Below are 123507 nucleotides of genomic sequence, written 5' to 3'. Positions count from 1 at the left end.
TCAAGGCGTTCGAGAATTGGATCCTGAAAACGTGGGATACGAGCATCCGGGGATGCTTATTATTAAGGTGAAATTTTGGAACAAGTTGGATTTAATCAGGAATTAATTTGTTTAAGTTCTGATCGTTATCCCTGGTGATTGAAGTTGCTTCGGATTATTAATGGTCGTGTGTGTTAGATTCTATCAAGGTGGTTTTGTAATGAAACTGATCACTTGATGTTGAGTAGTTGAAGATTGAACCTTATCTTACTATGTAATTCCGACTAGTTGGGTGAAGTTGTGGAGGGAGCACAACTTCACGTGTTGGTGAAGTTAGGAACAACTTCACGTGTTGGTTGAGATTATCGATTAGGCACGGGGATGCAGGTCAAAGATCTCGATCGATATAGTTCGGAGGAGCTTACACTGAAGGGGAGATCTGATATGGAAGACGCCGGGTGATGGTAGATTTGTGAAGCTACAAGACAGTTTCAGACACGGCTGTTGAAGACAGGATGGATGTTGCATGTATATGTGAAGTTCAAGTTTGAAGATCACAGTGCAATCGAGTCCTACCAGAAGAAGAAAACAGAAGATCATCAGTTAAGGGGGTGTCTGTTGGTGCATGTTTTGTAACAGATGATCTTTTGTGTGTGTTAGAATTGAGAACAACGGTCAAAGGGGAGTCTGTTGGTACATTTTGTGACCGTCGCTATGCAATTCTGACCAGCGGAGACGAGGTGGTGAAGTAAGAAGAACTTCACCATAGGCAAAGTTAGAACAAACTTCGCCATTGGCGAAGTTAAGACAACTTCGCCTACAAGGCCCCAAGCCCAAGCCCAAGCCCGCGAAGTTGGTTATCTATATATATGTGTGTCTTGTTTAGGGTTTAGTATCCAGAAAAGTGAGTGTGTTTTGTGTAGCTGTCAATGTTTAGAGAGAAACAGATAGAGAGTGTCGTGTGGGCAGACCCGAGGTAGAGCTCACCTCGGGTCAGCCGTGTTTTTGTTTATGTTCGGTATGTAACGTGTTATGGTTATTATATAAAGGATCTGCAGATATCGTTTATCCATTCGTGTGTTTGTTTATGTGTAATCGTGTTCTTCGTCTTCTACACCATTAAACGAGTCTAGGAGGATTCCGCACTCATAGACCTTGTGCGGATCTCGTCTCGATCAGCGACGCCCCGGGGGGACTTCAGTCCGAATTGAGCAAAGGTCAACCCTTCGTTAAAACCTTTCACCCGGCCAACCCCTTCAGAAGCAGTCGTCAAATTTACAAAGCAATCAGTGAGCTCCACACTTCTCTTAACATGACGGATAACCTATAGACAAGATTTCGTCAACACCAAAGAATTAAACACACAATAGAAATAAAGATGTACAAGAAAAACTTACAGAGTCGAGGCCAACGGTCAAGGAAGTATTGCCTCTCCCGCTCAGCACGTTCCGCCCTGCTTCGAAGCTCCTGTAGCTCAGCAGAGGCGCGGCCGCCTGCTTCAGTGTGGGATTGCAAGAGAGAGTCGTACGCAGACTGCATTTCTACGATAGTCATTATCTTTCCTTTCAGACTGCTCTCCCTGCAATCTCAAAGCTTCCTCGAGCTCTTGAATCCGGACGCTTTGCTGGGACACTTCGTCTTGTGTCTTCGCCAACTCGTCCTTTTTCTTCTGAGTCTCAGCTCGGGAAGCTTCAAGGGTGGCATTCGACCTCTCGCAGGCCTCCTTCCACCGCTTAGCAGCATCAGCATTCCGCTTCTTTTCTTGTTGGGGTGCAGTCTCGGCGTCAGATTGTTTTCCACCTAGCTGCACTCGCTGCTTTACGGTGCTCCTCAGCTTCTTTTTTCGCAGGTTTCACTTCATCAGAAGCAGCACCAAGCTTACCGCCCATTGTCCGCCACTCCCCGTAATATTTCCTGACTACAGGCTAGACTGTTAGTCAAGGAAACAGCTAAGTCAGAATGGAGTTCATCGCGGGAGCGGGTCATCTGATATGCTTTCTCAGCCGGCGGCATGCAGTGTTCAACAAAACTCAAACAGGTCTTGGAAGAAGAGACCCGAGACCCGTTGACGATGTCCCGGGGCGAGACGAACAAATCATAGTCCCCCTCCCAACTGCACGCTCCCAAAGAATTAAGAACTTGTGGGCCCAAGGCGAACAGGAGAGGAAGTCGACTGTTGCAGCCCACCTTGGGATGAACCTCCCCCAACCTCATGGGCAGAAGAACCATACAAGAAATCATCTCCCTCACCCGTCGAAAAGAATGAGGAAGAAGTATAAAATTGGGGGGGAGGCTGCACAAAGCTTCATTAGTCCTAAAGCCTTCCGCAGTGGCTCCAGGATTCTCCTGCTGTGGGACCGGTGGCTTCAACGTTTTGAAACAAATGGTCCAAAGACCCGGAAGTTATGGATTGAACGTTAGATTCTTCCTCGTTCGTCTTAATAGGAGGGGTAACTGGCTTTTCCGTCTCCTTCTCACCGGAGGAGGTGACGCTTGTTTCTCAATAATTGGAGTTGGCATTGACAGCTTTCCGGCCACCGGACGTTCAACAATGGACGAATTTGCATAACAAAATCATAAGTCAGATCCCACTGTCATGAACAATCAAAATTAACAAGTAAAGACTTACCTTTCACTGTCCCCAAACGCTCAGAAAGGTTGGGTGGTAATGGTTTCCTCGGACGATGTGTCCGGTGTTTCTTGGCTTTTGGCTCTTTCCCGGCATCCGCGGCACTGGTGCCCGCGTCACTTGCCTGAGATGCACGAAGGGATCTCTTCCGGTAAAGCTCTGTCAACAAGTGAGAAACATATGAAACTTCAGGAGTATCATCTGAGCTTCCTTCCTCAAGGACGACAGAATCGTCACTTAAAGTAACAACTATCCCATCGGAAGTTAGCGCGTTAAGAGGTGGAGGATTCAGGATGTACGCACCTGTTTCAAAGATAGCGTCCGAGACAACTGGTTCGGCACGCACTTTAACTGGAAAGAGGAAATACTGGGCAGTCTTCTCCAATATGGGCGTATGCTTCACAACGTGAATAGTTTTACTCACGCAGCCCTTGTCATCTTCTAGAGCGTTCAACATCGAGCAAAACCTGAAAACAAACAACAAATGTCACTAACAAAACCTCAAAACACAAAAAGGTGGGAAAAAGCAATAACAGTAAGACTTTACGGCCGTTAAATTCAACGAAAACGGGCTCCATGAAAGGTGAAGACCACAACCGGCTCATCCCCGCCCATACAAGGGCCTCCTGGAAGCGTTCGTATCGGAGTGGGTGATGCGGTCAGTTTATGGAACCAGTCACGTTTCTCGTGAGCAGCCGGCGTGATGTCAATAAGAGCGTCGTTCGGAGAGCGACGAACCATGACCTCCGGTATCACGTCCTCGGAGATCCAGAAGAATTTTTTCTTCCAATCCTTGGAAGTTTCTTCAATAACATTACCGATAGTTCTATCCGGCAAGCTATGGCAAATGTACCATCCGTTCCGATTTGCCATCTTATAGAATACAGCAAATCGATCCAGCCGAGGTACTAAGTCATGTGCCATACACACGAACTTGAAATGTCGAATTCGCATGACAGCACGCGGGTGAACTTGGGACAAATGAATCCCAAACGCCTTAATCACCCGTTCGAAGAACTTTGTGATGGGAAGACGGAAGTTCCCATGCTCAAAATAATCAGCATATAGTGCCATCTTTCCTGGAGGTGGAAAGCTGGCTATAGAACCAGTAGAAGGGAACTCGGTCCCCACTCCGGTGGAATACCATAAGTCGTGATAAGTTTCTGGTATTCTCCTTGGTCCCAACAGACTTCTATCTCATTGACCTCAGATTGCGCAGGAGCCATTGAAAACACTTGGTAAAAATGTTTGGATTAGTTCAAAGGAATCAAATAGAAAGATTGAAAGATAGAAGAAAGAAAGCAAGTTCATAATCAAGATTTGAAGGCGATAAAACTTCGAAAAGAAGTTAACTCTCTCTATTTATACTGATCGCAATTAATGCGATGGGATATGAACAGTAGAGAGAGGAAAAACCGTCCAGTAACAGATCGCCACGTCACGCGGGAAATTCAAAAAAGAGAAAAAGTTGTACAGCCGGGTACAGTAACAACCGTCAAAAACGTCATGTCACCTGCACACGCGCCTGCGAGTGGTCAACTTGTCCTTTTTCATGATTATCCACAAACAACAAAAGATATTTCCCACCAACTTGCAAAGTCAGAAACCCCCAAATCCACATCAAGTCTAGAATTTCATCCGCATAAAATACTTCACACGGAAGAAACACTGGACTGGGGGACTTATAGAGGTAGGGTACCAAAAAGACCCAAATACCCTTAAATAATGCCCGCGGGTCAATCAGAAGTCCCTCATAAGGCACCCGCGGGACATATAAACTATCTGCATAATCAGTTGAGGAAGAAACACTCTCATAGCACATGCGGAAGCGTCATAGCACCCTCAAAAGTCATCCGCAAGAAGGAATAACCTTCCGCGTAAATGGCCACGAGGTAATGCTCCGGGACAGCTGTCACCCTCTAAAAGATTTACCAAGATGCTTTCTTGGGTAATACGTGATCTTTGGGCCAATTAGCCAATGACACCTGGCAAGGTCGTTATAACCGTGCACATGGCCAATATTCCCCCGATAACCAAAGATAAAGAGACACGTGTCCAGGTTGTTATACATGCACATGCAACGTATAGGTCGACCCTATCACATAGAGACACGTGTCCAGACGGTTATGCAGGCATATTCTTAAGGGACAGCTGGCCCAACCACCTTCCCACACCCTTCGGCTATAAATACCCTCTCGATCATCATGAGGTATTCATTCACTACCATTGTACTCTCTCAATTCACTTAAGTACTTATCACTTTATACGAACGGTACTTATTCTCACGCCGGAGGGTGGTTACGGGAAGACCCCTCCTCTTGTCCTTCCCGTAACGAGCTCATGGTGTTTTGTTTTGCGGGATTCACGTCACTGGACTTTAGGAATTGTATTCATATCGTATTGGCAGTAACCGTATCCCACCCTGTGGACTCATAAGATCTAAGGCCCACTTGTGGGGAGTAGATCTGTGTTTCTTCAAACGCATTTTTCCATTTGTCATGAATGATTGTGCTGCATTGGATTGATGTTTACCAATAATGTTATCTAATTAATGTGTTTAAGGTTGCGGATTCTATTTCTAACGTTACTTGTTTAGTTTTATTTTTATTCTCGTAATTTTTGCATTTTGGTTATTGTTTTCCATGTGGTTCTCATGGATGATACTTTGGTTTCTTAGAATAGAGAAGAAAATTTTTGTTTGTATTTTTATTACTTCTATTGTTGGTTGTTGGTGGTTAGGATCCTATGTGTTGCTCCTTCAAAGAAGGTACCTTGGATTGATGAGTTTAAAGGATAAAGGACAAAGCTAACCGAAAAAAAGGGTGAAAACGATTATAAAATTTAATTAGCCAGAATAATTTGGAACTTGATATATGGAAATGAGATATTACTTGGCTGCATTACACGAATGAAAACTACATTTGAATTATGTTAAATAAAAATATAATTCCATACCGTTTAAAATGGCCATCTCCGGATAAAGGTTGGACAGTCGTTTTGACCAAAAAAAAAAAAGTTAACCGCCCATGGTCAGAACAGTTGTACGGAAATTAGCCAAAACGTTTCTGATTATCATAAAGGTTGTCTGAATATTGTTTGTAGTGATTAAATCAAAAAGGCTGAAGAATCAAATAAAAATATATAAATCATTATGGCATCATGTCATTCACCGTCTTTAAAAGCCTTTACTCTTCCTACAGCTTCTACAAATTGCATCGTGTCATTCACTGTCTCAGTCCATCGCCTTACTCTTTCCAGACGTTATCTAGGTCGCCAAACTTTGTAATCTCATGTTAAGATAAGTCATACTAAAGCTTAGTTTTCATATAACATTCAGTGACACTAAATTATATATCAAAAAGAAAATAAAATGAAAATAACATGTTTTTGTATATAATAATAGTCGTCTTGATAAGGAAGCCAAAGAGAATATCATACCTATGAAAGAATACAACTTTAATAAAGTCGTTTTTGTGTGCTAAATTATGGTCTTAGGTGATAAGATTCTTATGGACACAAAGCAACTATTGTTTATGTGATCTTCGTATGTATTTATTTTCTCTAGTAATTCTTTATAAATTACATTTAAATAGTATTTTATATAAATATTTTTGACGTTATCTTAATAAAGAAACAAAATTGAAAGTTTTGGTAATAAGTCATTTAAAAAATTTGAAGCCACCTTCCTTTGCGTTTTCCTTTTTTATTCTTGCTTAATTCCCAAATATCCTACATATATATGCTTATGCCCAAAACTAAATACCAAAAGAAGCATAGCCGCCTTTGATTGTTCTTGAGAGTATGTATCTTTTACTTGTGTTTCTTTGGATGCCTATTCTGATATTCAGGGCCACTGCAGCAGATTTCGATACCCGTCGCTGTGAACTTAACATCACCAGCCATATAAACAACACCAGTTTTTATCCAAATCTCATTAAAGTCCTTGACTCACTTGCTACAGATACCGCACTCAATTACAAGCGATTCAAAAACGAGAGTTCTGGAAGTATTCCTCCTGACATAGCCTACGGTCTCTACCTTTGTCGGGCAGATGCTCTCCCAAACGACTGCCGTAACTGTTTGCTCAATGCCCGTGAAGATCTCAATAAGACATGCTCGTTTTCAAAAGCAGCAGTGGCGTGGAGCGACGACTGCATGTTACGTTATGCAAATTATTCGATAGGTTCGGTGTTGAACTATGAAACTTTTATCCCTGAATGCAACAAAGTAAATATTTCTGATCTGGTATCAGAGCAAAATCGGTTTTGGAAAGCTGCTACGAATTTTTTGGGTCGATTAGCAAACCATGTGTCGAAGGATGAGAATGACATGTTTGCATATAATGAGTTATCATACAATGATAAAAAGATTTACGGGTATGGCCAGTGCACACTGGATTTATCAGGTTCTGATTGTGATAAATGTCTTCAAGTAAGTATAAATCGTTTGCGGAAGCAGTACTGTTATGGAAACAAGGAGCACAAGTGTTGGCCGCGAGTTGCAATGTTAGATTTGAGATATATAAGTTCTTACAATTCCAAACACCCTCATCAGAGAAACCAGGTTTAATAATCTGTTTCATTTGATTATTTCATAATCGAATTTTAATTGATAAACGGGTGGTTTTACAAAAATATTTACTTGATAACAGACTATATTAGTTAGCATGGTGACTGTTTTTTATAATATTCCTATAAAATTTATATGTTTAATATGCAGGAAGAAATGAAAATCAGTAAAAAATAATTGCAGCAATAGTAGCTGTAGTTAGTTTTCTCGTCATCATGACTGCGGCCATATGCTATTTGGTCGTAGTCAAGAAATGGTTTCGTCCCATCGCAAGTAGTGAGTTAAAGGATAAAACGGGTAAGTACATAATATTTTCATTGTTGAATTGTTGAAGATTATACTACGAAAAATACTTGTGAGAAGTTATTCTAATTTATTTACACAATTTCTCCCTTTGGTTCATATAGATGAAAGTGAAATAATAACCGAGCAATCTTTACAATTCGAGTTGGGCACCGTTGAACAAGCCACAAAGAGTTTCTCAATAGAGAATAAAGTAGGTGAAGGTGGTTTTGGTGTAGTATACAAGGTACCTAATTGTGTTTACACCAATCTTTTCTTGACTATGAGATTTTACATCTACTGTATGTCGTCGTCGACTAATTAATGGCTTGTATTATTATTTGCTACTTGACAGGGAATTCTTGCTAATGGGCAAGAGATTGCTGTGAAGAGGTTATCGAAAGGGTCCGTACAAGGCTCATTGGAGTTCAAGAATGAGGTTGTGTTGCTAGCTAAGCTTCAACACAGAAATCTGGTCCGACTTTTGGGATTTTGCCTTCATGCCGAAGAGAAGATCCTGATATACGAATAGGTTGCGAACCATAGTCTCGACTTCTTTCTATTTGGTTAGCTCAAATCTGTTGCTTAGGACATATTAATTTTGTATTAACTTCATGGGTACTTAGCTTTTACATTTAATGATATGCAAAAGAATTGTAGGTGTCCTTTTTCTGGTATACAATTTTTATTATAACCACATACTTTTGATAGTTGTTTAGGTATCCCAATGGTTCAATGGTCCCTATTAATTAATTCAGATATTTTTAAATAGACAAACGACATGTAGCTAGAATTTAGTCATCAATTAATACTTTTCCACTTACCATAAAAAGTCAACGAGTCTTTCATTTATTCTTTAAGTCTTGATTGAATACTTTAATTATCTTTAGACCAATAACTTTCTTTTGAAATTCATTTTCATTAATGTTTTTAGGTCATACAAAAAATGTGAAATTGGATTGGTCAACACGTTACAAAATAATTGGAGGAATTGCTAGAGGGATGTTGTACCTACATGAGGATTCTAGATTGAGAATTATTCATTGGGATCTTAAAACTAGTAATATATTGTTAGACACCAACAGCTTAAAACTAGTAACAAGCTATGACACCAACAGCTTAGAATGATCCATTGGTTAGCTAAAAGGTTACTTTCGTATTAATTAAATATAAGCTTGTACAAGCTGTTCTCATATTATTTATAACAATTGGGATTAAGGTGAGGCAAGTAATGTGATAGGTTGATGATTGTTGCAAGCATGTTCTAGCTTCAATGTCAACGATGATTTTGTCCAATTTAATTATTGTTTTAATATATATGAGTGCGATTTAAATAGTTGGAACTTAAGGGCGGGTGTAGTGGGCGACGAAATGGGGTGACGAGGGGCGAAAACACCGCCCCGGGGGCCGACAATGTGGGCGACAAAGGGCTGGGTGATGAGTATTTCTCGCCGGGTGTGTGTGTTTATTAATATTATATATGTGTGTGATATATATTTTAAAAACACAAAAATTCTTATTTTATCATCTCGGTTTCATAAAAAAAACTCGGTTTAGCTTAATTATATACACATATGTATAATATATACATATATGTACATTTACATGTTTTTTTTGTACACATGTGTATAATTTAAGATAAATGATACTGTACATATGTGTATATTACGTAACTAAATATTATATAAAATTATACATATGTGTATAATACGACGTTTTTTTAAATTTTTTTAATTTGTTTAATAAAATCTGAATGAAATATAAGAATTTTGGTTTTTTTATTTTTTTAAAATTTTTATTATTTTTTGTTTTATGATTTTTTAAAATATTTTTTAAAGGTGCTTTTAGTTGTCAAAAATGGTTTTCTCTCTCTCTCTCTCTCTCTCTCTCTCTCTATATATATATATATATATATATATATATATAAAAGGGTTCAAATAAAAAGAAGTAGTTTTCCAGGAATGGTAAGAACCAATAAAATTTTGATATTTGACATTAAAACCTATGGTGAAAGAATAATTCTAGGAAACTATGACTGTTTTTGGTAATTTTAAATCTCAACCATTGATTGATATGATCCAATGGCTATGATTTATTCTTAGTCTTCCTAGGAAACTATTTGTTTTTAGGATAACCCTCCCTATATATATATATATATATATAGCTACAACACCATTACACCCCTAAAACAAAAACTCATCATTTGCTGACTGGGTGCCACATAACGCAAATCGCCCCATTTTGTGGCCCCTCCACTATACATAGCCTAATATGATCAACCTATTCGTTTTTCTAAACACTATTTTATGTAGTTTTCTATCTCGCGGATAATTTTATGTGTAGCCACTAAAATGTACATTTTTCTCAAGGGTATCTATGTTTAAGTAATTTAATTTTGAATCATACCAACTTATACTTGCGGTTTACACTTTACACAGCACTACGTCAACCTTTTTCGACGACTGTATTCGCTAAATGGTAACCCCTAGCAACGCCGCATAGTGCAATTAACAATTATATAAGACATTTCAATTCAATTCAAATGCAGTTAACAATTAGATAAGACATTTCCTAACTTACGGTATTAATTGTTTGTTATATTTGTCTTCTTTAGCTCCGTAATTAATGATTGTTATCTCAGTAATGAAATTAATCGATTCATGTTAAAACTCTCTACTATCATATGGTATCAGATTCCTACAAAGCTCCAATGAGCAGCCTCGATCCTTTTATCCCTTCATCCTTCTCTTCTTCGACAATCTCCAGCCCTAATGGCAAACCCAAACACCGTTATACCCATAACAGTCAATACTCATTTCACTTTGGGGAAACCTTATTGAGTCAAGTTTCGAACCTGAGACCATAAAGATTTCAAGTCTTAACCATCATATTCATGTTATTGAACCAGAAGAGGCTAAATGAAGACATTTTATAATCCAACTAGTTTGAGCCTCGTGTATTACACGGGAAATTGATAAACATTTTAAAATTTGAACATTTATCAAAATACAATCGACAACGTAATTATCATATACTGTTAATAAGATTACAATTTATATTAAAATTATAGGAATTACTAAATAAACATTACGCAAATATTTTCTAATAAGAAAAAATTACTTGTACAATATGTTTGCGGTTGTATTGGTCAATATACCTAGTTTATCAATAATCAAAATTAGTCAATGCTTGCCTGTAAATCTTGACAAAGCGATATAGATGTCTGTGTGAAAGCACAGGTTCTTTCAAGTACAAGTCAACCATATATTACAAAACAATATTATATGCTAAATCTTAATCTTATATATATATATATATATATATATATATATATATATATGATAAGGATCCTAAGAGAACCCTTTGCAAATTGAGAACTTTGAGAACCATTTTGGATCACTAACACACCTTTAAAAAATCATAAAACAAAAAATAAAATAAATTTAAAAAAGTAAAAAAAAACCAAAATTCTTATATTTCATTCCGGTTTCATTAAAAAAAATAAAAAAAAGTCTTATTATACACATATGTATAATTTTATTTAATCTTTAGTTAAGTAATATACACATATGTACAGTATCATTTATCTTAAATTATACACATGTGTATAGAAAAATCATGTAAATGTAAATATATGTATATATCATTCATATGTGTCTATAACTTGCTAAACCAAGTTTTTTTAATGAAACCGGGATGTTAAAATAAGAATTTTGGTTTTTTTTTACTTTTTTCATTTTTTTGTTTTTTTATTGTATGATTTTTTTTTCGGTTTTTTGTGGTCCAAAATGGTTCTCATAGTTCAATTTCAAAAAAGTTCTCTCATGATCCTGATTCTCTCTCTCTCTCTCTCTCTCTCTCTCTCTATATATATATATGTATATATATATATATATATATATAAATGACATCTTAAATTCTCTCAAACCATCAGATTGCTTTATTTGTAAATGAAGGTTTATCATGCATTTAAACTGAATAGGTCTCACCAAACCCAGATAGTCTTTTAAACCGGTTATAACATCACGTTATATTAAAAATTAATCTCATCAAATATTTTATATGAAAATCCTATAAAATAGGGATATACTAAAAATTAGTATCCGTTTTTTTAAATATACTATTTATAATTAAGAAACAATTTTATAGTAAAAAAAACGGGTCATGGGTCTCACCAAACCCATATAGTTTTTTAAACCGGGTTATATCTCATTTATTTGTGAAACCCTTTCATCATCAAATCCTAAGTATATTAATAACTTCCTTACAATAAATAAAATTAAAATCCAAAAATATATATTAATATTAGAAATGAATAATAAAAAAACAATCTCGTATTACAGGGAATAAAAGCTAGTTATATATATGATAGCTAAGAAAAGAAGAACATGATTCTAGCCTTCCAAAACAAACCAAAAGAATAAATTTAAATGATTAGTATGCCGATAAACAAATTTATGATATTGTAGTCGATGTATATAATGAAAATTTTTAAAGAAGAAAGCATTTTAATTGACTTTTATTTTATATACCTGAAAATACTAAAAAAATAATAATAAAACAATATTCAGACCACTTCAATCCCATTTGGCATGTTGTTTTTTATAGCTAAATTGCTTCATTTTATTACTTAAAGATAAACATGACGTCAAAATATAAAAAGAAAAAAAAAAGAAGAAATAAATAAACATTAACACACTTGCTTTATATATACATAAGAATAAGACTATTTTGGGTTAGGTAATGACCCACATGGGATCCAAATAACAAAATGGGTTTAAAAATAGGAGGATGGTTGAGAAAGTGACAAGTGGCACATTGTAGTAATCTTTTATTAGAGTAGTAGATATTGTACCAATGTTTTAAAAACCGGTACGTACCGGCCGGTTGAACCGGTTATACCGGATTTCGGTAAGGCACCCGGTATTTAGAGCCCGATATTTTTAGGCGGTTTGCTAGAACGTCGTACCGCCGGTTTTTTTTCGAAAATACCGGTTTAAACCGGCAAACCGGTTTTAAAATCAAGAGATTTTTTATATTTTTTGCGACCCATATCTTTTAAACACGACTTTTAACCTAGTAGATAACATTAAAAAGACACACTAAACAACGATTCATTAATCAACTAATTTTGTATCTTGCATTTGTTGGTTTCTTCACATCTTTTATAATTAATTAATTTCACACATAAAATAAAACTTCATATTTTACTCGATCATTATATATATAATGTTTAGTTCATGTGTAATGTTTATTAATGTACTTTAAGATTATTTTTTGAGTTGGAGTTGGAGTTGGAGTTGTATTTATATGGATTAGAAGGTAAACTATTCAACTCGGTTGAACCTCCCGGTACATCCCGGTTGTACCGGTTGTACCGTTTTTGAATCAAATCCGGTACAAGTAAAATACCAGTTTTTAAAACACTAAACATTGATTGTAACATTCTGTCATTCAATTCTCTTTATTTGTACATATATATATATTGATTGTATTCTATTATTCAAAATAGAGTAAAGTGTCATTTCTGTCCCTAAGGTTTGATTTAGTCCAAAGACTTTTATTTTTACATCTAGAACCTAAAGGTTTCAGAATATATATATACATGAAATAGAGACATAAATATGCTAATTGAATGTATAAATACATGAAATGGTGGTATAAACATGATATACATTAAAGTATATGACCGGTTTAATTCGGTTAACCAAGAGTACAAAAAATAACTGATGATTGGGCATTAAGTCATGAAAAAACCTAATAAAACTAATAATTAAAGTAAGTAGAGTATCCTATTCACGTGAAGCATGTCGTCAATATTATATTATCTATTTGATTATATATTTGAAGAAACACTAAATGACTCCGGCAGATTAAGGATAATCTGGAGGTTAAGTAGATGTTTCCCACGAGGGTTAGGTCCAGCAAAGATAGTTATTCTTCTCGACCTGCAAAACAGACACCGGAGCTCGTCACTGAGAAGGGGGGGGGTTCCTCCTTGTGACCACCCTCCGGCGTGAGAATCAGACTAGATTGCTCTGAATATAAGTGTATATAGAGAGAGAAATAGCTAGAGAAGACAAGATAATCATACCGTTCCAAGGTGTTGGAGTATTTATTGCCGAAGGTAGGTTTCCAAGCAGGTACGGCCAGCTGTATATAATATTCCTTTTCCAACAACCACGGGCTACGTTCGTGCCACGATGGGAGTTGGTGGGTAGGCAGCGGCTGATAGTGACATTTTGTACTGGAGCGTGCTACTCCTCGTACTATTGTCGGTGAGCTGTCACCCTGTGATTGGTTCATGGGCTGCTTTTGTCAGATCTTGTCTATTTGTCCATACCTTGGTAGGTATAGTACAAAAGATCTTCTAGAAGCGTACGGACTGGCTCTTTTGGGCGGGAATATTCCCGTGCTGCTCATTCCTTCAGGTGACATTGCTGAAGTATAAGAGTTAGTGCCTTATACGTGTTGCCTTACTGTTAGTGCGGGTAGCCTTCCTTCTTGGCATGTACCCACAGCTGAGGGAACAGGCAGGGTACTGTACCAAGGGAGGCTTTCCTGCGGGAACAGCTGGCTTACGGCGTGTAAGGTCTTCATCTCTGAGCATGGTGGGTCCTGCGGATCAAGTTGGTCTTTGCGCAGACGTACCTTATCAAGGTGTGTCTTGCGGGTCCAACTGGTCTTTGCGGGGACCTACCTCTTCAAGTCCCCCCAGTCTATTGTTCTTCTCATGAATTGTTAATAAGTGAGAGGAACTTTTGGACTTTAAGCAAGGGGTTTTAAAGAGGGGTTTTCGTTTATTAAGGTTCTCCGTGGGGATTCTTCCCGTGGTTTTCCTAATGTCACTTGCAGAAAATTCTCGATTATTTCTGCCTGATCTTTGGATATGATGCGGGTAGGTGTGTGACCTCTTCGCAAGTCGGGAGCGTTGAGTTTCACTTGTATAGATTCTTCACGGGGTATTGGTAGTTTTAGACATAGTGATCAGTTATGTTAAACAGCCAATTCCACCTTGAAGCTTCAAACAATCTAGTTCTCAACGTTCCCGCCAGGCGGTGGTGTTATTTCCCTTTCCGCAAGCATGATCCATAAGATCCATCCTGGGTTCAATTCCCTGCAGGTGTTGAGTATGTGAAGGGTTTCACCTTGACACTGTACCCGCACTTGTCTTACGGTTCCTTGTTTTCCAAGGTATCTTCTTGGCTTCAATTCCCTGCAAGTGCTAAGTATGTGAAGGGTTTCGCCTTGACACTGTACCCGCACTTGTTTTATGGTTTCTTGTTTTCCAAGGTAAGGGGGGTATATTCCCTCTTATTTTTGAATCTTTTTGAATCTTTCTGAAATTCGAAGAGTTGGTGGAAGGATAAGGACAATCCAAACGGCTGAAGGGACGTTGGCGTCTTCTGAAGGTTTCAGGACGTGCAGGAAGTTATGACGACGTGACAGCATGTGGTCAATCAGGACGCTTTTTCAGGCGAGTGGGCGTGAGTTTCATATCACGCGCCATTCTGACACCTGTTGCCAGCTTGCTTTATCCACGTGTCGCCGTTTCGTTGCACCTGCGCTCTCTCTCTCCTCCGCATTAAATTCATCACATTCATTGCGATGAGTATATAAGGGGGAGAGGGTGCATCTCATCCCATACCTTCACTTCACTCTTCTTTTCCTCTTAAGCGATTTCCAGTGAATACTCATCTTTTCCAGCGAGCATTCTTCTGAAACCGCTTTCTTAAACTTTTTAAAAAATGTCTTCTACTCATGATCCCGAGATTAACGTCGAGGAGTCTGACGTTTACCTCGAGAACCCGACGTCTACGTCTGATAAGGACGACAAGAGTACTGCTGGCGAGTGCCAGTGTACTCTTTCTGTCGATGTGTACCATTACATCGTCAAGAAGTTCATGCTGGAGCCGTATGAGCGAGAGTTTCCGGTGCCCAACCAGACGGTGTACGATGCCCCTAAGGGCAAGATAGGGGTTTACGCCTCGTTCTTCATATATGGGAATCTAAGATTCCAATTAACGAAGTTCGTATACCGTGTTTTGGAGAAACACGGTGTGCATTTGACGGAGGTGCACCCAATGGCGATTGCTAAAGTTCGCCATTTCGAATGGGCGTGCCGTATTTTGGGCATCGAGCCCCGCGTCGACCGTCTGATGACCTTCTACACCTGGAGGTGCATCCAGGGTTGGTATACCCTTGTTACTCGGATCAAGGGGTTGAAGATCTGCGCTACCGAGCGTAGTCTTCGTTCTTGGAAGCGGGAGTTTTTCTACATCTCCACTCGCGTCATCCCCATCACGATGACGTTCAAGAATGGGAGGGCACTCCCTAACCTTCACGCCTCCAATTACCAGGAGACCGAATGGTTCGCCAATATCTCCCAGATCCAGACTCCGGTTTATCGCTTCGCGGAGTCTGGGATGGTGATGCTTGGGATGAGCCGCGTGTGGAAGGATGCCGGGTCTGGGACGCCGCAAATACCCATCGTCCTTGAATACGGTTTGAGCTCTATTCCTTACGGTATGCTCCGTCTTTTGTGTTGGTTTAGGGTTTTTCTTCTAACATTGTTATCTTGTTTTTTATTTCAGAGGGGAACGACTTACAGTCGCTCTTGCATCCGCGGGAGACTGGTGGTCCCGCACGGTTGGGTACTCGTGATCTCGATGAGAACGAGTTGCTCATTTTGGAGCAAACGGCGGATAAATTCGTAGAGGTCTATCCGCCAGGCCACGAGATTTTGAGCGCCACCCGGCCAGGTAAGGAGTTCTTTAATCCTCGTCCTCTTCATGCTCAAACTTCTGCTGGAATTCCTCTGATTTTGTCATCTTCTGATGAGGGATCCGCAGATTGGCCTTTCTTTGTGAGGAAGAAGAAGGCTGCTGGCGTGAAGGGCAAGGCGAAGGTTGCTTCCATCGTCGACCTGGGGAATCAGTCTGATTCCGAGACTGAAAGTGAGGAGGCGGCGGGGAACCTTGGTGGTGGTGACGAGACCATTGTCTCAGAGGTTGAGACAACTGTCACTTCCGAGCCACCAAGCGTTGCGCAGGTGAATGCCGTGAAGAGGCCAGTCCCATCGGGTCTATCTCCGCCTGTCAGGTCTTTCAGGATCAAGAAAGCCAGTAAGTATATTTTTTGTTCACCTTTTCCGCATTTCCTTCCGCTTTTGTTTTTAATATCTTGTTTTTCTTCATGCAGGAGTGGACTTATCCGCTTTCGAGGGCGGTGCGGGAGGCAGCGGTTCAGGACCCACGACGATAGGTTTGGTCAACCTATCTGAGGCGATGACCCAGGCGGCTGCGCCTGTTTCTGGTGCTGGTTCAGTTGCTCAAACTGTTGAAGCAACTGTTCCAGTTATGACGTCATCTCCGCCGGCCGTCAGTGCCATTTTTACTACATCCTTCACCGGACCGGCGGTGACATTTTCCGCGAGCTCATCTGCGGCTGCTACCACGGTTATGAGTTCACCTCAAATGAGTTCATATCCGATGGTGTCTACCTCAATGGCTTCTGCATTGTCGCATTCGGCGTCAGCGACTACCTCTGTTGGGGCCAGTTCTCCAGTTATGTTTAGAGTTGGAACCTCTAGACTTACCTCTGTTGATGAGGGAGTCCCACCTTTGCCTCCTTCCCATCTCCTTGACCTCTTGGATGGATATCCTTTAGGTTCAGGTGATGGGTTTAGCGGCTATCGGCCTGTTATCGACCCTACAGGTGCGTGGGGTTATTTTGGCCTATTATCCATTCTTATCATTTTTTCCTAACTGTTTTTTGTTTTTGCAGTTTCGGATTCCAATGAGGTGTATGCTCCAAGGTGGAATATCCGCCGGGGAATAACTCTAAGGACGGTTGCGGACTGCGTCGACTGGTCTCGCCATGCCGCTCCAAGCGGTGCTTTGGGGGAGGCAATGGCTAGCTACCAGGAGGGTAGGTTGTCCAATGAGCTTCTAATCCTTCTCGCCCGGATGCAGCCGCGTGTCGAGTTACTTTGTCGTGAAAACGACAAGTTAAAGACTGCGCGTAGCCTGGAGGTGGCTCAGGCGCGATCGCTGCGGGAGGAAAACATGAGGCTTGCCGCCATCGCTGCGGAGAAAGAGAAGGCCTTCAAGGACCTTGAGGCCGAGATCCAAGCCAGGCATGAGGCCCGTTCCAAGGCTACCCAAGCTGTTAACGAACAGCTTAGGTTGGCTAAGGAAACTGCGCGTAATGCCACCGAAAGGGCCACCAAAGCCGAAGCCGTTGCTGAGCCTCTGCGCGTTGAGAATGAAGAGCTTAAAGCCAAACTGGAGAAGCTTCAGCAGGCTCATGAGGCTTTGGCTTTAGAAGATGCCAAGAAGCTACAGGAGCTTTTGGATCAGAGGGTTGTGCTTGATCGCACTGAGCGCAAGCTTAAAGGCGTTGAAGAGGCTGCTGCCAAAAACGTGTTGCTTGCCAACCTCAACAAGAATGAAGCCGAACGCGCCCGCGATAAAGCTCAAGCTACCCTTCAAGAAGCTCTATCTAATAAGGATTGGCTTCTACGAGAAGCGTTGGCGCAGGTACGCGTAGCTCCATAATTTCTTTGCTTTGCGCTTTTCTTTATACTTAGAAAAGTTTTTTTATATATATATTTTTTATTGTAGGTTGTGCATCGGATTTTCGCGAACACATCTTATGACGATGCCATGAGCGCAGCCCTCAACGCCTCTCATGAGGATGGGGAGAAGGCTGGCTTCTTGCTTGGTCTAGGATTTGCAGAGAAAGGCATCCCGCCTTCCAGATTTTCTTTACACGATGTTAACACTGAAGCTGCCTATGACCAAGCTGTGAACCAGTATGCTGCCTTCTCGCATCCGGTTGTGGAGAAGATTAATGAAGTTGCTGCCGCTGATGACGGGCTAGCTGTTCTCAAAGCTTTCCTCGAACTGCCGCAGCCGACTGATGGTGCGGGTTCAAGTGGGTTTGGAGGAAGTGGTCCCGAAGCTTGAATCTTGAGATTCCTCCCAACCGTTAGGATAGATTTGTATTTTTTGTAGGCGGGTAGATAGCTAGCCATTTTGTAATGTTTGAACAACTTTTATTGTGAATAAAAATATTTTGTTAACGCCTTGCCTTGTAAACATTATATGATTTGCTCATGCATATTTTAGTTTAACTTAGCAATTTTCTAAGTGTTTTGAATAAGTTAACCTTTCGGCGCGTGTCAAATAATAGGTTAATGTTCTGTTTCCTCTATCATGATTGTGCGGGTAGGACCGTCACTTTCACTTAGTAGGCTGACTAAACTTCATCTATATCTGACCTGCGTGAAGGTTTTCCTCATCTTCCCCTTAGAAATATTTGCTGTTTTTGTGTTTATGCGGGTTGTGCCTCTTTCCACACGCAACGACTTACTTCATCCCTCACTTATTTATGCGATGAATACCGGCATATCAGTGTGGTCAGTTCATAAGTATAAAGGTAAGGCTATCAACACAATGTGATAAGGAGAATCATTTCCATTAGAAGTGGCTGTAGGCCTTTTCTTTACAAGTTTGGAATTGATCTACATGTAACAACTACGTAATTGAGCTCCATTCTATGTTCTTGGGATGGGGGTGCCATCGAGCCTTTCGAGCCGGTATGCGCCCTTTCCCAAAATTTCTTTAATAATGTATGGCCCTTCCCAGACCGGGGCTAGCTTTCCTGGGCGCTCTTGGTTTGAAGCCTCGTTGTTACGCAGTATGTAGTCTCCGACATTGAAGTTGCAGAGTTTTACCCGCGTGTTGTAGTACTTTTGCATTTGTCGCTTGTAGTTCTCTTCACGCGCTGCGGCTAAGTCTCTGCGTTCTTCGGTTAGCATAAGGTTTAACCGTATATCCGCATCATTGTCTTCTGGTTGAGTTATAACTCTTGGTGAGGGTAAACCAATCTCGACTGGAACCATGGCTTCAGTGCCATAAGTGAGGCTGAACGGAGTTTCGCCCGTGCTTGCTTTTTTCTGCGTTCTGTTTGCCCAAAGGACATGTGGAACTTCGTCCACCCAGCCGGATCTATGCTCCAAGAGTCTTTTCTTTATGCCGTCGACGATGCTCTTGTTTGCTCTTTCCACCTCACCATTACCCTGCGGGTGCGCCACTGAGGTAAAGGTGTGGGTGATTTGAAGCTCTTTCAGCCACTTTTGTAGCTTCTGGTCAGCAAAGTTGGTGCCGTTATCGCTCACCAAATTCTGTGGAAGTCCAAAACAACAAATAATAAATTCCCAAATAAATTTTTGATATGTTTTGCGGTTGTTTGGGCTAAGGGTTTTGCTTCTATCCACTTGGTGAAGTAGTCGATGGCTACCACTAGGAACTGAACGTTCCCTGCTGCTGTGGGAAATGGGCCTGTCACATCGATGGCCCACTTCTGGAATGGCCATGAAGAAGTGACTGGAACAAGTTCGTTCTTCGGGCGATGCGTGTTGGGTGCGTAAAGCTGACAGGACCTACATTTTCTGATGTAGGCCAGCGCATCCGTGTGCATTCCTGACCAAAAGTATCCCGTGTTGTTTAGCTTAGCTACAACTGCGCGTGGACCTGCGTGTACTCCACAGATGCCTTCGTGTACTTCCCTTAGGAGGTAGTCGGCATCTTGGTCGTCAACGCATCTGAGGAGTGGGCCAAGAAAGTTACGCCTGTAAAGTATGTCATCGACAAGTTGATAGTTCAGTGATTTACAGTGTATCTTTCTTGCCTGTGTCTTCGACTCTGGTAGTATACCCGCTGCAAGGTAATTTATGATTGGTGTCATCCATGTTTCCGTGCCGGTTTGGATGACACAAATTTCCTTGTGCGGGACTGATGGTGCTCCAAGAAGTTCAACGCGGATGTCCTTTCCCAAGTGGGTGAAGGCTAACAATGCAAGCTTGATTAACGCATCCGCAGATTTGTTTTCGCTTCGCTTGATGTGCACAACTTCGCAATCGTTAAAATCGCGCATAAGGGTTTTGGCTTGCGCAAGGTACAGGGCCATTATGTCATTCACGGCCGTGTACGTCCCGTTTATCTGGTTGGCTACTAGCATGGAGTCCACGTGGGCTTCCAAGTTTTTCACTCCCATCTTACGCGCAATTCTTAATCCGGCCAAGAATGCTTCGTACTCCGCTTCATTGTTCGTACTTGGGAAATCAAGCCGAAAAGCGTAAGTGTATTCTTGGCCTGCCGGGTTAATTAATTTCAACCCTGCGCCTGAACCTTCGTTGTTGGCTGCTCCATCAGTATAGAGTCGCCAGACATCGTTAATGTCTTGTGCTGGAGAGGGTTGAGCCTCTTCCTGGCACTCTTTTTCCCGCGATGCGGGGACTTCCACAATAAAGTCGGCCAAGACCTGGCCTTTTATGGCTGGTCTTGGCTAGTACTTTATCGCGTATTCCCCCAACTCAATTACCCATTTGGCTAGGCGTCCCGACAACTCGGGTTTGCCTAGAACGTTTGCAAGTTTGAAGTTGGTGAGAATGGTGATTGGGTGACCTTGGAAATATCGTCTTAGCCTGCGTGAAGCCTGTACAAGTGCTAAGACTAATTTTTCCAGGGTAGAGTACCGGGTTTCCACGTCCGTTAAGATGCGGCTTACATAGTAGATGGGCATCTGGATGCCTTTTCGTTCTACTAGTAAGACTGCCCCGGTTGCTCTGTCTGTGGCGGAGAGGTAGAGAATTAATTCCTCCCCCACTTCTGGTGCTGTGAGCGTTGGGAGTTCGATCAAGCGTGACCGAATCTCTTGAAAAGCTGCTTCCGCTTCTGGTGTCCAGCGGAAGTGCGTTTTCTTCAAGCAATTTCTCAATGTTGACACGAATGGGAACGACCTATCTGCATGGTTTGCCAGAAAGCGGTTAAGTGCGACTAGTCGTCCATTCAGTGTCTGAGCCTGTTTGATGGTAGTAGGTGATTCCATCTTCATAATGGCTTCGACCTTTTCAGGGTTCGCTCTGAAGCCATCTTTGGTAACGATGACTCCTAAGAACTTCCTTTCTTCCATCCCAAAGGAACACTTGCTCGGGTTGAGCTTCATGTTTATTTTTCTGAGCGTGCTGAAAGTTTCTTCGATGTCTGTCAACATCGCCTCTGGCTCAAGGCTTTTGATGACCAAGTCATCCATGTAAACTTCTAAGTTCCTCCCGATTTGGGCATGGAACTCTTTGTCCATCAAGCGTTGGTACGTGGACCCAGCATTCTTAAGTCCGAATGGCATCATTTGGTAACAAAATGTGCCATCGGGCGTCCGAAATGCGGTTTTGTCCTGATCGTCAACGGCCATGTGGATTTGATGGTATCCCTTATACGCATCAAGGAAGCATTTAAGGCGAAACGGTGCTAACGATCTACCTTAAGGTCAATTTCGGGTAATGGGTAACAATCCTTGGGGCATGCTTTGTTTAGGTCTTTAAAATCTATGCACATGCGCCATTGTTTGTTGGATTTCGGTACCATGACGGGATTTGCAACCCATGTTTGATATTTACTAACGCGTACGATGCCTGCGTCAAGGAGTTCCTTGACTTGGGTTCTACACGCGTTAGCCGGTTCCGCACCCATTACACGACGCTTTTGTATGACCGGCGTAAAAGCCGGGTCACACTTGAGCTTATGCTCCGCCTTACTTCGGGGTACACCAGTCATGTCAGCTGGTGTCCACGCAAAGATGTCAGCATTTTTTTGCAATAAGCATTTGAGTAAGGTGCGCGTGGGATTAGTGATCATTGGGCCAATGGTAATGGCCTGGTCAGGGTACTTGCCATTGAAGGCCCATTCTTCCGGCTCGGTAATGGTTGGTTTAGCCGTCTTTGGTTTGGGTTTAGATGAGACAGATGCGATGCATACCTGGGGAATACCCGTGATCATCGCGACACCCTCAGTTGTTGGCCATCCCATCATGCCATGGACCGAAGACACCACGGCATTAAATCTTGCCATCCCATCTCTCCCGAAGAGAATGTCGTATGTGTGGTGTGGCTTCCTCATTACGACAAAGTCCACGTCTTCTGTGCGGGAGTACTTCCCGTCTGTGAGAGTGACGGGGAAGATAAGATACCCAAGGGGGTGTTTGTGCTGCCATCGAACCTTCCATCGAGGCGTAAACCGTTTCTAGGCGTTCTTTGCCTTCGTCGTCTAGCTTGTCGAAGAACTGCCTGTACATGACCGTTGACGAAGCGACGTTATCAGCAAGAGTGCGGGAGGTGATGTAGTGACCCAGCTGGCTTTTGATGACTATGGGGCCTTTTTTGTTGGGTCCTCCTGGCACACGCGGGAAGCGCACTTCAGCTTCCTTCCATGCACTTGGCTCTGTTGTTCGTCGTTTTCTTCCTCTGACGTTGCCATGAACCATGTGAATGCTGATGTCGACGGGCTTTCGTCCATTGCCTTTGTACCGATTGTCATTCCTCCCACCGTTCTTGATTGACGCCACGAGGTGTGTGAGTTTCCCATCTTTGATGAATGTTTCGACGATATCCTTCAAAGATGTGCATTCTTCCGTGGTGTGGCCTTTGGTCCCGTGGAAGTCACAGGATTTGCTCTGATCAACATTATGACGCTGTCGGATTATTGGAGCCTTTGGCCATGATAGTTTCTCGGTGGCAAATATCTCGGTGACGCTTTTGGTGAGTGGCGTCCATCTGGGATTCCGGTTCGACGGGTGCGTGTTGTCCCTTCCGCCTAAGAGAGGGCGAGAGCAGGATGAGGTGTCGAAGTTTATCCTTGACTGCCAAATACCAAGCTTCCTCTTCTTATTTTGTCGGGCGGTACGGACGTTATTTTCTCTTGTTCTCTGCGTGTAGAGGTTTGTGTTATGAGGAAGTTTTCTACCCAGTTGCTTCTCCGTCTCGGCGAAGCGTTTAGCTGCCGTCATGATGGCATCCCACGTGGATGGCATGCCATCTTTACCCGTCAACGTGCGGATGAGCTCTGGGTACTCAGCGCCCTGGATGAAAGCGGCGCGAACAAGATCCTTGCTAATGGTGCCTAGACTTAGCTTCTTTGAGTTGAAGCGAGTGATGAAGTCTAGCAAAGATTCATCTTCCTCTCGGACGCAGTTGAGGATCGTCCACTGCTCTTCAGTATATTTTCTTTGTTGACTGAAGTGCTGGCTGAACTTGTGCTGGAAGTCTGCCCAATCATAGATGTGGTGGACCGGTAGACGATCAAACCATGCTCTGGCTGCCCCGACGAGCGTCATTTGGAACATGTAACACCACGTGGGTTCCGTCCAATTACTGACGGTTGCCCCCGCTATAAATCTATTCAGGTGATCGTCCGGGTCAGATATGCCATCGTAAGTGCCTATGTTGGACATCTGTTTGGCACTCTTTGGAGCGATTGCTTCCGCAATGTCCCTTGCGAATTTGGACGTTCCCGCATTCGCAACAGTTGGTCTGAAAGTTTTGGAGAAGTCACGTGGGTTTCCCCCCGTGTTCTTTGGTTTGAAGGTTTCCTCGAAATTTCTCTTCGAGTGGAAGTCTTCCTTACGCTTCCCTTTCGCCTTATGACGAGGGTTTGCGTCACTGTCAGATTCTTCCCAATCTTCATCGTCCACATACTCGCAATCATTGCTCATGTTGAACTGTTGTCGAATGCTTCCGAATTCGTCATTGGCCTGTTGGAGTGAACGTAAACGTTCATCCAACTCGGCTTGGAATTCTTTCTGACGTGCTTCCGCCCAAGCTTTAACTTGTTCTAGTGTTTGGCGGGGAATCCTCGTCTGTTGTTTCTCCAACTGGGTATCAATGAATCCCAGGGGATGATTGTTTACTGCACTTGCCCCGGCTTGGGTAACCGGGGTAGTGTTCGTAAAAATTGTGTATTCACCGGTGTTTCCCCCAGTAGCTGGGGTTGTGGTTACCGGAGCTTGGTCGTGGGTTCGAGTCCCACGGATGGCGCCAATGAAGAAACACTAAATGACTCCGGCAGATTAAGGATAATCTGGGGGTTAAGTATATGTTTCCCACGAGGGTTAGGTCCAGCAAAGATGGTTATTCTTCTCGACCTGCAAAACAGACACCGTGAGCTCGTCACTGAGAAGGGGGGGTTCCTCCTTGTGACCACCCTCCGGCGTGAGAATCGGACTAGATTGCTCTGAATATAAGTGTATATAGAGAGAAATAGCTAGAGAAGATAAGATAATCATACCGTTCCAAGGTGGTGGAGTATTTATAGCCGAAGGTAAGTTTCCAAGCAGGTACGGTCAGCTGTATATAATATTCCTTTTCCACCAACCACAGGCTACGTTCGTGCCACGATGGGAGTTGGTGGGTAGGCAGCGGCTGATAGTGACATTTTGTACTGGAGCGTGCTCCTCCTCGTACTATTGTCGGTGAGCTGTCACCCTGTGATTGGTTCATGGGCTGCTTTTGTCAGATCTTGTCTATTTTGTCCATACCTTGGTAGGTATAGTACAAAAGATCTTCTAGAAGCGTACGGACTGGCTCTTTTGGGCGGGAATATTCCCGCGCTGCTCATTCCTTCAGGTGACATTGCTGAAGTATAAGAGTTAGTGCCTTATACGTGTAGCTTTACTGTTAGTGCGGGTAGCCTTCTTTCTTGGCTTGTACCCACAGCTGCGGGAACAGGCAGGGTACTGTACCAATGGAGGCTTTCCTGCGGGAACAGCTGGCTTACTGCGTGTAAGGTCTTCATCTCTGAGCATGGTGGGTCCTGCGGATCAAGTTGGTCTTTGCGCAGACGTACCTCTTCAAGGTGTGTCTTGCGGGTCCAACTGGTCTTTGCAGGGACCTACCTCTTCAATATTATAATATTAATCTAAGTGGACACACAATGTCTAAGTTGAATTTGGAAATTGGTTATGAAAACTATCGCAAAACAAATACTTTCATTATAGATTAAAAATCAATTTAAAGAAAGACCAACCCCCTCATGATTTTCAGCTCAATGGTTCACTCAAACCTGTTTAACTAGATAGATCCCACATGGACATGATCTTGCAAATAGCTTAATTTTAATGATAACAAAAGACCACTTTTTAATACTAACTCATACAAAATATTTATCAAATTATAAGTTCCGTAGTTAGGCTGCTTCCTTCTGTTCTGTCCTTCTGCCATGCACTTTCTTTAAATCTTCTCATGACCCAAAATCAGTTTAGCCCAATTTCTAACTTTTGTTATTATTTTTCTAGGCCTTAATTTGTGTTTGAACCAGCAGTAGCCCACCACTAATTTCTTTCATCTTGAATTGTTAACGAGTTCTAGGCTTCTAGCCCACCTGTCCATTCATTTAATGACTGCAAATTAAAAACGAGTATATGTATCAACATCTGACCAACCTCCAAACACCATGTATTATCTTTCCCTTTTTATTTTATTCTGGATTCTCATAACTATTACTCTATTAGTATATAAAATAACTAAGGCGGTGTTGGTTTTTAAAGAAATAGACGTGAAGACCGCTAGAATAGATATGCTGGTCGATAGAGTAGATATGAAGACCGACAGAATATATATGAATGTCTGACAGTATGTATGAAGGCCCGACGGAATAGATAAGAAGGCCCAGCGGAATAGATTCGTTGGCCGACCATTTATTAAACCGTCTGGCCGATTGTTTAATAAACCGTCGCCGCCAAAACTAAACGGTCGGTTTTTTATAAAACGGTCGGGCCCGACAGTTTAAGTGTATATGTGTCAAGATGTGGTTGGTCCAAAAACAGAAGGGTGTCAGACAGATCTGTCGGATGTAAGGTCTGTAATGATGGATCATTTCGAATAAAATAGGATCATTTAGGTATTATTTTGCTTTGGAGGTTAGTCTAGGAACTTGTATAGTTAAATGGGTTATTTTGGTCATTTTACCGACAACAAAATTATAACTGAATCTAAAAATAAATTATAATAAGTTATATAAACAAATAAATAATAAGACAAAAGTAACTCATCATGACCAAACCGAAAGCCCAAAAAAAACGATAAAACATCTCATATGACATACCTTCATCTATCTTCATCACCCACGCCCTCTTCTTTCTCTCAACCTGCCGCCACCACAGCCACCATCTTCCGGCTGCCGCCGCAACAGAAGTGTTAACTAAGCTGCCCAAATTGGATGGAAAGTTTGACTTTGATGGAGTCAACGGACTGTAAAGAAACATCAAACATCAAATCTGATAGTTTTAAAGTTGATATGGAACCTTTCTCACACCTCATCAACAATCACACATATGATTCAAGATCAAATGTAAGTTTCACTTTCATTTTCTTGTCTATTTTGAAAATCTCAATTTTCACATATTGACCGGAAGTAATCCCGGCTCAGGAAATGTTTATACAGAGTACCAACTTTAAATGTGTTTTTCTCGAGCAATCCCATACGTATTTTTCATGTCATCAAAAAACTAACAGGTTACTTTTCAATTAGTATAAGATTACCAGATGAAAATATATTCAAAGTTAGGACTATCGATAAATATTTCTTGAATTAGGACTAATCCCGGCCGTTAATTGAAAGCCAGGACTATTGAAATCCAGTAACTTTTTTTTAAATTAAGTTACAAATTGAACACCTAAGCTGTATATATTTTTATTACAACATGATATTTTATTATTAAACCTAATAATTTGTTCAATGTAAGATAGATCTTAATATTGTTGCGTAATATTCGTTTCGTGCGAGAAAGTGCATGAAAGAAAATACTTGATATTGGGGTTTCGCTTTGGTTTTCCCTCCTTTTTTTATTATTTTATTTGAAAAGGGTACTTAATAAAGTAGATAAAATAATCATTTATGTTCTTTTACATGAAAACATATATATCGCTTACCTTTGTAACTAGGATTTATAATCCTTGAACGTGTATTATTTTAATTTGTTTTATTTTTTTCAAATTAAATGTATTATATTTAAAATAATTTGGAAATATTTTTTAAATTTAATTAGTTGCCAAGGAGTTTATCCAAAAAGGGAGGAGAAGAAAAGAAGAAAATGATGAGTGATCCAAACATTGACAATGAAAGAGATGCTATTTATTCGCTTAAAGGTGACACCTCTTTGTTTCTTTTTTAACATTATATTTTTTGTTAAAATTATTAAATCGAAATATTAAAACATAAAAGTCAATCATTAAACTTAATGAATTATGATATATCTTATCCTATTAATGTTGTATATATGAAACGTATGATAGCACATTAATAAAGATGGTAGGGCATTCTAGTTAGTGTACCAAAAATAATTGTGTTTCATTATCAAATCAAAACCACTTAATAATTTGGAAGAAGATGTTGATTTGGGAATGGTTTTCTACTTTTCTATCATATTAATTGATTTATGCTTGACGTGTCGTAAGAAATCATACATTGACAAAAGGAACAACTCACTCATTATTAACCATTTGAATTAATCGTTTATTATTTAATATCTATTAGTATTATTATAAACATATAGTATTAATTTAGTTACATAAAATATAATAAAATTATTCCTTTTGCTCCTGCCAAATTTGCACATGCAACTTAGAATTATTTGATGCGCTTGTTTGTGCTGGAAAGTTTTTTTTTTTTTAATGTTAAAAGAATCTGAACTTGTAGTTACAGGTATTATGTCGGAAACACCGATACCAGCATCCATAGGGACCATCGAGCCACAAAGCCACCACCAAATTAGCATCATTACTTCCGCCGGAACACCGACAAAAGGCAAACTCATCGGCAAAAGATCATCTAGTTTTAGACATGCATCCATCATCAACCCCACAAGAATTGTCTTCTTCTTCGCCACCTTGTAAGAACATGATCAGCCATCTCTTTCACGTTTTCGGTTGTCATATCTAACTCGTTTAATAAACAGGTCGTGTTCGAGTTGACATGCTTAATTAAATGAGTTGCTTTCAAGTTATTACCTTGTTTGATTCATTTTATTAGACAGGTCAACCTGCCAAAATGTTCAATTAAACAAGTTGATTCATTAACCCGTGTATGACTTGTTTAACCCATTTTTAAAATCCAACAAGTTTTTAAAGGGCACATGTACAGGTTACATGATTTTAAGCGTGTACGATTTATGACTAAATTTTTTTACTCAAAACAAAGTGGCTCGTGTTTTTTATTGAACGGTTGACACCCCTAGGTTCAACCCAAGCTGACATAATCTTTTCAAGGATTTTAACCCGTTTTGACTTGTTTTTTACTCATTGACCTATTTATAACGTGTTACTCAACCCATTTGTCACGTCTATCATGTCAACTATAGCGCAAACTAACTTTTTATGCATACCTAATTTGACCAGGTCAAGCATGGGAACCATCCTACTAATATACTTCACCCTCTCAATGGCCAAGTACAACGTCGACAAAAGTTACTCGATTGACTGAGCGAATCTACCAAGGAGATACTGGTGTATATATTACTTGTTTTCTTTGTTTTATATGCGTATCCAACAGTTGAGTGACACCGATTTACAGAACATTTTCAAAGAGTGAAAAAAAAATACATGATTTATCATTACACACAGAATCTAAAACTTTGAGAAAGATATCCTATGGTCAAATATTTTTTCTTGTTATTTTGTATATATAATGGAAATAATATTTCATCATGTTATATTGTGAAAAGTTGGTAGTCTTCTAAACACAACACTTTATTAACAAGAACCTGTGACATTGTCTAGTTACTCTAGTAGAGCTTTGAGATCATTGGCATCAATGACTCGCGATCTTGGTAGATTCTCAATATGATTGCAGCGATTTCTTCGATTGCCTTACCCGTTACTTCTGTGATGAGTAAAAACTCTACATTAATAATCGATAAAGAAGGGGATGTTATCAACTGTGTGTTGACCAACTAAGCATAATTTTGACCTTAAAATCATAAGACTGTAAGATTTTTTTTTAAAGAAAACATGTGAATCACACATAGGATTGATGTATTCAATAACATAATCAGTATATTAGTAGATATAATCCATGGTATTTTCAAGCTAAATATGAGGTGGCAATTTCACAATTATTTTAGAGCAAATCACCAAAATAGCCCATTTCATGAGAGAGAAAATACAAAATAGCACGTGAGATTTCATTTTCCCAAAATAGCCCTCGAAATCCAACTTCCACGTGAGATTAGGATATTCCCCGTGGACCAATCAAAATATGCCATGTGTCAAGCATCCCTACCTACCACGCAAGTTTTCATCACAAATCCGTCTTAAACGTTACTTTTCGCATCAAATCTAACCTTATGAAAACCACCTTTAATGTGATGTTTCAAGCTGTTTTCGTCTCCAACGTGAGTTTTCAAAATTATGTTTTTTTAAGTTTTTTTGAAATTCATCTCCGAAGATGAAATGTAAATGAATTTCGTCTTTTTAAAAAAAATCATATTCTTCATCATCTCATCTTCTTCATCATCTTCTTCATCATCTTCATCCTACCGGACACCACCACCACCACCACCACCACCACAACCACCACCATGAAATTTGAGCCGAACCATGTTTCACCGCCGCTATCACCGCCATTAACAACAATATCGTGGATGTCTGTGGTGGCGGTGACGATGACGGTGACCGGAATAATCACCGGCAGTGATAGCGGCGGCGGTGGAATATGGTTCGGCTCAAATTTCATGGTGGTGGTGGGTGGTTGTGGTGGTGGTGGTGTCCGGTAGGATGAAGATGATGAAGAAGATGATGAAGATTATGATGAAGATGATGAAGAAGATGAGATGATGAAGATGATGATTTTCTTAAAAAAGACGAAATTCATTTACATTTCATCTTCGGAGACGAATTTCAAAAAAACTTAAAAAAACATAATTTTGGAAACTCACGTTGGAGACGAAAACAGCTTGAAACATCACGTTAAAGTTGGTTTTCATAAGGTTAGATTTGATGCGAAAAGTTACGTTTAAGACGGATTTGTGATGAAAACTTGCGTGGTAGGTAGGGATGCTTGACACATGGCAGATTTTGATTGGTCCACGGGGAATATCCTAATCTCACGTGGAAGTTGGACTTCGAGGGCTATTTTAGGAAAATGAAATCTCACGTGCTATTTTGTATTTTCTCTCTCATGAAATGGGCTATTTTGGTAATTTGCTCATTATTTTATGGTTAATTTAGGGATGTGCATGAAACTGAACTGAAATAACCGGGCCCAAACAAAAGCCGAATTTTTGGTTCGATTTCGGTTTTGCATGTAATTAAAATTGGAAAAACCGAACAACAAATAACCACAATCAAACAAAAACCGAACTTTTGGATTGGTTTGGTTTTGCATGTAACTAAAATCGAACCCAATTTATGGATTTTTATTCTTATTTTGAATGCTCAGTAATTGATAAGAATTTAGTAAATATTGTAACCCAAATTTTTTAGCCCAAATTTATATTAATCAATTAATCATTAATAATTGACAAACAGATTTAAGACTAAAGTTTTAGGCCCAAATCCATTATTTTGGGCCAATTTTTTTGCGGCTCAAATATTTCAATCCTAAACTATTAAAAAAAACAAAATCGAAACTTAACCAAAAAAAATTCAAAGTGGAACGGCTTTCAAAGGCTAAAAAATAGAATTATCGGTTTGTGGTTCGATTTAACCACAAAAACGACCAACAAAAAAGTTCAACCCGGGCCCATTTTGACTCGTTATCCAACCCACTTGACCCGCCATTTTACCAATCGGGGCCATTTTGACCTGTTATCCAACTCACTTGACCTGCAATTTTACCACTCGGGCCCATTTAGACCCGTTATCCAACCCACCCGACCTACCAGTTTACCACATCCAGTTACTTAATAAAGCATTTCTTTTGTTTAAAAAATGAAAAACTGACACTCACCGATAACGGGCCAGGCCGGATTTTGTGTGAAAATCTTGTTAGCATAATCCAACTCTTCTCTCACATGAACCATCTCAGCATAATCACTTTTCTCATCTTCAAGGTACCCTGAACTCTTTGCTCTTTCTAGTCTTATAGTTTGCAACATCACAGGATTCAAAGTCAAAGCAAAGACCTTTTTCGGGTCAACCTCAAATAAACTCTTGGGCAAGTCAACACCTTTCACAATAGGCACATTTGCCACTTTGAATCCTTTCTGAGCTAAATAAATTGACAATGGAGTCTTACCAGATCGCGATACACCAGCAATAACAATATCAGCCTTGTGCAGGTTCTGTGGATAAGCTCCATCGTCTTGTTTGATGGTGAATTCAATAGCATCGATGCGTTTGAAGTATTGTTCGGTCAGTGGGAATTGTCTCCCAGGGGCCCCACGAGGGAGACGGGAAGGTGAGAGGCCTAAATAGGATGATATTGCATCTGTGATTGGTCTAAGAACATCAGTTGATTGTATGTTCCATGATTTGCAGGCTTGTCTTGCTGAATCTGCAAGTTTTTCATCTGCTAATGTGTATATGAGGATTGCATCTTGTTTGGCTGCTTGCATTATGATCTCCATAAGCCGATCCATATCATTAATCTGCAATGTGAAGTTCCAGTTAAGCTTAGAATTAAAGAATAAGACGAATCTAACTATGAAATTGTTACAGCCCATTAAGAAGAAATCAAACCAAAAGACTATTAAGAGCCAACGCCATCATTGGTCACGGTTGGCTTCCTCAAGGCCACCACTCAGAGTTGTCTCTGATACTAGGGGTGCAAACGAGCCAATAAAAGGCTCGAGACAAGCCAAGATTTTTCGAACTTGAGTCAAGCCCGAGACGAGCTTTTACGAACTTGAGTCGAGCCCGAGCCTCAAATAAAGCTCGTTTAGTTATCGATCCCGAGCCCGAGCTCGAGCCTTGTATGGGAAGCTCATTTAAGCTCGTCTAACGAGCCTTGGGTAATTTTGAGTTTTACCTCTTTTGGATTTCTAGAGCTCAAGCCGAACTTTGGCTCGTTTAAGGTACTAAACGAGCTCAGGCTAGTAATAAACGAGCCAGGCCCGAGCTTTAGAGAAAGAGCTTGAAACGGACCAAGCTCGAGCTCGAGCCCAATCCCTTGTAACTTTGTAAGTCAAAACGAGCCGAGCTCGAGCATATTCAAGCTCGGCTTGGGTCGTTTACACCCCTAGTTTTTGATTAAAAAAGCATATGTACAACTTCATAATTGCATCAGAGTGACCCTAAACGAAAAAACTCAACCCAAAAGATAATAAACATTACATTTGTTGCCCATACAACATACGTTGCTACATTACCGGTTCATAATGCGAAGAATTTTGTTGAAATATGGGGAAAGATTGATCTAGTTTCGAATCAACACTAGTTTCAATTACACATTAATTTCGCATTCACATGATACAATTACATAATCTGTACCAATTTTAGAACAGTGTTCATATTGAATTATGTAAAACATTAGGTCTGTAATAAAAAACTATCAAATTTTTGGAATAATAATTAGAATAGGGGTAAAGTTAACGTAGAAATGAAATTAACGTGCTAATTGTGAGAAGCAAGTAAAGTAATTATATATACAAGTAGAGTTTTTATAGAGTAATTACATAATTACTCTATAATTCTCACTATTAGCAAGTTAATTTCATTTGTATTTGATCCAAACCCATAATTACCCCGGAAAACAAGCGAGTATAAACCGGACAACCACCGTCGATCATAAAATGCTCAAATTGACCTAACGCCGCGTTAACGGAATGCTCCGCCGTCCGTCCTGACCCGTCGGAAACCATGTATATCTCCTTTCCTTTAACAACAACTGCTTCCTCCGTCGTTCCTCCGGTTTCATCTTCCGACGAACTACTTACAACCGCCTCACCACCTTCTGATCGAATGAACTGTACATCAGCGTTTTCGGTGATCTGCGGCTGTTTAGGTTGAACATGGCGGTCAAGCTTACGGCCGGATTTGATCACTCGAGCTCTGGACCAACGGCTCAGTTGAGAGCTCAGAGAACGGTTGGACGTCGGGTTGCCGACGGTAGCTGCTGCCGGTTCAGTTATTGTTGGTTTCATTTGCTTGTTTTTTAATTTTTCATTTTTGGTTAGCGGGTAATACTACAAAGGTTAGGTTATAATCCACGTGTATAAAGAATGGGGTAAGGTGACGAACAAGTATGGGTTACACGTTTGTATAAATTAATTAAAAACTTTATCCGGATTATTCAGCATTTCAATAATATATAAAAAAAAATCTCCACGTTTGATTCAAACTGAATTTGTTTTATCTAAACTGATATGGTAACAAGGGTAATTAAAATCGGATATTACCGTATACCAAAAAAATCATATTCGTATTTTCCACATGTTGTAACTTGTAACCAATAGTGCAATAAGCCCATAAATTTGCAACAGGTCCGACCCTCTTACTTGGCCCAATCAAAATTGTCAAACAACCTTAGGCCCAATCCTTATGCTTCAACTCAAAAGTCAAAAAATCGCCAAAGCAATCACGAAGAGTTTACCCACAATTAAAAGTGCACAAATCGGTTTTTTTTAATACCCGGGTTCGGATATGGAACCGGTTTAGAGTATGATCGGGTATTGAGAGAAATCGGGTAGGGTATTTAGGAGAAAAACTCAACCCTATGTACCCGGGTAGGGTATGATCAGGTTCGGGTATTGGAACCGGGTACGACCGGGTATTAATACCCGGTTTTGAATTTGTAATTTTTTTATACATTTTTTAATTTGTTTAAAATTTAAATTTGCTTTGTAATTTATAAAAATAATTAAACTATATTTTACAAAAACCATAAATTCACTTTATTACAAATTATTTACTTAGTAATATGCATTTTACAAAAACTTAAACATAAAAGTTGTGAAGTAAACATAAAAATATACTATAAAAAAACTCATGTATTATTTTGAGTATTAGAAAATTGGTATCGGGATCGGGTATAACCGGGTATCGGGTATAGGGTATGACTGAGTCCGGGTATTTACGAGTATAAATCGGGTACGGTTCCGGGTACGTGTATTGACCTCAAAATACATACCCTACGAGTAGGGTCGGTTCCGGTTTCGGATATAGAATACCCGGTATAAAAAACCGGTTCCGGGTATTTTCTTCGGGTCCGGTTCCTGATACGGGTTTTTTGTGCACCTCTACCCCACAATGGGCAATGGCAATGAATTTTAAGATCCAGTTCGAATGAAACACCCTAAACCTAGAAAGTCTAGTATGCTGGATTTACACATGCAAACTAGTTCTTAAAAACATGACACGGCGAAAGTATTACAAAATCTGACCAGAATAACTGACAGATCGGATACGGATCCAAGACCCCGATTTAGATAGCCCAAAACGTAGTCAAGGCCCAACCATTTCACCACATAATAATAATAATAATAATAATAATAATAATAATAATAATAATAATAATAATAAAACGAAGTTAGAAGGTTAATAACGTAATTACACACATCCCCTGTTTACAAAACACAAAACAAGTCCCAGACGAGTTCTCAGATCAAAGACGATGATGGCTACGACGACGTCGTTTCGACCATACGCCGTCGTATCGCTTCTCATCATCTTCTTCATACAGCCTTCGATCTCAATCTACTGTGACGAAGACGATTGCTACGATCTACTCGGGTTAGCAGCAACATTTTAATAATAACCAATTACTTCATTTTAATTAATTGATTAATTAATTATTAGCTGAATTTGTTTTAATTGTTTTATTTAGGGTTTCGCAAAATGCAAATGCATCTGAAATCAAGAGAGCCTACTACAAGCTCTCGTTAAAGCAGTAAGTTTGTTTCTTAGTTAGTTATTGATTATGTAATTGATTAGTTGTTTGATTTGAATTGAGAGATGTGTGTTTGTTTTTGTAGTCATCCGGATAAAAACCCCGATCCGGAGTCAAAGAAGTTGTTTGTTAAGATTGCGAATGCGTATGAGGTATCGAAACCAAATTCTCTATTCAATTAGCTTCAATTCTGTATGATAATTGGGCACACTATGCAGTTGTGTTGTCTCTAACCTGTTCAACACGATAAGACACGGATTGAGTTTTGAGGTTAAATAAGTTAATTGTTAAGTTCGAGATTGATATGATGTTAACTGCATCAAAACTTGTTGAAATGTAGTGAATATTGAATCTTTGGTGTAAATTTGTATATCCTGATTTGTAGTTGCGCGTTACTTTCTTTTTTGTTTCATAGATATTAAAAGATGAAGTTACAAGAGGGCAATATGATTATGCAATTGAGCATCCTGAGGAGGTAGGTTTACCACTTGGAAATCCTTCATTTTTTTGTTCAAATCTAGTTTACATATGTGTAGAATGCCTAAGAAATACTGTATTCATCTAATCAACTTATAATGATGTTAATGTTCCTTTGTTTTCGATTTTAGGTATTCTACAATACAGCTCGCTATTATCATGCATACTATGGTCACAAAACTGTAAGTTTTAGACATTTTTTTTTCCAATTTGAAGATTTTAACAAAGCTTTAGTGCGTTTTTATTGATTGTTGACAATAACAATTTACTAATTTCTCATTGTATAGGATCCTCGTGCTGTTTTAGTTGGACTTCTTCTAGTCCTCTCGGGATTTCAGTATCTAAATCAATGGACACGGTATCATCAGGTAAATAATATTCAAATATAACTTTAATTTTGTTGAATTGAGCAATTGGTTTAAGTCGCATAATGTAGGATGTGGTCTAATGCGCTCATTCTTGTGTTAAAGTGACTTTTTGCATAGATTACTTCTACCTTATTCCATAGCATGAACTAGAGTGAAAATAGTGACCAGCTGCATTTTTTTTCACTTTTTTTGGGTATTTTAGTAGCTATTTTTGTGCTATTTATTGATAAGAATAATAATAGTTATTTTGGTGGTATTTATTGATTATAATCGCTTTTTTGGTGTACTTAAATGTTCTAATACCTTATCGCTAAATGTAAATAGCCCTGCTAATTCATCACTACCGCTACGTAGCGTATAGGCAGGCTGTCGCTATTGACAACTATGCCTTATGCATAGACTACTTGTCTACATAATTACATAGGGTGAAACACTTATTTTGGTTGTACACAAAACTTCTTTGGTGGTACTCTAGCTTTTTTGAATTTATTTATTTTAATCCATTATATATTAGTGTTTAAAACTTATCAACTTAAAATATTATCTATAAATAATATTTTAGTATTTTTTATAATAACAAGTGCCTCGTGCGTTGCTCATCGGATTTTTGGATCAGTTTGAGCATTATTTTACTATTCCTAGCATTTTTTTACACCCAAAATAAACTTTTCCCTGTTTGAAATGATAAAGAAATGAATATGTTTTGGCCTGTTACCAACCGGTCTGAAGCTCCCATTTTGCCACATGTACATGTAATAAAAGGTCATTTGGTAATTATGTTGTATATATAATTATTTTTAGGCTATTGACATGGTCAAGAGGACACCGGCTTATAAAAATAAGTTGAAGGCGTTGGAACTGGAACGCACGGGGGCAATTGCAAGCAAAAAGAAGGGTGGTTACAAGATCGACAAGTATGAAACTATTGTTATGTAATAACTACAATAGTATTTTGGGAAATTTTGAAAATAATAATAATAATAATAATAATAATAATAATAATATTTTTATTACAGGAAAATGCAGGAAGATCTCAGTAAGGAACTTGAACTGCAGATAAAAGGTGCTGAAAAGCCATCAATGTGGGGACTTCTTGGTGTTCGTTTTATACTCCTGCCATATACTCTTGGAAAGGTTGTTCAATATATATTATTGTTTATATTTGTTTAATTTAAATTTAGATTTAAAAAAGGCTGTTAAGTTGATGATTTTTACACTCTTGTTTCTGCAGCTAGTTTTATGGTATGGATTGTGGTATTGGAGGTACAAGATAAAACGAACTTCGTATTCTTGGGAAGATGCGTCTTATTTGACCAGACGCGCTCTCGGGGCACCTCGTGATTCATGGGAATATCTTGGTAACTCTCCTAAGCTCTTTTGCAATATCACAAAAACAAAAAGAACAAACCTAAATCGTTTAATTTTTTAAGATATCAAAGGTTTATATAATTAAAAGCTTTTACTTCTTAAATACAAATATCTAGTAAAAATCTCAACCATAGCAAGGCTATTAGGAGGGTGGGATGTAGGCAAACCGTACCTATTTCCCATAGGATAGAGAGGTTGCTTCCAGAGCCCCCACCACCACCACCACCACCACCACCCACCCCCAACATACAAATATCTATGTTATGTACACTAAAAACCCAATAAACTAATTTATTCATATGCTTGTTTCTCTTTTTTAAACTTTACTACGTATGTGTAGGAAATACACCTACAAACGATACACATAACCTATACATGTGTATATTGTATAAATAAACAAATTTTGTTGATGTATTTTTTATAGAATGTTAAAAGAGACGGATAAAATTTGCATTATAACATTTTCTGTTTTTAAAAAAATAAAAAAATTTGAAAATGAATGATTTATTTGTTTATATGTATGTGATTTCTTTCATGTATAAATGCTCCATAGCATAATTAGTTTAACAGCTTATCAATCACCTTTTATTGCTTAATATATGTTATCCAAATTAACTTGAAGTTTGCAATTGTTAGATGAAGCAACCAAGAAAGATCTCATTGACCGGGGGTTATGGGTGAAGTCCAACTTGGATATTTACCTTTCGGAGATGCGTAAAGAGTCAAAGCGAAGAAGGTGAACAAACTTTTAAAGTCAAAGGTTTGACTTTGATGCTACAAACTGGAATACTATAGAAGATTAAAGATTAGTCTCCATCATTTTACTTTTAAGATTTCTTATTAAGAAATATCATGGAACTTACTATACTAAGCAAGCTCTAGTCTAATATGCCTTTATGGCTACTCCTTTTGTTTTTCACAAGTTTATACCGGAATTGCAGTCCCAGATTTGGGTTGTTTGTTGTTTTAAACTATCCGTTATCGGAATACTTAGCTTAAAAGAAAATGAGTCAACATGTTGATTTTTCGTCTAATGTGTAGTTTTACTTGATACAGTCTTATCATCTTTGTTTATTTAAAAGACTGTTAAATCTCAGTTAGGTCTATTTATATTTGTATGATGAAGTGACTTTTTGGTTTATCGTGTGATTGCTCTAGGGTTGCATAAAATCTACATTGATCTAAAAGATTTGTTTGATGCATGCACATATTGTATTTAAAAGATATAACCTTGGCATGCTACCTAATATTGAATTGTGTTAAACTGTTGATCATGCGATGAGATGACTTTAAAAGAGATTACTGTTAACAACATAGACCCTAGTAAAGTTGTAGTTGATCATGTGTTTGTTGTTACCGGTGTAAGTTTTTTACACAACCCAAACCTAACCGGAATTCGCTTGTATGAGTTCTTTTTTATAAGTTTAAGTGTATTTGTTTTATAGAAATGTACGTGTGTGTGTGTTTATATATGAATTTGGATTTTAAGAATAGTAATACTAGTGTAGGGCGGGCAATGGGATGGTATTGGTAATATCATACCTGATTGTAAAAATGTCCGGTACCGTCGTGTATATGTCAGTTAATTAATTAAATGTTGGTATTAGTATAACTCCCACTACGTCATTTCCCGTCCCATGATCCTTGTTTTCAGCTCTAACTCCTAAATTTTGAATACCAATGGTTTGCGTCATGCCAATTCCTATATAGGATAACTGTATTTGTGTGTCAAGGTTTGTGCTAGGTTCGACCTGTCAACTTGTGGTGTTAGGTTCGACCCATCAACCCAGAGACAACCTCCACAGAACCTGTTCACTAACTTATGCATTGTTAACGTAGTATTCAACACACAAATGTAAAGCTAGGGGTGTTCACGGTCCTCTTTAGCCGTTTTAACAAGGTTTCTAGGTCGAACATGTATGCACAATTTTGGTAAGGATAAAGCAAATCGCCTAGGTTAGTTGGGTCGGTTGGACCCAACAAACCATATCAATCATCGTTGTTAAATATGTTCTAAGAAAGTTGAACAAACCAAACATTCTTAGCGACTCATGCTAATCAAACCAAACAAAAGCCTTACCATTCTATTCTATTATGTTCTATTTTACATATACTAAAACTTAAAATTTGTCAGTCTTACTAAAACACTATTCATCAAACCTTAAGTAAGAGTCGCACATTATTAATCAAACTATGACTATTTACCACACACGTATTTTGTCATTTCTCAACAACTATTGCTTTACCATTTTGATGATTTAAATAAGTTGGAATGTGTATAAAATGAGAATATTATTTCTTAAAAAAGAAAAAAAAGGAAAATATTAATTCATATTGTAATATTAGCATTTATCCTATTAAATAATATTTTGACATAAATCGGTCAAAGTGGAATATCGGGGCTTTCCAATTATTTATATATATTTTAAAAATAACAGGCTTGTTTAGGCTTTTGAGCTGGCTCGAGAAGCTTGAGCTCGGGCCTGTTTAATAAGCTTAATCGAGCTTTTTCACGAGGTAATTCCCGAGTGTATCGGCTAGTTTGCTTCCCGGATTCTGCACAACAAAATCAAATATCAAATAGTATATCACACCGTGGTTTTACTTTTTAGGGTTCACAGTTTTCTTCCGGTTCATCAATGGTAAGTTCTTCTTTTTCTTCTCAGGTACGCAATTCCACCATATTAATATAATATCATCATCCAATTACCATTACACGCATTTTTTGTTTCTTACGCATTCTATTGTTTTTCAATTTACAAGGTTGGGGTTTTGGTGCCACTGAACAATAAAAACAATAATAATAATAATCTAGACGAAGAAGACACTTCGAATTCAACCCCTAGAGTTGAAATCAGCAAAGGCGTTAACGTATTAGGCCGTGATATTATACCTATCACCGACAAGAGACTCAGCCGAAAGCACTTATCCGTAACCGTCTCCGCTGACGGCTCGGTTGAAGTAGCCGTGGTATACATTTTATCTGTTCGTTTAATCTAAACGTGGTTCGGTCTAGACATGCACATGTGGCAGCTAGGTATTATTTATTAGGCGATTACAAGTACATAACATAATTTAAAATGTAATGCATCTAAACTCGTCTACTCATACAAACAATGTTTTAAATCTAAAGTTCATAACTTGTATAATTTTTCAAACCCCAATCTTATGGTAATTGGGCTAGTAAAGTTTAAACCAATTTAGTTTTAACATTTGGATACTGGTTATATTTATAATTAGTGTTTATATTAAAATTATATTTAAAGTTTTAACATTTCTAATTTGTTTTTTTAGGGTCATGAAGGAGGTTTCAGAAGTTTGGGGGGTTGAAACCTAAACACAAACAAGCATAAACGGACATAAACTACTTATGTATTCGCTAAAATTTTAACTGAACATAAACGGACTAAAATGAACATAGATGAACGGACATAAACGGACGTTCATGAACGTAAATGTGATGAACAAAACAAGTGTTCATGTTCGTTCGTCTAATTGAATGAACAAAAAATTTCATGTTCATGTTCGTTCGTTTATTAAATAAACAAACTTCTCGCTGAACAGTTCATGAACATTCGGTTCGTTTACACGCACCTGTATCTACTTGAAACTAAAGAGAAAACATGAAGTAGGCTATCTTTTATCTAGCAGGATTTAGAATTCTGAGATTTGCAGTTACTAAAACACCATAACCTGCAAAGTTTTGGGTTTATGATAGTATTGGTCTTATATGCGGTCAGTTTGCTAGTGCAGTTTCTGTTTATACATTTCTGTTACATATGCATTAGTAGTTTGAACATTCAGTTAGTCTGTATGTTAGTTTTCTATATAATGGAGAACTATGCATTGTATTCATTTATTCAGTAAAATACACGTTGAGAGTTAGTTACATATGCATACGAATCTGTTCTTTATCCCTCACATGCTTTTTTATCTTCATATCTTTATCTTTTATGTGTATGTACCCTGTAATGCTTTAAATATGTTAAAAATGCAACTTTTATTTGATTTAAATTGACTTATAGGAAGGAACAAATCCGGTTGTCGTTAGATCTCAGGGTCAAAGGAAGAAGCTTTTGTCTCGTGAAAAGCTAATAATTAAAGATGGTGATATTATAGAATTAATCCCTGGGCATTACTTATTCAAGTATAAGGCGCTTAACAGTGTAAAAAAGAGTGATTCTAATTCTCCAAGCACACAAAAAAGACCTTTAATTGAAGATGATTCCCTTTCACAAAAGCGATTGCGACAAGTTTCTGAAGATGAGGCCCTTGCTAGAAAGTTGCAGGTAATATTTATATTAAATGAGTTATTTGTTTGTATTTTATTAATTCATGTGCATTAGTTTTTTTTTTACTTTTTTACATGCAGAGTGAGATGAATAATGATATTCAAGATAATGAAATATCTGGTGAGGCAATTCGCAATTTCAAGCCTCCAAAAGATAAAATTCCACAAACGTTTCGGCTTATGAGAGTGAAAGGCCTGCAATCATGGGCTAATACTAACTGTGTGTCAATTGGGGATGTGATTCAGGTGATTAGCAAATTGCAATTATTCTCCATATTTTCCAGAAAAGAAGTGATTTCAGATGTATTATGACACTTGCAGTGTGATTAATATTTCTGATTTAGTTTTTTATATGGCGGTTAGGGGAATGTGCTAGTTGCTGTACTTTCAAATTACATGGTTGACCTTGACTGGCTGATGTCAGGTGAGCAACATCCCTACAAGTGCTTTATATATATACAAGCAAATTTTCGGTTCTGTTTTTGTATTGCTGTACTTTCAAATTGCATCAGTGAATCAGTGATACATAATCTTCTTTTTAATCATGTTTTTGTTTGTGGTGTAGCATGTCCAACTCTAAAGAACATCCCTCATGTTTTGGTGGTTCATGGTGAAAGTGATGGTAGGCAGGAACATATGAAGGTTTTCATCAATCTAAGTTATCATATTATGCATTTGAACAAACCAATATGTTTTCTTTATATTTTTCATTTTGTATCTTTTTATAGAGAAACAAACCTGCAAATTGGATTTTGCACAAACCTCCATTACCAATTGCATGGGGGACCCACCATTCCAAAGCAATGTTTCTGGTGTACCCTCAAGGAGTTAGAATTATTGTTCACACTGCAAACTTAATCTATGTTGATTGGAATAACAAAAGCCAGGGTTTGTGGATGCAAGGTTTTCCATGGAAAAATGGTGGTTCAGATAAAGGAAGTGGATTTGAATCTGACCTTGTTGATTATCTTGGTGCACTGAAGGTACCGTATTATTGCATCCTGATAAATTTGTAGAAACCGAGGTAAATTTAGTCTATGTTAGTCAAACAGAACCAAAAATTTGGTTTATACAAAAACATAAAAACAGACCATTCGTTTTTTGTTTGGGTTTGGTGATTCCGGTTTGGTTTTTTGGTTTCGTTTTGAGCTTTGTTTCTAAAGCTCGAGGTCGGCTTGTTAGTAGTTTCTTCAAGCTTGAGCTCGACTCGCTAGTAGTTTTTCAAGATCATGCTCGGCTCGTTTTTTAGTTTTAATTAATTATATATGTTAACTTTATTTTACGTATAGTTTAGTTTAAGGTTTCTATATCTAACATATTTAATTGTTTTTGTCATAAATTTAAGTGAACAATTATTATATAAATATGTACTTAATATTTTGAATGAAAATTATTCATATAAAAGACTCATGAGCAAGTTCGGCTCGATTTGGGCTTTTAGTGAGCCGATTTTGGGTACCTTCGAGCGGCTTGGCTCTTTCACATCCCTAGTTATCAAACAGCTTGATGTATATGACCCAAAAAAAAAACTCTTTTTAGGGTACTAGAGATGTGTTAATTAATGTTTTGTTTTTTAAAAGCTTCTGAAGTTGATGAAAATCTGATAATTCTGGCATTTGCTTAGTAGTCACTGCTAGATTTCACATTGTTGATAATTGCAGTGGCCTGAGTTTTCTGTTCAACTTCCTGAACGAGGCAACATCACCATCAATCCATCTTTCTTTAAGAGATTTGATTACAGCAAGGCTACGGTAATGTTTGTTTTGTATTTCTTTAAAATGTTTTTTGATGTTTTTAACATTAATTAAAGATTTTTATTAAAACTGGGCGACAACTAATTTCAGGTAAGGTTAATAGCTTCGGTACCTGGATATCATTCGGGCTCAAATATTAAGAAATGGGGACACATGAAGATCCGTTCAGTTCTACAGGATTGTGTTTTTGATAAAGAGTTTCAAAATTCTCCCCTTATATATCAGGTAGGGAGCACGTATTCACTTTTTACTGTGGCCGTTTCGACAGTGTCTTCTTAAGAATGTGTCTATTTGCACTGATGTTTTTAAACTGTAACAGTTTTCATCTCTGGGTTCATTAGACGAAAAGTGGATGACTGAGTTTGCGTTCTCAATGTCATCGGGAGTATCAGAGAATAAGAAGCCTCTGGGCCTGGGGGAACCTTTAATTGTATGGCCCACAGTCGAGGATATTAGATGTTCTCTAGAGGTAATATTATGTTATAGATTATGTTCTAGGTTACAAGGGGTTATTTTAAAATATGTTGTATTTTTTCTTGTATCTGATAGGGTTATGCAGCTGGGAGCTGTGTTCCAAGCCCTCAAAAGAATGTAGAGAAAGCATTTTTTAAAAAATCTTGGGCAAAATGGAAAGCTAGCCACACTGGTCGCTGGTATGTAATGTGAACCCGTGATTATATTTGCAGCTTACACAATTAATTACTTGTGCATGATACTGATATGCATATTTTATTTGTTGCAGTCGTGCAATGCCTCATATAAAGACGTTTACTCGTTATAACGGTCAAAACCTTGCGTAAGTGCCTATGAAAGTATGAATCGGTTTTATTTAAGTGGTAATCTTATATTTACAAATCTTAAATTTTCTTTGTTTAGTAAATTAGATGAATGTTTTGATAATTTAATCTTTGTTATTATTTTATTTAAAATTGAAAAATGGAATTTCTGGGCCCAGCTTGCCTATTTTTTCTTTTAATTTTGAAGGCATATGAGGCTGGGATTATTAGTTTTATTTATCACTAATATGTTTTTGGTTCTTTACGACAGATATATTATCGATTTGTTTTAAAATTTACAGATGGTTCTTGCTGACATCATCAAACCTTAGTAAAGCTGCTTGGGGAGCACTTCAGAAAAACAACACTCAGCTAATGATTCGTTCATACGAGGTACTATATATTATGTGTCCTAAACAACCTTACATTTTATGACTTTTGATTGTCAAATGATTTCTTTTCTAAATTCAAACTTGTAACAAATAAGAGGAAACCACTTATACTATTACCAACAACCCCTATAACAAAAGTCACAACCACTATTTCGTTTCTGTGAAAAAAGTATGTATTAAAACGATACCACATTATCAGAGTTGGATACATTTCCTGGTGCCACATAAGCAATTTTCCAGTTTGATAAATTAGAAGAGAGATTTTAGTTCGATATAGACAATTACAACTTGTGTCATGTTTAATAAGAAAGACATAAAAAGAGTCCGATTGCAATTTACTATTGTACCCTTGCAGCATATGGGTCTCTATCTTGTATCTTGAATTTACTAGTTTACCCTTGCAGCTCGGGGTGCTGTTTTTACCATCATCAATCAGCCATGATCACGCATTTTCTTGTACCGAAAGTGGGAGCACATCAGAGGTAAAATGTTTGTTTCTATTTTTTATGTTTCTCCATTTTAATAAAAGAATATATGTTTTTTTTGTAAGTGTTATGTAACTTGAATGTTTTGTTTCAGAATAAATATTGTGGATCCTCTGTGAAAACTCATGAAGCTAAAAGAACAAAATTTGTAACACTGGCTTCACCACACAGCAAGAAAATGCATCTGCCAGATGTGATTACTTTGCCTGTGCCGTATGAACTCCCTCCACAATGCTATTCTTCAGAAGGTTACGAGTTCTTATAAATAATTTAGAATTTTATTAAATACAAAATATACAGATAACAAGATAAGCGGTCAAATGGGCCAACTGTTATCTAAAGTTTATTTTTATGTGTAAAACCTACTAGAATAATTTTTTTTAGTAATCTTAAAGTCATTTTTGGACAAATTACTTATCAAAATAACTTTTTGACTAACTACCCGACTCGTTTTTGCTAACAGTTAATATTGAACTTGTTGTCTATCATGCAGATGTTCCTTGGTCGTGGGATCGACAATATAAGAAGAGGGATGTTTTGGGTCAAGTTTGGCCTTAGACACGTTGCGTTTTATCATGTATATATTGATTTTTTAGGATAAATTATGTAATCAGAGAAACAGTGAGGAAATTTTCTGATTTGAGTTCGATAACTTGAAAAAATGCTTATAAGTTATAATGGTTTAGACACGCCCCCCCCCCCCCCCCCCCCCAAAAAAAAAAAAAGAAGAAAAACAAAAACAAAAATAACTGACTAAACTGACTAAGCTAGCTAACTTGCGTAATCCGAACATTTTTATAATTATCTACTTGTTATATGTTAAAGCTAATAAGGAAGTTAGTAACATTTTTTATTTTTATTTTTGTATGCAACATAAAGAATGTAGAGGATGCAGGATGGGTCCAGCATGGACTGTTGGTGATCCGTATTCTTTTGAGAAAATAGAAAAATTGCCATTTTTATGATAGTTTATATACATAGGGTTGTAGTTTGAGAAGCAAGCAATAACTCATATATGTACCAACATGGTTAACAACCACTCATGGTTTGAACTACAACATCATACTCCCATATTTCTTTCATTCCTCAAAATGCTCATCCATTTAACATTTTTGCTAGTTTATGAGAATTTTCCCGCCTTTACTCATATTTCTAACAATGTTCCAGTCTTTATGCGTGTTTCTAAGGATGTTTTGAAATTCAGTTCTTAGGAACTTCATGTGGACGATTGTCAGGTTTTAATTCAACGGGCAATTAATGATCGAGATGAGCATGCGGTATTGGAAATGAATGAAACAATACATACCCAAATAAGGGTAATAAGTTTTGGTTGGTGCCTCATCCACTGCCCATACGAGTTCTTGATCTTCAATTTCAAAACTTTAACTTACATTTCTTCTTCAAGTGTTGTTTTAGATCAATACTAGACCGATAATGTTATCTATTCCCACTCTGATGGGATGATAACGTGGTTTGGGTGTTAAATTAGTATACAACATTATTTATTCAAAGTTTTAACTGTTTAAAAAAAAGGGTTAAAGCTGGAGTTGTGAATAAAATGTATTAAAAAGTGCTTTGGATAAATCATTTAAGACCGTTATGAATTGTGAATGTTTTCATGAAGATCCTCAAAGTCAAAACTATCTTATATTTCTGTTTTCACCAAATCCTCATCCCTGCCCACCGTCACCACTATGCATATAATTTATTAACTTTTGTTGTCCACTTTCCTATTTGCTCATAAAAAAATCTAAAAGTAATTTGATTCAAAAGTGATTTATTTCCCACTTGTTGATGGAAAAAAGGTAGTAATTATGATATGCTAACTTTTTTAATATAAATTGAACATTAATAATTACACAATTTTTTTAAATAACTATCAGATTACTTTTAAATGCTAGTATTAAATAACTTTTTATCAACTTTAATTATACGAATAAATTGGATGTGGCTCAATGGTAGAGCACTTACTTTATAAGTGAGAGATAGGAGGTTCAAACCTCACTATCACCAATTTATATGGGAGATATGAGGGATGACCCTGGCTTGCCAGGGTTCGAGTCCTGATCTCACCCGGTTTTACCGACTCCTCACTGTCGTGTCATTTGGCGGGCGTGGGGGTCGGGTTTTATCCGGTGAATCCCTCTATAGGTGGAACGCTAAGGGCTCCGTCCGTCCGGACTAGTGGCCGACTCGGGCTACCTTTAGCCAACAGGGGCCGCGTACGGAGTGCCCGGCGTTACTTAGTTGATCGTTCAAAAAAAACACTAATTATACGAGTGGCTGCAGATTAAAACTAATTAAAATAACATGACAAAGATAACACTCAATCCATAGAATGATTAATTACTATTGTATCAATATTTGATTTTAAGAAACGTGATTTTGTTATTAATTATGTTTATCAATATGGATATGATAAATATAAATGAAAATTCTAATTCACGTGTCTAACTTTTACAAGTTTTATTTAATTGTTATTATATTATTTCATGCTTCAACATATGTATTTTGAAAGTACAATATCTCCAAACTTAACTTTTATGGTTGGAGTTTGTAATATTTTGCTAAAATATGAATTTCTTAAAATTATATGGTGAAAATTTAATCGACTAGAAAGTGTGGTTAATTAATAATCCACTATATTTGATTTTTTGGCAAACCGATTACAATAGAGAAGTAAGTAGGAAGACAATAAGCGACGCCATAACCTTCTAATTATCCATGATATTAGGTATTTCTGAACTAGAAAATAAATTCATAATTAACTCAAGTTAAAAAGAAAACAAAGATATTTTTATTTCTTATTTTCACTAAAATATATCTTCTAGAATAGTAGAATCTCTTCAAAGTTGAAACTTGCAAGTTGCAACCCAAAAACAAAAGAAAAGCATTGGAAACAAGCCAACGGCAACTTATAGAAGCCGACAAACTCTCACTAGATTCCGTGCAGCAACCAAATACCTAGACCTTGTACACGTGTCATAATATAATTGGATCTCTTTGACCGCCTCTCTTTGCTTATCGTTAGAAGACTTCAGTTTCTTTTCCTATAAATTCAACCCCAAATCATACCCTTCTCCTCACACTTAATTGTTATCTTCTCTCAAAACCCCAATCTACTCATCAAATTTCAAGGTATGATCTCTTATATTTTATTTTCTCTTGATCTTTATAATCCTATATTTATAATATTATTTTGTTCTAATTTATAATATTGTATAAATGACACAAGCAATCAATAAACCTATCTCGGGCGTCAATTAATCCCAACTAATCGCCGATATCCACTTCACTATTTAATTTTGGGTTAATCAACCAATTAATCAGACAACGGTCAAATCCGGCTAAAGTTAGGGTTAATCGGACTTAAATGGCTTCCTGGGATGAGGTACCATCTAAATCGTTTCTGACAAGATTTTGGGCAAAAATCAACGGTTTTCGGCGAGTCGACGAGATTCTGGCCAGTTTTTCATTCAAAATGTTTTTGTGTATGTATAAAACTAAAAATTATATATTAAAATTTGATCCGATTAATCTCGGATTAATCGCTAATCTTCAACCTCATCGTTCGACTAGCAACTAACGATTTTTACTTACAACACGGCCTATAACACTAAACTTATGTGTATACACTTTTTATATAAAAAACATTAAAACCTCAAAACTTATACTATGATTTTGTGCCATATTATTTATTACTATAATTATATGAACCCTCATCAACAAATATTTTATGAATATTTACGCGATGTATGTTGATCAGGTCTCTAATATTTTGATTAATTTTGGTTTTTACAGATGCAAATCTTCGTTAAGACTCTAACCGGAAAGACAATCACTCTCGAAGTCGAGAGCTCGGACACCATCGACAACGTCAAGGCCAAAATCCAAGACAAGGAAGGCATCCCACCCGACCAACAAAGGCTTATTTTCGCTGGAAAGCAGCTCGAAGACGGCCGAACCCTTGCCGACTACAACATCCAGAAGGAATCCACTTTGCACCTTGTTCTACGATTAAGAGGAGGGATGCAAATCTTTGTCAAGACTCTCACCGGCAAAACCATCACTTTGGAGGTTGAAAGCTCGGACACCATCGACAACGTCAAAGCCAAAATTCAAGACAAGGAAGGTATCCCACCAGACCAGCAGAGGCTTATTTTCGCTGGAAAACAACTTGAAGACGGCCGCACCTTAGCCGACTACAACATCCAGAAGGAATCCACCCTTCACCTTGTCCTCCGTCTCCGTGGTGGGATGCAAATCTTTGTCAAGACTCTCACGGGCAAAACCATTACCTTAGAGGTCGAAAGCTCGGATACCATCGACAACGTTAAGGCCAAAATTCAAGACAAGGAAGGTATCCCACCTGACCAGCAAAGACTCATCTTTGCTGGCAAGCAGCTTGAGGACGGCCGCACCCTTGCTGACTATAACATCCAGAAGGAGTCCACACTTCATTTGGTTCTCCGTCTTCGTGGTGGTATGCAGATATTTGTCAAGACTTTGACCGGGAAGACGATCACGTTGGAGGTCGAGAGTTCGGATACAATTGATAATGTGAAGGCGAAGATCCAGGATAAGGAGGGTATCCCACCGGACCAGCAGAGGTTGATCTTTGCGGGTAAGCAGTTGGAAGATGGGCGTACCCTTGCTGACTATAACATTCAGAAGGAGTCGACACTTCACCTTGTTCTTCGTCTCCGTGGTGGGTATTAAGTAAGGATGTTGTGTTATGTGATTGTGGAAGTGTTGTTTCATGATGTTACTGTGTTCTTTGGATTATGAATAAAATCGTATTTTGAATAATAGCTTGTGTTGGGATGTGGTTGTTTATTTTCTTGGGGTTTATTTCTAGTATTCATCTTCTATATTTATTTTTAGATTTAAGGTCAAGACATATCTTCTATACTTGATAAAATGGTTTGGATTGATACCATTTCTAAAATATTTATTTGGTGTAGAAGAAGGGCATACGGTGAAAAACTGTATACATGTTTGTAAATATATGTATGGTTATGAGATGCACTCAATTACGCATATTCATGTTTGAAAATGAAAACGCTTATGGGTATAGAAGTGATATATACAAACACCATCCAGGATCATTTTTCACCCTTTACAAACTTGATCACCGGATAAAGATGAATAGTAGATGGTAGTGACAGCAAATTTTTGGCCTTGAATCAAATAAAAGTCAAAATAATGGTTGCCAAATAAAAGCCAAAATAATGGTTGCCAAAGGGTACGGGGAAAGGGGAAAATGAACTAAAAACAAAACTCTGTGGCTAGCTAGTCGCCAAATTAAGGGAGACGAGGATAATTAATCTTAACCATAAGTGACTCAACTAAAACAAAATTTTACCTGATTGAAACAAAACTGAAATTTGATTACTATTATATGGTGTAATTCCAATTTAAAAAAAAAAGAGAGAAAATTCAAAAATAGTTCTTTGTGAGTAAGAAGATATGAAATCCAATTGGCTAATACTCATACTAACTAAACTGTTACTAATATGTTATGTTCCCGGTAGATTCATTGTGATGTACTGATAGGCAAAAGACACACGGCTCTATCTTCAACAAATCAATAATCGACTAAGCAACTAGCTAACATGCGGGTAACACACACCATGGTAGATGTCTAGATGATTTCATAGTCTTAAATCTTATGTTGATTTGATAGCCTACGTATGAGGTTTTAGGTCGGTATGTAGGTCTTCACCTCCCTTTGTCATAGTCAAAACACTACTACTATATATCTATCTATAAAAGAAGGTGATAATAGATGACTAATTAAGAACTAGTTTGCTACATAATTAGGAATTAGGTATGGTGGTAATTCTACCTAAATTTCTAGTTGAAGAAATTTTTTTCCATCCTCAAGTTTGGCTGCTTCTCACCAATTTCGGCCTATAAATACCATTCATATAGTTCATTTGATTCCAATAGACCTAAAATCATCTTAAACTTTCATGAACCTATAATCTAATTAACAGAATGGGATTCCTATATCGATATCACGTTTCATTTACACCCAAAATGCACCAGAAGATTATGTGAATGCTCACAATGCCATTCGAAAAGAGGTTGGTGTAGGGCCTGTGACATGGAATACTACTATCGCTCAGTTTGCAGAACGCCAGGCCGATCAGAGGAAGGCCGATTGCCCCGTTGTCCCCCCACCCGAAGAATATGGAGAGAATATTGCAATAGGGTTTGAGGTCTCGGGTTTGGAGGCAGTAAGCGCGTGGTTGGATGAGAAGGGTTATTACAATTATAGTTCAAACTCATGCCTACCTTCAATGATGTGTGAGCATTATACTCAAGTGGTTTGGAAGACGTCGATCCACATTGGGTGTGCGAGGTTTAAGTGCATGCAATCCATGAATGATGCATATTATGTGGTTTGCAATTATCATCCTCCGGGAAACTATAACGGTGAAAAACCTTATTAGGATTGACAAGTGCTAGCTACCAACTAATTATATAGATCATTGATATATATAATGTGATGATGTTCTGCTAGTAAAATTAAACTGTTTGTAAAAAAATAATAATTCTATAATAAGAAATGAATATGATTAAAAAATAAATAAAATATGACTAATAGTTTTCAAGCCATATTATATCATACTTAAATAAATATACTTAACTAGTTTTTATCCCCGTATTACGAGGGTTATTTTATATTGTTTGTTCTAATATTTATTTATTTTTTGAATTTATATTTTTTTATTGTATATATTAATCAATCAATCATGCCCAGTAAAATCCCACCGACAGCAAAGCTATAAGTAGGGTCTGGGGAGGGTGGGATGTAGGCACACCGTACCTCCATCCAAAGGAATGAAGAGGTGGCTTCCAGAGAGACCCTTGGCTCTAAGTACATGTGTATGAAGCAAAATAAAGGAAATCAAAGTTTAACAGTTATATACAAACTACTACTAATTATAATAATATTAATAATAAGATCACAGTTTAACAGCTATATAAAAGCTAATAATAATTATAATAATAATAATATATGTAAGGGAAATACCATTATAGTATGCGACCTAAATAAGTTAAGTCTAAGCCCTAAGGTATTCAATTCTCTCTAAAAATCCTTAACTTTAATTCTACTTCTCCACGAATTCCTATCCTCAACCATGTCCTCGGAGAGGTTTAGGTCTATCAAATCATGCCTAATCCTCTCATCCCAAGTCAATTTCGGTCGTCCTCTACCCCTCCTCCCCTCTATAGTAATGTTTTCTACGGATCTAACAGGATTCGTCGTCTGTCTTCTCTTTACATGTCCAAACCATCTCAATCTCCACTCTCTTATCTTGTCTGCTATGTTCGTCACCCCTAATCTCTCGCGAAACACAACGTTTCTTATTCGGTCTAGCCTTGTGTGCCCACACATCCAACGTAGCATTCTCATTTCTGCTACCTCCATCTTCCGCACTTGTGCCTTCTTGATGGCCCAACACTCTGTTCCATATAGCATTGCAGGTCTAACTGCCACCCTATAGAATTTTCCCTTTAGTTTAGTCGGGAAACTCTTGTCGCACAATATACCTGTGGCTGCTTTCCATCTACACCATCCTACCTGAACTCGGTGGGTGACATCACTGTCTAATTCCCCATCGCTCTGTACAAATGATCCTAAATACTTGAACTTCGTTACCTGCGGGACCACCTGCCCTTCAATTATGATCTGTGCGTCTTCATTGTCGTTTATCCCACCAAAATCACAGTGGATGTACTCCGTCTTAGATCGGCTAATCTTTAAACCTTTTGTCTCTAAGGTTGTTCGCCACTCCTCAAGCCTCATGTTTAGATCTTGTTTTTTCTCAGCAAGTAACACAATATCGTCTGCAATCATCATGCACCACGGGAGAGTCCCCTGAATCGACTTATATATATATATATATATATATATATATATATATATATATTTTTATTGTATGAAAGTTAATAATATACTTATGGTTTGATGATAAATTGTTTCACAAACAAATGAGATGTTATAACCCGGTTTAAAAGTTATATGGTTTTGATGAGACCCAAGACCTGTTTATTTTTTTACTATAAAATTGGTTTTTTAATTATAAATAATATTTATGAAAGTTAATAATATACTTATGGTTTGATGAGACCCAAGACCCATTTATTTATTTTACTATAAAATTGGTTTTTTAATTTAAATAATATACATCTTTTTTAACATAAATAAGATATTAATTTTTAGTATATCCTATTTTATAGGATTTTTACATCAATAATTTGGTGAAAATAATTTTTAATTTAATGAGATGTTATAACCCGTTTAAGGTATATCTGGGTTTAGTAAGACCCATACCCATGAATTCGGATCAAATGCATGAGAAGCCTCCATTTGAAAATCAAGCAAATCTAGTGACTCCAAAAAAGGGGGGAGCGACCACATCGCGACACGTAGGATTTTTATGTCTTCGTTTATATATATTATAGATACTAAACATCAATGTTGGTGCATGCGTGGAAACTTCATTTGTCCACGTGGCAACCTTCTTTTGTTATAATTAGTAAAGGAGCCCGCGCTTCACGACGGGGTCATATGTAAGATCAGTTAGTTGAGTCAAACCAGATAAAAACCTTCTTTTGGGTTTATTAGTTAATTTATTTTTTTTAATCATTTTCTAGTTGGATGATTCGATATACTTTGAAGAAGTAGAAAAATATCCGGGTTATACATCATCCAATACGTATTAAGTCCAGTTAACTAAAAAAACTTTGGCAAACAATTCTTGATCACAAAGTTACACAGGTTTTATCGTGGGACTCTTATCATCATGTAACCGCTAAAATATCCTCAGAGATTGCTAAAGATCTACTCATTTGGCTATAACATAATGCCAAATATGAGTTTGATAATAAGAAGTCAAGTTCTGATGCTGTGATCACTTGAAGGCGCAATTCAAAAGACCCTAATCAGGATCACCCAAAGCCTAATTGAATGAACTGAGATAAAAAGAAAGTTGAGATTCTAAAAAGGAAGATATATCTGAATGCTACAAGTCTCAATTAGAGGTGGCAAATGAGTTGGGTTGGGTCGAACAAGTCATGGGTTGAAATGAGTCATGGGTCAAAACGAGTATGGGTCATAATGAGTTTGGGTCAAAACGGGTCAATTAAAAAAAAGGGTTGTTTTGGTTTGGGTCAAAATAGGTTAGGGTCGAACCGGGTTTTGAGGTTGTGTTTTTCTTTTTTTTTCTTTTGTGAACGAGAATAACGCCGGAAACATTTTAGGTTTTTTAGATTTTTCGTTTTTTATTTATATTAAGTTATGATTTTTTTTATTAATTTTTTTGAATTTTTTTAGGGGTTTTCTATTAAGGGGCATTTACATATTTCCTCTTGCTAAGTGTCTTAATTACATATTTTCCCAACTTAAAAAGAATAATTACATATTTCCCCTTACTTAAACATATATATTATATATATCTCCATTTCACTAAAATTAATTTGTTAGTTAACAGTTATACCCTTAACTTAACAAAAAAACAAAATTTAAAGATCCAGGACAATCAAATCCAACTCGAATTTTCCTTGCCATTCTTCCACATAACCGTGTCGGCTCAAAATTAGAACTTCCTTCGCCGACCTCTCCGACATCGTTATCGCATACCTGACCCCCGGCATGGATTTAATTGTAAAAATTTGAAGCTGCCACTCACCACTTCACCATCTTCATCATCTTCGTCGCTCACCAACCTCTCCTCTGGTTACCGACGCTGAAACTTACCAACCTCTACCGACCACCATCACCACCGTTGAAACACCACCACCACCACTGTTGAAACCCACTGCAAACCACCCCACCTCTACCGACCACCCACCGTCAAGTGTTTCCTCCTTGACACAGTGAAATCGATTTGAGCGTAGTTCACTTGAAACAAATTTTAGGGTTTCTACAGCAAATTTGGGATAATAACTCGCACCTTGTTCGATTTGGAATCACCCGATTTATTTGGATCACCGTTTATATTTAAATCGTCGACGTCATGTGAACCGTCGATGAACTTGTTTGGTTTAGTGGTTTCAATATGTTGGAAAAGAATGAAGAGTAAGGAATACTCAGTTTCATTATATTAATTAGAAGGGTAGTACGGTCATAACGGGTAATTTTTTTAGTGAAGGGGATATAATAAAAAAATTATAATTCAAAATATAAATCATAAACAAAAAAAATAAAAACACTAAAATGTTTCCTACGTTGTCCTCGTTCCATAAAAAAAACAACCTAGAATCGAACCGAAACCGAAAGAATCGACGAAAATGAAACAAAGAAACAAATGGCCAAAACCGGACCACATCAATCGAACTTGAAAAAATCAATCAAAACTAAACTATAAGAATTCAAACCGAACAAAAAAAAACTGAAAAAACGAACAAAAACGAGTCCGGAATCGACCAGAAAGAAACAAAAGAAACCAAAACCCAACACGTCACGGGTGAAAACCCGTGTTGGCTTGAAACCTGAACCGAACTCGTTCCAATCTGAAACCCGTTTCGTGCCGAAACCTGTCATGTACGAAAATCCGTTCTGATCCGAAACCTATCACATTTCCTTAAGACACTAACCCACATCGATCCATTTATTTGAACTTGTCGACCCATTTTGACTCAAAAATAAAAGGATGGAATTTCAAATGTGACTCATTTTGACTCATTTAGTTAAAACCTTTTACCCAAACTAACTCATTTAACTTTTAAAATAACTCAAATTGACTCATCTGAAAGGGTTTGAGTCAAGATTGACACCCCTAGTCTTAACTAAAGGAAAGAGACTGCAAGATAGGAGGACCAAGGTGGAAGAATGCTTACAGGGATTTGGGGAAACTTAGAAAAGAAAATCATGGTAAGTATCCTCAACCCACACCCTTGTTTGAAGTTAAATTGCCTAAGAAGCAAGGACATGAGACTAAAGATACTGCTCTAGTCAAGAACTCTGCTCCTACAAAGCTACAAAGTAAGTCTGATACAAAGACAGACTGAAGAAAGGGAACAATATGCATTTGAATTAATTGCTACTGAGGCCAACGGCCCAACAAAGGGGTTGGATATGACATTAGATATCATGCAAGCCAATCTTCTCAACTAGCCCACCCTTCAACTCGGTCTACAAGTCAGATCTCCTTAAGACCAAAGATTATTTGATGGAGTCACAACAAAAAGGACTTCGCTATTTTCTTAGAGTGGGAAAATGAGGAGACAAAACATGTCATGTTCTTTGATTTACTTGGAATAGATGTTGAAAATCAAAAAGGTTACTGGAACTTCCACTTGACATGGAAGGTGATGATCCTTCGGGTGCTAGCTTTGAGAAGCAGTTCACAGAGAGCACCTGAAAAAGGGTTGGATCAACGGTGAAGCTCAAATAAATGGTTTTGGCATCGTCAGTTCAGGGGAGATCTTTAGAACTTGAAAAGGACTAATGTGCCAAAGATCAAACAACCGATCATGAAAATTAGTTGTTCTTTACTCAAAGAAATAATGTTAAAATATAACTGATCAAGAAGTACCGCTGATAAGGAAATGAATATATTGAAGAACTACCGGTGAATATAAAAGATCTAGAAGATAGGCCTCATGAGTTGTTATGAAAACTTCAGTAGTTTAATTGTAATTGTATTTTATCAATAGCTTGTACATATTATGTTTTGTTAGTTGTTTGTAATAGTTTTAGTTAGATGTTGGTTTCATCCCGTAGCTTATCAACACCTTACACTTGTATAAAATGATCAAGAGTCTCTTGATCATTAACACTTTACATGCATCTGAAAAGTACAAGTTTGTACAAAATTACAGAAGATGCGCTAACGGTGTGGGGAGGGGGGGAACCTGTGGTTGCAATCCTTCAATTATAATTAATGATAATCATATAAATTCTTAGCTTGTTTGTTTGATTTCCGCTAAAACTTTTACAATGATTAATTTACGACAGAATGAATTCAATCATTACGAATCTAGCTATTAAAAGTTAGAAATATTTTAGTAATAAAAGAAACAACCAAGAAAACCATCCAACAAGTGTTACAATTGATCCTAACACAACAGTTTGAATCAATTTTTATAGTATAGGTATTATACTATATTTCATATAAGAATTAAGAGAACATCTTTATTATTTCATTTCAATGAAAAGGGACCAAATTTCCCTACATAAACCACATGATCAAACACTTTCATTTTACTTTATGAAAAAAAAAAAAAAAAAAAACAGAGAGAGCCTAGTTGGTTTTGGTGCAAACTTTTCTCGCTTCACCCTGAGAGCCCGTAAGAACTCCAACCCGACCCATTTTAACCATAGATACACCAAAATCCTTGAAGAATGTGGAGCCATGGCTAATAGCTTGAACCAAGTACGCTTTAGTCTCAGGATCATTAAGCAAGGCTGCATCTGATTCAAGAAGCCCTCTCCTCTTAGTCACTAGTCTGTAGTAAGAGTCATCAAACGTCTTGAAGCTCCCCGGGTCTAACTCAGCTAATGTGGTTTGGTCTCTTGGCTTGCACTTCAACTTTAATCTTGCAATGTAGTTTTGGTCCATAGCGGGATCCGTATCTCCTTTCCCAGTGAAGTTGTAGAGTCGGCTTTCAAATGACGAGCAATGAGACATCCCTATGGTATGTCCTCCTATACACGATAAAAAGTTGACATATTAGGACATGATACATTAATGTCAAAACTGATAAATAATTATATTAGGACATGATACGCTTTAGTCACTATGGTATGTCCTCCTATATGTGATGCTAGAGCATTATTTATGTAAATTCACTTGCATAAGAATAGCGAAGAGCGTACCTGAGAGAACAACAAGGTCTTTTGTGTTTAGTCCCCTCAGTGAAAAAGATTGTTTCAAAAACGTGATGTTTGCAGAAGGTGGTGGCAATCCTGTTACAGGATTTACAGGATCACTGAATAAAGACACTTTGCCATCTCTTCGGCCGGTTTCGACCTCCCAATGTGGTCCATTGGTCTGTTAACAAAAGAGGGTCCAAATAAGAAGTAAGACAACTAATTATTATCAACACATACAAAAGAATGATTCTAAAATTCAGGATTATCATGAAATGTTTGTTCTGATTTCACATTAGATATGAATAAGGATAAATATATTTACCGCCACTGTAACGTCTCTTGCAACTAGGGCTACAATGTCAGCACACGAAACTACACCCGGACATGCTTTTTCTAACGCCAGCTTCACCCTATCAATGATATTGAATCCTCTAAGGCTGAGATTTGGAGGAGCGAATTTCTCGGATTGCTTAGTTGTTGAATCCAATAAAATCGACCCATCACAGCCCTACGATATATATATTGCAATGTTCAAAAAACAAAATTAACGCGATACTCAAAGAAGAGAAATAAAATCTTCTGATAATATAAGTACTACAAACCCGAATGAAGCAGTCGTGGAAGTGCAATCTCAGCAACGGGCCAGAAAGAGACGGAGCCACTGCCATAACTTCCTTGATGACGTTAGATACTATTTTCTCCGCGTGCGGGCATGATTTCTCATAGAACCCCACTATTAACCCTTGGCCTTCTGCTTGCAAACAGATGAGTGCCAGAACCATCATTTGAAGCACAAAAACTCCAAATGAGCTCTTAGGAACAGCCATTTTGAAGATAATTGCCTTTTAAATTTGAACTTGTTTGTTGGATATTTGTATTGAAACTCTAAGGAGGTTTATTTATAGTTGATTAGAGAGACCCTGCACTTGGAATATGTCAAGGGTGTGGTATATTTTACAACTTCATGATTGCAAAATGGGATGGAAACTCCATGCATGTTCATGAACAGGTATGATTTGCACATGCTCCACGTTAAAAGAAAAGAAAAATAAAGTAACTACTAGGTTAAAATCTATCAATATCGAATACATTGATAGCTTATTAGTTATTATAATAGCTTAAAAGAGTTGACATTGAACCAAGAACATGCAATTCTATAATCATTAACTAAACACATTACCATACCTTATCTCAATAAAATATAAACTATTGGTTTAATAATGAAATATAAATCACAGTTATAATTAATTTAGTTTTGGGAGTTTTACTTATCTAAAGAAACAATTTCTTCCCAATGTCCTACACTTTCGAAGTGTGGTTTTGTTGGTTGTTTTTCCTTGGGGTTTCTGTAATGTCCTAAGGAAACAATTTCCAAATTAATATTTGTTAAAACAGAACTACTTTGTAGAAACCTACGACAACCTCATGAGTCATGACTCAGAAATTCCAAGTTCTAAACATACTAAATATTGAGTCGAGTGTAATGAAATTAAAATCCTGAATAGGATTTCTTGACGCTTAATGCTAGCTTAAGGATTATTTACGATTATTGCTACCCGCTTCTAAGGTACGAGTTCTATGGTCTTTTACTTATAGCGACATAGCGTAATATTGTTTTCGTCGATCTCATAGTGTACGGATTTGGGCCTATCACTTGTTGCGAAATTTTTATTTGTTCATTGGTCAATTTATGACATCGTATTAGTCTTATTCGTACTTGATTTATTGGTCATCAATATCCCATGTATTTTTATTTTTAAGTATCATATTGAGTCATTGTTACACATGGGATAGGTTAATTCCTTATGCTCATTATCACATGCTTCTATGATTGTTGTTTATTGACATTGACGTTGATTAAGTATGGTGTATTGTTATTATATTGTCTTTTATTTAAATATAATGTTTCATTGACCTCAATACCCGAGTACATCTACCTGTGGGAACACACAGGGCGTTAATTTTGAGGCACCATTGACGTGCTCTATTTGTGACGGAGCGATCAGTCCACATCGTCTCTACATTGATATTGTTTGCTAAGTTACTGCAGTTATCGTTATTGTGCGTTGAGTTATAACACTTATTGATTATTGTTTTAGAGGCATATGGGTCGACCCTCAGAAGTCATTGCTATTGGTAGACGAATAGGTGTGAGTACCCACAATCCCTCTACATATTGGTGCTTTGGTCTGCAGCTAATGTACACATTGCATTGTTATATTGTTATTGGCCCATATGGGTATTTCTATATTAAAATTGTTATTGTATAGTTTCATCATTGATTGTTCAATGTATTGTATCGTCTTATCGTTCCACTGTTAGCGCATGGTATTGTCTTATTGATTCGTCATTGATTGTTCAACATGTGGTATCATCCCGTCGTTATGCAGTTATTGACTCGTCAGCCCTAACCAGGCCCGGGGGTTACACCTAAACTCGTGTGCTCTAATTTAACAACATTATCGGTTGAAGATGCCTCCTTTAAATTACACCCAAAGTGCATGATCCTACAACTATAAATGAAATCCTAATTGATTAACTTGAGTGGATCGATTATCAGGGTTATCTCAATAGTCCTTGCAAATTAATTAATTACATGATAATAAACGGCTATTGGATCTATCATTTCAAAATCTTATTCCGGGTTTCTCAATTCATCATAGACGGTTCTCTAGTAATTAATGAAGAGATTTTATGGGTAAAACATTCCAAATTTCAAGCCTTATTGATGAAAACTGACTTTCATAAACCTTTTGATAGTGTAAACTGGGACTTCTTTAATATGGATTACGACTCAGATGGGGTTTCCGGATAAATGGTATTTTAGGTCAAAAGTATCCTATCATCCTCTCGTTCCTTGGTTCGGTTTAAGCGTCGTCCACTTTTGAGTTTCGACGTGAAAGAGGTGTTAGACAAGGCGACCACTTTCTCATTTTTGTTTTACTCGCTATTGAAGCTTAATTTATTGTGTATAATTAATAACCAAGACTTGTGAAATCGGTTTTTTCATGGCATAGAAACTCCAAATGGAGGACCGGTGATATCACATATTTTTTTCCTTAAAATAGTAGACTTAATATAAAAAAATGGTTTTTAGGTATCTAACAATGAAGCAAATGGTATTAACTAGGTGTCTAGTCATCTCATCTCATATGGCTAGATTGAATTCCTTTCTACTAGTGGCAATCCATGTAAGTAACAATATGTAAGTATATGGTGGATGTGTAATTCATACATCATAATTTGCATTTTCATCGAATCATAGTTAATACAAACGTATATTTAGAAGTGGCAAAATGTTTTCAAGTCTATATAAAAGCTTTCGGTTAATAACCCTGGTCTAACCACTGATAATTCTTATAAAATGCAAGTTGGACATCTATATAACAACTCATCAAAATTCTACTTCTTTTCATTTTCGACTTAAGTAGTTTAAATATACAAAGTAACCGAATCAAATAAGTGGTTTGAAGCCAGTCGAAACGCAAGGATGTTAACACTAGTTAATTACAATTGGGATATACATTTCATCATTAAACTGATATTCTATTATTTTTTTTAAATTAAGACATGGTAATCATGACTAATGTGATTGGTTAATGATAATAACATTGCATGTTCTTGGTTCAATGTCAACTCTTTTACTCTACTTAAATAAAATTGTGTTTTCTTTAATAATTTTCATCCAACGGAGTTCCACCCCATTTTAGCAATCATGAACTTATAAAAAACTGATTAAGATACGACACCCTTGACATATTCCAAGTGCAAGGTCTCTCTAGTCTACTATAAATGAAACCTCCAACACATTACAATACAAATATCCAACAAACAAGTTTAAATTTTGAAAGGCAATTATCTTCAAATGGCTGTTCCCAAGAGCTCATTTAGAGTTTTTGTGCTTCAAATGATGGTTCTGGCACTCATCTGTTTGCAAGCAGAAGGCCAAGGGCTAAAAGTGGGGTTCTATGAGAAATCATGCCCGCACGCAGAGAAAATAGTATCTAACGTCATCAAGGAAGTTATGGCAGTGGCCCCGTCTCTTTCTGGCCCGTTGCTGAGATTGCACTTCCACGACTGCTTCATTCGGGTTTGTAGTACTTATATTATCAGAAGATTTTATTTCTCTTCTTCGAGTATCGCGTTAATTTTGTTTTTTGAACATTGCAATATATATATCGTAGGGCTGTGATGGGTCGATTTTATTGGATTCAACGACTAAGCAATCCGAGAAATTCGCTCCTCCAAATCTCAGCCTTAGAGGATTTAATATCATTGATAGGGTGAAGCTGGCGTTTGAAAAAGCATGTCCGGGTGTAGTTTCGTGTGCTGATATTGTAGCCCTAGTTGCAAGAGACGTTACAGTGGCGGTATATATATTTATCCTTATTCATATCTAATGTGAAATCAGAACAAACATTTCATGATAATCCTGAATTTTAGAATCATTCTTTTGTATGTGTTGATAATAATTAGTTGTCTTACTTCTTATTTGGACCCTCTTTTGTTAATAGACCAAGGGACCACATTGGGAGGTCGAAACCGCCGAAGAGATGGCAATGTGTCTTTATTTAGTGATCCTGTAAATCCTGTAACAGGATTGCCACCACCTTCTGCAAACATCACGTTTTTGAAACAATCTTTTTAACTGAGGGGACTAAACACAAAAGACCTTGTTGTTCTCTCCGGTACGCTCTTCGCTATTCTTATGCAAGTGAATTTGCATATATAATGCTCCACCATCACATATAATTATTTACCAGTTTTGTCATTGCATGTATGATGTAACTAATATGTCGATTTTTTATCGGGTATAGGAGGACATACCATAGGGATGTCTCATTGTTCGTCATTTGAAAGCCGACTCTACAACTTCACTGGGAAAGGAGATACGGATCCCGCTATGGACCAAAACTACATTGCAAGATTAAAGTTGAAGTGCAAGCCAAGAGACCAAACCACATTAGCTGAGTTAGACCCGGGGAGCTTCAAGACGTTTGATGACTCTTACTACAGACTAGTGACTAAGAGGAGAGGGCTTCTTGAATCCGATGCGGCCTTGCTTAATGAACCTAAGACTAAAGCGTACTTGGTTCAAGCTATTAGCCATGGCTCCACATTCTTCAAGGATTTTGGTGTATCTATGGTTAAAATGGGTCGGGTCGGAGTTCTTACGGGCTCTCAGGGTGAAGTGAGAAAAGTTTGCACCAAAACCAACTAGGCTCTCTCTGTTTTTTTATTTTTTTTTCTTTAATCTTCTAAAAGCAGAAGAAAAGTGTTTGATGATGTGATTTATGTAAGAATATTGGATCCTTCTTCATTAAAATAAATTGATAAAGATATTGTCTTTATTTATATAAGAGACATAGTACACTACCGTTTGCAATATCGATGGAATTACAATAAATATAAAACATATTTATTATACCGGTAAAAACCGTTAAGGTTCTACTGTTAGATAGCTATGGCGCAGCTTGCTTAGATCTACTACTACTAATAATAATTTCTGCAATGTTTTCGTCATGAAAAGTTATTTTGGAAACCCGGGATCAAATATTATACTAGTTTGAATAGTTAACGTCCCCGAGTAAATCTATACTATATATATAATACATGAGATATGAACAAATTAAGTCATCCTCATTTTTAAGTAATTTACAATTTTTAATGGCCAAGGTACACCTTATATAACATGTAAGATAGGAACAAACTTGTTCGTTAGAAAATATGTCTTAAAATAGTTACAACATAGCCCCCTCAAATCTACTCAACTTTTGTAAATTTAAGAAAATATTACTTTGGACATTTATCTTTACTGATATATTCCTTTTAATTTTAATTGTAAATAATTCTCACCAAAGATTTTTCAACGGTCATAACTTTTTAATAAGTTAATATTTTTTTTATAAAAATTACACCATAATAATAAGCATTTTATTGTCTTTACTTTTACTTTGGGTATGGTTTTGCTATAATTTTTCAAATAAAAAAAATTAACATATTACGTATGAATGTTCAAAATTCGGTTTTAACGGTTTCCAAATTACACCGTGAGCCAAATCGTTGGTTCGATTTTTTGTTATTGAGAACCGTACTGAACAGTTGAAACTTTAATCTGAATCGTTACTAATAGTTTGGTTTCACGCATTGAGCTTCAGTAATAAGTTTGCCGTCCGGTCCGGTTTTATATAGCCAATTTTCTGTATAAACCATAAACCAAACTGTTTGCTATGGTTTGAACATTTGGAAACCGGCTGACCAAAAATGATGATTGGTTCAAACGTTTTTAAGGTTTCAAACGAACATTAAACATCCACAACAGTTACATGATCAGTATGATTTTTGTTTTTCGCCGTATCGAGCGAGTACCCGTCTAGTATTAAAAAATGAATAAAATAAAAATCGGTAAAAGTTTAAAATAAGAAAAAATTCCCAAAATAGCCCTTTTAGGAGAGATAAACTAAAAAATAGCCCTAAATTTCAACATATTCCCAAAATAGCCCATCTAATTTGGACTGAGTAGACGAGATCTGAAAAAATCCTCCGGCCAATAAAATTTAGACAAGAGTCAAAATCCGACGAGATTTTAAAAAATATTGGGGGACCAATCCATATTTCCTAATAAAATTTTATTGAAATTATACAGTCTTGCCAGACGGTCTTTTAATGTTTCTTAACGGGTCCCCACAACTTCCAAAAACATGGGAAAATGTGCCTTCAAATTCAATCTTTCAAGATGCATTTAGGGTGAATTTGTACCAAGAAGACGAGTTTGTAGTTTATTTCTTATGTGTTTAAATTTAGTCTAGACCTTCAAAATTTATTTATATTCCGTCTATACCGACAATATAGTATGAGATTCCGTCTTTTCCGACATGATCATCCAAAGAATATACATGAGTTGTCTTCAACATCTTCCACTTCATACCACCCTGAACCATCATCTCATACCACTCTAAACCTTATCTTCCATGGATTTTGATAATGTTGTTGTTTGTTATGGTGGTAATTGGCAAACCGGTAACGGAAGGTATGATTATGTTCCAATAAACTGTAAACGGGGATGTGTTGGTCTTGCCTCAAACAATAACCATTCCAAGCTAATTGATTTACTTGAAGCTCGGTTTAAAGTAACACACATTTCCCGATTATCATACAAGTTCTCATCGTACTCGTATTCGGGTATCACAATATTTTCAAAAATATGATCCCCTTCGTTCAAATTTTTCAAGTAAGTGTCTTAAAAGACAAAGTTGAATGTCACATTTTTCCATGAGTTTAAAATATGTAGGGTCGAGATAAGAAACTTATATAACCCGTCTGGCAAGACAACTTTTTAATATAAAGATTTTGTGAAGAATATGAACGGGTACCACAATATTTTCAAAATATGATTCCCTTCGTTCAAAATTTTCAAGTAAGTGTATTGAAAGACAAAGTTGAATGACACATTTTTCCATGAGTTTAAAATATATAGGGTCGAGATAAGAAAATTTTTTATAACCCGTCTAGCAAGACAACTTTGGAATGTAAATTTTAGTTCAAAAATATGGAGGGATCCCTCAATATTTATAAATTTATGATCTTATTGGTACAAATTCACCATAAATGTGTCTTGAAAGACTGAATTTGAAGGCATATTTTCCCATGTTTTTGGAAGTTGTGGGAACCCGTTAGGAAACATTAAAAGACCGTCTGGCAAGACTGTTTAATTTCAAGAACTTTTAATAGGAAATATGGACTGGTCCCCCAATATTTTTAAAAATCTCATCGGATTTTGACACTTGTCTAAATTTTATTGGCCGGAGGAATTTTTTCAGATCTCGTCTTCTCAGTCCAAATTAAATGAGCTATTTTGAAAATATGTTAAAATTTAAGACTATTTTTCACTTTCTCTCTCTATTTTGAGAATTTTCTCTTAAAATAAATGCCGTGGTGGCACGAAGCTAACCTCACCTTTGACAAAGAAAAGGAGATATTAATCAAAGAAAGGCAACCACTATTTCCCGAAGATTCCCGACTTTGGCGTACGTCAACAAACAACAACATTATTAAAACACGTGTCACTTTCTCATTGGTCACCTCTTACCGCCTATCTTTCCTACCCCTTGAAGGCTTTCGTTCCTTGCCCTATAAATTCAATCCTAAATCCACCCCCTTTCTTCATTCACAAAAAAATCTCCTCTCTTTGGTTCCTAATATCAATCAATACTCAAATTCTCAAGGTATGTTATCATTTATATCTCTGCTTCTTAACTATTAATCTTTATTCTATTGAGTTATCTACTTTCATTTGTTTAAAATAATAATATATGGTTTCTCATTAGTTTATGATTGTATGAACTTGGTTCTAAATATCCCGATTAGGCGTTGATTAATTCCATATTAATTAATGCCTAGTAGGTACCCTGCCGACTAGACACCGATTAATTGTTACTTTGTTAGTGTCGAAACACGAGATGAATCTGACCTGATACATGACGATGTTTCCACGGATTTCGAGATGAACGAACCACGTCTTGATCTTCTTCTCCGGCTAGTTGGGATCTGCAATGACTTTTTGGGGGTGTGGAGGTGACTGCTAAGAAATCTCCAGGATCTCTTGTTCACAGACACAAAAATATGGTGGTGGCTCTTATTGAGAATGACCAACCCCAAATAAGGAGGTGGAGACCTCCTTATATAGGGAGCCTCATGGCCACCATCATGGTACCCTAATGGGCCTAGCCCAGTTAGGGTTACCTCCACAAAACCCCCTCAGCCCAATAACATTGTATTAGTCCATATAATAAAATAAGCCAAACATAATAAATTTAGGGTCGTAAAACCGGGTTTAGTACCATACCCCTACAAGCCCCCCCAAGTCCAGCGTTGCTCCTGGGCGCGCAAGCGTTTAGGTGGAGCGCTGGACTTTATGAGGTGTGTTAGGGCGTGAGGCGGTTTTTTCCCTTTTCTTCGGCCTTATCTTTATTGTCTTTGAGTTTTGGGAGGTTTTCTTCATGATGGTGACGTGTTGTAGTTTTTATGATAATGATGGTGCACTAGCATGAATAAGATATAGCACGCCGAATAATAAAAGCCTGCGCGCGAGGCGACTTACGAGCTATGAGAATAATAAAGCTTGCGCGCGAGGCGACTTATGAGCTATGAGAATAATAAAAGCTTGCGCGCGAGGCGACTTACGAGCTATAAGAATAATAAAGCTTGCGCGCGTGAGGCGACTTACGAGCTGTAAAAATAATGAAGCATGCGCGCGAGGCGACTTACGGATCTATGAGAATAATAAAGCCTGCGCGCGTGGCGTCTTACGAGCTATAAGAATAATAAAAGCTTGCGCGTGAGGCGTCTTACGAGCTATAAGAATAATAAAAGCTTGCGCGCAAGGCGTCTTACGAGCTATATGAATAATAAAGCTTGCGCGCGTGAGGCGACTTACGAGCTATAAGAATAATAAAAGCCTGCGCGCGAGGCGTCTTACGAGCTATATGAATAATTAAGCTTGCGCGCGTGAGGCGACTTACGAGCTGTAAGAATAATAAAAGCTTGCGCGCGAGGCGTCTTACGAGCTATATGAATAATAAAGCTTGCGCGCGTGAGGCGACTTACGAGCTGTAAAAATAATGAAGCCTGCGCGCGAGGCGACTTACGGATCTATGAGAATAATGAAGCCTGCGCGCGTGGCGTCTTACGAGCTATAAGAATAACAAAAGCCTGCGCGCAAGGCGACTTACGAGCTATGAGAATAATAAAGCTTGCGCGCGAGGCGACTTATGAGCTATGAGAATAATAAAGCTTGCGCGCGAGGCGACTTATGAGCTATGAGAATAATAAAAGCTTGCGCGCGAGGCGTCTTACGAGCTATAAGAATAATAAAGCTTGCGCGCGTGAGGCGACTTACGAGCTATAAGAATAATAAAAGCCTGCGCGCGAGGCGTCTTACGAGCTATATGAATAATAAAGCTTGCGCGCGTGAGGCGACTTACGAGCTGTAAGAATAATAAAGCTTGCGCGCGTGAGGCGACTTACGAGCTGTAAAAATAATGAAGTCTGCGCGCGAGGCGACTTACGGATCTATGAGAATAATGAAGCTTGCGCGCGTGGCGTCTTACGAGCTATAAGAATAACAAAAGCCTGCGCGCGAGGCGACTTACGAGCTATGAGAATAACAAAAGCCTGCGCGCGAGGCGACTTATGAGCTATGAGAATAATAAAGCTTGCGCGCGAGGCGACTTAAGAGCTATGAGAATAATAAAAGCTTGCGCGCGAGGCGTCTTACGAGCTATAAGAATAATAAAAGCTTGCGCGCGCGGCGTCTTACGAGCTATAAAATGATGATAATGACTGGCCCACAAGGGCCTCCTCCGCGCAGGATGAATATCCCGGCCTGTTTTCAAAATAATAATGGAGGCACAAATGGCCAGATAATAATAATGATGTCATAGGTGTTTGTGCGGCTCGTAGCCGAACCTGCAAAAACATGGCAACTAGAAGTGGATGTATTGCATGGTTCCCATCCTCGGGCAAATTATGAGGTGTGCCCAACCTTTAAGCTTGGCGCGTGGCCTATGGGTTTATGAGGATTCCCAACCTTTAAGTTTGGCGCGTAGCCATATGGGATATTATGAGGGTTCCCAACCTTTAAGTATGGCGCGTAGCCATATGGGATATTATGAGGATTCCCAACCTTTAAGTATGGCGCGTAGCCATATGAGATATTATGAGGATTCCCAACCTTTAAGTATGGCGCGTAGCCATATGGGATATTATGAGGATTCCCAACCTTTAAGTATGGCGCGTAGCCATATGAATACAATCATGGTTCTTATCCTGATTTGGATTACTGTTCATTTGTTATGTCGTTTACGCGCGGCCTGCGCAATGTCTCCTTTACTCTCACGCGCAGATGTGGTGCGCGAGCGTGCATGATGCGTGAGCATCTAATATGCATGAGCGTACGTGAAGCCCAATAACATATGTGATGCGTGAGCATATGAGATGCGTGAGCATGTGATATGCGTGAGCATACGTGATGCGTGAGCATATGTGGTATGCGTGAGCATACGTGATACGCGTGAGTATGCGTGATGCGTGAGCATGTGATATGCGCCACGAGCATAGGTTTTGGCTGTCTTCATGAGCATGTGATATGCGTGAGCTGTGGCGTAGAGTAATCGCCGGGAGCGCGCATGCGACCCGCTGTGGCGTAGAGTGATCGCCGGGGGGCGCGCATGCGACCCGCTGTGGCGTAGAGTGATCGCCGGTAGCGCGCATGCGACCCGCTGTGGCGTAGAGTGATCGCCGGGAGCGAGCATGCGGAATCCGAAGTTGATCCACAGGGAGCGATTTTGATCCGCGGTGGCGCGCACGATCTAGAGATTTTGAATATCCACATCAGGTAGGTTTTATGTAAAACCAACAGATCTAATAGGATTTATAGATCTATGAATATGAAGTGTGACTGTTGCTCAAACGAACCCAGATCTGAAAAAATCATAACTAGATCTGGTATATTTCACTTAGAAAAAACACAGATCTAAGGGTTTTCCCCAAAAGTTCGGTGGTATTTCTTCCTGTGTATTTCCAGATCTGGAAGTATTTTTTAGATCTACGGATTTTTGGATTTCCATAGAACATATACGAAAGAAGAAACCGTAGACCCGAGATATTGATGAACAGATCGGAGGGCCGAGACGAGAAGCGAAGTGTGGTTCATTGCCGTCCCACGGATGGCGCCAATGTCGAAACACGAGATGAATCTGACCTGATACATGACGATGTTTCCACGGATTTCGAGATGAACGAACCACGTCTTGATCTTCTTCTCCGGCTAGTTGGGATCTGCAATGACTTTTTGGGGGTGTGGAGGTGACTGCTAAGAAATCTCCAGGATCTCTTGTTCACAGACACAAAAATATGGTGGTGGCTCTTATTGAGAATGACCAACCCCTAATAAGGAGGTGGAGACCTCCTTATATAGGGAGCCTCATGGCCACCATCATGGTACCCTAATGGGCCTAGCCCAGTTAGGGTTACCTTCACAAAACCCCCTCAGCCCAATAACATTGTATTAGTCCATATAATAAAATAAGCCAAACATAATAAATTTAGAGTCGTAAAACCGGGTTTAGTACCATACCCCTACAGTTAGTAATCATATATGATGTTGCTGGCCGACTAGACGCCGATTAATTTTTTAGTAATCGTATATGTTGTTGATCATGTTTCTGATATATTGATTGATTTTGGTTTATTATACAGATGCAAATCTTCGTTAAGACTCTTACTCTCGAGGTCGAGAGCTCGGATACCATCGACAACGTCAAGGCCAAAATCCAAGACAAGGAGGGAATCCCACCCGACCAGCAAAGGCTTATTTTTGCCGGAAAGCAGCTCGAAGACAGCCGCACCCTTTCCGACTACAACATCCAGGAGGAATCCACTTTGCACCTTGTTCTCCGATTAAGAGGAGGGATGCAGATCTTTGTCAAGACTCTCACTGGCAAAACCATTACTTTAGACCATCGACAATGTCAAAGCCAAGATTCAAGACAAGGAAGGTATTCCACCCGACCAGCAAAGACTCATCTTCGCGGGGAAACAGTTAGAAGACGGCCGAACCCTTGCGGACTATAACATTCAGAAGGAGTCTACGCTTCATTTGGTTCTCCGTCTTCGTGGTGGGATGCAGATTTTTGTCAAGACGTTGACTGGGATGTCGATTACTTTGGAGGTCGAGAGTCCGGATACAATTGACGTCGTCAAGGCGAAGATTCAAGACAAGGAAGGTATCCCACCGGACCAGCAGAGGCTCATCTTTGCGGGGAAACAGTTGGAAGACGGCCGCACATTGGCGGATTACAACATTCAGAAGGAGTCTACACTACATTTGGTTCTCCGTCTTCGTGGTGGGATGCAGATTTTCGTCAAGACGTTGACTGGAAAGACTATTACTTTGGAGGTCGAGAGTTCGGATACAATTGACAACGTTAAGGCCAAAATTCAAGACAAAGAAGGGATCCCACCGGACCAGCAGAGGCTCATCTTTGCGGGGAAACAATTGGAAGATGGTCGGACATTGGCGGATTACAATATCCAGAAGGAGTCTACGCTTCATCTGGTGCTGAGGTTGAGAGGTGGGATGCAGATATTTGTTAAGACGGTGACCGGGAAGACGATTACTTTGGAGGTGGAGAGTTCGGATACGATTGATAATGTGAAAGCGAAGGTCCAGGATAAGGAGGGTATCCCACCGGACCAGCAGAGGTTGATCTTTGCGGGTAAGCAGTTGGAAGATGGGCGCACCCTTGCGGATTATAACATTCAGAAGGAGTCGACTCTTCACCTTGTTCTTCGTCTTCGTGGTGGGAATTAAGTTGTTTTTCTAATGTGGAATGTGTTGAATTTGGATGTCTTTTAATGTGTGGTGCAATGAAGCAGTACTTGGTTTATGAATAAATATACTTTCTGGTTATGCAATGTTGGTTATAAGGTTGAAAGATGAAACCATATATACTTGCAGTGAAGAACTGCAACATATGATTCTTTCATCTACTTTTTCTGACTTTCATCAACAAATGTTATAAAGTTGTTAATGTGATATATGTTCTGATAAACAACAATCGGTTCTTCAATACGAGTCTTGTTGATTGGAAAAAAAATGATTTTCATACTAGACACTGAATACCATCAACAAGATTATCAACTAGATTCTGCAGTGCTAGTACTGTCGGGACTGTGGCGCGACCATACTCATTCGGGATGCTTTTTCAAACTAAGTCATCTATATGTACAGAATCTTCATGGCAGAGAGAGATTGAGAAAACTTAATTTTTAAAATCATAGAATAAGATATTTAATCTGCATCATTTATAAACATGGTTTTAGAGAACTTATATGTCAAAATTGTTGGATAAGAAGAGTCAGTGTGAGCCAACTGAAGTAGATTACACAAATGGGTAGCTGCACTTCATTTGCCTATAACCTTTCTTGACACTTTTTTCTTGACCTTGTTGTCCAAGATTAATGCATCTTTCATGCTCTATTTCATTATACCTTTAAGGAAACCACTCCCCAACATTAATAAAAAGTTTGTACATTAAGCACCAGATATATATATGATAGGAATCGTATCTAGTTTCTAGTCTAAAGGCCGTTTGTCTATTTTAGGAGGGGGTTAAGTGCAACTTATATTTTTATAAATAGATATTAATAGCTAATAGGGAGATTAGGGTATGTTTATGTTGAATATGGCAATAGATATTAATATGGCATTGCCATGGCTCCTTCTTATGTAATGAGATTGGGCTAGGCCCGGAACTTGTAACCTTTACGTTTTCGTTAATACAATCATTCTTCCTTTTTATCCCTACCATCTTCTCTAAATTCAATCTATAATCTATCAAACCTTATCAATATATAAGTTACAAAAGTGTTACTTATGAATTATTCTCCTCTCAACTTTCAACTTTGCCAAACACCTTTTGACTTTTTTGTGAAAGTTATAAGCTACAAGGAGGTAAAATAAGCAATCCCATATCTTTTCAATATGAATGATTTTAACAATTAACAAGAGAAGAAGTGTTGGTTAAAGTTATTGTATTGTAATACACAGCTACTTACCTAGATTTCAAGAGAGCTTAAAGGGCAATTATTAATCACTACCCATTAGTGAGACTTTTAAAGTTGATCACGACCGATAGTCAGATGATTGATGTAAAGTTTGAAAGGGTGATCACTGTTAGGAAAATTTTGGATTAATACCAAAAAAATGAGTTTTTTCATCAAGTATAAAAAATGTAGTTTACACATGTAGTTAAACTATATGTAACTGTGATTAATATCATTGCTAACCATTTCGTATGTATTCTTTGTTGTGAGAGCTTCGCAACGAACTAAACCACGTCCAAAACGGAGCTGAGATGAGTGAGACATCGATGCTCGAAGTTGGTTGTTTGGAATGTTAAAGTTGTCAAAATACTTGTCCCGCATTAGTGAAGAGAAAAACAATGATTTGCTTTTTAAGACTAACACTCCTAACTTGGGTATGTTCTTTAAAGGAATCACAATCTTGTGAATCTTGGAGGGTTGTTAAGCCCATCTTAGTTGTTATCGTGTGCGCATATACAATGATTTGCGTGTTAGCACTTTTGCAGGCCTCATGAGAGTCTAATTCCTCTAAAAATTACACCCCCATTTGTTTTGATATCATCATTTTAGCTCTGTTTTGGACACTGTTTATTTACGTACATTCTAATTATGTACAAAATGTGAAAAATACATTTTTGCACTTAATAAAAAAACTTTTTTTTTCCATATTTATCCAAACAAAGATGAAGGCAATGTGGTTTTGAAGTACAACTATGAGAAGGAAATTAAGTTAAGCTACACACTTTATAACGCCCGAGATCATCAAGAATCTTGTGTCGGGATAGCTTCTCTATAAGTATGAATTTCGTGTAGTGATAAAATCTAATAAGGTTGTGTTATCCAAACGTGGAAGGTCAGTAGGTATGTCCTTAATGCTATGTTCAAATTCAATGCTATTGTTAATTAAAATCAAAATGAATAAGAATAAGTCTTCCATTTATATGCTTGAGTTTTCTAATTGTGATATATGACATGATATGTTGTACCTTTTGCATATTTTGCGCACAAAGTGGCATAATATATGAGTGTACCTCACACTAAGCTCCATAATCAAATGGCATTGCAAAACGAATTGAAGAGTTGGTAATGTACATTTCCTTTGAAAGTTTTTATTTATGAAACGAACTTACTAAGTATTATATTCCCAAAAGTGGCTCAAACATGTGTCACCGGTTGTCACCGTGACTGTAACGACTGTTGCAAATCATGTTGAGAAACTCAATATACACTTTAAAATATGATAGACAGAGGATGCATACATGATTTACTTTGTTTGGTGTACGACCTTTATAGGCATACAGCATAATTTATCTATTTATCAGTTGATTAGTTTGAAATCTTATTTTAAACGTTTCATGTTTTTTAAAATTTAAAGTTTAAACCGTGAAACCAAGCCAAAACCGAATCACTTGTTAAAGTGGTTGGTGTATGTGCAAGTGGATAACAACTGGTGTAAAAGTGGGTGAGATTACGTATATAGCCTTGGTGCGTAGAAACCGGCCGTCGTCTGGCGTATATACAACGCAACGCTTATCCCTAATTTCGCATCCATATAAATCACTACCTTTATTATCTAATTTAATTAATAATAATCACTCCGTTTCAATTCAATTCTCTGCGATTCACTCAGGTAACGTTTTCAATTCGATTACGAGCATGTTTAGATCTACTGTGTAACGATTTCGTATGATGTTATTCCCTTTATTCGATTAGGGCTAAATAATAATTTGATTTTTGTTTGGTATTGGATTGAACATCATGTTTAGGGTTTGGTAAGCAGTTAATGGAATTATTAGGGCTAGCTAATTGTTTGTTTTTAGGAAAAATAAAAGATGTTTTAGGGTTACGGATTGTGATATTTTGTGGATATTATTGTTAGAAATTGATTAGGCGGTTGATTCGTTGGAGGTGCTAATAGGATCAAACATTATGTTTAGGGTTTGGTATGGTGACAGAAGCTGGTTATATGTTTATGGAATTATTAGGGCTAGTTAATAGTTTGTATTTTTTGGAAGATATGATTTTAGGGTTACGAATCGCGTTATTTTGTGGAGATTGTTAGAAGTTGATCAAACGGTAAATTTGATTCACTGGGGGTGTTCATAGGATTTAGCTTATTTAAACATTATGTTCAGGTTAGTTAAAGCGCCACATCACTGACACGTAGTCAGAGATGTTTTAGCCTACTTATAACTTTTTGAAAAGTTAAAAAGGTGTTTGGGATTGCTAATTGTGTGAGGGGATAAGTTGATAAGTTACAATACTTATTACTTATCCAAACAGTAAGTTATAAGGAGGTAAAATAAGGAATCCCAAACACCCCCTAACTTGGGCGTTTTGGGTTAGCTAGCTTTAACCAGCTACTTATGAAGGTGAAGGAAATAAAGAAACCAAAAAAAAAGTTTGATTGGTTCTTACTGGGTGGATCTCACAATTATTCCATCATAACGCTTGTTCCTGCATTACCGCCCCTTTTAAAACACTGCACATTAACTCTTTGGTGTGGTGTAGCCGGTGTTAATGAGCTGATTTGGCACCCAAAACGCCCTAGGTGTTATTTGACAACACACACTTTTAGGTTTAGGTTTTACCTTTGGTCCATTTTTGTTTTTGGGGATTTTTTGGTTTAGGTTTACCTTTGGTCCATTTTTGTTTTTGGGGATTTTTTTTTTTTCAAAGAACTAATGATCATATAACTTTTTTTTTAGTTTGCACCTTTTTGAAGAACAAAGAACCGAAAAATTACGTTGCTTGCTTGTTGTTTGTTGCTTCAAATCCTAGTACTCAAATTTCATGTCTGAAATCGACCTCCAGATTCCAAGTGCCTTTGGTATGTTTCTTCTTGCTCTTTTTATTTTTAAAGATACGATAACTGTTAAAATGATATAAACTTTTGTATGGTTTTGGTATTTTTGTACAGATCCATTCGCTGAGGCAAATGCAGAGGACTCAAGTGCAGGGTCCAAAGAATACGTTCATATACGTATACAACAGCGAAATGGCAGGAAGAGCTTGACAACTGTTCAAGGGTTGAAGAAAGAATTCAGTTACAATAAGATACTCAAAGACCTTAAAAAAGAATTTTGCTGCAATGGTACTGTTGTTCAAGATCCAGAGCTTGGTCAAGTAAGTCACATTAATTCTAATATCAAATAAAAATAATCTGTGGGATTAGTTATAGTAATAGTATCATATAAATATAATTTGTGGGACTAATTAGCCGAATTTGGTTTGATGAATTGAATCATGCTTGTAATACAGGTCATTCAACTTCAAGGCGATCAGAGGAAAAACGCTTCTACTTTTCTTGTTCAAGTAATGACTTCATTATGCTCATAATTGCTACCACTATACTGGTTAAAGTTTCACTTATTTGGATTCTTTTTTTGTAAAACAGGCTGGAATCGTGAAGAAAGATCGTATCAAGATTCATGGTTTTTAAACGGTGGTTGTCATATGATTGCGTTATCAAGAGTTGTGTTGTGTTTGCTTTCAGTTGCTTGTCGTCTCTGTTTTCTTTTTCGATTATGCTTGTTTTCCTGAATTATAAAGTTTGTAGAATCTTTGATGATTGTGACATAATGGCGGTTTATCATAATTTATGAAGTCTGGTCTTTGCTTTTGTGTCTTGTCTTCTTTCCTCATAACACTGCCGAGCTTGACCTGAAATGTTAGCATCTATATCAGGTTTGGTACACCATCTGGTGCGCGTTTTTTTGTACACAGAGCTGATAAAGTTTCATGATTCGTTCTTTTAAATAATTAGTTGATACACGTCATTTTTGTCAGCTTGGGTTTGTTAGGCTTGTAACCCAACTGAACCGGCCATGTTTGTGCCCGTTTATGTTCGTAACGAATGGTTCAAGGATAAGCTAAAATGAACGAAGATTCATGAACATATATTAATGAACAAGTCTTGTTTTAATGTTTGTTTAACTAAATGAACATAACTTTTTGTTCATGTTACTTTCCGAGTTTCGTCGAACAGTTTATAAAAATCGTTCACTGAGCGTTCTTTTCTTTTTTGGGCTTTTGTTGACCCAACTTGAACCGGTTGTAACGCGAATAGGTTTGTGCCCAGAAACGGTCTTGAGCTGAAGGTTATCTGTGCATTATTATGCATTACTATATCAAGAAATGTACAGTATAACCAATTTCTTTAAACATATTTTTTAGTGTTGTAAAACAAAACTTGACTCATAAACATTAACAAAACAACAAAGATTAAATTAAATCTTACATTACAAAACTCAAAAAACTTGAACCATGCATCTAATCCCAAGGGCTCAAAGAGCATTCTTCAGGCATTGTATCAAACCTCTTGGTATCTTGGCAATAGTCATATATAACCAAGTTCCTTTGGACCCAAGCAAAATCCAACTTTTGATCTTTTGTAAGATGCCATGCTTCATATTGGTCCCACCAATGTTGGGTGGTGGTTGAAACACATTCAGGGTAAGGGTCTTTCCATTGACACCCATCAACAGTGAAATCTTTGTATGATGAAACGAATGGCGCCTTTTTCCAATCGGTTTTCTCAAGACCGCCTCTTGTTGCCCACTCGTCGGCGTTCCATATGCTCGAGAATAAGTACATTGGTTTTTCGTTTGGGAAGAAGTTGTTCTCGTAGTCGGCGTTTTTGTATACTCTCACCGGGACTCTATCCACAAAGAATCTGTTTCGGTTTCAGAAACAAATAGTTAAGACACTGTTTTAAAAGAACCATTTAAAACAATTAATGATTAGTTAAATGAGTTGAACTCGCTCAATATGCCTATATAGTTCGGGTTGGCTGATTGAATTGTTTAACCCGGGTAAAAGCATCTATCTATTCGTGTCAAAAGCATCCATCCTAACCCGCACACACTTAAAATCGTGTAACACGAACATGTCCCATTGGATCAATATATCTAAACGTGTAACATTGGATCTATATATCTAAACGTGTAAAACGGACTGACACATTAACCAATTTGTAAATGTAATTAGGTTGTTGGGTTGTATAAATGGGCTAAAGAGTCCTAGATATATGGACGGTTCCACCTGTGGTTAACCTGAACATGACCCATTAAATTATACAGGTTAGCCTAAACATGACCCGTTTGATTAAATAGGCCAGCCCGAACACGACCCGTTTAATCAAAACGGGTCAACCTAAACATTCAGCAGCTGTTTATTAAATGGGTTGGATAAGATGATCCAATGCATTAAAAATAGCATGATTTTAATTAAAAAATGGGTCAATATAAATAATTTAACCAAATATATAGCAGCTTACATAATTTGATGGGAATTCCATAAGATTGAATAAGTGTGGTAATCAAGAGTTGGATCAAACCAAAGCTTGTGCCTCATCTCCCTGTTGCCAGTCCCATTTTTATACACATTGGTCTGGATCAAGTACGGTTCACCAGTTCGGTTGCCGAGAAATTCAAAATCAAGCTCATCTCTTGTTGGCCCTGCACCATTCTCTGTACACATCTACATAATACACAAAATAAATCACCTGTTAAAACTGTAACATTATGCTAATTATGCTAACAATGGTACATGAATTTAGTTTTATAACTCAAAAGTTGATAAATGATCAAAAACAACTTAAAACGACCGAACTGTCTAAACCAAATCAAGTCGGTCGGTTTGAAATCCTAACTGTTTGATTCACAGTCTGGTTTTCATGTATATAATCCATAGTAATGAACATCTTTATTACAACAAATTGTTTAAAACAAAATCATTAATTTTTTTAGTACAAACTAATTAATTTTTTTAAAATAAATGAGTTAACTTTATAATACAAACTAATGATTAGCAGAAACTTTAAAAAAGTAAGAAAAAACGAGAGAGCTGCGGTTTTCGTCATTTTTGTCTGTTCAAATTTATTATTTCAGTCAAAAAGTTTAAAATTTGCTATTTCCGTTCCTAGAGTTTCATTTCGTTGCAATTTTTGTTTTACTCGTTAACATATTTTGGACCGAAACAACCAATTTTAACAAACCATTGGGATAAAAACTGCAACGAAAATGAAACTTGAGGGACAGAAATAGCAAAGTTTAAACTTTTGAAACGAAATAACACATTTGAACAAACCACATAGACGAAAACATCGGTTCTCTAAAAAAATGGAAACAACTCTCTAACCGACACACAAGCCGACCGGTTTAGTTTTTCGCTTTCTAAAAAGGTACTTGGTAGCGCGGCTAGAATTTTTGTCAAAACCGGCCGAACTGGATCCACAAACTGGATCATAAAAACCTGACTTCTAATAATCAATAATGATGATTGATTTTGACCATAAAAAGTCGAAGATCCGGAAAGAAAACATACATAGTAAGCAGTGACAACTCCAGCAGAATCACCTCCGACCAACTTTAGCTTCATACTAAACCACCCGAATCTGTACTTTTGTTTTGTCTGGAACCCACATCCTGTTTCAAAGTTTAACCATCAAACACATGATTTCAATAACTTCATAACTCAAACTTTGACTATTAGTATTTGTCGAAGCACGAGATGAATCTGACCTGATCCATGACGATGTTTCCACGGATTTCGAGATGAACGAACCACGTCTTGATCTTCTTCTCCGGCTGGTTGGGATCTGCAATGACTTTTTGGGGGTGTGGAGGTGACCGCTAAGAAATCTCCAGGATCTCTTGTTCACAGACACAAAAATATGGTGGTGGCTCTTATTGAGAATAACCAACCCCTAATAAGGAGGTGGAGACCTCCTTATATAGGGAGCCTCATGGCCACCATCATGGTACCCTAATGGGCCTAGCCCAGTTAGGGTTACCTCCACAAAACCCCCTCAGCCCAATAACATTGTATTAGTCCATATAATAAAATAAGCCAAACATAATAAATTTAGGGTCGTAAAACCGGGTTTAGTACCATACCCCTACAAGCCCCCCCAAGTCCAGCGTTGCTCCTGGGCGCGCAAGCGTTTAGGTGGAGCGCTGGACTTTATGAGGTGTGTTAGGGCGTGAGGCGGTTTTTTCCCTTTTCTTCGGCCTTATCTTTATTGTCTTTGAGTTTTGGGAGGTTTTCTTCATGATGGTGACGTGTTGTGGTTTTTATGATAATGATGGTGCACTAGCATGAATAAGATATAGCACGCCGAATAATAAAAGCCTGCGCGCGAGGCGACTTACGAGCTATGAGAATAATAAAGCTTGCGCGCGAGGCGACTTATGAGCTATGAAAAAAAGCTTGCGCGCGAGGCGACTTACGAGCTATAAGAATAATAAAGCTTGCGCGCGTGAGGCGGCTTACGAGCTGTAAAAATAATGAAGCCTGCGCGCGAGGCGACTTATGGATCTATGAGAATAATGAAGCCTGCGCGCGTGGCGTCTTACGAGCTATAAGAATAATAAAAGCTTGCGCGCGAGGCGTCTTACGAGCTATATGAATAATAAAGCTTGCGCGCGTGAGGCGACTTACGAGCTGTAAAAATAATGAAGCCTGCGCGCGAGGCGACTTACGGATCTATGAGAATAATGAAGCCTGCGCGCGTGGCGTCTTACGAGCTATAAGAATAATAAAAGCTTGCGCGCGAGGCGTCTTACGAGCTATATGAATAATAAAGCTTGCGCGCGTGAGGCGACTTACGAGCTGTAAAAATAATGAAGCCTGCGCGCGAGGCGACTTACGGATCTTTGAGAATAATGAAGCCTGCGCGCGTGGCGTCTTACGAGCTATAAGAATAATAAAAGCTTGCGCGCGAGGCGTCTTACGAGCTATAAGAATAATAAAATCTTGCGCGCGAGGCGTCTTACGAGCTATATGAATAATAAAGCTTGCGCGCGTGAGGCGACTTACGAGCTGTAAAAATAATGAAGCCTGCGCGCGAGGCGACTTACGGATCTATGAGAATAATGAAGCCTGCGCGCGTGGCGTCTTACGAGCTATAAGAATAATAAAAGCTTGCGCGCGAGGCGTCTTACGAGCTATAAAATGATGATAATGACTGGCCCACAAGGGCCTCCTCCGCGCAGGATGAATATCTCGGCCTGTTTTCAAAATAATAATGGAGGCACAAATGGCCAGATAATAATAATGATGTCATAGGTGTTTGTGCGGCTCGTAGCCGAACCTGCAAAAACATGTCAACTAAAAGTGGATGTATTGCATGGTTCCCATCCTCGGGCAAATTATGAGGTGTGCCCAACCTTTAAGCTTGGCGCGTGGCCTATGGGTTTATGAGGATTCCCAACCTTTAAGTTTGGCGCGTAGCCATATGGGATATTATGAGGATTCCCAACCTTTAAGTATGGCGCGTAGCCATATGGGATATTATGAGGATTCCCAACCTTTAAGTATGGCGCGTAGCCATATGGGATATTATGAGGATTCCCAACCTTTAAGTATGGCGCGTAGCCATATGGGATATTATGAGGATTCTCAACCTTTAAGTATGGCGCGTAGCCATATGGGATATTATGAGGATTCCCAACCTTTAAGTATGGCGCGTAGCCATATGGGATATTATGAGGATTCCCAACCTTTAAGTATGGCGCGTAGCCATAAGGGATATTATGAGGATTCCCAACCTTTAAGTATGGCGCGTAGCCATATGAGTACAATCATGGTTGTTCTTATTCTGATTTGGATTAGACTGTTCATTTGTTGTGTCGCTTACGCGCGGCCTGCGCAATGTCTCCTTTATTCTCACGCGCAGATGTGGTGCGTGAGCGTGCATGATGCGTGAGCATCTAATATGCATGAGCGTACGCGAAGCCCAATAACATATGTGATGCGTGAGCATATGAGATGCGTGAGCATGTGATATGCGTGAGCATACGTGATGCGTGAGCATACGTGATACGCGTGAGCATGCGTGATGCGTGAGCATGTGATATGCGCTACGAGCATAGGTTTTGGCTGTCTTCATGAGCATGTGATATGCGTGAGCTGTGGCGTAGAGTAATCGCCGGGAGCGCGCATGCGACCCGCTGTGGCGTAGAGTGATCGCCGGGAGCGCGCATGCGACCCGCTGTGGCGTAGAGTGATCGCCGGGAGCGCGCATGCAAGTCGCTGTGGCGTAGAGTGATCGTCGGGAGCGCGCATGCGACCCGCTGTGACGTAGAGTGATCGCCGGGAGCGCGCATGCGACCCGCTGTGACGTAGAGTGATCGCCGGGAGCGCGCATGCAATTCGCTGTGGCGTAGAGTGATCGCCGGGAGCGCGCATGCAATTCGCTGTGGCGTAGAGTAATCGCCGGGGGCGCGTATGCGACCCGCTGTGGCGTAGAGTGATCGCCGGGGGAACGCATGCGACCCGCTGTGGCGTAGAGTGATCGCCGGGGGCGCGCATGCGACCCGCTGTGGCGTAGAGTGATCGCCTGGGGCGCGCATGCGACCCGCTGTGGCGTAGAGTGATCGCCGGGGGCGCGCATGCGACCCGCTGTGGCGTAGAGTGATCGCCGGGGGCGCGCATGCGACCCGCTGTGGCGTAGAGTGATCGCCGGGGGCGCGCATGCGGAATCTGAAGTTGATCCACAGGGAGCGATTTTGATCCGCGGTGGCGCGCACGATCTAGAGATTTTGAATATCCACATCAGGTAGGTTTTATGTAAAACCAACAGATCTAATAGGATTTATAGATCTATGAATATGAAGTGTGACTGTTGCTCAAACGAACCCAGATCTGAAAAAATCATAACTAGATCTGGTATATTTCACTTAGAAAAAACACAGATCTAAGGGTTTTCCCCAAAAGTTCGGTGGTATTTCTTCCTGTGTATTTCCAGATCTGGAAGTATTTTTTAGATCTACGGATTTTTGGATTTCCATATAACATATCTGAAAGAAGAAACCGTAGACCCGAGATATTGATGAACAGATCGGAGGGCCGAGACGAGAAGCGAAGCGTGGTTCATTGCCGTCCCACGGATGGCGCCAATGTCGAAGCACGAGATGAATCTGACCTGATCCATGACGATGTTTCCACGGATTTCGAGATGAACGAACCACGTCTTGATCTTCTTCTCCGGCTGGTTGGGATCTGCAATGACTTTTTGGAGGTGTGGAGGTGACCGCTAAGAAATCTCCAGGATCTCTTGTTCACAGACACAAAAATATGGTGGTGGCTCTTATTGAGAATAACCAACCCCTAATAAGGAGGTGGAGACCTCCTTATATAGGGAGCCTCATGGCCACCATCATGGTACCCTAATGGGCCTAGCCCAGTTAGGGTTACCTCCACAAAACCCCCTCAGCCCAATAACATTGTATTAGTCCATATAATAAAATAAGCCAAACATAATAAATTTAGGGTCGTAAAACCGGGTTTAGTACCATACCCCTACAGTATTCAACATATAAATTTGATATTTAAATTATAAGAATGCAGTACAATATTAAATTTAAAATCCTTCAAACACTCAGATCAACCATACATTTTCAAATAAAAAATTTTAAAATTTGGAAGTCAAAATTTGACTTTTTATTTTAATACAACAGTATGAAATTGGAAATAAAAAAAAAATAATTTTTTTTTTGTTTTTTTAGGTGATCACCTGTGTCATTGTCTAGGGAAAGATACCAGATCTGACCATCTTCAGATGTTTTGAAATGATTTTCAGACCACATGATGCTGAAATTATCATCAAATGAAGATTTTGGGTCAGCAGAACAACAGGCTGCAGCCAAAGCCAAATACACAAGCATGCAGTACCACATCACCATTGAAGAACATGGAGCTTTATTCTCCATTCTTAAATTTGATGGAGATTGAGACTTGTGAAAACCAAGTGAAAGCCTTCTCACGTGACTCATGACCTTTATATACATACATAGATATAGATATTATATTAATATACCATATGAGAGAGAAGAGAATGCAAGTGTAGTGATTATTTATCAAACTACAGCAGAGTAACTTCTAATTTTTGTAAGTTGATTTTTGAAGAGCATTTTTTTTCTTTTTTTAATAGCTAATTGTCTTTTCTATCTATTTTACTTAATATTGTCTTAATTAAAACTATAACTCATAACCATTTGACATTTGGATATACATATAAGGTGGCGAAGCTTGGACAAAGATGTTGAAAAGGTCGGACAAAAATACGCATTAAAAACCCGTAAACGGAGGGGGGCAGGATAAATTTTTCAGTTGAAAACGGGTAAATTTACACTTCGTATAAAAGTGTCGGACGAAAACGAGTAAATTTACACTGCTACGCATTAAAACGGAGAGAGCCGGGGCCACCCCTCGACCAAACTATCCTTTGCCGACCTTTTATCATTAGCCAAGTTAGTAGCTGTTATTTTTCTTTTTAAGAGCTTAATTCTGGCTGGAGTCTAAATCCGTGTTTACTTATATCTATTTTTTTTCTAAGCGGCTTAAATTGCATATGGAGTTTATTTGATAAATAAGTTCTAGCTGAAACTTCAAGGGAATATTTAATAAAATAGTAACCAACTTTTAAAAGTGTTCCAATTAGGTCATTTATGCATATTTTTCTCAAATCCGGTCACTAAATCTTCAAATTGAATCTCACCGATTTTTTTGTGGGTTAAGAAAGAAATGGAGGATAAGATGTGGGGGTCGGAATTTGCAATATATGTAGTTATATTTTAAAAAATGTTAATTATATTAAAATTCAAAAATAAAAAATAAAATCTACGTCGCCACTCAACGTCAACATAAAAAAAAGATAAAAAGATTTCATGTGTGCAACAAAAAAGAAAAACACTAAAAAAACATGTTAAATCTTTAATTTAATAAAATATGAAAGTTGAGTGAGTCATTTGAAACAGTTTTTAAAGTTAAGTGATCTAATTGTAACACCTTTAAAACTTAGTTACTATTATATGAAATTGTCCCAAACCTCAATTATCAAGCTTGGCTATTTATATAATTTTTATTTAATGTGTCCGATATATTTACATAAATACTTAATACATTTGAAATTACGACAACATACACTAGTAAAATAATGCACTTTATGTTAATAAATTGTATACAAACCTGTAACTAAAAATTAGATAAATAATTAAATAAATAGTTATTAAGGAGTTCAATTTGAATCAAACTCAGTTTAAAAAACTAGTGGCTTTAGAATTTAGATATTATAAATATATAATACTAGTTTGATCTCCCCGTATTACGGAGTTTATTTAGATTTTGTTTTTAATCGTTTTGCTAATTTATATGTTGTAATGATTTGTTTTACTTTTTAACGTAGTTTTGTTAATACGTATATGTTAGTTTGTTACGTTCATTATATTTTTTTTTAACATTTGGGCTCTTTCAATTGATAATTTGATATGTGTAGTTTTTAGATTTTTAACGAATGAATATAAGCGAACACGAACAACTATAAACACAAATATTTGTCTTATGTAATAGGAGCGGTTGATGTAGATAATGATGATGGTTGATGCATGAGAGGAGAGGTTGGCGATGGTTGGTAGACAGGTGATGTAAAGGGTAAACCATCAACATTAATAAAATTAAAGGTTTCAAACAAATGTTGTTTTACTTAGTAAGGCTATTTTCAATCTCTTTTCAAAACATGAACTTTGCTTAATGCGGGTATTCCTATATAGAAAAGATTAAACAAATGATAACAATTAGCCAAAAGATTAGCATTGACCGTTATTTAAAGTTTTTCAATATTTTTTTTATGGTTGGTGATTTCCTATAGAAAACATTAAAGACCCGAAGGAGAAGCAACGTACAATCCTTTAGCAACACAAGGATATTTCACTATTCCATTTGTGGCTCATCAATCACAACCTGTAGCATTACATGATGTGTTTATAACTTTCTATTGTCATGCTATGATTCAAAAAAAACATTATATATGAAAATTTAGATAAAAGCAGTGGTTTTATTAAATAGAAAAAGAATTAAAAAGAAACATACATGTTCAAAACTTTCACCTCATCCTCGTTTATAATTTCACATTTCCATTTGCTAGTGCCCTGTATATCTTTGACATCTTTCCAACTTTGTTGACCTCATTGTTTGATCATCTATTTCGTTTATACAGTTAACGAAGGAACATAAAAGAAAACGTAAATTTTCTTAACGAACGAACACAAAAAGAAAAACCATGTTCATTTAGTTATTCACCATGGAATAAGTCGCAAAGGTGTCAACATATAGCAACAAAAGACACTAGTAAAATAATGCACTTTATGTTAATAAATTGTATACAAACCTGTAACTAAAAATTAGATAAATAAATAAATAAATAGTTATTAAGGAGTTCAATTTGAATCAAATTCAGTTTAAAAAACTAGTGGCTTTAGAATTTAGATATTATAAGTATATAATATATTATTGATCATAAATAAAAAGTTGGCATGGGAAGATCCAGGCTGCCTCTGGGTGGAGGTAGAAAGCCAGTAGGTCACATGTTACTATAAAGAACGTGACATTGTTGGGCCTTATTCTTTTAGTAATGTCAATTTAATATTTAAAAATATTTACTACTTTCTAAATATATTCACCTCATTATTTGAAGCTTCTTTGTAGTTTATATAGTTTTATTTTATAATAATGTATATTAGACTCGTATTATCATATAACATCATTGCTAATTATACTTTAGTTACTAATTACCACTTTACCTCTACCAATTGATGGCCATTCCCGAACAATCTCTACTTCCTCGATCTTTAATTCAGTCATGTTGAATCGTCCATGCGTGCTTTATTTGTGGTTGAAAAATAAACTTGTGATCCCCAAATGATCAAAATAAATGAAAATTCTACTTGTTCAACCACTTGCTATTGGTTCCTTGGTTTTGATTTGCTTTGTAGTTCCGGCTATAATAAGATACAAAATATATAATAGATTTAAGAGTATGTACCCATGAAGAAACACTAAGTGACCCGGTGCAGATTATAGATAATCTGGGGGTTAAGTAATGTTTCCCACGAGAATGAGGTCCAACAGAGACGGTTGTTCTTCAGGGGACCTGCAAAACAAACACCGTAAGCTCGTCACTGAGAAGGGGGGGTTCCTCCTTGTGACCACCCTCCGGCGTGAGAATCAGACTAGATTGCTCTGAATATAAGTGTATATTAAGAGATTGCTAGATAACAGGATAGCAGATGATCTTACCATTCCAAGATGTTGGAGTATTTATAGCCGAAGGTAGGTTTCCTAGAAGGTACAGCCGGCTGAATAGTATTCCTGTTCTACCAACAGTGGACTATGCACAGGCCATACTGGTTGGTGGATAGGTTACGGCCAACAGTAACAAAGTCGGCTGCACTATTCCACCAACTGTAGATTATGAACGTCCCACCTACTGTGGATTATACGCAGGCCATGCTGGTTGGTGAATAGGTTACGGCTAACAGTAACACTATTCTACCAACTGTAGGCTGCGCACGCCCCTCAGTAAGAGTTGGTGAGTAGGCAGCGGCTAATAGTGACAAACAGTACTAGAGGGTGCTCCTCCTCGTACTGTTGTCGGTGAGCTGTCACCCTGTGATTGGCTCATGGGCTGTTCTGGTCAGATTGTCTGTCCTATCCATACCTTGGTAGGTATAGTACAAAAGATCTTTCAGAATCATACGGACTGGCTCATTTTGGCGGGATTGTTCCCGCCTTGCTCATTCCTTCATGTGACTACTGAAGTAGCTATTGTCTTGTGCGTGTAGCCCTGCTGTCTGCGGGTAGCCTTCCCTGATGGCTTGTATCCGCAACTGCGGGAACAGGCGGGGTACTTCACCATTGGGAGGCTTTCCCTGCTTGTACAGCTTGCGTACTGCGCGTAAGGTTCTCTGAGCATGGTGGGTCCTGCGGGAGCAGATGGCCTTTGCGCAGACGTCCCTGTTCAAGGTGAGTCTTGCGGGACCAACTGGGCTCTGCTGGGACCTACCTCTTCAAGTCCCCCCAGTCTAATGTTCTTCTCATGAATGTTTAATAAAGTGAGGTGAACTTTTGGACTTTAAGCAAGGGGTTTTGAAAAAGGTTTTTAGTTTTAAGGTTCTCCGTGGGGATTCTTCCCGCGGGTTTCCTAATGTCACTTGCAAAAATTCCCGATTTTTTTGCTTGATCTTTGGGTATGATGCGGGTAGGTATGTAACCTTCTCGCAAGTCAGGAGCGTTGAGTCTTACTTGTATATAGTCTCCATGGGGTTCTGGTGGTTTTCAACATAGTGATCAATTATGCTAAGACCACCAATTCCATCACGGAGTTTCAAACAATATAATTCTCGACGTTCCCGTTATGCGGGGGTGTTATTCCTCTATCCGCAAGCATTGCCCAGAAGATCCTTCTTGGTTTCAATTCTCTGCGGGGCGCTAGGTATGTGAAGGGTTTTGCCTTAACACTACCCGCGCTCGTCTTACGGTTACTTTACTTCCAAGGTACTGGGGTCCATTCCCTGCGGGTGCTAGGTATGTGAAGGGTTTTGCCTTAACACTGTACCCGCACCTGTCTTATAGTTACTTGGTTGCCAAGGTATTCTTGGCTTCAATTCCCTGCGGGTGCTAGGTATGTGAAGGGTTTTGCCTTAACACTGTACCCGCACCCGGCTTATGGTTACTTGGTTGCCAAGGTATTCTTGGCTTTCAATTCCCTGCGGGTGCTAGGTATTTGAAGGGTTTTGCCTTAACACTGTACCCGCATCCGTCTTACGGTTACTTGTTTGCCAAGGTAAGGGGTGTTTTCCCGCTTACTTTTGAATCTTTTTTGAATTTTGAATTTCGAAATTCGAAGAGTTGGTGGAAAGATAGGAACAGTCCAAACATCTGAAACGTCGTGAGACGGTTTCTTCTGACTGTGTCAGGACGTGTAGGAAGTTATGGTGACGTGACAGTACATGGTCATTCCAGACGCTTTTTCAGGCGCGTGGGCGCGATTTTTCGGGCGCGTGGCCGCGAAATTAATGGTACGCGTCCTGTCAACAGCTGTTGCCAGCCTGCTTTTTGCCACGTGTCATAGTTTCATTGCACCTTCGATTTCTCTCTCCTCCGCATTAAATTCATCGCATTAATTGCGATTAGTATATAAAGGGGGAGAGGGCTCTTTGCAATCCACACCTTCACCCTTCTCTTCTTCTTCTTAGCGATTTCCGGCAAATACTCCCCTTTTCAGGCAAGCATTTTCCCGAAATCGCTTTCTTTCTGCAAAATGTCTTCTCGTGATCTTGAGTCTTCGGCCGATGACAAGAGTACTGCTGGTGAGTGCCAGTGTGCTCTGCCCGGCGATCAGTACCGGTATGTTGTTAGGAAGTTCATGCTCGATCCTTTCGAGCCTGAGTTTCCTGAACCCCATCAGACCGTGTACGATGCCCCCAGAGGCAAGATCGGGGTTTATGCAGCATTCTTTGTCTATGGGAATCTTAGGTTCCCATTGACAAAGTTTGTTTACCGTGTCCTTGAGAGGCACGGTGTTCATCTGACCGAGTTGCACCCCATGGCGATCGCCAAGATTCGCCATTTCGAGTGGGTGTGCCGGATTCTGGGCATTGAGCCCTATGTGGACCGCCTGATGACCTTCTATACTTGGAGGTGCATCCAGGGGTGGTACACCCTGACAACCCGGATCAAGGGTTTGAAGATTTGCGCGACCGAGCGCAGTCTCCGATCGTGGAAGCGGGAGTTCTTCTACATTTCTGCCCGCGCCATCCCCATTGCCATGAAGTTTAAAAATGGCCAAGCAATTCTGAGCCACCACGCCACCAACTACCAGGAGGCGGAATGGTTTGCGAAGATATCCCGGGTCCAATCTCCGGTTTACCGGTTTGCGGAGTCCGGGATGGTGATGCTGGGGATGAGCCGGGTATGGAAGGAGGCGTCTCAGGTTCCCATCCTTCTCGAATACGGTTTGAACTCTACTCCTTATGGTATGTCTTGTCTTTCTTGCTGATATGAGTTTGTCTTCTAACTGTTTCTTTTCTTTCAGAGGGGAACGATTTGGAGTCGCTCCTGTACCCGCGGGAAGCTGACGGTCCCGTGCGGGTGGGTACTCGTGCTCTTGACGAGAACGAGTTGCCCATCCTGGAGCAAACAGCGGATCGGTTTGTGGAGGTCTATCCGCTGGGCCACGAGATCCTGAGCCACCGGCGGCCAGGTAAGGCGTTATTCTCTCCTCCACCCCTCAGTGCTGTACCCGCTGCTAGAATTCCTGACATCCTGTCTTCTTCTGAGGAATCCGCAGATGGTCCTCCGTTAGTGCGGAAGAAGAGGTCTGCCGGCGGGAAAGGGAAGGAGAAGGCGGCCTCCACAGCCGATCCAGTGCTCCTATCTGACACTGAGTCAGATAGTGAAGAGGTGGCGGGGAACCCCGGTGGTGAGAAGACCACTGTTCCGGAGGCTACGACTGTTACCTCCGGAGAACCAATGACGACGACGGTGACCGGCATCAAGAGACCGGCTCCATCGGGTTCGTCCCCGCCCGTCCGTACGTTCAAGCTCAAGAAAACCCGTAAGTACAACTTTCTCTTAGCTTTTATCTTCGTAGTTTAATCCTTAAGTCTTTTAACACTTTTCTTCTTTACGCAGGCGTGGATGTTGGCGCATTCCAGGGTCAGGGGCCGAGTATTACCTCTCCGCCAATGACGGTAGGCTTGGTCAGCCTACCTGAGGCGTCGACCCAGGCGCCTGCGCCTGCTTCCGCTGGTTCAGTTGCTCACTCCTTTGAGCCGACTGTTCCAGCCGAGATGACGTCGCCGCCGGCTGTGAGGGCGATTTTTACAGCATCCTTCACAGAGCCGGCGGTTACTGTTGCCGCGGATTCTGCGGCAGCGACCGCGGCGGCGACCACGGCGGCTGCTACCATGCCCCCGTCATCGGCAACGACGGCCGGACAATCAGGTACGCGTGGGGCTTCTCGCATCTCTCCGCCACCTTCCCATCTGCCTGACCTCTTGGATGGATTTCCATTGGGTTCAGGTGATGGGTTCGGCGGCTATCGGCCTGTAATTGACCCTACAGGTGCGTAGGGTTCTTTTGGCCCATTTTTCTACAGGTGCGTAGGGTTCTTTCGGCCGGACAATCAGGTACGCGTGGGGCTTCTCGCTTTTTGTTTTCTGCAGTGTCGGATTCCAATGAAGTGTATGTTCCGCGATGGAACATACGCCGAGGAACAACCCTTCGTACCCCTGTGGAGTGCGTGGAATGGGCTCGCCACGCTGCTCCCCATGGTGCGTTGGGGGAAGCCATGGCTAGCTACCAGGAGGGTAGGCTAACCAACGAGCTTCAGGTTCTCCAAGCCCGGATGCAGCCGCGCGTCGAGCTGCTTTGTCGTGAAAACGACAAGTTGAAAGCAGCTCGCGCCAAGGAAGTATCTCAAGCACGGGCTCTTCGGGAGGAGAACCAAAAGCTGTCCGCAGCTGCTGCGGAGAAGGAGAAGGCCTTCAAGGCCCTCGAGGTTGAGGTTCAAGCGCGACTCGAGCCCCGCTCCAAGGCTGCCCAAGCTGTTAACGAACAGCTTCGGCTGGCTAAGGAGACTGCGAGGAACGCAACCGAGAGGGCCACCAAGGCTGAAGCCGTTGCTGAGCCTTTACGCGTGGAGAATGAGGAGCTCAAGGCCAAATTAGAGGCTCTCCAACGTGCTCATGATGCCTTGGCGATGGAAGATGCCAAGAAGCTCCAGGAGATCTTGGACCAGAGGGGCGTGCTTGACCATACCGAGCGGAAGCTTAAGGGCGTCGAAGAGGCTGCCGCAAAGGAAGTTCTACTTGCCAACCTTAACAAAAGCGAAGCCGAACGCGCCTGCACCCAAGCTCAAGCCGCCCTTCAAGAAGCTCTGGTTGCCAAGGAATGGCTTCTTCGAGAAGCGTTGTCTCAGGTAAGTCTATCTTCATGTCTTCACGCATTTCTTTGTAAATAGGGTGTTGACACTTGTATATTTTCTTATGTAGGTTGTGCATCGGGTCTTCTCAGAGACATCTTACGACGATGCAATGAGCGCAGCCCTCAACGCTTCTCACGAGGATGGGGAACGGGTCGGCTTCCTGCTTGGTCTAGGGTTTGTTGAGAAAGGCGTCCCGCCATCCAACTTCCCTTTGTACAATGTAGATACCGAAGCCATATATGACCAAGCAGTAAATCAATACGCCGCCTTCCCGCATCCGGTGGTGGAGAAGGTGAATGAAATTGCTGCTGCTGATGATGGGCTACCTATCCTTAAGGCTTACCTTGAACAGCCACGCTCTACTGACGGCGCTGGTCCAAGTGGAAGTGGCCCTGAAGCCTGATCCTGAAGATCCCTTCCCGCTGCTAGGATAGATTTAGTTTGTATAGATTTACTTTCTTGTAGGCGGGTAGTTACTCGGCCATTTTTGTAACGAATATTTATGAAATGTAAATCTTTGTGCGGCTAAGACCGCTTGATTCATTGGATTCCTTGCTTTATAAACGTTATATGACTTAAATACTTTAGTTTAAATTAGCAATTTTCCAAGTGTTTAGAATAAGTTAACCTTTGAACGTGGTAGATAGGTGTGAAGTTTTGCTTCCTCTTCCGTGATTGTGCGGGTAGGACCGTCACTTGCACGTAGTAGGATGGCTAAACTTTACCATCTGACCTGCGTGTAGGTTTTCCTCATCTTTGAGGATAAGTTAACCTTTGAACGTGGTAGATAATAGGTGTGAAGTTTTGCTTCCTCTTTCGTGATTGTGCGGGTATGACCGTCACTTGCACTTAGTAGGATGGCTAAACTTTACCCATATCTGACCTGCGTGTAGGTTTTCCTCAACTTTTTTTTTTTTTTTTTTTTTTTTTTTTAGGATAACCTTTGAACGTGGTAGATGATAGGTTGAAGTTTTGCTTCCTTGTTCGTGATTGTGCGGGTAAGACCGTCACTTGCACTTACAAGGATGGCTAAACTTTACTTACATCATACCTGCGTGTAGGTTTCCCTCATTGTGTTTATGTGGGTTTTGCCGCCTTCCACACGTAACGACTTACTTCTTCCCGTTTATGCGGTGAATACCGGCACCAGTGGGAAGTTCATAAGTATAAAGGTAAACACATTATGAAAGGAGAATCATTTCCATTAGAAGTGGCTCTAGGCCTTTTCTTTACAAGTTTTGGAATTGATCTACATATAACATTTGCGTAATTGAGCTCCATTCCATGTTCTTGGGATGGGAGTGCCATCGAGCCTTTCGAGCCGGTATGCGCCCTTTCCCAGGACTTCTTTGATAATGTATGGCCCTTCCCAGACCGGGGCCAGCTTTCCCGGGCGCTCTTGGTTTGAAGCCTCGTTGTTACGCAGTATGTAGTCTCCTATATTGAAGTTGCAGAGTTTTACCCGCGTGTTGTAGTACTTTTGCATTTGTCGTTTGTAGTTCTCTTCACGTACTGCGGCTAAGTCTCTGCGTTCCTCGGTTAGCATAAGATCCAACCGTCTTTCCGCATCATTGTCTTCTGGCTGACTCAAGACCCTTGGTGAGGGTAGACCAATTTCGACCGGGACCATGGCTTCAGTGCCATAAGTGAGGCTGAACGGGGTTTCTCCCTTACTGGCCTTCTTCAGCGTTCTGTTTGCCCAAAGGACGTGCGGAAGCTCGTCCACCCAGCCGGATCTGTGTTCCGATAGTCTCTTCTTGATGCCTTCGACAATGCTCTTATTTGCTCTTTCCACCTCACCATTACCTTGCGGGTGTGCCACTGAGGTAAAGGTGTGGGTGATTTGAAGTTCTTTTAGCCACTGTTGTAGCTTCTTGTCAGCAAAGTTGGTGCCGTTATCGCTCACCAAATTTTGTGGAAGTCCAAAACGACAAATAATAAATTCCCAAATAAATTTTTTGATATGTTTCGCGGTTGTTTGGGCTAAAGGTTTTGCTTCTATCCACTTGGTGAAGTAGTCGATGGCTACCACTAGGAACTGAACATTTCCTGCTGCTGTAGGAAATGGGCCTGTCACATCGATGGCCCACTTCTGAAATGGCCATGAAGAAGTGACTGGAACCAGTTCATTCTTCGGGCGGTGCGTGTTGGGTGCGTAAAGCTGGCAAGACCTGCATTTTCTGATGTATGCCAGTGCATCCGTATGCATCCCCGGCCAAAAGTATCCCGCGTTGTTTAGCTTGGCTACAACAGCGCGGGGACCTGCGTGTACTCCACAGATGCCTTCGTGTACTTCCCTTAGGAGGTAGTCAGCATCTTGGTTGTCCACGCATCTTAAGAGTGGGCCAAGAAAGTTACGTCTGTAAAGGATGTCATTGACGAGTTGATAATTCAGTGCTTTACAGGGTAGTTTTCTTGCCTGTGTTTTTGACTCTGGTAGTGTTCCTGCTGCAAGGTAATTTATTATTGGTGTCATCCACGTTTCTGTACCGGTTTGGATGACACAAATTTCCTTGTGCGGGACTGATGGTGCTTCGAGGAGTTCAATGCGGATGTCCTTTCCCAAGTGGGTGAAGGCTAGTGATGCAAGCTTGCTTAACGCATCCGCAGATTTGTTTTCGCTGCGCTTGACGTGTATGACTTTACAATCATTAAAATCACGCATAAGGGTTTTTGCCTGGGCGAGGTACAGGCCATTGTGTCGTTCACAGCCGTGTACGTCCCATTTATTTGGTTGGCCACCAGCATGGAATCCACGTGGGCTTCCAAGTTTTTCACTCCCATCTTACGCGCAATTCTCAATCCGGCCAAGAATGCTTCATATTCGGCTTTGTTATTCGTACTTGGAAAATCCAACCGAATAGCGTAAGTATATTCTTGGCCTGCTGGGTTGGTTAATTTTAACCCTGCGCCTGAACCCTCGTTACTGGCTGCTCCATCAGTGTAGAGTCGCCAGACATCATTGATGTCCTGTGCTGGGGAAGGTTGAGCCTCCTCCTGGCACTCTTTCTCCCGCGAAGCGGGGACTTCTGCAATAAAATCGGCCAGGACCTGGCCTTTTATGGCTGGTCTTGGCTTGTACTTAATTGCATATTCTCCCAATTCAATTGCCCATTTGGCTAGACGTCCCGATAATTCGGGTTTGCCTAGAACGTTTGAGAGTTTGAAGTTGACCAACTGGGCTCTGCTGGGACCTACCTCTTCAACCCATTAAATAAGATATTTTTAAAATCACACAAATCATAGTGTGTTTTCATAAATTTGCGTTTTTATTCGATTTTATTGTTTATATGCTATCATATCTCTTAAATCTCCATTAAGAGAGAATGAAACATTGATGGAGCATGAATTATGGTTGGAAACACTTTAACTAAGTTTCTATTAAGATTTAAATTTTCTTGTTACAGTTGACATTTGATTAAAACGCAAATGTAAGATTTAAAAATGGTTATTATTATAAGTAAAATTGTTTATTTTCCCTAGAAGAAACATGACACATGTTACCAAAATTCTCCTTCTAACGTGATCCACTTTCTGCTGTGTCGGTGTCGCAGCTAGCTAATAATTGACACTTAAAATGCCAGCTGGGTTACATATTATTAGTCAATATTATTATTTTCACTATATGTTGCCACTTGCCATGAACCTTTTTATGCAGCAAATTCACACTACAATATAAATTATTTATAACCAACGCGTTACAAATTTTAACATCATTAGAAATTGCTCGATAAAATGTCCTTCGGTCACTAGCCCATCGAATAAAAAGGTGTAAGTGTGATGTCGGAATAGTTATAGGTAATTCATTACTAATAACATTGCAGATGATTTCTTGGTAATTTTCACCCTTCCTCATACCATTTTTCTTCACGGATTATAGTGTACTCACTTTCAACGACATATTTATCAAGAATCATAAATTTTTTTTTTATTTTTGGTTTCGTTATTCCCAAACTTTTATCAAATACATTAACACAATTTATTAAGAGAGTAAAGTGCCTATGTTATTTAGGTATTTTACTTTTTGCTATTCCCATTTGATGGAATGGTAAATATGATTAAAAATGTATAATATGAGATCATTCTATATAGGCTAACAACATTTTAGTCATTCAAAAGAAAATTTATGTATTTGTATTTAAAGTTATTCTCAACAACCTAATTAGTTATAGTGTGTTAGTTTTATTAATTTTAGTAAAATAGTATGAGTATATATTAAAACACGAAAATCATCTTATGCTTTTATAAAAACTAAAAAATTGAAAATCCTAGACGGCTCTTTGGTAATTAAACCAATGTCGGTATGTTAATTGCTATACTTGTTCTCTTTCTAGCAAAGAATTTAATGCCAGCTATATTATTAATTGTTTCGTTAATAAAAATTAGATTTTAGTAAGTAATAACTTTGTAGAACAGTAATTAAGTTTCAATTTTGTTATAATCATAAAACACCCGTTCTGACTATTTATTTTTACCTAAAATACTCGTTTCGATCAGTTTAGTGATACAAAATACTCGTCTCATCAATCTTCTAAGTCTAAATAGTCATTCCGACCAAACTTGTAAAATACTCGTTGATACTAAGAATCTAGTCATTCCGAGTTATTTATGATGTGTATTTTGAAAATATATCGAATTCCTTGGGTGAATGAAACTTAAATTGGATGTACGTGTATTTCACACGTACACACAAATCTTAAATTGGAGGACATGACATTCGGTGTGATCGATGTTTATACTTTTACCAAATCAATTTTACATTTTATTTAAAAACACTGTATAACATAAAATTTCGACACGTGGCAACACACGATTCGTTAACAGTTAAACACAAGTGAGCACCCCATAACCATGCAAACTAACGTACCATCATCTTCTTCAAACTCCACAACAAACAACATGATCCAAACCATGGCAATCTCCACAAAACCAACACTAATCCCACTTATTCTAATCCTCACCATCATCACACACTCCTCCACCGCCGATACCATCTTCTCCGACCTCCACTCCCTACGATCACACTCCCCATCCAGCATCATCCACCTCAACCAAACCCTAATCAACCGCGTCCTCAAATCCACCCCCAAACCCTTCCTAATCATCTTCTTCGACGCGGTTAAGCTCCACAACCAACCCGAACCGAATCTCAAAACAATCAAATCCGAATTCGCCTTAGTTTCAAAATCTTTCATCATCAACAACCGGAACACCTCATTGTTTCACAAGATCTTCTTCTGCGACATCGAGCTAGGTGAATCCAAACACAATTTGATCCGGTTCGGTGTTCGTGCTTTACCAGATATCCGCATTGTTCCGCCTGATGCCAAGGACTTGAAATTGGATTCGATACCTATCGTTCTTGGAGATTACCCGGGTATAGCTGAATCCATGGCGGATTTTATTGGTCTCAGAACCGGGATTTCAATAGGCGCGATCCATCGTCCCCCGATTGTTACCAAAACTCAATTAGGGCTTGTGATTGGGGGTTTTCTTATGTGGATGCCGTTCGTTGTGAAAAAGGTAATTTAGAGTTGTTTAACTAATCGAGTTTCGAATATTTGAATTGAATTAATCGAATTTTACAATTTTGATATTGGATTTTAATTTGAAATATATTCGACTAATTCAATTTGCAGCAAACTCAAAACTAAGGTTTTATAAATACAAATTAAAATACTTACAGGGGTTGGATCAATTAATACAAATTAAATTAACGTGCTAAAATCAAGTAGTGTAATTTTGTATACAACATATTGTAATTATGGCATAGTGTAATAGCAGTATAGTTTAATTACACTACGATGTAATTACATAACCACACACTTGTATGCATAATTACATACTTAATTCACAGAGTTAGCACGCTAATTTAATTTGTACGTTAACTTTTCCTAGTATATATATAGATAGAGAAAATATAGAATACAATAATTGCTTAATGTACATTAGGTACAAGAATACTTATATTCATGGAATCGATCCATGAAATCACATCACAAGATCTCGAAATCGTCAATACATATCCAATTAATCATTGGTTCACCAAAATAAACAGTTTTGGATCGTTAATCGATCAATTTTTACTTTTCTTCACGAAAACCGTTTTGAGCATGTTAGTATTTTTGGCTGAGCGTTTTAGTATTTTTGGCTGAGCGTTTTAATATTTTGGCTAAACGTTTTAGTTTTTTGGCTGAGCGTTTTAGTATTTTGCCTTTGAGCATGATTCGCGTATGTTAAAGTACGTTAAGGATTATTGTACGTTATCCTGACCCTAAATATACATAAACAAAAACAAAATACATTGTTTGAAGTTGAATTGAATAAAGAGTTATAAATTCGCATTCGATTCTAATTTGCTAACTAAAATGGAATCAGATAGTCAAATTTGAAATATCGAAAAACGAATTCGAACCTTGGAATCTAAATTCGATTCGAATCAAATTTCTAGTTTTTTTAATCTGATTCGAATATTGAACACCCCTAAGGTACTTGCAGGCGAAACTATATTTCACAACAAACGAGTATGGATCTTCGGGACAGTGCTTGTGTATTTCTTAAGCGTATCAGGATCTATGTTCATACTGATTCGCAAAATACCATTGTTTGTAACGGACAGAAATCAACCTAGTAAACAGGTCTTTTTCTTCAAGGGCAATGGGATGCAGTTTGGTGTAGAGGGTTTCTGTGTTGGATTTCTGTTCACTGTTGTCGGGTTGTTGTTGTCGTTGGTGACTCGAATCGTTGTTAAGATGAAGCATTCCGCGATGCAGAGAGTGACAATGATCGGTGTGATGGGTGTTTCGTTTTGGGCTGTGAAACAAGTTGTTAAGTTGAATAATTGGAAAACTGGATATGCTGTTCATACTTATATGCCTTCTAGTTGGTATAAGTAATTTTATGTTAATTACTTTTGATTTGATTCTTAAGAGTTTGTTAGATTAAAGAAGCAGTTATTTGAATAAACTGTTGTTTTCAAAATAGATTATTTGATTAGGATTGTTTAATATTCGGTTACAAACCGATTAAATTCAAAGCTAACTAAGTAAGATTGTACTGAATTACATACTAAGTTAAGTTAAGATGAGGAAATCGAATTCATATATAAAACATATGCTCTAGTAGACCGGCCACCTGATTGGACCCCACCCCAATCGGAGTCTGAGAAAACAGTAAGCTTAAGAGACGAATGATGTCTGGAAAATAATTTGTGATGAATAGTTTCTTTCAAATACAAGAGACAATAAAGAGATTTGTATTTGAGATAACAACGAATTGGTAAACATTTATCTATAATAATATTTAAGTTTTAGCTCGATTATGACTTGTGCTTAGCTTTTTCTTTATAAGGATCAGTTTAAACCGGTTTGATCTAGTCAAACCGGTTTGAATTTGACGAACCATTTCCTATAGGTTCGAATTATTTCTATTAGATACCGGTTTCATATTAAATTGGTTTGCGTAAGAACTAGTTTCAATTTAAGTTGATCGAAATTAAACCGGTTTTAATACCAAAGTGGTTTGGACCAAAATCCGGTTCGTGTCTTTTTAAAGAGTAGGCTTTATTCTTTATCCATACTCGTATGGGCCAAACTATACTCTTATGGGTCACATTAACTGGTTAGTACATTTAAAAATCTTATGTTGAACAAAAACGAATAAAATCTAGATATTATGTTTGTGGACATATTACACAACACAAGCACATTTTCGCAAAATTAACCTTGTAAGATCTTAAGATTACCAATGGGCTCTTAGTCAAATGTCCAAAAGTATTTGATAAAACCTTGTATTTTCGAATGGTTAAGGTTGAATATCGTGGTTGTAAAAAATTGTAATTTAATAGTAGAGTTAGAGAGTGTGTGAGTTGTCCTTTCTTAAAAATTACAACAATAAAAAGATCTTGTGATTAAGATCCACTAAAACTCATTTACCATTCATGTTAATATTTGTTAATTGTTTTTTTTTAACCTAATATATGCTTTAGAAAATAATAACTTTTAGAAATGATGATGTGAGTATAAGGTACTCAACCAGGTCCAATATACATGACCCGACACTTCGGCCCATGTTCTTTTGCTTGCATTAAGCTAACTCTTGTTCTTCCTCGTGCTTGAGGCGCTGCTTCTCGAGTCTCGACACAAATTCGTTTTCTATTTATCGTGTTATTTGAAAACACTCAATCGACTAACCATTTAATTGAGATTATAATGGTTAGTACCTGATGATGATGACATGTATGTTTCCCATTTCGTGTTTGTCGTTCCAGCTCTTGGTTGTTGGACAAATCATTCTCCCACATTAGTCTATGCGTAATGGGCAACACAGGGATGATTTTTAGGCGAACTTGGGCTACAACCCCCCCCCCCCGGGCGATATGTGGGGTGATAAATGGGGTGGGGTCGGAGGAGACATAGATTTGTTACCGGTTGGGTTAAAAAGAAAAATATTATTAAATGAACCAATGCCAATAGCCCATCTGTGCTCCTATAGACTTGTATATGTTTGATTTTGTGGTCTATGCTATTTTTGAACCCCTAGTGATACACGGCATCCATGGGAGGAACGACATGTCATGGGGAGGCCCTGAGGGTGGCCAATGTGGACATTCGGCTAGGACACTAAAATTTCAATTATTTAGTTGTTTGTATTTAGAATTTCCAAACTTTTATAAGTTCACTATTTTATAATACTTACACTTTATAGTCTATTTGATATGTCATAGTGTCATTTTAGTATCATGATTTTACCAATTTCTTATTTAAGTATTATAGATTTTAACAATTATATCTAACAACATTTACGTACGTATTTACATTTCTATAAAGTTGGATACTGGAAATATTATTATTATTATTATTATTATTATTATTATTATTATTATCAGAAAAAAAAAGTGTTATGCTTTGATCAACTTTGCGTGGCATTTCAGCAGCTAATATTCCAATTTTGACCTCCACGACACTCCCTCACCACCATTATATTATTCTCTTCCAATCCAAAAGAAACAATGTACAAATTACAAGAACAAATGGAAGAACAAGTTGAAATGGTGGGAAGGGCATTTGTGGAACACTATTATCATTTATTTGATACGGATAGATCATCTCTTGCTTCACTTTATCATCAATCCTCCATGTTGACTTTTGAAGGTCAAAAGCTACAAGGTGTTGATGATATATGTGCCAAAGTTAATCAATTGCCTTTTGACAAATGTCATCATTTCATTAGTACCATCGACACGCAACCCTCGTCGTTTGCTGGCAGCATCACAGTGTTTGTTAGCGGAAGCCTTCGACTCACATGTGAAAAACATCCTCTTCGGTTTAGCCAGGTCTCTCTCTCTCATTTTGCGTTAGAAAATCATGATCGTTTTCGATGAATAATACAATAGTACCCGATAAAAGTCTACATCATGATCATGATGTATTTCTACCAAAAATGATGTGACTTGTTTATGATTAAACATACATGGTACCCCACTAATTACAATGCATAAGGATTAATTTCCCTAAATACAATTATATTATTTAAACTTCTAGACACTAAAATAACTATAAAAACCCATAAAACATATAACTAGCTAAGAGCCTAAGAATATGTATAAATTTAAATATTTTGATGCTAAAGTATTTGCAGATGTTTCACCTGATTCCCACGCCACAAGGAAGCTTCTATGTACAAAACGACATTTTTCGCCTCAATTACGGTTAAATAACGTCTGTTACTTATTTTTTATGTTTTATATTTTGGTGGTTTTTATTTAAATTGTTGCTTTGTACACTTGGATTGGCATCAATTCCAAATAAGTATTTTAAAGGAATATTTATTGACTTTTAGCTTGAGAGTCGTACATTTTTCTTAATCAGATTGGTTATCGATTGTCTTATGTTTAATGTTGGGGATTCTTGAGTACAATAACGTCTAAAAATTTGAAAGTTGTGAACATTTTCATATTGAAATAACTTTGTGGTTCTTTGAATTTTCAATCGGATAAAGCTCAGGATATTGAGACAAGAACTTCGTATGAGTTTTGTGTGAATTTTGTTGTAAAATTGCGTACCTGGAGGATGAATTCGATCAACGATGCAAACCTGTAATCATGATTTCAATCTTGGTTTCTTGAACAATTGCCTAGATTAATCTCTGAATCGTGAATCACTTTCAGATAAACCTATTTGCGGGTTACACGCAATGATTTATCGGATAAGACAGAGATTTTCTGCACATGGAATTGAATTTTGAAGAATCTGTTATTGTGATGAAGAACCAGAGAAGAAGTAACCGTCTTCTCTGTTCTGTATGTTCGATTGAGATTTTTCCCATCAGGAAATTATCGATCAATTTATTTGATCAATTATCACATGAGCCCAAATATTAATTAAGCCCACTTCACATACCACTTAAGCCCAAATGAATAAATAACAAACCCATTGTTATAGTAAAGCCCAAATAACCTTTAGGATAAAATCGAGTCCGCACTCCCGCATCACCTAACTCGTTTAATCTCTAACGTTATTTCCTCGATCGACAATTTATTCCAATCACACTAAAATAACCAACAAATTTCGAGAACCAGAAGAAAACCAAATATCGAAATATGACCAAAATGATGAAATTATGTATTTGCAAATTAGGTTAGAAAAGGTTTTCATTTTGAAAATACAATTGCACTAAAATGCATCCAATTTTGACAAGAGATATTCATGTGACAATTTCAAATATCAATTACATTAAAATGCGCCCAATTTTTTTACCATTGCCAGGGGCTTTGCACCTTGGACCCTGCTGGTGCTGCCCCTGGACCCCTGTCTCCTTGGATCCCCATTGCTTAGGGGTTTACAACCCTAAGAACCAACAGGTGCTAACTTCTAATACCAAATATCATAATAAACTCAAACAAACCCTGCGCCTTTTTACTTGTTTGATGAATAGCATGATTCCCATATGGTAACAAATTAATCGAATTACACTAAAATATCTAATAGTTAGTTGATTGGACACTTGGATTGATTTTAAAAATCAAATAATTTAATTACTAAAAAACACATAACATCACTTAATTACAACTAGTATTTCACCCGTCCGGTGGACGAAAATATTAACGCGGGAATATAACGACTACATTAATTATGTATAATGAATGAGCAGAAGGCATGCTTGGAAATATATTGCAGTTTGTGGTTTGACTTTGGTTATGAACTTGCGGGAAGTGGCTTAACAGAACCAAACGGGTTATATATATAATATAGAAAATTCACCATTTCTCATGAGTTATAGATTATAATGGGAACATAGATAAATCCATTTATGAATATCTTGATTGCATTCATGAATAATGCAATAGTCATAATTGTTTCTATATATGAGCCTAGTACTTCTCCCAACCCAAACTCTCTTTAGTTCTCTTGATTCACAATGGCAGCAAGTGAAGTACTTTAGGAACTCCTCGTGATTCACGTGCTGCAGCGGGCTTCACGTCTGAGTTACTGAAATGAACTAATTTGCCAAAAAAGAAGCAACTAATTCGATTTTTATATGTTTCATTGGCTTTAGCCTACCTGCAATTTATTTGGATTAGAGATATAGGTGAGTTGTCATTGTCTACGTAGTAAGAAAATATAAAGTACGGATATAAATGATAATATAAATGTATCCACTTAAGAAAATGATATCCCCTTGCATATTAAACATCAAGCACAAAAAAAATTATAACTTTGATGACGTACACTCACATATTACCATTTGTTCATCTAAAATATTAGTGATAAAGAACAAACATCAACCATGATGCTTAAGAGAGGAGGAGAAAATAAAATCACCAAATAACCTACAAAGAAACTGAAAAAAAAAATAAAAATAAAAAACAATAGGTTTGGCCCGGGTAGGTTCAAGTTGCAACTGGGTCAGTTTGGTAAAAGAAAGTCAAACCTGGTTTTTTCCCCAACTGGTTAGGGTTGAAACCAGTTTTTAAAGGGAAAATTATCAGCTTTGACGGGGATAAAACCTCTTCAGTTCGGGTTTGTCCAGGTTAAAACTTGTTCGGTTCAGGTTTGATATAGAGTTACGAACCGACTAAGTCAATTAAAAACTTCAAATTAGGCTTCAAAAATAAAACAACTAAGAAAATATGAACATGCTCTGTCTCAATGTTTCAGGTTGAAAACCAAGCTGATATGTCTCCTCAAATCCTTTATGGGGAGACAAATCATGAAACTTAACATAAAATAGTGAGGTAAATGAAATGATGTTATACAAACAACTGACAAACACGCAAACCTGAAAGGTACCACGACATATTGTAACAACTTCAGTTTTGTCTTTAAAATAATTTCTTCCCTTTTGCAAAACACTCAAAAGAGTCAAAGCTCTAACCACCTGTAAGTTCATACAAAAATGTTTTTTAAACTTTGAATATTGCTTGTTCAAAACATTATGAAAGACAATTTAAATCTGCTGAGCTGAATATATAAAAAATATATATGCTATGCTTACTCGTTCTGAAGGTAGGAAAAATGCTGAAGCACTTTAAGACTTGCTTCCAGCTCCTTGCCTATGGATGACTGGAGAACAGCTAGAACCATCTTTAGTACTTGAAGCCGCCTGTTGTCAAAACACAAAAATAATAAATAAAAAGAACTATATATGTATCATTTATATAGAAAAATGGAAAAAGGCAATAATTGTACACAAGTATGAAGATTGAAGAAGCTTGCATGCATGTAAAATGTATTGAAATTGTTGTAGTTATCCCTGCAGCAAAATAAGACTTGGTTAATACTTCATCAAATAATAAAGAAAAGTCCATATATCCACAAACACAGTATACATAAAATTCAGTATTACCAGCAGATCAATAAACAGTTACGATATATAAAAGAAAGATCGAAAACGAAAATCTATTTATATACTACTAAACATGTAATCCATACCACAAGTATAGAAGATTACTAAATAATTAAAAAAATAATAATAAACATAATATTGGAATCACACAAAAGAGTGGTGAATGCAAATATTAAACACATAGAACCTTATATTAACTATGCATATAATTGTATACCTTCTCTCCTTTATCATAACCAACAACTCTAATTTCCAAGCAAACACAAGCAACATCTGGAGTAAGAGGAAACATGAACTATAATTGAGAGCAAATTTTAAAATTTTTTAATATAGATAAGAGAAACTGCCATAATTTCCATATTTAATTCGCTAAAGTAAAATCTATTTCTTTATAAACCCTAGCTTCCTTTACTTCTACTCAGATGTAATCTCTAATAATATGGCCTCTGTAACCATTTTACACATATATAATACTATGAACTCACAAACTAATTAAAGGAGTGTTTTCAGGTTGACTTCACACAACCCTTCTTTACCCTTTACCCAGCCTGCCCTCCCACCCATTTTGTAGCCATTAGATAACACTTATTATGCTTATTAATAATCTATTGGCGTTCGACTGTTCTCTTTATCTTTTGATCATATAACTACAGCCCAACATCAGAACACAACATCACCTTGGGCTAAAAAATCACTCTGTACATCTCCATCATAGTCTTGCATGCCCATACATATCCACCATCACTCTTCAATGCATAAGTCACCATGTCATTAATCAACCAATGCTCATACCTTGAATTAAGCAACAATCACCGATTAATATTCATATACATATACCATGCAACAATCATTACCAGGAAAAAATAAACAAAAAGCAAAAACAAAACCGATAAAGAAAATTACCATATTGAATGTTGTTCATATTTCTCCTTCCAATTCTCCTCATATACCTCCTGAAATATATACTTAAACCTTCGGTGATCAACATTAGGTATAGAATAATGCTACAAATACGGTAAAATATAAGAGAATTGTAATAAGAAAGAATGATACTGTTACAGGATTACCTGCCATCATATTTCTTCATAATAGTATTTTTGGTGCTCAAATATAAAGGTACTTGAGAGGAAATCATGGGAGTTTATAGTTAAAAACACCAAGCTCCATGGGAGTTTCACCATCCTCAAAAACTGAGCAAATCATGAAATAGTCACTGTATAAAAATCTAGCTTATGTTTTCAAGTATAAATTAATTCAGAATGGGATAATTTCTAAAATACCAAAAACCATCCTGAGTTTTCCTGGTCCTTTTGAATTGAATAGTTCCCATCAGTGAACCATGATATCTGGTGATCTCCCTTTTCGATTTCCTTTGAACTGTCAACGAATCAAACAGTTTAAATTAGGGAAAACAAACATATCCAATTAACTCAACAATAATGAATTGAACGTACTTGAGAGGACGAACCAGACACTAACTCAAAATCCAGCAACCAAGAAACGAATAGCAGAATAATGATATTTATAAAAATGAACCAATGATGTAGATACTTGCAACGTTAGAGATGACTGAACCTGTTGAATGGAAACCATCTGAATCTTTGATTTGCTCTGGAATCTGATCATGCGTATTAATTCATATGGGATTCACAGAAGAGGGGCCGAGGAAAATGGGAATGGAGAAACTGACAAAGGTAAAACAACTGCTATGAAAACTGACGTTTATGTGATCATCAAGGGGTCATGATTCCACCTCAGGTCTTTTGTAAGGCTCAGATTTAAGGAAATTGCAGTTACAACTGCATTCACTCTTCTCTGACCATATAATATATAATTTATCAAACACCTTGCAGAAAAAAAAGAAAAAAAAAAGATGATTCTCATAAATCATGTGCAAATAGATCAAATCAAAACTTAACTCCGGGTCAAAATTGCAGCCTCTACTAGTATCGTTATTGCAATTTTACTTGGTGGTTGATAAGAAATCGAGGTGCCTAAATGCAAATCCCAACTTATTCAAAATTATGAATAACACATATCTAGCATATGCTTGAGTCCGTTGCTTCACTACCGCATATTCTTCCACCATATTTGCTTTTCCCTGCAATTAGTAACTCGACTTATCAAAAATTATGAATAACACAGATATAGCATCAAATTCGCAATGCTTATGAAGAGAAGAACTGAATATGATTATATGAGATCCTGACAATATTAACAGCTTCAACTCACAATTACAACCAGATAATCAGTAAATTTTAGAAACTAATCAACTAATTTAAAATAAAATAAAAACTACCAACTACTCATCATTCTTGAATCTATGAATAACTTACAATCAAATTAATATAGAAAATCTCACCTACACATTTTCACAAACACTTAGTGGGCAGACTTTTTAAAACCAAATATATATTAAATTCTATACATAACTCAACTTCCCGTTTACAAAATCAAAAACCCTCTATTAAGATTTAATCGAGCAGAAAAAGTAACGTGTGGCTATGAATCAACAGATTTTTAACAATACCTTGGTTTTGAACAGATGGTTCCAGAGTCAGATGGTGTGGTGGTGGTTCTGCCAATTCATGTAGGGTTGATTGTGTTGTCGAATTCCATTGATCTTAATTGTGTTTGTTGATAGTGTGCATGTCGTGAATTGGATTTTCTTGATAATCCGAAAATCAGACATTGATGGAAGAAAATTATCCAATGATTTATGAACTGACCATACCAATAATCGTACGTGGGAGGGTAGAAATGGACCAGGTAACCACCATGAAAACTGCTTTAAACTACTACATCAAGGGTCAAGATTCACCCGGCTCAGATTAAACTTCACTCTTCTCTTCTCCGATCATATAATATATAATTAGAAGAAAAAAAGAAAACAAAAATATAAGATAAGGTATATATAACTATGCTACTACTAAGTACGCACACCATATATAGTTACACAACAATATATAACTAAATAAACACAAATATTACACACATATGTAAATTTATGACATAACATATGACGTAGCTTATAAATAATTCGTCAACATATATATAATAACAAGACCTATATTTGTAATAATGCATAGACATAATTATGCAGGTTATATGCTGATGTATCCATAACGCGATCGTGTGGGTGCTTTTATAACCTAAGACGGAATGCTTCCCCACTGGGATAGAATTTTCACTTGCCAATGAGTTCATATATATTGCATTATATTTGTGTGTGTATATAAACAATAGTCTAAGAATGTAAAGTTCACAAATATATTCAACTTAAACTTTTTTTTTAGCTTATGAGTATCAAGTGTAAAACTTTAATGTTAGGAAAAATGTGAAAACTGAGTTTTTAATAAAACTAGAATTATACCCCCGTGTTAAGGTGGGGGCGTAATGTCGTACCAAATAGCATCCATGCCACACCACGTCAGCGACTGCCATCATCGGAAAAAACTTGTATAAAGAAAGAAATAAGAACAAAAAAATCAAACCGAAAGAACATTAACCGTAAATGTAAAACATAAAAAACAATAACTAAATCGATCTAGGAACTGCGTGTTACGACGGGCCCGTGAAATGGGAGCATTAGGCGTAAAAACATTGAATCTCACCCACACGTTGCGACGTGTTAATTCGTAAAATTTAGACCGAAACTTAAAACGTAAATTGTAAAAGATTAAAAGTATAGAGAACAAAAGTTGAAAGTGAGTAGTGTTGGGATTAAATTGTAAAGATGTTAAAGTATTTGGTTAAAAGCATTAATGATAAAAAAATGAAAAAGAAAAACCAAAAATAGTTACAACCCACTAAAGCTTAAGGTACAAATCATGATGCATAGTTGAGTTGCTATTATTTATATATATATATATATATATATATATATATAGGGTAAGGATCCTAAGAGAACCCTTTGCAAATTGAGAACTTTGAGAACCATTTTGGACCACTAAAAACACATTTAAAAAATTATTTAAAAAAATCATAAAAAAAAAAAGAAAAAAATTTTTAAAAAGTAAAAAAACCAAAATTCTTATATTTCATTTCGATTTCATTAAAAAAATAAAAATAAATAAATAAAATTAAAAAAAAAGTCGTATTATACACATATGTATAATTTTATTTAATCTTTAGTTACGTAATATACACATATGTACAGTATCATTTATCTTAAATTATAGACATGTGTATAAAAAAACATGTAAATGTACATATATGTATATATTATACATATGTGTATATAATTTAGCTAAACCGAGTTTTTTTTTATTATTTTTATTTTTTTTATGAAATCGGGATGTTAAAATAAGAATTTTAGTTTTTTTACTTTTTTCATTTTTGTGTTTTTTTTTATTTTATGATTTTTTTATTTTTGGTTTTTTGTGGTCCAAAATGGTTCTCAAAGTTCTCAATTTCAAAAATGTTCTCTCATGATCCTGATCCTATATATATATATATATATATATATATATATATATATATAATAGGAAAAATATTTTTTTTCTCTTTGAACTTACATAATGGAATTTATAATATGAGTTATATAAACAATTATTTCCAAGTTTCTTTCTGTAACGTGAGAAATTTATAACGAGCCAAATCGTGTTCAACGCAAAGCTAAGGTGAATGAGATGTGGATGCTCGATCGATGTTGAGTGGTTAGAATGAATTTGCTTAACTTAATGCAACAAATTGTTTTTGTCATAAATCAAATGAACGTTTTGATTTTGACTCGTAAAAGTCTTGTTTGATTAGAGTAAATTGAAGCTTTTAGGTTATGGGAAAAAGCTTGAAGCTAAAAGTTCCAACAAGTAGCGTTTAGAAAACGCTACAAACTTTTAGTATTTCAAATTTTACAATTTTGGTACTTGAATTTTCATCACATTTTGTTAATTCATATAATAATTACATATTTAACTCATATTCAAAACCAACTACACCTATGACTTTTTAAAAAACTATAAATTTTTCACACGTTAATATATATTTTTAAAAATTTTATCATAAAAACGAATATTTTATTCTTTTTAATTTGAGTATTATATTGTTATACTTATTTAACTTTCAAAATTAACATATTATGTGATTATTGGTTAGGATCGGCAACAAGTCGAGTCAGGCAAACCCGGGTCATGTGTAAGACCAAATTAGGGTCGGAAAGAGTCGATGCAAAAACGTTAATTTAGTCTGGTTCATGTTGGTACGGTTTTTAGTCGAAATGGGTCAAGTCAGAATAGGTTTCGAATAAGAACAATGCACCGCGCGAGTACCCAACTAGTTTTATTAAAAGTTCCAGCTACTCTACCAAACACCTAAATATTTCAAAAAGGTTACATCTAACAGCTACAAGCTACAGCTTCTAGCTAGCAGCTTCCAGCTACAGCTACCGGCTAGTTTTGCCGAAGATACTCAAAACCATGTATTATATGTAATACGGATGTTTTGTTTTGACTAAACTATTTTTCATGCATTGTTATGGAGATATTAGAGCATGACGTGTAACCTACCCGTAACCGGACAGGACACTTCACACCATCAGTTCCACCGAAACTGTTTATATTTTAAATTTTGTATTTGAATTGTATGTAACTTAGTCTGCCTAATTTTGTTCCTTTATTTTAAGCTAGTTCTTGTATATGTATACCAATTCAACTTTAATCAAAATCATTATCGTTGAATGTTTCATACATGATGTTGGAAATCAGGCTCAAGAATACGGACACAAAATTGATCTCAACAAAGATCAACTCTTTCTTCTTTATTATAATTATTGACTCTTTCAAATACATAAGACCCTAACCATCTATTTATAATAAACTAACTTAAACAAGACGACTTATACTAGACGACTATAAATAATATTTAATATTCTTATCATACTTAAATGAAGTACCAAAATAAACATACTAAAACACTTTTTCTTAACTCATTCAACTTTCTCAATAACTCATTTCAAGATTAACTTCCAATACATGATATCGTTGAATAAGCGAAGCTTGGACTGAGGCACCGGGGTGTATACAAATTTTCACAAACGAGGGGGGCCGGACTCAAATTTTCGGCCAAAAAGGCTAAACTTACACTACGTATAAAATTTTTCGGCCGAAAACGGGTAAATTTACACTACTGCGCAAAATAACAGGGGGGCCCGCCCCCCTGGCCCCAATGAAGATTCGCCCATGTCGTTGATAATCTCGTTGAAGACAACAGTTGATCCTGATCACATAAACTTGTGTGTTTTTATATTAGTTATTGTTTGCCTTTTGTACTAGTTTATTCTTAAATCTGATGATCAAAGAATTGACACGCTAAATGAGTTAAGTGATAGACTTCATATTAACGTAGAAAAGTCAATATTGGTGTAATATAATGAAAGTCACAACCTCCACAAATTTCCTGCAATTTTACAGACGATTGCCAAAGATATTAGCTGACATGCATATAATACATCACACTTCACACCAACTGCTTATAGTTGCCATCTTCATTGCATCAACTAGATTTTTAAATATTTTACGACTTTGGTAGTTTTATATTACTTTCTTTGAGTTTTATTTTTTAATATTTTAAATATTTGGTTTTCCTATATATTTTAAAACAAATGACTTTTTTATATTAAATTTCTATCCGTTTAATTTAGAAAAAATCTGACAACTTTTTTAGCCAGCGCTTTACAATAGGGATGTTGGTTTATAATTTGTATTCATGTACTCATTTATTGTTGTATTTGCAAAAGGGTAGAAAGAAGAAAAAAACAAAGAATAAAAACCAGAAAAGGATAAAACCGAAAAAATAATTTAATAATTATTAAACTTTAAGGGTCATATAATTACTCTATTAAACTTCACGGGTTAAAACGTACATTAGAGTATCTATATCTATATATATATTAAAACAATTGAGTTTTATTGAATAAACTCTATTGTTTCCATATATAACAATCACTTCTATGATTTTCTTAACAATTAAATAATTAAAAAATTAATTAAATTAATCAATAACCCATAATTAATTCACATACTAAGATATTTAAATTTAAATCATCTATAAACTAAGTTTTAGCTAAAATCGACAATTTTAATATTCAAATTTAAATTTCAAACTTAAACCGAAACTAACACAATGAATATTCAAATTTAGACCAAAACTAACAACATAATTAATTCGTATCCTAACTAAATGTATTTACTCTAAATCTAAATCATCTATAAATAATAACCGTGTAATAAATATTGTTAAACCCTCAAGTATTAGATGTCCAATTTTTAAAATTTCAAATTTCCACTACTTTTGACCTCATCTTATACTTCGAAAACCATTTCAACAATCATTTCTATAAATTCGGTATTCCTTATTCATTTGTTTATATCAACATTTTCACTCTTCTGAAGTTGTTATAACTTATAACTAGTACTCTGTATTCAAATTTATATCGTTTGTTATTGTTTGTAAGTGAAATTCACATATTAATTTAATTATGTTGTCCTTGTTTGGTTGTTATGCATGCAGGTTAGCTTGAGAATTGGATGTATGCAAATAGGTTAGGTGAATGATTCATGTTAAAATTTCTGTATTGTCAGTTCTACTTAAATATATTTCTTTTGTTCTTATTTTTGGTGTACCTTGAATGAAACTTAATTATTTTAATTGTTGGTATTATTTGCAGTTCATCTTATATGTTGGACACATCTTGCTGCTACTTAGGTAGGTCAGATCATGAAGTTTGAGGACCATTCAGAGACTAGCTCGAGCCATGGTAGAACCTGGTCACCAAATGCGTGTTCTGATTGATGTAAGATTTCTTGAAATTCATATTTACAATTTTATTTTTTATATGTTGAGAGCTTCCTCTATTCATATTTACAGTTTAAGAACCATTTTAGACTAACTCTAGCCATGGTAGGACTAGGTTACCCAAGTTCCACCTGCTCCTTCCAAGATTTAATAGACATGTTGAAGGTTTTGAGATATGCGAAAATATTGTTGATTTATTTACTTATCAAAATTATTATGATAATTATTCGATTACATCCATTGATAATTCTTACTAATTTTTTTAATAGTTCAGTGTATCTAACATTAATTTATTTTTAGTAATTTCAATTTATGGCCTCTTAACTTGGTAGATTGGCTAACTGCATGGAAAAAATATTTGATGGAGATTAGGTTGGCTAACTACATGTTTTGGTCATTACGAATGTATTTTAGCTGTTAATTTTCTATCATTTTTTATTTTATGTAGCTTAGACAATTCATATAAATTAATTCATTTTTATATAAATGACAATCTTTATTTTCCGTGTTAAAATTTTTGAATCTTATCTTGAAAGTTTAACAATTAGTTATTGAACTTCAAAAAAAAAATAGATAGTTTTTATTATAATAATATTTGCAATTATTTATTTCTGTTTTTAAAATTCAAAGCTGACTACTATTGCAACAATGTTTTGTAGTTTTTAGTAGTATTCAGTCTCAACTAATTTTTCATATTTTATATTTGATCAAATTTTAATTAGCATAAATGACAAATTTAATGTAGCTGGAAATTTTAAATAATTTGCTTTTGATTGTACTCGAAAGTTAATAAGCTTTGTATTAAAAACTCATTAATTTATTTAACCAATTTAATATGTGGTGTATTACTTATTTCAAATTTACATTTAAAAAATCTTAGATATTTACTATAATTACTTATTTATTTTAAGATATTCACCATCTTTAATTTTAATGATACATTTCAATCATTTATACATTAATTTATTTTTGTTTTTAAGAACTGAATTTGATCACTCTTTTTTAGTTTTAATATTCTTAGATCTCAATAAACTTTACATCTTTTATATTTATTCAATTTTTAATTAGGCATAAATGTCAAGAATTGCCGATTCGTCTAAATTATTCCGGCCAAATTAAAAAATAAACTAATAAACTAAATAGAAAATAAAAACTTTCCATCTTTTATATTTGACCAATTTTTAATTAGGTATAAATGTCAAGATTAATATATAAAATTGAAAAAAGAATTATCTAATGAACTTATTGTTAAATAAGGTAATGATGCTAAAGTGTTGATAATAATTTCGTGATAATTAAAAAAATTAATAGTATATTGTTTAGTTACTGAATTTTCAAGAAAAATGTAAAGTTTTTTATAATAATATTTACATTTATTTATTTATGTTTTACAAAATCGAAATTAATGACTTTTGCAACAATCTTTTGTAGTTCTTAATAGTACTCAATGTTATCAAACTTTACATCTTTTATATTTAACCAATTATAATTACGCATAAATGTCAAGATTAATGTATACAGTTGAAAAAAGAATTATATAATGAAATTGATTTTAAATAAAGTAATGATATTAAAGAGTTTGAAACATAATTTACTGGAGATTGTAGTCGCTTTATTTAAATTTTAATTAGGGAATGACCTCTATGTAATAAAATTAAAATTAACCGGTTTAATTTTAATTATCTATATATTGTTTTAATTATACTTAATTAGTGAAATTAGTAGAATAAAAATTTATTACTTCGATTTAACTTAATACATTTAACTAAAAAGTCTTTGAATCGAAATAAAAAAAAGTTTAATTATTAAATAATTTATAATAAAATATACCTTTATTTATTTATTAATGTTGAAATAAAACTCATAATATCTTAAGACTTTAATTGTATATTTAATTAGGTTGCTATGGTTTATTTTGTTTTTTAGATCTTGAAGCAAAATGAATTTTTTTTTGTGAAATGTCGAAGAAGTTGATGATGGGCTAATATGATTATAACATGTTCATGTCTTCGTTTTGTTTTTTAATTTAGGTGTATAGTAAGTGTAAGGCCCCGAACCCGGTAGCCCTACTTTAGCGTCAGATTTACTCATAAACACAGTTCGTACAAATCAGAGTTCATTAAAACTTTCGCGGAATATAAAAACTTTCATAAAACATTTCATAACAAAACACGTCTTGTCTTAAAACATCATTTTGTCTTTCAAAATAATCGAAACATTTAACTTAAACGTCTTGAGTCTTCCGATGCCAGCCTCTTATTCAGTGCCACGTGTCTCCTCAAGCGAGCTGCCTCATCATACTCACCTGCGTGCATACTAAAAGTCAGCTACGCTGAGTGAGTTCTAGTTAATCAAGCAACTTATCATACAACCACTTCATACAATATATACGTATCCGAAGACACATAGTCCACTGTCTAACATGCCACTGTTTAACCACTTAATTACCCCTATAGCTTAGCCTCTTAATTACCCCTACAGCTTAGCCACTTATGCCACTTTATGCCACTTGATGCCACCTTAATAACGAAGTCACGTATAGGCTTACCCTACCACGTACTATCGTCATACCACTAACACTCTTACTAGACTCTGCCACTTCTATCACACTCTACCACTACTTGTCTACAGCACTCTTTATACCAATACAATATTTACATAATAAGCAAGTCGCATCATAGAATACATACACACTAACAACCACTTGACAATCACTCTCCTTGCCACTTCTAACACGTTATACCTCTACTTGTCTACAACACGCTTCATATCATTTACATAATAAGCATGTCACATCAACAATCATACACACATAATAACGATGGCACGTACAGGTTTTCCCTATCACGCACTCACGTTATGCCACTAACACCCTTGCTAGACTCTTGCCATTTTTAACACACTCTACCCCTACCTGCCTATATCACACTTCATATCAGTTCGGTATTTACGTAATAAACCAGTCACATCATAACATTCGTACACACTATCAACCACTTGGAATTTACTATCCTTGGCGATGCGTGCAATATCCGAAGATCGTTCACGCCCCAACAAGTATTCATTTGTAATATTCATACATCCTCGATATATAATATTCGTACCTTTATTTTTAACCTGACAGTACGCGCAATATCCGAAGATCGTTCGCGTACCGACAAGCAATCATTCGTATCCATCACATATATCACATATGGAATACACTTATCACTTAGGATAAATGTATTAACAACACATCGAGTATGCACACAGCCCCGAAAACATAACAAGGAATGGGGCTAGAAACTCACCTGAACTCTGCTTCTTCCTCTGATAGTTGTAAATCCCTTCTTTAACTGAGCTCGGCTGACTGTATAGGTTACACGTATCAATACTCGCTTGATCTAATCTGGTGGCCTAGTATTAGCTTACTTTTACTTATCGTTTTAATCTATTCTCTAATCGAACTTGACTTTAGGCGAAGTTAAACCTTAGGCGAACTTAGCTTTAGGCGAAGTTAAACCTTAGGCGAACTTAGCTTTAGGCGAAGTTAAACCTTAGGCGAACTTAGCTTTAGGCGAAGTTGTCATCAGGCGAACTTGGCTTTAGGCGAAGTTGTCATCAGGCGAACTTAGCTTTGGGCGAAGTTGTCATCAGGCGAACTTGGCTTTGGGCGAAGTTGTCATCAGGCGAACTTGGCTTTGGGCGAAGTTGTCATCAGGCGAACTTGGCTTTAGGCGAAGTTGCCATCAGGCGAACTTGGCTTTAGGCGAAGTTGCCATCAGGCGAACTTAGCTTTGCAGGCGAAGTTCATCAGGCGAACTTAGCTTGCAGGCGAAGTTGTCGTTTGCAGCTACTGTTCGTTCTTAAATCCCTTAATCACCTTTGTTTCTTAACCAAATAACTCGATTTAGGTACCCACGGGATCGTCTGACCATCGCCTACAAACCCCAACCATCAAACCGACCTAACATCGATGTTTAAAGGGTGCGATTTAGGCATATAGGTTACGGGTTCTTTTTATCAATCGTTTAACCCATCAAATCATAACCATTTTCAGTAAGATTAGCTTTGTTGGATTCGTTTTTACCATACAAACTCAGATCTATCATTTCTCAAATCAAACCGAACCTTATACGAACGATTTCTAACTATAAACGTACCTTGAACGAGCCGAACTACGAACACGGTTAAGCCTTGATGTTGTTTTGGTCCGTCACGACGTTCCAGCACCAACAAGCTCGGGTTTTCGCCTTCGGATCTTGGTTCGGGTCGTGTGTGTTTTGGGTGTGTGTGTATGGAAATGAGGATTAAATGGTGGTTAATGGTATTTATTTAGGGATCATGGGCTTAAGCCCATGGACTCTCCTTCCTTCTTTCATAACCCAAGTCCATAACCCATATCCATTACCCAACACTAGCCCGACCCATACCAACTCCTACCCTATTTATTTATTTCCCGATAATCCGAGTAAACTTTCCCTCTATTTTTAAGTAATATAATTAATATCATTTTGGAAATTTCGGGATGTTACAAGTCTTCCCTCCTTAAAGAGGTTTCGTCCCCGAAACCTAACCTATTCCCTATAAAAGGAAAACTTCTTATAATTACACTCTTTATTGAATCGCCTTTGCTTTCTGGGTTATCCCTCTTACTCTTGACTTGTAGTCGTCGAGCGGTGATCATGTGTTTTAGCTATTACGGTAGCTTGTCCATGAAGCCCTCGATGTACCAAGTCTCGTATCGCCTTCCCGAGGAACCATCTCCTATAATAACGCTAACTCCTAAGGCGACGCTTTACCATCACACAACTATTTATCATAACCAACATGCATTCAAGATAAATTCCTAGGTCGTTCATACAAAAACACAAGAAGTCACAAGTACTTCATAACATAAAAGGAAATCATTCAAGCTTGCTAAACAATCATAGGTTCAACTGTAACATAAAACACTCTTTAACTACTAAACATAAAACAGCTGTGACATGCCACTTATTCTCCTGCAACCTCCTCAGCAGTTAATAGACCATCCTTTCACGCGTTTCCTCTTCCTTCCCCCACTTCCACGGCTTCTCCACACGCCCTAGCTATGTGACCTGACTTACCACACTTGTAACACTTCTGGTCCTCGGTGCATTCACGGGAGATGTGCCCCTTCCTCCCACATCGGTAGCACTGATTTGGACCAGCCTTGCATTCCCCCAAGTGCATCTTCCCGCACACCTTACATGCTTCCTTTCCTGCCATATTCTGTGTCTTTCTCCCTGCACGCTCCACGACATCCCCAGCTCTTTTAGTTCCTTTCCCTTTTTCCCCATCTTCCACTTCCACATCATCCGCCGCCAGATCATCATAAACCATCTACGCCAACTCGACCACCGACTCAAAGGTAACGGGTTTGTTGGCCCTGACTAACATGCGAACCTTCTGGGGAAGTCCTCTAACGTAACACTTGATCCGTTTCGCCTCGGTGTTCACCATGTCAGGAACCAGCCTAGACATGCGGTTGAATTCAGTGGTGTACTCACGATGTGTCATTTTGTCCGCCTTCAGATTCAGAAATTTCATCTCGGCCCTCTCAACCTCAGCATCAGCACAGAACCTTTTCATCACTAACTCCTTAAGGTCATCCCACCTCATGGCTTTAATCTCCTCTCGGGTCTTCCTTTGTTCGACAGTTTCTCACCAGTACATGGCCTCATCTTCAAATGACTGAGTGACATAACCCACTGCTTGGTCGGGACGGCATTCGCTAATTCGGATTTTCTTGTCCATTGTGGTTATCCACTGGAGAGTAGCGATTGCGTCTCCCAACCCAGTCAGCTTTGGCGGGTCGCATCCTTTGAAGGACTTATAGTTGCACCCATCTTGGCCTCTTTTCCTGTCATCGACCTTCACAGACTTATCATCACTCGAGGCCTCTTTTTCTCCTTCCCCATCCCTCCTACCATCACCACCCGCCCCTTCAGCAGTTCGTTCACGGCTTCCAGCAGATCTTTCGGGATTCAGGTTCTTCATAGCAACAACTACAGCTTGAACAATGGCTGCTTGGACTGCAAGGCTAAGTTGAACCTCTTCGTTATTGTTCTGGTCTCCTCCAGCTGCGCTTTCTTCACCTTCGGTGTTAGAAGCAGTCCCAACCGAAAGTTGCTGGACACGACGAGGCCTGCCGCGTCGTCCAGTGCGACCTCCAGCTCCAGCATTGTCTCCAGCCCCAGCCATCGTATTCTAAAAGGGAAAACACAAACATTATCACTCAAGGAACTATTTAGTACAAGGATAGCAAGGCTAACATGTAATAACAGTGGCCAGCTGTGACTAGCTGATCACGTTGCTTTCCGTGTCCTATAAACTTCCCTTTATGAGTCTATTTGTGCTGGTTCTACTTAAGCAGTTAGTCAAATCAAACAATTAATTATTCCTATCCCCATCGTTCACATATCTTTTCTTTCTCATTAACATATATCATTTAATCATACACTTTACCTTTACTGATCTTGCTTGAGCGACACATGGCATTCTTGGACTGGCATCTTCTTTCCTTTCTTACTTAAATCTCATTCTCTGTTCGAGTCTAAGCATGTAGGATGCTTAAATCTCTCGAACTTTGCTCTGATACCAACTTGTAAGGCCCCGAACCCGGTAGCCCTACTTTAGCGTCGGATTTACTCATAAACACAGTTCGTACAAATCAGAGTTCATTAAAACTTTCGCGGAATATAAAAACTTTCATAAAACATTGCATAACAAAACACGTCTTGTCTTAAAACATCATTTTGTCTTTCAAAATAATCGAAACATTTAACTTAAACGTCTTGAGTCTTCCGATGCCAGCCTCTTATTCAGTGCCACGTGTCTCCTCAAGCGAGCTGCCTCATCCTACTCACCTGCGTGCATACTAAAAGTCAGCTACGCGGAGTGAGTTCTAGTTAATCAAGCAACTTATCATACAACCACTTCATACAATATATACGTATCCGAAGACACATAGTCCACTGTCTAACATGCCACTGTTTAACCACTTAATTACCCCTATAGCTTAGCCTCTTAATTACCCCTACAGCTTAGCCACTTATGCCACTTTATGCCACTTGATGCCACCTTAATAATGAAGTCACGTATAGGCTTACCCTACCACGTACTATCGTCATGCCACTAACACTCTTACTAGACTCTGCCACTTCTATCACACTCTACCACTACTTGTCTACAGCACTCTTTATACCAATACAATATTTACATAATAAGCAAGTCGCATCATAGAATACATACACAGTAACAACCACTTGACAATCACTCTCCTTGACGATACGTGCAATATCCGAAGATCGTTCACGTACCGACAAGCATTACATAATAGCTACTTGTATAACATCTATACACTTACCACTTAAGGTAAGTGTATTCACACTTTCGCATCTAACCTGCTTAACTTACCACTTAGCCTCTTATTTACACCTACCACCTTGCCACTTTGCCACTTTAATAACGTATAACGTTATGCCACTTTGCCACTTAATAACGAAAAACGTTATGCCACTTTGCCACTTTAATAACGTAAAACGTTATGCCACTTCCCACTTTAATAACGTATAACGTTATGCCACTTTAATAACGAAGGCACGTATAGGCTTACCCTACCACGTACTATCGTTATGCCACTAACACTCTTACTAGACTCTTGCCACTTCTAACACGTTCTACCTCTACTTGTCTACAACACGCTTCATATCATTTACATAATAAGCATGTCACATCAACAATCATACACACATAATAACGATGGCACGTACAGGCTTTCCCTATCACGCGCTCACGTTATGCCACTAACACCCTTGCTAGACTCTTGCCATTTTTAACACACTCTACCCCTACCTGCCTATATCACACTTCATATCAGTTCGGTATTTACGTAATAAACCAGTCACATCATAACATTCGTACACACTATCAACCACTTGGAATTTACTATCCTTGGCGATGCGTGCAATATCCGAAGATCGTTCACGCCCCAACAAGTATTCATTTGTAATATTCATACATCCTCGATATATAATATTCGTACCTTTATTTTTAACCTGACAGTACGCGCAATATCCGAAGATCGTTCGCGTACCGACAAGCAATCATTCGTATCCATCACATATATCACATATGGAATACACTTATCACTTAGGATAAATGTATTAACAACACATCGAGTATGCACACAGCCTCGAAAACATAACAAGGAATGGGGCTAGAAACTCACCTGAACTCTGCTTCTTCCTCTGATAGTTGTAAATCCCTTCTTTAACTGAGCTCGGCTGACTGTATAAGTTACACGTATCAATACTCGCTTGATCTAATCTGGTGGCCTAGTATTAGCTTACTTTTACTTATCGTTTTAATCTATTCTCTAATCGAACTTGACTTTAGGCGAAGTTAAACCTTAGGCGAACTTAGCTTTAGGCGAAGTTAAACCTTAGGCGAGCTTAGTTTTAGGCGAAGTTGTCATCAGGCGAACTTGGCTTTAGGCGAAGTTGTCATCAGGCGAACTTGGTTTTAGGCGAAGTTGTCATCAGGCGAACTTGGCTTTGGGCGAAGTTGTCATCAGGCGAACTTGGCTTTAGGCGAAGTTGCCATCAGGCGAACTTAGCTTTGCAGGCGAAGTTCATCAGGCGAACTTAGCTTGCAGGCGAAGTTGTCGTCTGCAGCTACTGTTCATTCTTAAATCCCTTAATCACCTTTGTTTCTTAACCAAATAACTCGATTTAGGTACCCACGGGATCGTCTGACCAACGCCTACAAACCCCAACCATCAAATCGACCTAAAATCGATGTTTAAAGGGTGCGATTTTGTAACATCCTAAAATTTTAATGATGAATAAAGGAAGTTATGTTTAGTGATTTCGCGTAATTGATTAATGTCGGGAAGGAGCGGGTCTTGGACTTGGATTAATTGAGATGGGTTAAATGAGAATGGGATTTCAGGGATATAAATACCCCCAAAATCCCAAAATATCTTCATTTTCCCCCACTCTCCTAAACACACACATACACACACACCAAGCACACCCAAAACCGCCGTCGGCCGGGCCGAGAAAGAAGGAAGGATCGAGCGAGGTCCGGGTAAGAGAGAAAGATTAGTGGTGATACCAAGATAAACGAGATCCAACAAGCTCAAAAGGTATGATTCTTGATCTTGGAAGTTTAAAGATCCGAGCTTTTAGTGTATAAACGACCGAAAATGGTCGGGAAGTGTAGTGGGTGGTATTGAACCTTAACAAGGGTGTTAAAATCGCCCGAAATGTTGATCAGAAACCGAAACAGCGGACATCTGGGCAACTTCGCCTTCATCTGGGCAACTTCGCCTTCATCTGGGCAACTTCGCCTTCAAGCGATGAACTTCGCCTGCAAGCTAAGTTCGCCTGATGAACTTCGCCTGCAAGCTAAGTTCGCCTGATGACAAGTTCGCCTGACGTTTAAGTTCGCCTGATGATAAGTTCGCCTGAGGTTTAACTTCGCCTGATGATAAGTTCGCCTGAGGTTTAACTTCGCCTAAAGCTAAGTTCGCCTGAGGTTTAACTTCGCCTAAAGCTAAGTTCGCCTAAGGTTTAACTTCGCCTAAAGCTAAGTTCGCCTGAGGTTTAACTTCGCCTAAAGCCAAGTTCGTTTAGAAAATAAATTTAAAATTTAATGAAAAATGTGTTAAGACAGTTAATGGAAATAAAATTTTTCCAAGCTGACCTGGCAGCTCGACCCCAGCCAGGGGCTCTGCCCCTTGGACCCTGCTAGGGGCTGCGCCCCTAGACCCCGCTGCCAGGGGCGCTACCCCCGGACCCCCGTTCGTTGTGGGTAGAAATTAAGACTAGATAGATGTTATAAGTAGTGATAGTTAAATTGATATGTATACTTGTTATACAGTCAGCCGTGCACAACTGAAGAAAGGGATTACGATCAACGGAGAACGTAACCGTGTTCAGGTGAGTTTCTAGCCCCATTTATGTGTTATGTTTTCGGGGCTGTGTGCATACTCAACATGTTTGTTAATACACTTATCCTAAGAGATAAGTGTATGCCTTATGTGGATAATGTGAAATGTATGAATGATTGCTTGATGGTACGTGAACGATCTTCGAATATTGCACGTTACTGTCAGGTTGTAACGCTATGTATAAGGTAAGTATGTTATGTATGTTTATGTGTATGAACATTTTAGAGATAATAGAAGAAAGAAATGATAATGTATGGTTGTATGGTTACGAAAAGGGTACCGAGCCCTAATAATACTCGAGGTATGATGTATGGTTGTATGGTAACGAAGAGGGAATCGAACCCTACTAATATTAGAGAACTAGGGAACCGAACCCTACTAATATTCGAGGAAGAAGGGTACCGAGCCCTAATAATACTCGAGGAAAGAGGGTACCGAGCCCTAATAATACTCGAGGAAAGAGGGTACCGAGCCCTAATAATACTCGAGGAAAGAGGGTACCGAGCCCTAATAATACTCGAGGAAAGAGGGTACCGAGCCCTAATAATACTCGAGGAATGTAGGGCGTAATGCTCTTTATAACGTAAGTATGAAGTAAGATAGTATGAATGTAAGAAAGTATGAAGTATGAAAGTAAGAAAGTATGAATGTAAGAAAGTATGAAAGTATAAAAGTATGAATGAAAGAATATAATGTTATGTGAATGGTATGATTATGTGATTATCTAGAACTCACTCAGCGTAGCTGACTTTTAGTATGCACGCAGGTGAGTAGGATGAGGCAGCTCGCTTGAGGAGACACATGGCACTGAACAAGAATCTGGCATCTGAAGACCTATGATGTGTTAATTTTAATGCTTTAATGTGAAAGACAATAAATGTTTTGAGACAAGTTATGAATTATGTAAAGTTTTATGAAAGTTTTTATATTCCGCGTAAATGTTTTAATTAACTCTGATATTTAGAACTGTGTTTATGAGTAAATCCAACACGAAAGTAGGGCTACCGGTAACGGGGCCTTACAGATTTAGGCATATAGGTTACGGGTTCTTTTTATCAATCGATTAACCCATCAAATCATAACCATTTTCAGTAAGATTAGCTTTGTTGGATTTGTTTTTACCATACAAACTCAGATCTATCATTTCTCAAATCAAACCGAACCTTATACGAACGATTTCTAACTATAAACGTACCTTGAACGAGCCGAACTACGAACACGGTTAAGCCTTGATGTTGTTTTGGTCCGTCACGACGTTCCAGCACCAACAAGCTCGGGTTTTCGCCTTCGGATCTTGGTTCGGGTCGTGTGTGTTTTGGGTGTGTGTGTATGGAAATGAGGATTAAATGGTGGTTAATGGTATTTATTTAGGGATCATGGGCTTAAGCCCATGGACTCTCCTTCCTTCTTTCATAACCCAAGTCCATAACCCATATCCATTACCCAACACTAGCCCGACCCATATCAACTCCTACTCTATTTATTTATTTCCCGATAATCCGAGTAAACTTTCCCTCTATTTTTTAAGTAATATAATTAATATCATTTTGGAAATTTCGGGATGTTACAGTAAGTTTGTGTAAGTATTAACTTTTTATGTACACAAGTTAAATGCTTAATATTTTGGTTA

The 123507-nt window shown here is 37.8% G+C and overlaps 10 protein-coding genes and 4 pseudogenes across 15 annotated transcripts; 11 read left to right on the top strand and 3 right to left on the bottom strand.

The window, feature by feature from the left end:
- Window positions 1-6329: 6329 nt before the first annotated feature.
- LOC143596669 (cysteine-rich receptor-like protein kinase 25) lies at window positions 6330-8587 on the top strand (annotated as a pseudogene). Its single transcript, XR_013146753.1, has 5 exons — window positions 6330-7171; window positions 7328-7474; window positions 7585-7706; window positions 7815-8025; window positions 8394-8587. The product of XR_013146753.1 is annotated as a cysteine-rich receptor-like protein kinase 25 (transcript).
- Window positions 8588-26505: 17918 nt separating this feature from the next.
- Window positions 26506-28872, top strand: LOC143596658 (uncharacterized). Of its 2 annotated transcripts, none has more exons than XM_077075373.1 (4): window positions 26506-26646; window positions 27344-27443; window positions 28000-28186; window positions 28692-28872. In XM_077075373.1, exons 1-4 carry the CDS (start codon window positions 26515-26517, stop codon window positions 28774-28776), a joined length of 504 nt encoding a protein of 167 aa, XP_076931488.1. In that variant the 5' UTR covers window positions 26506-26514; the 3' UTR covers window positions 28777-28872. The 2 variants fall into 2 exon arrangements, with proteins under 2 accessions (XP_076931488.1, XP_076931487.1); XM_077075372.1 differs by having other exon boundaries at window positions 27994-28186.
- A 205-nt stretch (window positions 28873-29077) lies between these two features.
- Window positions 29078-33385, bottom strand: LOC143596662 (putative pyruvate, phosphate dikinase regulatory protein, chloroplastic). Its single transcript, XM_077075375.1, has 3 exons — window positions 32978-33385; window positions 31243-31882; window positions 29078-29175 (listed from the first exon to the last, which is right to left on the bottom strand). The coding sequence occupies exons 1-3, from the start codon at window positions 33374-33376 to the stop codon at window positions 29078-29080; spliced, it is 1137 nt and encodes a 378-aa protein (XP_076931490.1). The 5' UTR covers window positions 33377-33385.
- LOC143596665 (polyubiquitin) lies at window positions 30022-49841 on the top strand. Of its 2 annotated transcripts, none has more exons than XM_077075377.1 (2): window positions 30022-30028; window positions 48834-49841. In XM_077075377.1, the coding sequence occupies exons 1-2, from the start codon at window positions 30026-30028 to the stop codon at window positions 49749-49751; spliced, it is 921 nt and encodes a 306-aa protein (XP_076931492.1). In that variant the 5' UTR covers window positions 30022-30025; the 3' UTR covers window positions 49752-49841. The 2 variants fall into 2 exon arrangements, with proteins under 2 accessions (XP_076931492.1, XP_076931493.1); XM_077075378.1 differs by lacking the exon at window positions 30022-30028 and adding an exon at window positions 48066-48170.
- LOC143596657 (chaperone protein dnaJ 50-like) lies at window positions 34773-38387 on the top strand. Its single transcript, XM_077075371.1, has 10 exons — window positions 34773-34964; window positions 35059-35121; window positions 35207-35273; window positions 35537-35596; window positions 35730-35780; window positions 35886-35966; window positions 36768-36880; window positions 36983-37100; window positions 37198-37324; window positions 37971-38387. Exons 1-10 carry the CDS (start codon window positions 34846-34848, stop codon window positions 38072-38074), a joined length of 903 nt encoding a protein of 300 aa, XP_076931486.1. The 5' UTR covers window positions 34773-34845; the 3' UTR covers window positions 38075-38387.
- Window positions 38618-45659, top strand: LOC143596661 (tyrosyl-DNA phosphodiesterase 1-like). The gene is made up of 17 exons (XM_077075374.1): window positions 38618-38695; window positions 39947-39976; window positions 40038-40304; window positions 41360-41623; window positions 41707-41871; window positions 41989-42049; window positions 42191-42267; window positions 42354-42608; window positions 43287-43376; window positions 43470-43604; window positions 43699-43848; window positions 43929-44032; window positions 44122-44175; window positions 44458-44548; window positions 44952-45029; window positions 45127-45280; window positions 45526-45659. The coding sequence occupies exons 1-17, from the start codon at window positions 38618-38620 to the stop codon at window positions 45588-45590; spliced, it is 2118 nt and encodes a 705-aa protein (XP_076931489.1). The 3' UTR covers window positions 45591-45659.
- An 806-nt stretch (window positions 49842-50647) lies between the features above and the next one.
- LOC143596668 (pathogenesis-related protein PR-1 type pseudogene) lies at window positions 50648-51490 on the top strand (annotated as a pseudogene).
- Window positions 51491-57013: 5523 nt separating this feature from the next.
- Window positions 57014-58987, bottom strand: LOC143596664 (peroxidase 27-like). The gene is made up of 4 exons (XM_077075376.1): window positions 58467-58987; window positions 58187-58372; window positions 57868-58042; window positions 57014-57696 (listed from the first exon to the last, which is right to left on the bottom strand). Exons 1-4 carry the CDS (start codon window positions 58689-58691, stop codon window positions 57293-57295), a joined length of 990 nt encoding a protein of 329 aa, XP_076931491.1. The 5' UTR covers window positions 58692-58987; the 3' UTR covers window positions 57014-57292.
- Window positions 58988-61729: 2742 nt separating this feature from the next.
- Window positions 61730-63237, top strand: LOC143596666 (peroxidase 27-like; annotated as a pseudogene). The gene is made up of 4 exons (XR_013146752.1): window positions 61730-61954; window positions 62049-62234; window positions 62379-62552; window positions 62682-63237. The product of XR_013146752.1 is annotated as a peroxidase 27-like (transcript).
- Window positions 63238-65941: 2704 nt separating this feature from the next.
- LOC143596663 (polyubiquitin 4-like) lies at window positions 65942-71340 on the top strand (annotated as a pseudogene). Its single transcript, XR_013146751.1, has 2 exons — window positions 65942-66089; window positions 70123-71340. The product of XR_013146751.1 is annotated as a polyubiquitin 4-like (transcript).
- Window positions 71341-74122: 2782 nt separating this feature from the next.
- On the top strand, window positions 74123-76108 carry LOC143596656 (protein translation factor SUI1 homolog 1-like). Its single transcript, XM_077075370.1, has 5 exons — window positions 74123-74140; window positions 75219-75340; window positions 75431-75636; window positions 75772-75825; window positions 75908-76108. The coding sequence occupies exons 2-5, from the start codon at window positions 75304-75306 to the stop codon at window positions 75950-75952; spliced, it is 342 nt and encodes a 113-aa protein (XP_076931485.1). The 5' UTR covers window positions 74123-74140; window positions 75219-75303; the 3' UTR covers window positions 75953-76108.
- Window positions 76109-76662: 554 nt separating this feature from the next.
- Window positions 76663-83301, bottom strand: LOC143596655 (putative xyloglucan endotransglucosylase/hydrolase protein 8). Its single transcript, XM_077075369.1, has 4 exons — window positions 83030-83301; window positions 78838-78938; window positions 77789-77991; window positions 76663-77185 (listed from the first exon to the last, which is right to left on the bottom strand). Exons 1-4 carry the CDS (start codon window positions 83286-83288, stop codon window positions 76783-76785), a joined length of 966 nt encoding a protein of 321 aa, XP_076931484.1. The 5' UTR covers window positions 83289-83301; the 3' UTR covers window positions 76663-76782.
- Window positions 83302-96190: 12889 nt separating this feature from the next.
- Window positions 96191-98175, top strand: LOC143596667 (putative dolichyl-diphosphooligosaccharide--protein glycosyltransferase subunit 3B). The gene is made up of 2 exons (XM_077075379.1): window positions 96191-96802; window positions 97918-98175. The coding sequence occupies exons 1-2, from the start codon at window positions 96191-96193 to the stop codon at window positions 98173-98175; spliced, it is 870 nt and encodes a 289-aa protein (XP_076931494.1).
- A 2034-nt stretch (window positions 98176-100209) lies between these two features.
- LOC143596654 (nuclear transport factor 2B-like) lies at window positions 100210-101112 on the top strand. The gene is made up of 2 exons (XM_077075368.1): window positions 100210-100613; window positions 100919-101112. The coding sequence occupies exons 1-2, from the start codon at window positions 100290-100292 to the stop codon at window positions 100991-100993; spliced, it is 399 nt and encodes a 132-aa protein (XP_076931483.1). The 5' UTR covers window positions 100210-100289; the 3' UTR covers window positions 100994-101112.
- Window positions 101113-123507: the final 22395 nt, after the last annotated feature.

Source organism: Bidens hawaiensis, unplaced genomic scaffold (assembly GCF_021521415.1).
Source record: "Bidens hawaiensis isolate Kalapana, Puna unplaced genomic scaffold, B.hawaiensis_p1.1 tig00046834_1, whole genome shotgun sequence".
Taxonomy (NCBI): Eukaryota; Viridiplantae; Streptophyta; class Magnoliopsida; order Asterales; family Asteraceae; genus Bidens; species Bidens hawaiensis.
The sequence above is the reverse complement of the archived record's forward strand: the minus strand, read 5'-3'. Positions and strand labels throughout refer to the sequence as shown.

What these genes read in the sequence shown, in the direction of transcription:
- LOC143596655 (XM_077075369.1), bottom strand. Translation starts at nt 83,288, where the DNA reads ATGAGTCACGTGAGAAGGCTTTCACTTGGTTTTCACAAGTCTCAATCT. An exon ending in TTCCCTAGACAATGACACAG is followed by an intron (nt 78,939 to 83,029) that starts GTGATCACCTAA and finishes ACTTTGAAACAG; the next exon opens with GATGTGGGTTCCAGACAAAA. An exon ending in GAGTTGTCACTGCTTACTAT is followed by an intron (nt 77,992 to 78,837) that starts GTATGTTTTCTT and finishes TGTATTATGTAG; the next exon opens with ATGTGTACAGAGAATGGTGC.
- LOC143596657 (XM_077075371.1), top strand. Translation starts at nt 34,846, where the DNA reads ATGATGGCTACGACGACGTCGTTTCGACCATACGCCGTCGTATCGCTT. An exon ending in GATTGCTACGATCTACTCGG is followed by an intron (nt 34,965 to 35,058) that starts GTTAGCAGCAAC and finishes TGTTTTATTTAG; the next exon opens with GGTTTCGCAAAATGCAAATG. An exon ending in AATGGACACGGTATCATCAG is followed by an intron (nt 35,967 to 36,767) that starts GTAAATAATATT and finishes AATTATTTTTAG; the next exon opens with GCTATTGACATGGTCAAGAG.
- LOC143596661 (XM_077075374.1), top strand. Translation starts at nt 38,618, where the DNA reads ATGACTTTAAAAGAGATTACTGTTAACAACATAGACCCTAGTAAAGTT. An exon ending in ATGTGTTTGTTGTTACCGGT is followed by an intron (nt 38,696 to 39,946) that starts GTAAGTTTTTTA and finishes TTTACTTTTTAG; the next exon opens with GGTTCACAGTTTTCTTCCGG. An exon ending in CAATTGGGGATGTGATTCAG is followed by an intron (nt 41,872 to 41,988) that starts GTGATTAGCAAA and finishes TATGGCGGTTAG; the next exon opens with GGGAATGTGCTAGTTGCTGT.
- LOC143596662 (XM_077075375.1), bottom strand. Translation starts at nt 33,376, where the DNA reads ATGAAACCAACAATAACTGAACCGGCAGCAGCTACCGTCGGCAACCCG. An exon ending in ATACTCGCTTGTTTTCCGGG is followed by an intron (nt 31,883 to 32,977) that starts GTAATTATGGGT and finishes TTCACATTGCAG; the next exon opens with ATTAATGATATGGATCGGCT. An exon ending in TCCGGCCTGGCCCGTTATCG is followed by an intron (nt 29,176 to 31,242) that starts GTGAGTGTCAGT and finishes TACTCATCACAG; the next exon opens with AAGTAACGGGTAAGGCAATC.
- LOC143596667 (XM_077075379.1), top strand. Translation starts at nt 96,191, where the DNA reads ATGGCAATCTCCACAAAACCAACACTAATCCCACTTATTCTAATCCTC. An exon ending in TGCCGTTCGTTGTGAAAAAG is followed by an intron (nt 96,803 to 97,917) that starts GTAATTTAGAGT and finishes CCTAGTAAACAG; the next exon opens with GTCTTTTTCTTCAAGGGCAA.
- LOC143596664 (XM_077075376.1), bottom strand. Translation starts at nt 58,691, where the DNA reads ATGGCTGTTCCTAAGAGCTCATTTGGAGTTTTTGTGCTTCAAATGATG. An exon ending in CAAGAGACGTTACAGTGGCG is followed by an intron (nt 58,043 to 58,186) that starts GTAAATATATTT and finishes TTTTGTTAACAG; the next exon opens with ACCAATGGACCACATTGGGA. An exon ending in AGACCTTGTTGTTCTCTCAG is followed by an intron (nt 57,697 to 57,867) that starts GTACGCTCTTCG and finishes TATCGTGTATAG; the next exon opens with GAGGACATACCATAGGGATG.
- LOC143596656 (XM_077075370.1), top strand. Translation starts at nt 75,304, where the DNA reads ATGTCTGAAATCGACCTCCAGATTCCAAGTGCCTTTG. An exon ending in AAGATCCAGAGCTTGGTCAA is followed by an intron (nt 75,637 to 75,771) that starts GTAAGTCACATT and finishes CTTGTAATACAG; the next exon opens with GTCATTCAACTTCAAGGCGA. An exon ending in CTTCTACTTTTCTTGTTCAA is followed by an intron (nt 75,826 to 75,907) that starts GTAATGACTTCA and finishes TTTGTAAAACAG; the next exon opens with GCTGGAATCGTGAAGAAAGA.
- LOC143596658 (XM_077075372.1), top strand. Translation starts at nt 26,515, where the DNA reads ATGGAAAGTTTGACTTTGATGGAGTCAACGGACTGTAAAGAAACATCA. An exon ending in TGCTATTTATTCGCTTAAAG is followed by an intron (nt 27,444 to 27,993) that starts GTGACACCTCTT and finishes CTGAACTTGTAG; the next exon opens with TTACAGGTATTATGTCGGAA. An exon ending in GTCTTCTTCTTCGCCACCTT is followed by an intron (nt 28,187 to 28,691) that starts GTAAGAACATGA and finishes TAATTTGACCAG; the next exon opens with GTCAAGCATGGGAACCATCC.
- LOC143596654 (XM_077075368.1), top strand. Translation starts at nt 100,290, where the DNA reads ATGTACAAATTACAAGAACAAATGGAAGAACAAGTTGAAATGGTGGGA. An exon ending in ATCCTCTTCGGTTTAGCCAG is followed by an intron (nt 100,614 to 100,918) that starts GTCTCTCTCTCT and finishes AAGTATTTGCAG; the next exon opens with ATGTTTCACCTGATTCCCAC.